At 37.3% G+C, this 138149-nt stretch overlaps 2 protein-coding genes across 5 annotated transcripts; one reads left to right on the top strand and one right to left on the bottom strand.

Annotated features, from left to right (window-relative positions):
- Nucleotides 1-13612: 13612 nt before the first annotated feature.
- LOC134541893 (procathepsin L-like) lies at nucleotides 13613-56628 on the top strand. 4 transcript variants are annotated; one of them, XM_063385622.1, is made up of 7 exons: nucleotides 13613-13713; nucleotides 21960-22068; nucleotides 23205-23357; nucleotides 35104-35332; nucleotides 49981-50172; nucleotides 52976-53141; nucleotides 55089-56628. In XM_063385622.1, the coding sequence occupies exons 1-7, from the start codon at nucleotides 13709-13711 to the stop codon at nucleotides 55540-55542; spliced, it is 1308 nt and encodes a 435-aa protein (XP_063241692.1). In that variant the 5' UTR covers nucleotides 13613-13708; the 3' UTR covers nucleotides 55543-56628. The 4 variants fall into 4 exon arrangements, with proteins under 4 accessions (XP_063241692.1, XP_063241691.1, XP_063241694.1 ...); XM_063385621.1 differs by having other exon boundaries at nucleotides 52976-53180; XM_063385624.1 differs by having other exon boundaries at nucleotides 35156-35332; nucleotides 55089-55424.
- A 7902-nt stretch (nucleotides 56629-64530) lies between these two features.
- Nucleotides 64531-135305, bottom strand: LOC134542503 (testicular acid phosphatase homolog). Its single transcript, XM_063386852.1, has 7 exons — nucleotides 135047-135305; nucleotides 83599-83694; nucleotides 78097-78336; nucleotides 75046-75231; nucleotides 71097-71220; nucleotides 67970-68196; nucleotides 64531-65659 (listed from the first exon to the last, which is right to left on the bottom strand). The coding sequence occupies exons 1-7, from the start codon at nucleotides 135209-135211 to the stop codon at nucleotides 65516-65518; spliced, it is 1182 nt and encodes a 393-aa protein (XP_063242922.1). The 5' UTR covers nucleotides 135212-135305; the 3' UTR covers nucleotides 64531-65515.
- Between the last annotated feature and the right edge of the window lie 2844 nt (nucleotides 135306-138149).

Genomic DNA, 138149 nt, shown 5'->3' with positions numbered 1-138149 from the left:
GTTGAAGTAATGCCAAAAATTTTTGTCTGAATAAGTTTTTGATTTGACCAACCATATCTGCAAGGTTGAAAAAACCAGGCTTAGAGGTCAAAAAAATCATAACTCCTTTCATAGGCATATTGAATTCATACAAAATGTGTATTAATCTTATAATTTTTATCCAAAACTTTTGCCTGAAACAATTTTCGATTAGACGAACCATTGTTTCAAGGGGTTTAAAAAGTAAAGGGTAATATTGAAAAAAAAATTCATAACTCCGTTTGTAAGTATGTTATAAAATCCGTTCATTTTTTTTTTGTAAATCTTATAATTTTTATCTAAAGCATTTGAAACAATTTTTGATAAAATGAACCATTGCTGCAAGGGATGGAAATAACAAATTTAGAAAGGCAACATGTTATTACTTTTTGACGTGACGTCTAATAGATCGATGATCGCCGGCTGCATGCACGAAAAAGTGTCCCACTACGGATGTCCCACTACGGATGTGTCCTGTTTGCTCATTGTACGCATGCGTGGCATCTCTCTTCCACTCGATTGGAACAACCATCGATTTGACTTTTCAATCATATTTTCGTCGTTTGAATTATTAATATTATGTAATTTAACAATAGGGTATTTGACAGGTTTTAGGTAAATGTCTAAATTGTTCATTATGACATAATACCTAAGCAATTTGATTAATTCTTTGTGAAGTTATCTATTTTCTATGAAAATCACCATCAAAGTTTAAATGAATAAAAAAGCCGCCAAAACGGTGAGACGCCATGTTTGCAGGTCACCTGATTTTATGACGTCACATGCTTGTAAACACTGTCAGCTTTCACGTCGCAATGCGGCTAGTGAGAACTTTGATATTCTTACTATGTGAAATGGCTTACAAATGGTGCGTAGTGCCACAATGCAGTAACACGTCCGTTAAAACACCGGAGAAAATATTTGTGAGCATTCCAAAGAACTGTAAGATCGTACAAAAGTGGTTAATGCTCGCTCGCTGAGACCCGAAAGATATAGCAGCAAGTTATAATGCTTTCATGTGTTCCGTATCACATATCCAGGTTTATCCCTAATGGCATGATCCTATATTTATTGATCCTGTGGTAAATGATGCTTGCTGTTTAAATTTAGTACGTGTAAATATACTGCATAAAACAAAAACTTGTGATCTACCAATGAATTATGATCTTGATTTGAATAAAAAGTGAAATATATTGTGCATTCAACTTACGACCATTAGTAATTATTTTACCACAAATTTTGATTATATCCAGGATCTTTCGACGAACTAAAACAGAAAAATTATATACCACAGTAACAAAAATGTACAGGGTCATGCTATCCATAGCAAGAGACCAATTTGGATACGCGATACCGAACTCTTACCTATTAAAGTAATGTTGACATAACTGTGGTTCACAAAACGATAATTTGGTGAATAATTTTATATCTATATACATTGAAATACATACTTCATTTCATTTTTATTCACTTTAAATTAGTTCTAACGGGAGCCCTACTTTTGTTATTGAATGGTCAAACCAATAAATCTGTCAACATTATATAAAATGTTTACAATAATAAAATGTTTTTAGGCTTTTCGAATTTACTTAATTATTTAAAAGTATATTTTAATCATTTATAATAACATTTACAACGCTACTTTCACGTTCTTTAATTCTGCAGCATAAAAATCGGGATTGTTTTTAAAAAATAGTCCGACCATTATTGCGTCTATTCTCTGGAGGTTTCCATCATATCTTTTCTAATAATTACAATAATTTATTACTTTTAGTCAGCATTAGATAAGAATACTACTTAATATGACGAAAAAAACCTTGAAGAAAACACCGATGCACCGTACAAAACTTCGACTGGCATTTACTGTTTACAAGCAGGTGACGTCACGCCAGATTCAGCCAATCCCGTGCGTTTTCAATCATGTGGTCAAACATGAGAATTTAATTATTTTATTAATGATTTCTTATAATAATTATATATATTTCTGAATAATGCGTTGGCTAAATTTATTTTTGAAAAATGTTTACTGTAAAGCTAACAACATTTAAGTCAATATTTTAACTATAATCAAATACCCTATAGTTCACCGATTTTCAGCACAATCGGTACGGTTATTATAAAGTAATGTTGAATATTCAAATACGTTTTGAACCAACAATGGTGTTTTACAGTTACACATAATTCAAATTACACCCGGGATCTTTTCCACTATGTTTTAAAAAATATTGTAACACATTATAAATAATTTTGGTGTTTTTTGGATGCGTATTTGTTATAAAATCGTGTTATAAAAACGAAATAATATTAATCCTCTACCGTGAACAAAATTTTTATAAATATTTATATAACATCTCAAACTACTAATTTTTAAATATGGCCTCGTGGCCGTGCGGTCAGCAAGGCTAACTTTCGAATCCCGGCAGCTGCAAAATTTTTTTTTGTACTTGTAAAAATAAATACGGCGCGCGCAACATTTCAAAAGTAATAAATATATTTTAATTAATGAATGCAAATGAAAGTAAATTTTTTAATTAAATTGTACATTTCATTTCACTCCTTTGTATCCATATAAAATAGTGATAATTCAATAAAAATGATTCAATTTTATTCATAAAAGTATGCAGAGGTAGATTTTATTATACAAAAGATAGAAAAATTAAAAAGAAATTTCTTCCTCAAAGAATATATTTTTAATGCCTAAATGGTTTGGTTGCGAAAACCTATTACGGCTCAGTCTCAGGCCGAATATGATATTTCCTTTTCTTCTGGATCAATCATTTCATCAATGTTTTGTTATGACGTCAAGTTAAATTATCATCCGTAAACCGACTTTACAGACAACCAATTTTTTTTTTAAATAGATATACTATCAAAACCATTATAATTTATTGTAAAATGCCTAAAATTTATCTAAAACCCTTGGCTGAAACAATATTTAATGAATCAAACTATTACCATAAAAACAGGGATTCAAATTAAAAATTTAAAACTATCTTAGTATCAAATTCGTTGGAATTTATTAAGAACCCTCTTAATGTTACCTCAAACCTTTGTCCAAAAAACATTTATACGATCACATGTTAGTGCAGGGATAAAAAAATAGTGTTTGAAGATAAAAATTTATTGCATAACTACCTTAGTAGGCATAATATAAAATTCGTTAAGACATTCGATACTGGATCCATTGAGTAATTCAAAATATTTTCGCTTTATGAAATGTGAGAAAATGTTAAATTGATTTTTTTTTTTAATATTGGCGAACATAAAGGATGTTATTTAGGCTACGTTATGTTTTCTAATGTTTCAGGAGTTCATAGAATTTTCCCATATATTTCCAGAAGAATTAGATATTTTTAAATCTATCTACGCCTGGAGGCTGTGCCGAAAGGATCTTTTAACTATGTTTGCCATCCAAATTTAAATATTAGGTACATTTATTTTCAAGTGTTTTTAATGGTAGTCTGTGTGATTTAATAGTTTTCTTTGTACTGCAGTAGCTATATTTACTACAAATTAATCAAATTGATTTGTGTTGATTGTATTAGTTTTAATTTTTTGTTATATTACTGTCTATTTTTGTATTTATTAGGTTTGGGCTCTATCTTGCTGACAATGTCATTATAGTGAACTTAAACTTATTTGTTTAGCTAAATTGAATGAAAACACTATATCATTTATATGGTTTAATTAATTAAATAACTTCTTCCTGGCAGTAAAAAAATTCAGTTGCCTTTAAATTCTGGTACTCATTTTATTTCTGTAATAGTTAGTGTTTAGAAACTTAAAATACTAGTGTAAGTGTTCAAATATAAATAGAAAAAAGCTTGTAAGTAAAGATTTTTACTAGTATTTAAAACTTGAAACAAGAAAAAATAAAAGAAAACCTTTTTTAAGCCAAACAAGCTCCGATAAAAACATAGCATATAAATAGGATATACATATTATATAAAATTGAATAACATATGAAAATTAAGATTTGTTTCAAAAATAAATATAATGTAACAGATGTTTATGAAGTCTGTTCGCACACAGCACAAGTTTGAGTTAAAAAGCAATACTTGTACTTGAGAGAGAAACCCCTAGCAACAGCTGGCAGTGTGTCTCGTGGATTATAATCACGGAGTTGAAATTGTCAGGAGACGGCATGCTGTGACAATAGTTGAAGTCTCTTTTTTACCTTACCATCACTTTATTGTTCCACATAAAACTTTGTGGAAATGGTGCTTGATAACATCCGTTAAACACAGTCACTTTCATAAAAAAAAGTTATTATTAACTGTTTCCGCAATGCAAACACTACACTTCAGCCAATGTTTTGGACGTCTAACCAATGTGTCTCAACAGTTGGCTGAAGTAAAATTGCTTCACCCAGTTAGCATGTATTCATGCAGATGAGGCCACCCCCTAATAATAATGGGATTTGTAGGTTCATCTTGCTCGTAGCATTTTCCATTGGATAAGTTTTTTTTATATTTTTCTTGAAGCTGTAGTTACTGCAATCAAAGTCAGTGAGTGGATGCTTTAAGTATGGGCAAAAATCTGTAGGATTGCCCGGGGGCCCGCAGGATAGCGTTTATCATTCCAATTATACAGTTAAGATTTTGTCAGTGCAAGCAGTCCCCCTTCAGAGTGGGCTTTATGTTTCAGGGGGAGGATCTATGTCCATGGCTTAAATTATTCTTAGGATTACCATTAGTATAATGTTTGTGTTTGTTGATTTTCATTGTCAGCATTAGTAAGTTACTCAACTTCTAATAAAGTCAAACAAAATTCCATGTGAAAACCATTACCTCTGAAGAGTTAATGATAGTTACAATGGAAATCGTTTGAAAAACATATTGCCATAATGGGAGATGAAGCCACCCAATATGTAATACACTTTTAATTCTTTTTTTCTAGAAGAAAACGAGCAGTATTTTTTGCTCTTAAACTTGGGCAAGGGTCCGACAAATGGCCCATTCTTGGAGTAAAATTTACATTATTTTTAAATGCTAGCGGCAGCATGTTTTTTTTGTTACCATTGCTTCTCGGAAGTGGGATCCTTGGCCTTTCAAATCAAATATTGGCCTATGACTTCACTTTTTGAGATTTCAAATTAATTGTCTATGAAAAATAATCCATGCCAGTCCTTTTGTATTAAAGGTAAGCCCCACACTTTAACAAAGATTTCTTATAGAATTTAAAACAATCAGTTTTTAATTGTTCAGCAAGAAATAATTTTAAAATTTTTCATTGACATAAATATTACGGACAAAATTGTTTCGCAAGTAATGTAAATCTTGGTAAGCTAGTTTTTTTTTTAAAACCACCAATAAAAATTTGCTACTTCAGTAACTAGTTGTCATGCCGGGTTTGGTTTAATTTCAAAGCGTCCTCGTGCACTTGACAGTAAAGTGGGGTATTTTTCAGCATCTCTATTGCTTTAAAAAATTGTATATATATACACCTCTAGAAAAAGAAATGTACCTTACCAAAATGTTCCATGAAGTTGTTAACAAAATTACAGTCCTTATCTCTACAGGAATCTCATGTTACAGCACTGCGAAGGCTCATTCCAAGTTACAAATGTGTTTTGTGTTTGATTTAATGCATTAAATTACAACTTTAAATTAAATAATTTTAATGTGGTTAAAATTCTAAATGTAAACAAGCGGTGGGTGTATTTTTTTTAATAATGTCACGTTATTTTGACAGTTTCATTGGAAAAAAGCCAATGATCGACAAATTTACAAAAAAGTATGTGCATATTGATTATGTAATTAGCATCATTAGCACAGTGATGGGTAGCCACGGGTTAGAGATCTGTTCATGGTCACAGCAAGTCGCTAGATGAGGAGAGGCTGGCACAAGACATTTGTAAATAACAAGCACCTTCATTGAATGGCTGCACCATTTTAGACATCATAAACCAGCAGGTCGTTGTGTCCTTATTTTCGATGGTGCCAAGAGCCACCTGGACTACGAAATAGTGGGCACTGCAGAGTGGTATGATATTGTATTATACTGTCTTCCTTCTAATACAACGCATGAACTGCAACCTCTTGATAAGACAGTTTTCCGTTCCTTCGAATACCACTGGGATGAAGAGGTAATGTACTGGCATCACCATGGTGAAAGAACCCTATCAAAACAATATTTTGGAAGAATCTTCACAAAAGTATGGGACAAATCACTCACAATGTCAAACATAAAGTCTGGGTTTAAAGCAACAGGTATGTACCCATATGATCCTAATGCGATTCCTATGATTGCATTTGCACCAAGCACAGCATCTGAATTACCACATCCTGGACCACCAAACTTAGGACCATCACAACTGCAGTAACCACAGCCTGGACAATCACAACCGCAGCAACCACAGACTGGATCATATCAACTGCAGAAACTACAGTCCGAACCATCACAACTACAGCAACCACAGCCCGGACAATCTCAAGTGCAGCAACCTCAGACTGTACCATCACAACTGCAGCAACTACAGCCCGAACCATCACAACTACAGCAACCACAGCCCGGACAATCTCAACTGCATCAACCACAGACTGGATCATATCAAATGCAGCAACCTCAGACTGTAACTTCACAACTGCAGCAACTACAGCCCGAACCATCACAACTACAGCAACCACAGCCCGGACAATCTCAACTGCAGCAACCTCAGACTGTACCATCACAACTGCAGCAACTACAGCCCGAATCATCACAACTGCTGCAACCACAGCCTGGACCATCATGGTTGCAACCGCAACCTGAACCATCTGTGGAGCAACTTTGCAAAGCCTTTTTTGATCCCGATAATGGGAAAAACAATGCTCATAACAGTTCATTTTCTGATTTACTGCCAACCCCGAAGAAAAAAAACTCAAACATTTAAGAAGAGAAAACCTGCTATAAACAGCAAAAATGTTCTTCTGAAGAAATCATTGTTTTCAAAAAATGTGCCCACCATTTCTAAGCCATCATCACAATCAGAAGCCCTTCCAAGCAAACATGCAATGAAGAAGGCCAAGTTGACTTCAGGTAAAACTCAAGATTCTTGGTATTGTAGGGTATGCAACGAAACTTCAGTGAAGGACATGCGTTTGTGCATTAGTTGTGGACAATATCTTCATGAAGAATGTGTCGGACTGACAAAAGATGACAAAGACTATTTCTGTTGTCCATACTGTGAAAATTCAGACTAGAAGTAATTTGTTTCTATGTGAATGTGATTTTTTTGATGCCACTTATGTGTAGGCCATATTGAGTACACTGTGTACCCAATATGGCCGATGTGCACTTTTTTTTAAATACATTGTTATGTAATTCCCTTCATCTTGATGTTCTCGCCATCTCTCTGGTATGTGTAAATGGTATTCCTTCTTTTCTTTCCAGGTGTCATTATGCAATTCTATGTCATTAAACAATTAAAAACAATATCTGAAGCTTAACTAGGCCATATAGGGTACAGGTACCTTACTTTGAAACCCGTGAATGTACTGCTATGCAGTTTTTTTCAGTTTCGTGGAATGTCGTAATTGTGTTACAGAAAACCTGGAAAAATTCCGTTTTATACCTGGAAAACCTGGAAAAATCAGGGAATTTCATTTACTAGATCTGGTAGACACTCTGTATATTTATTTTTCACTTTTTAGTTTGAATAGAAGGATTGGCGAAGTCCCAGACGAATTACAGTTGGATTTACGGCACCAATCCCAAAATTAGTTGAAAAGAAAATAAAAAAAAATGGTTGTCTGTAAAGTCGGCTGACGGACGATAGTTTAACGTGACGTCATAACAAAACTTATGAATAAAATTGAATCATTTTTATTGAATTATCACTATTTTGTATGGGTACAAAGAAGGAGTGAAATGAAATCTACAATTTAATTGATAAATTTACTTTTATTTGCAATCATTAATTCAAACATGTTTATTACTTTAACGTAGAGATTATTTTAACTATAACTTTTATACATGTTCGCTATTTAACTTCTTCCAATCTGTGTTATTCTGTTAAGGATAGGACGATGATAGGAAAAGTAGGAAACGAATGGGAGCGTTTCAAGTTTAATGTGCCTCGAAAAAGTCAAATCGATGGCTGTTCCAATCGAGTGGAAGAGAGATAGATGCGGCGCAAGCGTACAATGAGCGTAACGGGACACAACGTAATGGGACAATGTGTTACGGGACACTTCCGTGCGTGCAGCCGGCGATCATCGATTTATTAGTCGTCACGTCAAAAAAAATTTTTTTCAGCCGTGGTCAGGATTAGGACCCGCGCCTTAATCCGCTCGGCCAACAAACAAACTGTCGAGGACATATTGTAATAATAGAGGAAAGTGCCCAAAACCGGACTACCCCCCCTAAAGCGGACCCCCGGTCTCCTGGCTCTGCATTCTCCTGAACTCTAGCGGTACCGAGTGCAAACAGTAGCCCAGGCTTCTGCCACGTCGTAGCGGAGAGCACACCTCGCTCGCTTCACTTGTAGCGTGTCCACCCGCCATTGTGTGTTGTGGCAGTGTAAAATGTTTTTGCAGTGTGCTACATAATTAATCATTTCTCTAAGATATTGGCAGGTAAGCCTTTGGACCTTTATATATTTTTTAATGGTAAGGTGTACTGTAAATGTTTGTATCAAACCCGTTTCATTTAGATGCTTGATTAAAAATTTATTGGGTTAGCAAATTGTTAGCTACAGTCGCGCAAACCGGACCCCCTTCAGTTGCCTAAACCGGACCCATTGTTCCCTTAACCGGACCCCTTACATATTCATGTCTTATATCGGCTTCTATTTGTTTATACTCTTATACTTTTGGAATTCTGTTGCAGATTCCAAAATGATAATGGGGAAAATTGATCAAAGAAAGTGGAGTCCATCTAAAATAACTAAAGCTATTGATGCAGTTCGGAAAAAAAAAGATGGGTTGGAAGAAGGCCAGTAAACTGTTTAATGTTCCGAAAACCACACTAATGAGGTTGTCCAACATGAAGTACGGTACTCCTGAGGAAGCAGATATGACAAAAAGAGGCAGACCTACAGTTTTGGGTGAAGATCTTGAACATGAGCTTGTTCATTATTGTCTTGCTATGGAAGCTTCTTTTTTTGGACTTACTCTTACTTGCGAAGAATAGCTGTACGATTGGCAGAGAGAAATGACATTGAACTTCCTTTCAAAGACGGAATTGCTGGGAAAAAGTAGATAAAACGTTTTCTTAAACGCCACAAAACCAAACTGTCAGAAAGGAAGCCTACTGGAACATCCTACAGCCGGGCTCTCGGGTTCAGCAAAGAAAATACAGAGAAATTCTATAATGTTCTGGAAGATATTTATGAGAAAGGTCAATTATCTCCTGACAGAATTTACAATGTTGATGAGAGTGGAATTACAGTGGTACTAAGTAAAGTAGCAAAAGTAATTGGCCTTAAGGGTAAAAAACAGGTTGCTGCCTTGACATCAGCAGAACATGGGCACTTATAACAATTGTTGCTTGTATGAATGCTAGTGGATCATTTGTACCACCTTTAGTAATTTTTCCGATGAAAAATATTAGTGAACAGTTGAAAAAGGGTGCTCCACCAGGAACAATCTTTGCAGCGCACCCTTCAGGGTGGATCCAAACCAACTCCTTCACTCAGTGGTTTCGACACTTCATCGAGTTTTCCCATCCTACGAATTAAAAACCTGTGCTGTTGCTCTTGGATGGCCACTTAGCCACACACAGAATATTGATCTGATCGACTTGGCAAAAGCGAATAATGTTACCATTCTGTCACTGCCACCTCACTCCTCGCAAAAACTACAACCGCTGGATAGAAGTTTCATGGGTCCTCTCAAAGCTTATTACAGTGAGGAAATCAGGCAGTGGTTAAGGCACAATGAGCGCGCCGTCAGTCCTTTTGATGTAATGGAATTGTTTGGCAAAGCCTATATTAGATGCCAAACTGCTCAAATAGCAATCAATGGATTAAAATATCAGGCATATACCCCTTGAACAAGAAGCTGAATGCATTGAATACATTGAAGAGGCAAACAGAAAACGAGATTCAAGTTTCTACGAATCTGTGTTGAAGAAACAAACTGCAGAAAATCAGAGCCATCGAGAGAGCAGAGAAGAACGTAACACAGAGGAACCACGAGTTATTGTAGAGTTTGAACCAAGTCAACCATCAACGTCTTTGGCACGTCATGGTATTCCGCGGCCATCAGCTACAACTGAGGATCCTCAGAGTTCCACATCTTCTAAGACAAGCCCATTTGACATCACTCCCATCCCAAAAATTAAAAAGAGGACCTCGAACAGAGGACGAAAGGCCTGCAGTTCTACGGTCATTACATCCACTCCTTACAAAACCCAATTAGTGGAAGCTAAAAAAGCTAAAGAAGCCAAGGAAGCAGAACAGCAAGTACGAAATAATGGTTAAGGACGCAAAAGGAATCGTGGCCGGGGACGTGGTTCAGGAACAGAGCCATCAAGAAAAGGAAAAGTGCTCGTGACAAGGCATTTGAATTTTGAGAGAAATGTGAAAGAATCAAGCACCGAAGATGAAAACAGCATGTCATCTGGAAGATCCGAATTGGACTTTCTTCCGGGAGTCTCCCCATCCAAAGATGATGATACTTCGTGTATGTTTTGTGACAGGAAATTTACGGAGGATTCTAAAGGGGAACTTTGGGTCATGTGTGTTATGTGCTTACTGTGGGCCCATGTGGATTGTGCAGGGGTGAACAGGACGTTTATATTTGCGACTTTTGTCGCTAAATGATGTAATTCTGTTTATAAATTCTGTATCTTGACACTCTGTAGGTTTATTTCAAACTTAATCAGTAACTGTTTATATTATCTATATTTTGAAACAATAGATATTATGTTTTCTTTGATTTAATACCTTATTTGTTATTTTACTCTGTGTTATTTTGATAGTTTTTACAAGGGGTCCGATTTAGGCAACTATTTTTAAGATCGTCAAAGTGTAAGGGTTTGGTAAATAATTTTTTTAAAGCAATTTTTAATTATATTTTCCAAAATTACAAATGTAAATGCTTTAAAACTTAACAAAGTAAGTATTTCATGCTTTAAAAACACATTTTTTACAGTTTACTTTGTGTTTTTATTAAAAAAACAAAATGGTGGTCCAATTTTAGGCACTTTCCTCTACTAATAACCCGAGTGCTCGATCTGGAAAGTAGGTAGATGGTACGCATGCGCCGACTGCACGGTTGTCTCACTTGCTCTCACACAGAGGCTGGGTGAGGAAATTATTTAATCCTGTCGATCCTAATCAGGATACGTAATGAGATAAACTTATTAAATTAGTGTATTGTCACCGGTCCTCGATAAGTGTACGAAGTTTAGATTAAATCTGTACGTTTAAAGTGGGTCAAAATCGAGTGCAAAGGAGTCGGTTACAAACATACAAACAAACATGTGAAGCTAATATAAAGCGTGTAATAAAGCGTGTAAAAAGCGATAAGCAGAAGAGGGTTTCGCTTTGAAATCAAGCAGATTGCCATAATCACGAATATACTTACGTGCTGGCGAATAAAAGTAAAAATTGTTTCAAATTATTTTCTTTTGAATTGAAACTTAATAATTATAACAAAGAAGTAAATCAATAACATAAGCATTTGAGGAGGGTGGGGGGAAATTGTGGTCAGTAAAGGGCGGGGAGCTCACATTCAAGCATTTTCATTTTTCAAGTTTAGTAGGCCGTATGCCTTAAATATAGCATAAGTGCCATAAATAGGCTTCAGATTCATTTTCTTTGGAATAGTAACCCAAAAATTGTTAATGTCCAATAGAAACAAGTGGTAAGCTGGACTTTGGGGTGTGGAATTAAATGCATAAAAATTTTTGCACTTCTTTTCAACGAAAAACAGCCTATTACTATATTAAAAATTAAGTATTATTTACATGATAATAAAGTTTATTTCCTACGTGTTTTTGATTATAAGTAAGTAAATTATAATGTCAAAACAAATTTTACTCCGAGGAGGCGATGATGCAATCGATATCCCCCTCCTTTTTTTCTCCCTCCCTCTCTCTCAAATCAATCAGCCCTTAGAACTCAAAAAAAAAAAAACTTAGAGTGATAAAAAATAATGATACACATTTTGGTAATGAATTTTTCCAAATGTCAAAAATACATTATTATTATTATTATTATTTTTTTTTCTTTCAAAATTTTGAGCTTTAATTTAACTGGAAGGTATTATATTCTATACCGCCTAAAAACCGCTCCGGTCATCCTCTCTCCCTCGCCCCTCCCCTTAAAATTTCTAATGTATCCACTATTGACCCCAAACTGTCCCATTTGAGTTTATATAAAGTTTAATACCAACAAAATGAAAACAAAGATGTGAAAAGGAAATCATCAGTTACTTAATTCTTAATTATTATTTTTAATAATAATCGTAACTCTCATGCTCCTTCAAAGAGTCCTGAAACGTGAGCTTCAGCTTATAAATAAAATACTACTGTCAAACTTCTGGTAACTTGTACACCCCTCTCTCTTGAATCATGACACCGCTGTTTTTTTTTTTGTGTGAAACCTTTCCGTGAGGTAGCTGACTTTCCTTAAACTGCTGTTTCCCTACCTACGTAAAAATTTTGGCGGACAGCAAATTTTTCACTTTTCCAGTTCTTATTGTTTGATGTTCTGTGATCCCATTCTGTTATCTCCTTACCTAGCGAGACTTCGAGGTTTCGCAAACCTCACGGTTTCTCGTTTAACATTTACAATAACTGTCTCGGTTATTTTTTTTCCCCCGGTTGATTTGCCTGTTGTGCCTTATTCATTTATATGCCGTATTTTAATTTTTTTTTTAAACAGTAGGTAGGTATATTATAGCTGTGATAAATAAATCACCGACATTCCGCAGTGTGAAACTATAGTCGGCGTGCAACATTTTCAAACTTACTAGAAGTTCGAATACTTGAGATTTTACTTGGCCCAACGAATTGTGAATTAGAAGACTAATATTAAATTGATTTTTTTTGAGGGGGGAGAGGAAAGGAATAAATATGAGGTATATATCTCTCGGTTCCTCGAAGTTGAGAATTTTTTTCCCCCTTCAAAATATCAGTAAAGAAAATATGTTGTTTTGGGTGATGCATGTGAGCTATTGTTAAAATTTTCAATATTTTTTTTCTCAATATTTTAAATTCACCTTTCTCAAAAATAAATTGCTTTATGCGCTCCTGTTGACTCCTGTGGACTCCATATTTGTCTGTGAAATCTTTTATAAGTGTTTACGAACAATTATTTTTTAATGAACATTAAAATTGGATTTTAAAATATAGATATATATATCGATTAAAAAATTTGTAAACTTTGAGAACTGTCTTTTTTTAGGTACAGAGCGAGTGTAATAACAAAGGACGTGTTATCTTTCTAGTTTTTTGTTTCTGTTTGTTGCTCCCGCGGTTGGAAACCACGTGTTCGCGATGTAGTGATATTTTGTTGACGCGCTACCGTGAGTCCAGCACATTGCGCAATGCAAGCAGGCACGAAGGGGTGTCGGCTTGAGGGATCGCGCCAGCTGAGGTCTGCGCTGGGGACCGACTCGGCAAAACAAAGGCTCCCCTTCCCTCCCCCACGACCCGCCGGCGCGGGGGTGTTGGCCGGCGCTTGTCGACGCTCCACTCGGCTCCGAGGACTGTCGGCGCTGCGTGCAGGCGAGGAGGCGTCGCTCACCGTCCACCCGAGATGAAGTGAGTTGTGATTGGCTTGTTTCCGCGGCACAATCTGTTTCTTCCCTCCACCTGTGGCGGACACAGCCTCGAGTTTCGAGAGGGCCGGATGATAGGAGAGTTCTGGGTGGTACGGGATCTAGTTGGATGGACAGTGATGAATGTTATTTCTCGCTTGGGTACCCGCCAGTAGGCCTAAAATAATTTGACCTAAAATTAGGCTAAACATTTTTAGGCCATGTGACTTTATGCCAAACAATATTAGGTCAAATTACTTTAGGTCAAATATATTTATGCCAAACTACTTTAGGCGAAATAATTTTAGGTCAAATGACTTTAAGCCAAACAAATTTATGTCAAATGGCTTTAGGCCAAATATATTTAGGCCAAACATCTTTAGGCCAAATAATTTTATGTCAAATAAGTTTCAGAAAATTATTTTATGTCACTTTATGCCAAACGCCTTTAGGCGAAATAATTTTAGGTCAAATGACTTTAGGCCAAACAAATTTATGTAAAATAGCTTTAGGCCAAATCTGTTTAGGCCAAATAATTTTAGGTCAAATAAGTTTTTGAAAATTATTTTAGGTCAAATGATTTTAAGCCAAACAATTTTTGGTCATTTGGTAGAAAGTAACTTTATTTCTGTCAATAGGAAGTTCTTGCACATTTAGCTCTCTCTATCTCTATCTATCTACCACACACTTCGAACATTCAACATGGCTAGAAAACTTAAAATAAGTTTAGCGGATTGAACACTGATGAACTTTTCTGTTCGCAAGTTTTTTGTTTGCTTGTTATTTACATATTGCTTCTCTGGCGGTTATTTTAATAAGCGAAATTAGTGAATGATTATTTTATTTTCTGGTTAATTCGTTTAATAAATACCCCGTCCCTGGAAAAGTCCAATAATGTGCACCACATGTTTTATGTGAGTGTCTTGTCATACTGTCCTCATCACAATTGTGTGGTTAGAGTTGAGTGAACCAGAATAAATTAATAAATAACATGAGTAAAACTTGTTTAGCTATTTTTTACTTAGGTGATAGGTAAATTTCCCAAATAAATAACTAACAGTATCAGTATCAGTATCAGTATCCAGTACCTAACTGAATACATAAAACCAACTGTAAACATCACATCAATAAGCAACACGGAAACTATCTTTGGTCTACCATCTGGCGATCTCAGTTTCGGTCCAGCGGGTGATCCTGTCAAGTTTAGTAGCGTATCAACTAGATGGCGCTGCAGCTCATCAACTTCTATCTTACACTGGCAGAAACATATCTACCGGGTTCTGCTAATTAGCTATAAAATGCTCCAATCAGGCTTTAAAGCAGAAAAATTTGATTGCCACACAAAAATGACTTGCTGCAAAAATTTGATCTAGATATCAAAAACATTTTCCAATACAGTCAGTAATTGTAGCCAACTTTTTTCCAAGAGAGATGCACCAACTTGTAAAAAAAAAAAACACTTTCACTCATCCAGTATTTTTTTGTGTATTTCAATTTTTCGTCATACTGAGTGCATTCACTATTTGCTTAACTCGACAAACTATTTAACACGTAAATGGGAACCAGTTGTGACATGGAGAACAAACTGGCGCTACTTTCTAAGCGACACATAGGTTTCATCAGTAGCGGTTGTTAAAATGCATGTTGCCATTATCAACTGTAGGGCACAGAAAATACATCTTGTTACTTTATGTCGGTAATCCAAATGTTCTGTTGTGCACACACTGTAACAGCGATAATTGGAAGAATAAAATACAACAGATAAGCGTAATAAAAGTCTCATCTAAATGACAGTACAATAATTAACTGCAAACATTACCAGCTAATATAACCCAAAGCATCTCGAAAATAATTTCTTTTAGATTTATTGGAAATGTATTTTATGCACGCACTAGTAATTTCACATTAAATTATGTTTTCTTGTAACCAGAACAATAATAATCTATATAAACACAGTGTAGGATAGTACCTACCTAAAATTAACAAAGAATTTGTGCAAAAAATGGCCTTCCAAAAACTGACTCAACTGTTTGCTAAATAAATTGCTTTTTGTTTAATTTATTGTTTAGTATAATAATAGTAGTTTATATATATTCTTTAATTCAAAACATAATGCTATGAGTCTGATTTATAAATACTATTTTCCATCATCTCTACCAATATGCTATCACATTGTCTTTTTTTTTACAAACGCAAAACAAGTTTTATATTAGTGAGCAAATTTGCAATTTACAGCCATAATAATCTTGTAAACTGCAATTATGTGTGCATTTAAGAAATTTTTGTATGTCTAAATAAAGGGCTGTAAATTATTGCTCTATAAATGCTACAGCTCAACATATAGCATAGCTGGAAGTAACTAAAACATTCTACTATTTGCTAGAAGTACCTGTTAAAAGATCAGAGTTAATAATTCTAAAAACAGTTTTAGGCCAAATACCTTCAAGCTAAATTATTTATGCAAAACGACTTTAGAAGAAATAATTTAAGGTAAAATGACTTTAGGCCAAATACGTTTGGGTCAAATGACTTTAGGCCAAATATGTTTAGGCCAAATAATTTTAGGTCAAATAAGTGTCATAAAATTATTTTAGGCCAAGTGACTTTATGTCAAACAATTTATGTTAAATGACTTTAGGCCAAATAACTGTATGCCAAACGAATTTAGGTAAAACTATTTTAGGTCAAATGATTTTAGGCCAAACAAATTTATGTCAAATGGTTTTAGGCCAAATAATTTTAGGCCTAATGACTTTAGGTAAAAAAAGTTTAGGCCAAGTGAATGTTCTGAAACAGTTTTAGGCCAAACGACGCGCTCCCTTCTCGCTTGAGGCAGGCAATGGGGCTGACGACTCAATAGGAGCTGGCTTTACCTACCCGAGGGACAGTCTAAGGAATGCGTGAGGTGAGATGGGTATGGAGCAGTGACGGAATGAATTTGTTGTGAAAACGGGAATACCCCGAGAAAACCTACCGGCCACGGCAATATCCGCCGCATTTCCCACTTGCAAAAATACGGGTTCGAACCGGAAATCGAGCCCCGGTCGCCTTGGCGTGAGGCAAGTGTTCTAACCACTCGACCACCGCGCACTCTGAAATAAAAAAAACACTTAAAATGCTATTTTAAGGCATTTCTGAAACCTCGAAAAGTTTTAAAACAACATTGTTCACATATAATTACAATTTTTACAAAAAAAAATTGAACTAATTTCAAAGAATAGGTGCGGTCTGGAGTAGATTATTGTTATTGCTCCAGTTTTTTTGGCAATAGTTTTTTTTTCTTTTGGAAATACACGAGGAGGGGTACCGCCCTTCAAGTCTGGTCAGTTGACTGATTAAGCGAGAATTATTTTACGTTTCACTGTAAGCAAAACAGTCGAGCAAACCATGCACTAAACATTGATTACTGGTTGCAATATAATCGTCTTTGAATCAGTATTATTTGGCAAACCGTTAAATGAGCCAACTGCCTTCATGGATTGGTTTTCACGTTACTATCGTATCACGAGTTTCTGTACTAGAACTGATAATATATTCAATTTATTAATTTAATTTTTATAACTGCGCGGTGTAACGATAGATGTTAACTTTGAACACTTGTTGACGTCAAAATGTTTTCCTATTGTGACTGTTACGACAGCACTCACTCACATTAAATAAACAATTAGGATACGTATTCCCGGTAGTTGCTGCCTGCAGTCTTTTTTAATACAATAGACAAAAACAACGGTAAATCTCTTTAGAGATAGATTTTATTTGCCAATGGTTTGGATGGATAATCCAAAAATAATAGTTAATTGTAACAAATTTACACGTAAGTACCTTAAATAAGTTTTATTAATTGCATAACGTTTCACAGACTTCATTATATTATATATCAGTTTAACAGCAAAAAAAAAAAGTTGAATAATATGTGTTTAATCATATGCAATAGTTTCTTAGTCGTAATTTTATCTATACACAATAAAACCATCACGGGACATTATTTGTAATTGCAAAATTTCACTAAACAAAAAATAATAATTTATGTTTAATATAATCCAAAGTTAAAAAAAAAAACATTCAGGATGCTATTTAACTAATCATCAAATATACTGTCACAACTAAGGTATGGAATCCTTAATTACTTTAATCATTTTAAATATAAAATTTATTTCAAAATATACTCCCGTTTGTTTTGATTGAAATAACCTTTCATGATAATTCATATAACAGTATTTTAAAATTAATTATTATTACAATCTATTATTATTATTATTATTTTACTTGGCGTCTCGTCGACAGCAAGTCATCAGCGTCTGGTAACACTCGACTATGCAGACAGGATATGGCGAAGTGGTCTGCAGTATTTACTTTTTTTATAACATTATAGTGTAATATTTTGTTTGTAGTAATTATTTACAGACAGATATCAGTCTTTAAAAAAAGTTAACCAAACATAAACTTTGTGTTATAAAATGTGTTTTAAAATGTTTCAGGTTAATATTTTAGTAATGCTATAGAAATATATAACTTCTAACGTATGCGGTAAGTTTAAAGTATTAACTTGCAGCGGTCAGGTTCCGCTACTTTCGAACGGGAAGCCTACAATGTACAAAAGTTGAGGAACATCCCGATGAAGCCCGAAGGGTTAACCTTCGGCCATCTTCGGAAGTTTGTTTTTATTTTGGGAAAACGCGTGGTATTTAGAAATAGATTGTAAACATGGCATATAAGAACAGTAAGATAGAGAATTAATTTAACGAATGTATAGAAAATAAAATGGAAAACATCGTCGGGTATGTGGAGATGGAAGTTGTCTGTGAAACATTCACGAATGGATTGTAACAGTTAGGTTATTCATACTAGGTGCCTCAGCAGGTGAAGGTGAATTTATTATCTCTAGTCTGTCCGTGCATAACGTCAGAGTGATAGACTTAACGTGAAACGACGGTTCGACAACAGACTCGGCCATTGGTTGGACAAGCGTGTGTATGATACGTCAATAAAGTGCCATAGTTTTTACTCAGTCTGTTTCCTTTTCATTGCTGGTGAGAACGGGACGAGAGTGGAGTGAGCTTGAGGAGTGAGTATTAAAGGGGAAGGGAGGGAGGGACTTAAGGAGGAGGCTCAGGGAGTTGAGAGGGAGTTATCCTTGCCACCGGGTGGAAGCCCAATTGCAAGAGTACAAATTAATTAATTCATAATTCATACAAGGCGTCCTGGGTGGCCTGAACAGCCCAGGTAAGTTAAATTAACGACGCACTCCTGCCTGCAGCCACGTGGTAGAACCTGCCCTGAGACCATATTTTCGACCTAACTAAGAATGTACAGTCGTAAATACTTCAACGCTGCTGTGTTGATGACTTCATAATGAAATGTGTGAATAGATAAAAGATAAATGTATATTTGTATAAGATACCAAAATTATCGAGATTATCAAAGAATACAAATTTTTAACGTGTGAAATATGTTGACCATTGGGTGTGTATTATGTTGCTGTAAATAATATCTTTTTTTTATTCAGTTTCTCTTTAACACTTGGTCTCCAGAGTGCCCTTTATTTGAGCAATTCACTACATCCTCAGTACCTACTTGTAAATTGCTTCTGTTTGTTGCAAGCATGTGAAGAAATTACAATATTAGCTTATACGTTAAATTCCTTGGACGCGCCATGGAAATGAAGAATTATTTTCCGTTTGTTGCAGGCATGAGAAAAAATTAGAACATCTGCTTATACATGCGATTCCTTGGACACCACATGAAAATTAGGAGATATTTTTATCAATCCTCATAACTGTGCCTTTTTTACTGGATTTAGAATGTTATTTAATTGCCACTTAAGGATAGTAACTTAGAAAGTTGAAATAAAACTGGTTGTAGGTATTATTTAAAAATCAAAGAGTATGTTTTTACAACCTTATATTTCAATGAAAAAAACTTATGAAATTTGGATGGAGAGAAAAAAAGTATAAAGATTTTTTGCCACATATTCATAATAAATGATTGTACAGTGAGGACGGTAGGGGAATGGAATAGGCTGGAGGAGGAGTGTGTGATGGTTGGGAGTGTGGACCAGTTCAGAAGAAGAGTGCGGGGAAAGTAGAGTGAATGCTTGCCACCGGGTACTTCTGTGCCCACTTGCAGCAATAATAATAATAATAATAATAATAATAATAATAATAATAATAATAACAATAACATGATAGGTATATTTTCAAACACATTGATAGTTATTGGTAGGTAAGTTACAAGAAAGAAAGTGTAATATTTGAATCATAAAAAAAGATTTAGGCTTAACCAGTGGCGTAGCCAGGATTTGTGTATGGGGGGTGTTAAGAAGCAAGGCCCCCCTGTATTAAAGTGGGTGTCTGGGGGTCCTCCCCCGGAAAAATTGGGATTTTAAGGTGTAAAATAGTGCTATTTTAGCAGTTTTCGGTTCTTAAATTTTAAATATTTTAATGGTAAAAATTTTATTAATTTTAATATGAAATTTATTTCAGTGATGAATAAGAAATTAATTAAAGATTTGGTGCTAGGGGGGGGGGGTTTGAACCCCTAAACCCCCCCACCTCCTGGCTACGCCCCTGGGCTTAATATATTCAATATGTCATTTCCCTATTCGAACAGCGCGTCAGGGCGTCAACGGCCTCTCCCACCCTCATTTTCCCTTCCCCCTTGTTGTGATGTGCTTTGCTTCTAGCCTCCCCTCCCGGGGTTGGCGCATGCGCGGTGGTCCGCGCAGAGCCTTTATAAGAGGTTGCTCAGCTCTTTGAAGGGCTTATTAAATTTGGTTTGTCATTTAACGCACTTCCTTGTCGACAGTTTTTTTTTGTTAAACTTCGTTTATTTGCAACAAGAAAAAAAATGAGAACACATGAAATTGCTCGTTACCGAGGTTAGATGTTTACACATTACTGGCGACTATTGAAAGACTAGTTCACATTTTTTTTAATTATTAAAAGTAATAAACTTGTGTGTGTTCGTTAAAATCTGGGGTTAAAAATAAAATTGCCAGGGGGATTTTTTTACTCAATAATTTTGAAGTTTTCTACAAACAAACGGAATCAAGAATAAATATAGCCTTCTGAAGAAGAATATTGAAATTTTGGCTGATCCCAGCACATAATTATGTATCTATGCAGTTTAAAGTTTGGTCTCACACACCAAGTTGATTTTTTTTTTGTTTTTCCCTTTTCTCTTTATTATTTTATTTCAGGGATGCTTCTGAAAATTGCATTCGTTGTTCCGTTTCAAATATCTTTGACAGGTATTCTTTAAGTGTAATATATAATGGGCGTAAAAGGTCGCGCAAGTGATAATAGTTACACGAAAACTTGCACTACTTTTTTTTTTAGCTCATTCTATTACACTTAAAGAATACCTGTTGAAAATATTTGTAACGGAACAACAAATGCAAGGAAGGTACCGTGTTATATTTACACAAATAGACTCAAAACAACAGTGGCGTGTGAGACCGAGCGTGTGGCGAGTAGGCCAATATAGGTGCTCTCAGACAGTGCCCCCCCCCCCCCCCAACCCCGAAAAACCAGTTGTCTGCTACATTAATATTGCCGACAAAAATTATTGTTTCTGAAACCAATAAAATATTTTAGTATATTTAATGAATTTCTTGTAGAATCATAAAATCTGGCGGTTGGATGTTATGTGTAGTGTGAGTATAGATTAAATACAAATTTAGTAATTTTAAATACTTTTTTTTTCCTCTGGCTATTCTGAAATCCTAGAGTGCCCCCCTCCGAGGTGAACCTCTGGATCCGCCACTGCTCTCAGACATGGCGACCGACCCTACACAGTTTCTCGGTGTACCAACCTCTTGCCACTGGAAGACTTGTAAATACAGTGGAAAAAAGTTGTTATCTGTCTACGTAAGCGGCGCAGGCCTCGCAGAATTTGCGCATATCGTGATGTGTCAGCCCCTGAGCATTAACACTCTCGTAGCTGTGGAACTAATTACGATAGAAGTCTGACAGATGCAGTAGAAAAACAAAACATACCAGCTGTGTTGTATTTCTTACTGAAACACTTTTGATAGAAATATCCCACCGTTCGATACTACAGAGATGAGAATTTCTGATAAATGCATCAAGCTGTCTCAGCCTCTGGTCCAGTACTTTAAGATGCAGCTGTATTTTGTCAAAGTTTTCTGTGGTACCTATTGTACAATTTAGTTGATGAGCACTCACTTAAAAAAAACTCCGGAAAATTATATAGATGCATTGTAAATAATATTAATTTTTTTTTTTCCAGTTTTATTGCAATCGTCGTCATGCATTTAGTCAGTCTGGCAGTTCTAATGGCAAAAAGTCACTCAGATCCCCTGAGTGACGCCATACTGGAAGAGTGGGAATCATTCAAGGTAAGACATTTATTCTATAAAATTATTTTTGCCGAGCATGAGTGTGTTCTCCTTGAACTCTAACTATAACTCCCACCCCCCTCCCCCCAATTCATCCCTTACAAAAAAAATCCAGGTTATTTGTTTTCATTTACTTAGAACCATTACCGTAATGCATGCATACAACTCGCGTTTCGTTTCCAAGATGATTATGAAATACGTTTGTTTGAATACTCACCTACAGTCGTTATTTCATACAAGATGAAATGTGAATTGTTTAACTTGTTACATATTAGCCCAATTTTTAAGATCAAAAGGCTATCAGAACACTTTAGAACATCAAATTTCGTGGTGATGATACGCTATCTACAACTCCAAATTTTACTATGATTTTTTTTTTAAATATCTGTATTATATAAAAATTAACATATTTCAACTTGGTAATAATATTTATAATAGATGAAATCAATTGCACATTATAAATTCCTTGCACCAACGTAACTCTACCACCAAGAGCAAATGACATACTTCAATAACCTTTCAGAGTTTTCATCTTTTAAAACATCAAGAAAGACCGATAGGTAAGAGTTTGCAACAACAAAAAATTGAGAAATATAAATGCTTCCATGCATGCTTTGATTAACTAAGTCAAATAGAAATGATGCTTCATATTTGTTCTGCTCTCATTAATAATAACTGCAGCTTCTATTTTCCGGTCTTTCTCCCCTATTTGGATCGAATTCAGCATCGAGACTACGAATGGATCTTTTGCGTGACTTTGTTAATGGTATTCGGTATGCCTCCATGCTTGGTCTACGTGTTTCTGGAAATCCTACTTCGATGGTTTTCTAAGTGCGTATGCCCAGAATTTATTTTGCACAAAAATTTCACTATATGATCCGTGCTGATTGCTTCTCACTGCGTCTTCACGTAAACTCTTTACGATGCCTTGAATCTCAATTATGCACCAAAGAATGTAAATTAATATAAGGCTCGGTCCCACGCGATATATTGTTTTTTTTTTTTTTTTTTTTTTTTTTTTTTAAATTTTCTTGTAGTTGCAATTGCCCAAATGTTGAATGTGTCAATTGCTTGGGATTTGCCTTAGGTATTCTTAAAGTCCGCGTAATCTTTTTTTAATGATTACCTTTTTACAGATGAAGTATGGAAAGAAGTACAGTAACAAAACAGAAGAAAAGTTTAGACTGAAGGTATTTTTGGATAACTGGAGGAAAATAACGAAGCATAACGACCGATACGAGAGAGGTGAAGTTACCTTCAAGATGGGGATGAACAAATACGGTGACTTGGTATGCTATGCCTGCCAGAATTATTAATATATTACCATATTAATATAAGTACAAACAAATTTTTTTTTCCTAGATTTTAACTATAGCATAAGTTAAGGGTTTTGCCTTGTAAAAAAATCTAACAAATAAATTCATGAAGTTCCATTAAAGAAACGTTATTGCCGTATTTTTAAAATATATATATATAATTGATAAGGCTACATAATTGTCATATGATCCGCTAAAATTCATTATAAAACCAGCGCTAAGAAAATAGCACCACAAAAGTGACAAGAAATCATAAAAAAAATTTCAGTCCAGTCATAGAGTACGATCTTTTCTATTCACAATAGCATTGGCGATCCTATGGGAGGGGCGTTTGTGGCACTTCCGCCCCTCCACAAACCCTTATAAAAAACCTGGAGAAATAAAGTAAATAATCCTACTCCATTCTGCTTCTATTATTTGAAGTCCGTTCAGTAATTTTAAATTTAATCACTCTTTAGTTTCGGGAATTAATTTTAAATACGTCATGCATGCGTTAAAATAGGCTTTAAAGGGCTGTCACTTTACTGGGAGGTGTTTGAGACCACCTAAAAAATCTCCGAAAATGTTAATGCAAGTACACCACTGCATAACAGCCACGTTTATACAAGTGATGGGTTGAGTCCCAATTTTCTCGAATCTGAATCCGGAGTTAGAATCCCAGGGTCTACCTCGAATATAATCTTTGAATCCGAATCTAGGTATCAAGGGCAAAATCTAAAATAATATACAACAAATTAAAAATAGTAACTATGGTGTTGAAACATTCAACACTTTAAATGTTTGTTTCACAAAGTTTTCAGAATAAATACATTTTGTAATTTTATTTATATAATTACATGTTAAAAGTTCAATATTTTGGGGGATGGTAATAGAATAGGTATAAAGAAAAAAATTGATCTAATAAACTTCTGAAGTTATCAGTGTTGACATTTTAAATGTATTTTATTTCCTCTAAGTAGTATATAATAGTTCCTCCGAGATCAGGCTTCAGGCTGTGGAGCCGGGAGCCGGTCCGCCATATTGGATTGTGTCGTCAATGCGGCCATCTTGGATGGTTGTGACCTTGACCCTTGACCTTGACCCCGACGGCCATTTTGGATCCGCCATCTTGGATAACGTCATTTTGTTTTCTCGAACATTCCGGCATTGTGTTTTCCGCCATATTGGATGATGATGTCACCGTTGCAAATTTCGTTATGGTCACCATCTTTAAAATCTTTAGTTATTACCCGATTTTAATGAAAATTTTTTAAAAATTATATAAAAAAATTCATTTAATAATTTTTTTAATAAAATATTAAAAAAAAAACAAGCTTTTATGACACGGAGTTCGGAGTCCTCGGTTCGAACCCGGCAAAGGCAAAAAAATTAAAAAATGGCGACCGATCCTTCCCCCGCGGTGGCTGCTGGCATACTGACCCCCACCACTTTTTGCCATTCATATATATCGTCACCTAGTATGACGTCATGTCTGCCATCTTGTCTTCGATGCTGGAAGTCATCATCATTATTGTATCGTCGGCGAGAGTGCGCTGACGCCATGTTAGTTTAATTCTTATCCGCTAGTGTGCAGTAATCATTTATAACTGTGACACCCGCCATCTTGAAATTTGGCCGCCATCTTGAAAATCCGTAATTATTAAGCTAGAAATTCAGGAAAAGTTCCAAAATTCATTAAATAAATCACTCATTAATTTACATATTTATTCGATCCGCTCCTGTCCTCGGTTCGATACCCGATCGATGCAATAATGTTTAATTTTATGTAAAAAATAATAAATTCAACAAACCATGTTCAACATTCGTAAAGAGACTTTAAAACCTCTACTACCATCATCCTATCAGACATCAAGACCAACATATTGGTAATTCATAATTTTAATGCTAGAGATTCGGGAAAAAGCTCAAAATTCATTAAATAAATTTGTAATCTATATACTGATTGATTAGGTCGACTAAGGTCATTGGTTCGATCCCTGGCCGATACAAAAAAAAACTTTAATATTTTAAAAAAGTACCACTAAAGTGACAGGTTTGAAAAAATAAAAACACCGCAAGTTCTTTTTTAAAAAAATTTTTTATTACATACATACTACACTACTACAAGTACATAAAAATACACAGACAAATTACTAAAGTTTTGTGGATTCCTCGATTCAAACAGTCTTCTAAATGGACGAAGTAAGTCTTTTACATGTTCGTAAATGTCTATTCAGTTTATCAGGTAGACATATTGGTACACCACAATTTTCACACAAAGACGAATTAAGGACTTCAATAAAAGGACAGTGATATATTTCGTGTCGTTGTGCACTTTGAATATTTGCCAATGTTTTGTTACAAAATATACAGCTTGATTCCGATTAATGTACAGCCAGTCTATCACAATTCCTGAGGTGCCGTTTTAATCTTCCATATTGTACAAATTTGTTTAAACATCTGTTGCTCTAATATTTAATGCGTTCAGGGTTATTACTACAATTGTGTATTACATAATCCCGTAATTTCAAGTTTTTGATCTTCTCACAGTACGTGCAGTCGGGTGACGGAACACCGCTGGATGCTCCTTCCTTCATCAATGACACTGGAACTGTTGACAACCATTGTAACACTGCTGACATGTTAACTTCTGAAGCCGTTGAGGTCTGCTCTGCAGAAGATGTTGCACGCATCGAAATCTCCCGCTGTGCTGAGAGAGCTGGTGTAGCTGTAGACACCGTTGTCATCGTGCTCTGAACTGATGATGGTAGACGTTCGATCCAGGTTGGTGTAGATAGTGGTAATGATGCCATCGAGTTCTCAAGAATAGCTAGATACTGGTCTATTATGTTATACAAGTCTAACTATCCGATCCGTTCATCATCGCAGTCAGAGACGGACTGAAGTTCATATAACCAGGGTCTCACTTATATAGTCTCATAAGCTGGTACAACACATGAGTCAAAACAATAACTATGATCATTATACTAGCACTTACTTTCTCGGAGTATTTTTAATAATGATGATGTAAGCTATCGAGACGTGAAATTAGTTTATTGCACTTGTTGCACTGAAACATTATTCTTTGAGCATTATTATAACAACCACTCCTTTCATGTCTGCGAGCATTTGAGGTGATAGTAAATGATGCGTCACAGTATTTGCACTGACGCAATGTACGCTCTTCATTAGTGGAAGTATCCATTGCTGATGATGAAACTTCGGATGATGGTGGTATCACATCTGTTGAAATCTCCTCCAATGTTGACGTCGTCGTCGTTGCCAACGGGATCTGCACATTCTCCGTCGTAGCTGTCGTCAAGGTTCCTGTAGACGATGGTACAACCTCCGAGTTCGACGTTAAAGTCGGTAAAAATGCCATCGAGTTCGCAAGAACAGGTAATTACGCGATTTATGCACCAGATTAAACAAACTAGGTGATCCTTACACCGCCGACGTCAGTAACAAACTGAGCGTCCTGCTGTCTAGGTCTCGCTTATATACATGCACCGTATGGAATAATACGCTAGTCAAATCAAGAACCATTTACAATAATACTAGAGTCAAAACAACATTAAAAATAGAAGGACCATCAACGAAAAGACAGCACATTTGGAAGCACCGACAACGAAAAGACAGCACCGCCAACGAAAAGGCAGCACATTTGGAAGAACCGTCAACGAAAAGGCAGCACATTTGGAAGCACCGACAACGAAAAGGCAGCACATTTGGAAGCACCGACAACGAAAATGCAGCACATTTGGAAGCACCGACAACGAAAAGGCAGCACATTTGGAAGCACCGACAACGAAAAGGCAGCACATTTGGAAGCACCGACAACGAAAAGGCAGCACATTTGGAAGCACCGACAACGAAAAGACAGCACATTTGGAAGCACCGACAACGAAAAGACAGCACATTTGGAATCACCGACAACGAAAAGGCAGCACATTTGGAAGCACCGACAACGAAAAGGCAGCACATTTGGAAGCACCGACAACGAAAAAGCAGCACATTTGGAAGCACCGACAACGAAAAGGCAGCGCATTTGGAAGCACCGACAACGAAAAGGCAGTTCCATCATCAAAAAGGCCGCACATTTGTCATTGGCTCCAATATACATTGGCTCCAATATTCATTGGCTCCATTATTCATTGGTTCCATCAGTCTATTGATTCCATCAGTCTAGTGACTCCATCAGTCATTGGCTCCTACAGTCATTGGCTCCAACTGTCTTTTGTCTCACCAACTCCAAATATATTTGGCTAGAATTCTACGAGTCTAAGAGACTACGAGGCCACAAGGCTACGAGTCTTAAGGATCTAGCTGGTTACGAGTTATACATAGCTACGAGACTGCATGGCTAAAAGACCGCGTGGCTACGAAACTACATGTCTTTGAAGCTACAAGAATACAAGTCTACTCGGCTCCAACTACTTCAGCAGTATTATGTTATTATATTGCATGACTGCTTGTTTACGTAGCTACAAGTCTACGAGGCTACTTGGCTACATAGCTACAATTATACGAGGTCCCAAGACATCATGACTACGCGACAACGAGCCATGAGGTTACGAGACTACACGACTACGAATCTTCAAGTTTACGAGGCTGCGAGGCTACAGAGCTACGAAGCTTCTAGAACATAAGTTTACGAGACTGCAAGGATACAGGACTACAAGTCTACACGAGTACTTGACAACGAAGCTACAAGTCTACAAGGCTCCAATTGCTACATCTGTCTTCGTCTGAATTTTCTCTTTGGCTCAAACTGCTACACCAGCATTATGTTTTAATAGTACAAGGCTACTTGACTACGAAGCTACAAGTCTACATGGCACCAATTGCGGCATCTGTCTTCGACTGAATTTTCTCTTTGGCTCCAACTGCTACAGCAGCATTATGTTATAATAGTACAAGGCTACTTGACTACGAAGCTACAAGATTACATGGCACCAATTGCAGCATATGTCTTCGGCTGAATTTTCTCTTTGGCTCCAACTGCTACAGCAGCATTGTTATAATATTACAAGGCTACTTGGTTACGAAGCTATACATCTACAAGGCTCCAATTATCGCATCTGTCTCCGTCGGCATTTTCTCTTTTGCTCCCACTGCTCCAACAGCATTATGTTATATGATTCCATGGATACTTTGTTACGTAGCTACAGGTCTACGAGGTTCCAATGCATCATGTTTACGAAGCTTCCAGAACACAAGGTTACGAGACTGCGAGGCTACAGGACTACGAAGCTTCCAGGACACGAGGCTACATGGCTACAAGACTACATGACTCTAACTGATTACAATAGCACCATTCAGTGGTGAGAGTTAGGTTATCTAATGCAAAGCAAATTGATGCAAATAGTTCTGGCTGTCATCAACAGATGTAGCCACGTGTTTCTTGCAGGTAAATATTAATTAGTTATTTTATGTGGGATGCGGGTTGCTCACTAACGATCGCAAAAGAAGGAGGGGTTCGCTAGACATCAAGGAGAAGGAAGTTCGTCTTACATGTTAATGCTTCGCTGATGTCTCATGGCATATTATTTGACTGAGTAATGGTTGTTTATTTCTTTAATTCCACCTGGTAAAATTATTGCTAGTGTCAATTTATTAGCAGAAATTCACTAATTAAATGTAACTCTGAATAAAATGACATGACTCATTAAGTAAATATCCTTCATGCAGAGATCGATTTCTCACAAATAATCAGCAGCACTCGGAGAAAATCATTAGATGTCTAGCCAGGAATAACCAGAAGCACTTGGAGAAAACCATCAAATTATTAACAAGAATAATCAGGAGCACACGGAGAAAACCATACACATATAAGAAAAGAATATTCATGAGCAAACATAATGACAAGAATAATCGGGAGCACACGGAGAAAACCACCACACGTTTTCTTTGATATCATAAAAGTACAGGAATTTTTTTTTATAAATAGCAAATAAATAATAAAAAATTTAAAATGTAAAAAAAAAAATTCAAAAATACATAAAATTCTAGTTTGTACTAAAACACTTTCTTTGCTCAACAATGAGAAGTTTACAAGCTAGCAGAATCTTATGTATTTTTGTATTTTTTTTTACATTTTAAATTTTTTATTATTTATTTGCTATTTATAAAAAAAAATTTCCTGTACTTTTATGTTATCAAAGAAAACGTGTGGTGGTTTTCTCCGTGTGCTCCCGATTATTCTTGTCATTATGTTTGCTCATGAATATTCTTTTCTTATATGTGTATGGTTTTCTCCGTGTGCTCCTGATTATTCTTGTTAATAATTTGATGGTTTTCTCCAAGTGCTTCTGGTTATTCCTGGCTAGACATCTAATGATTTTCTCCGAGTGCTGCTGATTATTTGTGAGAAATCGATCTCTGCATGAAGGATATTTACTTAATGAGTCATGTCATTTTATTCAGAGTTACATTTAATTAGTGAATTTCTGCTAATAAATTGACACTAGCAATAATTTTACCAGGTGGAATTAAAGAAATAAACAACCATTACTCAGTCAAATAATATGCCATGAGACATCAGCGAAGCATTAACATGTAAGACGAACTTCCTTCTCCTTGATGTCTAGCGAACCCCTCCTTCTTTTGCGATCGTTAGTGAGCATCCCGCATCCCACATAAAATAACTAATTAATATTTACCTGCAAGAAACACGTGGCTACATCTGTTGATGACAGCCAGAACTATTTGCATCAATTTGCTTTGCATTAGATAACCTAACTCTCACCACTGAATGGTGCTATTGTAATCAGTTAGAGTCATGTAGTCTTGTAGCCATGTAGCCTCGTGTCCTGGAAGCTTCGTAGACCTGTAGCCTCGCAGTCTCGTAACCTTGTGTTCTGGAAGCTTCGTAAACATGATGCATTGGAACCTCGTAGACCTGTAGCTACGTAACAAAGTATCCATGGAATCATATAACATAATGATGTTGGAGCAGTGGGAGAAAAAGAGAAAATGCCGACGAAGACAGATGCGATAATTGGAGCCTTGTAGATGTGTAGCTTCGTAACCAAGAAGCCTTGTAATATTATAACATAATGCTGCTGTAGCAGTTGGAGCCAAAGAGAAAATTCAGTCGAAGACAGATGCTGCAATTGGTGCCATGTAATCGTGTAGCTTCGTAGTCAAGTAACCTTGTACTATCATAACATAATGCTGCTGTAGCAGTTGGAGCCAAAGAGAAAATTCATCGAAGACAGATGCCGCAATTGGAGCCTTGTAGACTTGTAGCTTCTTAGTCAAGTACTCGTGTAGACTTGTAGTCCTGTATCCTCGTAGTCTCGTAAACTTATGTTCTAGAAGCTTCGTAGCTCTGTAACCTCGCAGCCTCGTAAACTTGAAGATTCGTAGTCGTGTAGTCTCGTAACCTCATGGCTCGTTGTCGCGTAGTCATGATGTCTTGGGACCTCGTATAATTGTAGCTATGTAGCCAAGTAGCCTCGTAGACTTGTAGCTACGTAAACAAGTAGTCATGCAATATAATAACATAATGCTGCTGGAGTAGTTGGAGCCGAGTAGACTTGTATTCTTGTAGCTTCAAATACATGTAGTTTCGTAGCCACGCGGTCTTTTAGACATGCAGTCTCGTAGCTATGTATAACTCGTAACCAGCTAGATCCTTTAAGACTCGTAGCCTTGTGGCCTCATAGTCTCTTAGACTCGTAGAATTCTAGCCAAATATATTTGGAGTTGGTGAGACAAAAGACAGTTGGAGCCAATGACTGTAGGAGCCAATGACTGATGGAGTCACTAGACTGATGGAATCAATAGACTGATGGAACCAATGAATAATGGAGCCAATGAATATTGGAGCCAATGTATATTGGAGCCAATGACAAATGTGCGGCCTTTTTGATGATGGTGCTGCCTTTTCGTTGTCGATGCTTCCAAATGTGCTGCCTTTTCGTTGTCGGTGCTTCCAAATGTGCTGCCTATTCGTTGTCGGTGCTTCCAAACGTGCTGCCTTTTCGTTGTCGGTGCTTCCAAATGTGCTGCCTTTTCGTTGTCGGTGCTTCCAAATGTGCTGCCTTTTCGTTGTCGGTGCTTCCAAATGTGCTGCCTTTTCGTTGTCAGTGCTTCCAAATGTGCTGCCTTTTCGTTGTCGGTGCTTCCAAATTTGCTGTCTTTTCGTTGTCGGTGCTTCCAAATGTGCTGCCTTTTCGTTGTCGGTACTTCCAAATGTGCTGCCTTTTCGTTGTCGGTGCTTCCAAATGTGCTGCCTTTTCGTTGTTGGTGCTTCCAAATGTGCTGCCTTTTCGTTGTTGGTGCTTCCAAATGTGCTGCCTTTTCGTTGTCGGTGCTTCCAAATGTGCTGCCTTTTCGTTATCGGTGCTTCCAAATGTGCTGACTTTTCGTTGATGGTCCTTCTATTTTTAATGTTGTTTTGACTCTAGTATTATTGTAAATGGTTCTTGATTTGACTAGCGTATTATTCCATACGGTGCATGTATATAAGCGAGTCCTAGACAGCAGGACGCTCAGTTTGTTACTGACGTCGGCGGTGTAAGGATCACCTAGTTTGTTTAATCTGGTGCATAAGTCGCGTAATTATCTGTTCTTGCGAACTCGATTGCATCTTTACCGACTTTAACGTCGAACTCGGAGGTTGTATCATCGTATACAGGAACCTTGACGACAGCTACGACGGAGAAGGTGCAGATCCCTTTGGCAACGACGACGACGTCAACATTGGAGGAGATTTCAACAGATGTGATACCATAATCATCCGAAGTTTCATCATCAGCAATGGATACTTCCACTAATGAAGAGCGTACATTGCGTCAGTGCAAATACTGTGACGCATCATTTACTATCACCTCAAATGCTCGCAGACATGAAAGGAGTGGTTGTTATAATAATGCTCAAAGAATAATGTTTCAGTGCAACAAGTGCAATAAACTAATTTCACGTCTCGATAGCTTACATCATCATTATAAAAAATGCTCCGAGAAAGTAAGTGCTAGTATAATGATCATAGTTATTGTTTTGACTCATGTGTTGTACCAGCTGATGAGACTATATAAGTGAGACCCTGGTGATATGAACTTCAGTCCGTCTCTGACTGCGATGATGAACGGATCGGATAGTTAGACTTGTATAACATAATAGACCAGTATCTAGCTATTCTTGAGAACTCGATGGCATCATTACCACTATCTACACCAACCTGGATCGAACGTCTGCCATCATCAGTGCAGAGCACGATGACAACGGTGTCTACAGCTACACCTGCTCTCTCAGCACAGCAGGAGATTTCGATGCGTGCAACATCTTCTGCAGAGCAGACCTCAACGGCTTCAGAAGTTAACATGTCAGCAGTGTTCCAATGGTTGTCAACAGTTCCAGTGTCATTGATATAGGAAGGAGCATCCAGCGGTGTTCCATCACCCGACTGCACGTACTGTGAGAAGATCAAAAACTTGAAATTACGGGATTATGTAATACACAATTGTAGTAATAACTCTGAACGCATTAAATATCAGTGCAACAGATGCTTAAGCAAATTTGAACAATATGGAAGATTAAAACGGCACCTCAGAAATTGTGATAGACTGGCTGTACATTAATCGGAATCAAGCTGTATATTTTGTAACAAAACATTGGCAAATATTCAAAGTGCACAACGACACAAAATATATCACTGTTCTTTTAATGAAGTCGATAATTCGTCTTTGTGTGAAAATTGTGGTGTACCAATATGTCGACCTGATAAACTGAATAGACATTTACGAACATGTAAAAGACTTACTTCGTCCATTTAGAAGACTGTTTGAATCGAGGAATCCACAAAACTTTAGTAATTTGTCTGTGTATTTTTTTTGTACTTGTAGTAGTGTAGTATGTATGTAATAAAAAAAATTTTTAAAAAAGAACTTGCGGTGTTTTTATTTTTTCAAACCTGTCACTTTAGTGGTACTTTTTTAAAATATTAAAGTTTTTTTTGTATGGGCCAGGGATCGAACCAAGGACCTTAGTTGACCTAATCAGTCAGTATATAGATTACAAATTTATTTAATGAATTTTGAGCTCTTTCCCGAATCTCTAGCATTAAAATTATGAATTACCAATATGTTGGTCTTGATGTCTGATAGGATGATGGTAGTACAGGTTTTAAAGTCTCTTTACGAATGTTGAACATGGTTTGTTGAAATTATTATTTTTTACATAAAATTAAACATTATTGCATCGATCGGGTATCGAACCGAGGACAGGAGCGGATCTAATCTATATGTAAATAATGAGTGATTTATTTAATGAATTTTGGAACTGTTCCCGAATTTCTAGCTAATTAATTACGGATTTTTAAAATGGTGCCAAATTTCAAGATGGCTGGTGTCACAGTAATAAATGATTACTGCACTCTAGCGGATAATAATTAAACTAACATGGCGTCAGCGCACTCTCGCCGACGATACAATGATGATGATGACTTCCAGCATCGAAGACAAGATGGCAGACATGACGTCATACTAGGTGACGATATATATGAATGGCAAAAAGTGGTGGGGGTCAGTATGCCAGCAGCCACCACGGGGGAAGGATCGGTCATCTTTTTTTTTTGCACTCGTCGGGGCGAACCGAGGACTCTGAACTCCGTGTCGTAAATGTTTTTTTTTATTATTTTTCATTAAAATTTTATTAAGTGAATTTTTTTATAAATTAAAAATTTTTTTTCATTAAAATTGGGTAATAAATAAAGATTTTAAAGATGGCGGGCCTAACGGAAATTGCAGAGGTGACGTCATCATCCAATATGGCGGAAAACACATCGCCGGAATGTTCGAGAACACAATGACTTAATCCAAAATGGCGGATCCAAGATGGCCACCGTGATCTACTTGTCCAGTTACGTTATGTCCCGTTACACTGTGTCCCTTTACGCTCATCCAAGATGGCCGCCGTGACGACACAATCCAATATGGCTGACCGACAATCTCAATCCACCGCCTGACGCCTGATCTCGGAGGAACTATTATATTCTACTCCGCTAATATTTTTCCTTTGAATGTTTTTTCTCAAATATCGAATTCTTGGAATACTAATGATTTGGTAGTATTTGAGGATGTTAAGGCCCAACCATAGTTTACGCACTAGTTTACACTATTTCTAGTTTTTGTCACGCTCATGTGGTGAACCGCGGCATGACTCGGTGTATGAGCGGTGTGGCCAAGGGGCGGTCCGTGAGCTCTGGCCCCTCCCTCCCAGGACTTAAAATGTCAAAACATAACCCAAGAGAGAATAAAAAAATTATAGCAACTTAGCAATACAAAGTTACAGGGAGATTAATTTAAAAGGATTGTCATTCTTATTGGGCTACAATAATGTATTTTCTCCCCATCATGCCTTGTGTAGGCCCTACTAGAAAACGGCGGGAATCGATGAGTATCCAAGTAAGTCTGTATTTAATGGTGGTTTGACACGTGTTACTGTAAGCACATCTTTCATACAAACTTGACATGCGTTTTTCATGTATTTATGACTTGTTTTTATCGAAATAAACAATTTACTTAATAATAAAGTATAGAAAACAATTAAATAAAAAATAAATTATAAAATGCTTGGTATATTTTTCATACGAAAAAGCGTTGCTCAAATTTCTATGTGTAAACTTTAGAGTTCTAAAGGTCTACCATTACTTGAAAGCTTTAATGTGAAAATCAATGATCTTTATTGATTGAAGTGATAAAAATGTTCTTCCTTTGTTGATATGGTTGTTAAGGCTGTTAGAGCGCATGGTAAGGCGCACGGTAGAGCGTGGTGGTGGCCGGCAGCTCCGCCAGGAGGCGGCGGGCTCCAGGGGCGGCGCGGCGCGCGAGCCGGTGAGGGCGGCCAGCTACATCGGCCCCGCCAACGTGGCGCTGCCCCGCGCCGTGGACTGGAGGCAGCTGGGCGCCGTCACGCCCGTGGCCGACCAGGGGCCCTGCTCGTCCTGCTGGGCCTTCAGCGCCGTGAGTCGCCTTGCTATGCCTCTTTACAGTTCTTTTTTTGTAATTTGTTTGGAATAGGTGCACATATAAAACACATCTCTTTCTCTATATGTCCCTATATAAATATCACTATATTTATATATATGATCTATCTCTCTATATATCTATCATCTCTATCCATATCTCTCCATATCACCCATGTATATGTATATGTATGTGTGTGTGTATGTATAGGTAGATATAGAGACAGGGTGATATGGAGAGATATGGATAGAGATGATAGATATATAGAGAGATAGATCATATATATAAATATAGTGATATTTATATATATATATATACGTTTCTTCCTATATCTCAATCCTTCTCCCTATCTGTATCTCTATATTTCTTTATATCCTTCGCTATATATCCAGTGCCGGTCCTATCAAAATTTTTAGGTGGTGCGAGATCTAAAAATGGCGCCCCTCTAAATAAAAAAATATTGTTAAACTGGTTGCTTAATTTCCCACCAAAAAAAGCAGCCGCCTCAGATTATTAAGCCGAATTACTGCTGTCTAAAATGTCAAATCTTAGAAATGTTTGTTTGACCAGTTTGTGCGATTACCTATATGTGATAGATGTAGATGACAAATGACAAATAATAATATATATAATGATTGTCAACTTTAATTTATTCTATGTTCCATGCAAACATTAATCAAAAAGTATGTAGACATGTAGTAAAAATATTAAAAAAATACCTAGATAATCACTTTTCTAGCTTTAGCACTTGCAATTTTTTTTATCAAGTCAGAATAATTCAACTTTTGGGCAATAGCATTTTCTATAGACAAAATTCCAAGATCGGACAGTCTTTCCTGACACATAGTAGACCGTAGGTAGGTTTTTATGTTTTAATTTACTGAAACTTCGTTCTCCTTTGGCAACAGTTATAGGCACAGTTAGCAAGATACGAAGCACTGTCCATACATTCGGGAAAATATCTTGCCAATCATTTTTTTTATAAGTCGAAGTACTTTTATTGGCTCTCCTGACTGAAGATCTCTTAGTAATGGGTTCAGGCTCACAAGTTCTTCAACCAATTCATGACCAGATATGTCACATGTTTCTCCATCGGTTAAAGTGATTTGCAATTCAGCACAGGCTTTTTCCAACATGGATTTTTCTGGAATTATTTTATTTGTCGTATAAAAATGACCATGTATCATTGAATTTTGACAGTTGTTTAAAACGTGTAACCAATGTATTCTCAATTGTGTCTATCATCGGGTAAAAAACGTTCATTTTATATAATTCCTCCGGATCAGTTGGTGTTTCATATAAGGCTTCGTATTCAAATAACAGTTTTTTCTTCGCGATCGGACTGCCTTAAAAACTTGGTTTATTTCGGCTAGAGACGCTATTTCTTTAGCTGTAATTAGAGTTGAGGAAAAGCTGCGGTACTCTTTCACGAATTCCGAACAGTTTTTCAGTAATTGCGATGCATTTGGTAAGTCCATAGTTTCAGACTGCATAGCTTTACTTACAATGTTTACTTGAAACAATATATCATACCAAGCCACCATTGTAATTATGAACTCAAATTGCTCCATATTCTGAATAAGCGACAATGCCTCTGATGCTGCAACTGAGTCATTAGTTTCTTCATGAAGATTTTGAAGGGCTTCACGAACTGAAGTGTAGTTAAAGCGAACAGCAGCAAGACTAGAAACTCTACTCTCCCAGCGAGTTTCGCAAACTTTTTTTAATGATAATCCGTCTATGTGCTTGGATATCACTTCTCATCGTTTGGTTGATCCAGAGAATAAAACAAATAGTCTTTGGAGAAATCCAAATAAAGAAACAGATTTAACGGAACTTTTGGCTGCATCTGCTATCACCAAATTCAAGCCGTGGCAGCCACATGGATTAAAAAATGCCCGAGGATATAGGTTTAAAATTCTGGTTTGTACACCTTTGTTCACTCCTATCATATTCGCTCCATTATCGTAGCCTTGACCTCTACAATCGTTCATGTCTAAATCAAATTCTTGTACAATCGAATCAAGAAAGAGGCCAGTGAGTCCTGCTCCTGAAGAGTCACTTACTGGCTTGTAAGCAACAAAACACTCTCGCACTTCCACTTCTTCTTCATTAACGTCAACGAACCGGAATGTTAGTGACATTTGTTCAATGCGTCTTACATCAGGAGTGCAGTCCATAATGATGGAGAAGTATTTAGCTGACTTTACCATATTCACTATATTATTTCGAACTTCACTTCCAAGTAAGCCAATTAATTCGTTTTGAATGCGTTTGCTGAAATAGTGGACATTAGTCTCTTTATTTACAACACGGCGGAGGTGCTCCATCATCACATTGTCAAATTTTCCTAATAATTGCACCAAACCCAAGAAGTTGCCATTATTAGGGGTGTATAATGTTTCAGAGCTCCCTCTAAACGCCAAATTATTGCCTGCCAAGAAGAACACTATCGACATCATTCTTTCGAAGATAGCAACCCATCTCGATTTCTCATCTTCAATCTGTTTTTGTAATTGTTTGTCTATCCCGCTACAGTTCTTCAACCTAATCGATGCTTGTATCCAACTGTTCAAACCACGTCGGTGATCTGAGGATGTTTCGTGTGTTTTGAGACGCGTTGATAAGTGCCGTCAGTCGTCAAATCCTTCTTTTCCCAAATTAGAGTTGGGGTTTGTGTTGAGTAAACGACAGCAAAAACAATATACTTTATCTGCAGATTTAGAGTACACGAGCCATCTTCTTTTAAAAATCTCCCCATTTGGCATTACTTTTTCAAAATGCGAATTTGAAAAATGACGGTCGTCACAATTCTTTGGGTAATTTTCGTTGTTCATTTCATTACAAACAGGGCCTCGAAGAAGGATTTCATCTTTTGTTGCAGAGTCAATAATAAGCGGCCATTTTTGAAATATCATCTAGTTTTCTCTCTTTAAAAGATGATGATAACGATTCATCTGCTACAACTTCTTCTGTAATATTTTGAGATGCAGATGAGGTTCCAGGAACAGCTAAATCTTGAAATTGGTGCTGTGTATCTTCAGTGACATAGAATAGGACATACTTGAGTTAAAGATTTAAATTCTGATGTGCGATAATCTATTCCCACGGACCCACGCGATCGAAATCGCCGGCATAGCCAGTTATAAAATAATTAATGTAAGTTTTTTCCCCTTTATTTAATTCAGGGACTATTATAAAACCCGTTTTTTGCACTTTTAATTAATTACGGACCTGTATTTAACCACCATTATTTAACTGGCAGTTAGTATAACTGATTGATTTTTCATTTATTTTCCATTCAAAATACGTAAAAACTCAGTTAACGCTAATTGTCACTTAAATAAAGGCAGTAAAACAGGCCCTTAGACAAAACGTTTTTTAATAGTTATTGGACAAAAAATAAATAACTTTAACAAGAGTGATATATAATATATAGTAGGCCTATAAAAATTTGTTAAAACAAACTAGTACCTACACCTTTACCACCTTATATGTAAAACGCAGTATAGGCAAAGATTAAATAATAGTTATTACGTAACAGGTACATCACTTCCATACAAAAGCTACCATACATACCCTATAATAAATACACTACAAAAGCGCAGTACATCGGGCTGCAAGAAGAAACGTACTCGACAAACGCGCGTAATCATTAAATGCCTAAGACACCGTGTTTAAGGGCGCCGTCTGGCTAGAGAGTAAACGCGTGATCGCGTACATAGCATGTCGTTCTTGCTCGGAGCTGAGTGGCGACATTCGAAACTACTCTTATCTCCTCCTCACTGCCCCACCCCACTATACCCACCCTCCTCCTCACGCCGACACTGCTGGCCAGATAAGAGCCGCCCTGCCGCCTCGCCATGTTAGTCCAGGAAATATGTACATATATGAAAAAAACATGGACAAATTGCAAGAAAAGGTTTTTTTACATCAAAATTCGCAGAAAAATTCGTAGAATAACATATCCAAAATCCACCGAAATCCACTTTCTTTTGGTAACTTTTTTCCGGGTTTTGTCCCGGAAAAACGCGGAAAAAAAACTCAAAACCGGTGCATCTGACGACAAAATCTGTAGAGACAAAAATTAAAGGAAATTAACTTTTCCATAACATATCCAAAGTTCAAGAAAATCCGCTTATAACTTCTGCTTCGTTTCCGGGATTAGTCCCGGAAAAAATATTAAAAATGAAATAAATCGAAAAATTGTGCACTTTACAGCATAATGGTTTAGGGAAAAGATAAAGTAAACAATGTTTTTCATAATATATTAGAATTTCACACAGATCTACATTTCATTGTTTTCCAGGAAATGTCCCGGAAAAAAGTTATAAAAAGAAAAAAAACGGAAACCGTGCACCGTACTTCAAAATAAATCGTGAATTAAATTAAGGGCAAAAGGTTGCATTATATAATTGAACTTTATCAAAATTTGCTTAAAATTTATGCACTATTGTCCTGGTATAGTTACTATTTATACGATTGATTTCCCATTCCCTTGTACTGAGTGAATGAAAACGCAACTGCGATTAAATATGTCATTGACGGAGGATATTTACTTTATCAGTTACCTTGGCCCCATACTGCAATTTACAACGAGATCGCTCAGCTGTACGTTTCATCTTGAAAAAATTATGGATTAGCAACTACTGTATTTGATGGATATGGGAAAACTCACAGTACTAAAGACACAGCACATATGAGAAGAACAAGAGGTAATGCATCACCTGTAGTTGAATTCACAGGAGAAATGCAACTATCACTCCGTAAAGATATGTTTCTTTTGAACGAGCGAAATAAAGGACAATTTTTAAGGTTATTAGCAATACATTTATGCCTAGCAGAATGTCCTGTTGTCGAAGCACCAGGTGATGCAGATATTTACATTGTCCAAGAAGCTCTAAAATGTGCAAAAGAACAGTTGACAACAGTTATAGGAACAGACACAGATTTACTTGTCCTTTTACTCTACTACTTTGATCCACAATCACATAACTGTTTGTGTTTAAAAAGTGAACAAAGGCAGAAGAAAACATATCATATTAAGGAGCTAAAGCTGAAGCTCGGTGATGAAATTTGTAGTAATATTCTTTTCTGCCATGCATTCATGGGATTTTACACAACATCACACATCTATGGTATAGGAAAGGGGAAAATATTGAATCTGATCCAGAATGACAGTGCCTTCAGGCAACTTGCGAAAGTATTTTCAGATAGTATTCCCAGTGTATCAAAAGAAGACATTGTAAAATCGGGAGAACAGCTGCCAGTACGCCTGTACAATGGGTCGAGAAGTGACACACTCGACACTTTGCGTTTTAAAGTGTTTAGTGAGAAAGCAGCTACTAGTTACAAATGTGTACAACCAGAACAGTTACCTCCAACTAGTGCTTCAGCTCGTTTCCATTTCTTAAGGGTTTTCTATCAGATACAAGAATGGAAGGGAATTAAGATGAATCCAGAAGAATGGGGATGGAGAAAATGTGGCCACCTTCTCTTGCCAATTTCGACAGACAAGTCAACAGCTCCGGAATGCCTTTTGAAGGTAATCAGGTGCACTTGCAAGGAAGATGGTTGCGGTGCATCCAACTGCAGTAGTAGGAAACACGGCATCTCATGTTCTTCTGCTTCTGTAAACTGTCATGGATCAACATGTAAAAACCGGCGTGAATTACCTCCCGAGGACTGCAGTTACTGTGACGGTTTTTAATTTAATTGTATGGTATGTTTTGTGAGAATGGACGTGTCGAATTTATCTTTCAAACGATAAGCAGTTGAAATGAGTCTGATTTTTTTCTGTAAAATTATTAAGGTAGATTTTAAAAACGTTTTAACACATCACTAACTGAAAAAGGAATATAATTTAAGTGACTTCAAAATATATTGTCGCGGGTTGAAATTTTGCAGGGTTGTTGAAATCAAATTTAGGGACTTTACTGACGGGACTCTGGGCTGGCTGCTCTGTTCACTCGTCAGCGCAAGTGGCGTGACCATGTAATTGGGGCACGGGGCCGGCGCGGCGCGCTGCGGGCTTGCAGAATTTTGTTTGTTTGTTTGGCCGCGCGCTGGCGCAGCCACGGGCCGCAGTTACTGGGGCGCGCTGTCGTAACAAGCCGCGCGGTGTGGCCTGCACATTGGGGTAGAGGGGGGGTAGTCTTCCCAGATGTTCTAGTTAGTTGTTTAGTAAATTTGACTTCAATAACGAGCTTTTGTTATGGTAGGCGCGGCAGGGCGCGCGAATTTAAGCGCAAGTGAGTGGTGACTCGGGGCTCACTCAGGCGGAGGCTATGCGTCTCACCTGTGGTCACGAGTTGTTAGTTCGTTCGTGATGTAGGAATTCAGGCTCACTCAGGCGGAGGCTATGCGTCTCACCTGTGGTCACGAGTTGTTAGTTCGTTCGTGATGTAGGAATTCAAGCTTTCGGGCAGAAGCTATGGCCGACGCCAGAGGCCACGAGTCGTTTAATTTAAGTTAGGTCATAATGTAGTCATCTTCAAGCTTTCGGGCGGAGGCAATGGCCTTCGTCACTAGTCGTTTAGTTATAATTTTTAAAATGTAATGTTCGTTCGGATTTTAAGGGCAGGAGAGGCCCCTACGTTAGTTTTAAGTAATCGATCAAGAAAGGCTTTTCGGAAAATGTGAGTATGGACTTATCTTTGTTTTAATTTTAAGTATTAATTATGATTTGAGGTATTCGGAAGGACTAGGGAAGTGTTTAGTGAAGTTCTCTCATTCTCTCTCTTGTAAGGTCGTTCAATCGTTAAGGAAGTAAAGAGATTATTGTTTTAAATTGTAATCCCGCTATTTAAATGTTCTTTAAAATGATGTTGAGTATTTGACTTTAAGAATAAAATAATTTTAATTAAGTATTATGTTATTTTGCAAAATCTCCTTAGTTCAGCTCTCACCAGACATCCTGTACGGGATGACGAACCTATGATCCTAGGTACAGTAAAGTATTTTATGAAGTTAAGACTAGTTGATGCCAAGCGAGTTGTTTCTATGTAAAGAGCTACGATTCTCGCCCCCCCCCTCTGAAGGTGGATCGTGACAATATTATGGAAAATGAATATAGTTCGGATCTGACATAATTTGACATAAGATACAATTCTTTCTGTTATTTAGCCTAAATATTCAATACTTTTTCCGTGGCCGATCACAAAATAAATTCTATTTACCAGATTTCAGTGAATTTAGGATTTAGTATAGGAAATCTTGTGTGCTTTTGTTTGTCCCACTGAAACTTTTTCAATACGATGTTCCGTTTTCGTTTTATTGAATTTTTAAAGATTTTCCAGGACGAGTCACAAAAAAAACTATATACATATGTATATATATATATATATATGAGCAGATTTTGGTGAATTGAAATTAAATTTAATACAAAAAAGTCTTTAATTTTAGTCACGACTTTCTTTGACGTACGATACAACGTTTTCGTTTTGTATTTTTTTTTCAGGAAATTTTCTGGAAAACCAAAAACCTATTTTGTGTTGATTTTTGTGTATTTGTAATGTATTATGAAAATCGTTGTGTACTTTAACTTTGTCATGAAACATTTTGCTATAAAATGCGCCATTTTCAATTTATTTCAATATTTTAGGTTTTTCCGGGACGAATTCCAGAAAACAAAATAGTATTTATTAGTGGATTTTTGTACATTTTTGATATTTTATGGTAAATTTAGCTCTCTTTAATTTTAGTGTCTATACATTTCTTCGTAGAACGCACCGTTTTCCAGTTATTAATTTATTCCCCATTTTTCCGGGACAAATCCCGGAAAAAACGTTACCAAAATAAAGTGTATTTCGGTGGATTTTGGACATGATATTCTACGAACTTTTCTGCAAATTTTGATAAAATAAAACCTTTTCTTACAATTTGTCCATAAATCGACCCCTTTTTCTTATAAAATGCCTGGACTATGTGTCTGAATCTTTCTGCGTCCTTTAGTTTACCGTAGCCGGCGTGCCAATTGCATATATGTTTAGAGTGTAGCGATATAGCAAGATACTTATTTTAGTGGTTGATATTAACGTGTTAACAATAAGTTATTGTGTATATGTCACACAGACAAATGTGACTGCATACGTAAAAAAATAATTCTGTCTGAATTACTGACTTAGAAATACATGTCTGGACACTACTTTACATTGATGATTGATTACAATGTGATGTTTTCCCGGTTATTCGCAAAACTACTTGAAAACCTCTATGGTGCCAGAAGTACAGTCACGCTGTGAATGACCATTTTAATTTACATATATTTAATACCAAAAATGTTTAACTTTTGAACTTTTTTCTTAATTTTTATCTGTATATATTTTTTAAATTTTGATCGGTTACTAAATTAACAGCATTTCTGCACCAAGGGCGCGGGCAGTTTTATTCAGTCTCAAGGGTGTCATAAATACGTAGGCAAACAGGCAAATTTCCAGACTAAAATCAGTAGTAGCGATATTTTAAATACAAATAATTTAAAAGGCACACATTTTTACTAACGGCTGTTACATTTTGAGTTTTAATAATGGAATTTTTTTTTTAAGTTTAAGAATGTTTGGTATGAAATAAAAAGTAGATAAGTTTTAAAAAAATTTGATAACAAATGAAACGAATCTAAATCATCAAAGAAAAATATTTATTCAATAATATTAAATCTTCGAGTAACAAAATAAAAATATACCTTACAGCAAAAAACATTTTCTTCAAGGCAGCTGCAAAATAAATTTTTGTCATTCAACTTTCTTCATAAGCACTGCACTACACAGTTTTTCCAGTATGACAAATTGAGTAAACGAAATCCACCCCTCTCGGCACAGACTACAGGTTTAGGTAGATTTCGAAGTACCTATCACTTCATGAAATGTTCAAAAAACTTATATAAACTTCTGAAACTTTTTTAGCATCCTGTACGTTCTACAATATTCAAAATTGATCGAATGAACACTGTCTTATTTCATGTCCCAAAACTATGTTAAAAGATTTAGTTCAATTCATCCAGGACTGAATAACATAGAACGTAAAGTGGTCACAAAAAATTGCTCTGGATCATTGTTTATGATAATATGAAGATAGTAAAAAATAAATTTCAACATATTTGATAGGAACTATAAAACTGTTTTCAACCTCTATTATAAGTGTAAATAGTTCGTCGTAGCAACAATTGTTTCAGCCAAAGGTTTTGGATAATGTTTAGGAGTTTTGCATAAATTATTTCATTTTTGATAGTATATCAACTAAAAAGTTAATGATTTTTTTTTGTCTTTTAACCGTTTTTATTCCCACGGCTTGGAGTAATGGCTGGTTACATAATATTTTACTTCATATAAACGTTCTTGGCAATATATAGAAAGTAAAATAAAAATATGAATGACTTTGATAGTGTAGGTACATGGTACGGAAGTTTTGTTTAGTTCTTTTTATCTCCACATGAGTTTTTTTTTTCAACTTCTTGCGGTCTAATCAATAATTGTTTTGGACCAAAGTTTTAGATAAAAAATAAAAATATACATTTAACATTAATTGTTATATAATTAATTTTTTAAGGGTTTTACCATAAATAATAACGTATTTAATATTGTACATAGTAGGCCTATGGGAATTGAGTTTTTTTATATTTCTACCCTTGCTATTTACAACCCCTTGAGCAATCGTTTGGCTTATCAAAAATTGTTTCAGACAAAAAATTGTGTTAAAAATTATAACATTTACAAACAATACTAACAGATTTGATGATGTGTCTACTAAGGAAGTTACGAACTTTTCTGTCCTCAAACTCATGTTTTTTCCGACCCTTGCATTTATGGTTGGTCGTATCAAAAAAATGTATTCAAAGGTTTTTGGTATTACTCCTACGAGTTATAATACGTTCAAACGATGCAGTATTTGTCATACTATGGGATTTAAAGCGATTGTTACGTTAATCAAAACCTTCCCCATTTTACCACTTTGGTGGGATTATTCCCATTAAAGAATTCGACCAAAATTTTATTACTATATTTTATTTACCAGTTTGGAAATGATTTGTGCACAATTAAGGCAGTATCGTGTCCATAAATTGTATATGTATATACACACAAACGTTTGATTTCACGATGGCTTCGGTATCTATAGAACATTAAACGAAAAATCATCTTAAAATTTTCCTGCAGTCGCACTTTGGAAACGGCTTCAATAACAATAGGTAGTCTTTCTTCGAAATATACCTAAGAATCCACAAACCAAACAAAATAGAAGAAGAAAATAATGCATATAGATAACCCATAAAATAAAATTGTTTTTAAATATAGAACTGTGTTAAATATTAATTAAATTTTTGAATGTAGTTACATACAATCCAAAAATAAACATTTTTTCCAACAATGTTCACACCTTTAAGTACTTTCTTATTTATGCAGATACCAATTTTACATGTTCTGTTTGAAATCACCTTCTGCATTCAGTTTTCTCAAACTCACCACACACATATGCACGAGCACATTTAAACTGGTTTTCTTGTTAAACATAATTTCCCAATCAGAATGACACTTGGCATATTACCTGTATAAATACTAGTCCTATAAAAAGTACATTGTAAAACCCAATATTTAAGTTGAAATAAAACCGCCGTGTTTTCTAAATATCTTCATTGAAGGACTACATCATGACACGTTAGTGTTACTGGCAGTAATGAATTCATGTAGAACTGTATAAGTTTTTCTTCCATTAAACTTTTACAGAAATTGTAATCTTTTGTGATTTTCTGAAAAAGCATTCCTTTTGGAGTCCAAACGACAAAAAGGCATAATTAGCGACCTGTAACATGGAGTTGTCCCTGAATTTGGTACATGTACATATGACCGATCTTGAGATGCATTTTTCCATCCTTCAATTCACAAAAAAAGAATTTTTTTTTCTCCAGAATTACCGTTTCAGGAAGCATAGTCTTGGCAGTTGCATTTGATTTCAATGATGCCATCACTACCAATGAGCCCATCAGGCAATGCTGCTAGAAATTGTATATTTTCGTCAATGAAAAGTCCTGAAGGAATTATGACTAAGCCCACCTCCTGTTCCAGCTGAGTGACTGCATGGGGTTCGTTCTCAATTCCATATTTAGTTGCTTTGTTTCTAGAGAAGGTTGAATATAAAATAGATTGAACTGTTTTAGAGCGCGGTGTTGTTTCTCTCATTTGACATATTTTTCCGAAATTTGAAGCCGTCAGACGCTTTGCTCTTTCACATTTCCACAAGATACAGTGCCTTTGTCCAGTGGTTGATGACTGGATATGCTGAATTTCTTTGCTGTCACACTGCAGTCCTCTCAAAAATTCTTCTTTTTTCTTTTCGTATTCTTCAGGATTCATGTCTGGTATCTGAGAAACATTGCCATAATGTGAGTCTTTTGAAAAGTTAATTTTCTTGTTAGTATTCTTTGTGGGGTTTTCCAAGCGCCTCTTTTCTTCTTTTTTCAGTAGAATTTTTTTTTTGCTTTTAAATTTTTTTTTTAATATTCACCAGGACTGTGATTTGTGAATTTTTTGTGAATTTCGGCTTGTTCGTTACCATCTGCATTGCACGAAATAACTGAAAGTTCACTTATGGTAAGGTATCCACCACGGAGAGAAAAGTTGACTCTTTTACCACTAACAAACTTTGCAACTGTATTATTAAAAGACTCAGCTCTATTTGTTGTCATGTTTTTCAAGAGCCTTTCTGCATGATGAACTACCACATTATTTTCTGACATTATTTCATCCCACATGCCCATACTTTTCATACTTGGAACTATATTCTCTTCTGTGCTTCTAGAACCATCACAATAGTATTCTCGTTCACTGCACTTTGAATGGTCCCCGAATACATGAAATGGTCCATTGTGAATATCACTCCGTAATTCCTTTACACGTTCTTGTTCAGTTATTCCTCCGACAGGGGAAAGAGGAGGAGAAGGGCCACTATCGCCTTGAGCAGTCAAGGCCTCGCGCCCCCCCCCCCCCCTCCCGACTACACGTCACGCCACCGCGGCGGGAGAGATAGCAGCCGGCTGCCGGTACAGCTACAGAGGGCGCCACGAGGTGGCTAGCAGTTTCGCCCGTGCATACGTTTACCTCTAGTATTGCCATTAAGAATTTTCCGCGGTGACATGCCTGTTTAAATGCAGGAATCAATGCAAGAAGGTACAGGGCGCGTCTGACTGGTGAGTTCCTTAAATTCTGACGGTTTTTACTGCACAAAAAAATAGGTTGAAAAGAGCCATTTTCGTGATATTGGCGGGGTCGCAAAAGTGTTAAGGTGGGTATGTGACAACTTAAATCCACCAGACCGACGTCGAATGTTCTTTTTACTCCTTTCCTGCCCAAACAAAAATTGAAAATCTCAAGTTCTTTCCAAAGGAGAGATATAGAGGTAAATGTATACAGTGGCTTCCTTCCATCGTCCAGACGGCGCCCTTAATCTCGCCGTGCGGTTTCGTTCGTTGATAAGTGGAAATGTCTTATCGCAGTACCACAGAATACACTAGAAAGTAGTGGTGCACTGGTATGACTTTACCGATTACCGATTCTTGAAACGTCCACTTTATATGGTGATAAATTATTACGCTATTCATGTTTGGCCTTTGTGTATAAACATATGTTAACATTTAAATAAGTTAAGATTCTTATCGGAAAATAACTGTACTAAAATAACGGAGATAATTTCAGAACGATTGTGAACGTTTAGAACAAGTAAACGTTAATAACATTTCAATGCAATGTATATGTATGGAAATTAAGTGTCGCCAACGTCTTGTCGCAATATGTATTTCTTATCATCGCCGAACATGCACGAATACGCCATATTTACAAAACTTTGGATACGTTGCTGTTAATATGCGATTAATCGGTATCCGCATCTGTGCTCCACTACTAGAAAGGAACTTATATAACCAATACTTACCTACTTCTGTTTTCTATTAAGAATTCTTCTGTAATAATCTAACGACACACACACTGTACAACACAGATATACACTCGCGCATGTTTGAACGACTTGGCAATTCAATAAACAATGCTTGCCTAGCGAAACTAGTACGGACGAAATTTAACCCCGCGTCCCACTCCCCCGCAATGGACGACTTGAAATGGGGAAGGATCCAAGCAGTTCAAGTAACGGCCGGATGAAGCGCCAATGTAAACTGTGGGACACAGGATGTAAATAAACAGTCGCTAGTAATGGAATCCGAATAAGCCACGTTGAAAGAGCTGTCGTACACAAAATCATTGTTAATTTGAATTCATTTGAATTTGGTGACGTGACACCGTGACGTCAGAGGGCAGGTATCTCAAGTCATCCATTTTCCCGTGAGACTCGACCGATCGTCGCCGTCGTTCGTCTCATGTGTCGGTTGATTTCGGCGCCCCCTCCCTTGATGGCGCCCGGGGCGGTCGCACCGCTCGCACCGCCCTAGGACCGGCCCTGTATATATCCATATATATATATATATATATATATATATATATATATATATATATATACATACATATATACATATATATATATATATATATATATATATATATATATCTGTATATCTCGCTCTGTCTCTCTATACCTCTCTCTACGTCTATATCTTTCTACCTTTACAAAACAGAAGTCGTTTTCACAAACAATATCTAATTATTATATATTTTTTACCTATGTATTTTTATCTATCTTTTTACCTGTCACAGGTGACATAGGTATATAAAAACATGCGTGAATTCGAATGTTACGTTGTGTAAAAATTTCAAAGCAATCGGTGAATTGAACGAACGAACACACACAGACACACACGCGCATGGTATTTGTATCTCGTAAGCGAGTGACCGAAATAAAATAATGAAAACTAAAATAATTTTTTTCCCGGGAGTTACGTTCGTGGGATTAAGTTCTTGAATTTTGTTGTGAATCGCCTTGAATATATTTAAACAAATTTTTTTTTTCTCACAAAAATCGGTCCAGTATATCCTAAAAAATAAAATCTTCCCCAAAAATACTAGTGGTATTTTTATCTTTGTTCCTAGTGCAGCTACAAGGTTGAAATTTGGGGTGAGTTTGTAACCCATCAGACGAAACTTTTGGCCAAAATTTGGAACGAATGCGCGTGAGGGCAGCTCACCCCATACTTAGCTGGCTATGACCTTTGTTTAAATATTAATATTTTTTTAAATTAAATAATACAGTCATATATAAAGTGAAAGTGATTTTACAACTCTTAAAATTAATTAAATTTTTTTAAAAATATAATGCACACATTAATTTTATTTTTTACCTCGAAGTACGCTAGAAGTACACGGATTCGTTTACTTGAATTCCTCCATATTTCACTTCCAGTTCGGACAGCCAACGTGATCGCTTCCGGGGCAAGTTCAGGCTAATTCGGACACAGCTTTATACCAAATATCGTAATACGACAATGTGGGAAATGCTGGACGATTGGCATTGGCGAAGCGCGAGACGCGTTACTGCATTGCTTTCTAGCTATTTGCCACTCCACGCCGCTAGATGCCACTACTGTAACTAGTCTCACGCACGTGGGTACACTCCACGCCGCCGGGTTCGCTGACATCACCTGTCTCGTGTATTTCTTCCCAGTTTCCCATGTAGTCGCTGGCACTGTTTCCAACCAGAGGGCGGTGTTGCAGACGGGCGCGCTGGAGGGCCAGATGTTCAGGAAGACCGGCAAGCTGGTGCCGCTGAGCGAGCAGAACCTCGTCGACTGTTCGCGGAGGCACGGCAACCACGGCTGCTCCGGCGGTTCCATGAACCTGGCCTTCCTGTACGTCAGCGAGAACCGCGGCCTGGACACCGACCAGGCCTACCCGTACACCGGCCAGGTGGGCTCGCCGGCACCCGTGTTCCTGCACCTTCGCAATTGTAGTATTCCAGTTGTGAGAGCGATGCGGACACGCGCCCGTGCGGATTAGCTCGCCAATGAATACGTTACTCCGTCCGACCAATACAAGCGGAGTATTTGGCCGCCGGGGTCGCTTTGTTTGCAGACGTTTTAAATACGTGAAAAATTGTTTCAAGTACAAGAATATCCAGAGTTATATCACTACTTTGTGGTTTATTTTTATTTTATGTATAAAACCTGATCACGATATTTTTTCGTCGGATCTCAGAGTTTTTTTTTTCCTTTTTAAAATTAATTGCTGCGATCTTTAAGTTCAGTCTCATTGTTGTCGTTTGTTACGTTTTCTTAAATTGCATTAAGCGACAGACGGATAGTGAAACATAGATATCTTGCGTGTCCGGATCCGTTTCCGTATCATTGTAGAACTGGTCTAAAAGGTAGGTGCTAGGTTTTTTAAGATGAAGTCGCTCTGGTTAAGCCTAGGCTACATTTACGATAGCACGCAAACAGCATATTAATAGTAAAGTTGCATACGTATAGCACATTAGAAGTGAAACTTCACCTACTGATTGTAGTTCTTCGTCGGCTCACTAGCAGTGCTACTAGTATTTTCGGCAAGCAAATTTGATAGTTAAAATGTTATACATAAATTCACGATTTTAGGGGCTTTCATACAGTATAAGTTACAAGTAATGTGTTTTAAAATCTATATGTCTGAAAATTCAGTTTCTAGTCGTGTTAAGAGGCTTCTGAATAATGTTTTTACTCAGCAATTGACGTATCCGCAGCCACAAGGTCTCACCCAATTGCTCGTTGTCGCCATCTCTACTTACCATGATGGCTGTAAAGAAATTCACTTCAAAATATTTTGAAACCAATATGGGAAAGGTCGGTTTAATATTGACTTTAAAAACATGAGCATGGTAAAAAAAAAAGTACCGTATGTCCATAAAATAATATCCCGGTTATAAATTTTATTAGTGTTAACTGTAAGCTTTGTAGTGTGTTGGTTCAAGGTCACAAAGAGTAACTCAAACAGTTTTAGATAAGCGAATGCGCGAGTACTGCTTTGTTGTTTTCTCGCTTGCAGCGTCACCTAAGCAAAATGGCGACTGAATGGCGTCTCCCCATTGTAAACTCTTCGTACAAGAGTGGTTGAACGTTGGAGTTCCTGACCGTTGGATTGGTCGTAATGGTCGAGGCGACAGAGCTCTTTTTCGCTGGCCTCCATACGTTCACCTAACATAAACGCCATGCGATCTTTCCTATAGGGCTTTATTATCGTGTCTACGTTCCGCCGCTACCTAATGATTTGCCAGAGTAAAGACACAGAAATGAAGACTTTTTAACCAAAGTATGGGAAGAATTGGACTGTAGGTTGGATGTGTGCCATGTAACTAAAGGTGCACATATTGAACATTTGTTAGAAAAAATAGATTAGTTTACCTTCAAATTGATGTATGAATTGTTGTCAATATTCTAAATTAAACTGTTATACTATACCATTAAAACTGGGACAATCTTTTATGCACATACTGCATTATTACGCATCAACTCCCTAATGCAGGGGCTATAAACAACGGAAGGAATACAGCGACGCAACAACGAAACACGCAACCAATGCAAGAAAATTACGGTCACTTATAAAGACGTTATGAACCCTACAACTTTATATCGTAACACAGCAGAAAACAAATTTATATCTCCGGCTTACTTTGATAATTCACGTTTATCATGAAAACATCTGAAATTGCCAAAAGTTTGATTTAAAATTATTATTTTCTTTCACTGGCGAAAATTCAACAAATGAAATTGTGATGTGTTAGATAGCAACACAACATTGTGTCATTTTATGCACAAAATGTCTGCGTCTTTAAAAGATTATCTTTTCACGAAATGCGGAAACGCAAGGAGTTGAAAGTTGGTCGATGCTTGCGTTGCTTTTGTAGCGTTAGCGTTTTGCGTAGTTTATAAACGGGCATTTGAAAATTTTATTGATAACCTTTTGCGTCTTTCGTTTGTTACTTTGCTGCGTTTGTTGTTCGTAAAGTCGGCTTAAAGCTGGGTTTAGACGTACCTAAAGAAAACACAAAACCCAAACGAATGACTCAAAAAGTTAAATACCGATGTATTAAAATACTCGTTTATAAACTATGGAACACGCAACAACGCAACGCAAGCATCACGTTTGGGATTGCGTTCCCGTCTTTCCTCATTTGAAGTAAATAGTTCCGAAAACGTTTAAATATTTCTGTGCATAGAAGGTCACGATGTTGTTTCTATTACAAGAATCACGTTTTCGCTCGCTAAATTTTCGTACGGTGAAAGTAAATAATCATTTTGAAATGTTTTCATGGACATGAATACCTATACAGCTGGGGCAAGGGTACCCATATGTTATTTTGTAAAGAAAAAAAGGGGGGGGGGAGGGGATATACCTGGGTGTATGGAGTATTTTTTTCATGTTTTGGAAGACGAATGGCGACTTTTAAGTAGCCATAAAAAGTTTCATTTCCGACCCTCATGCATGAACGCATAAAAAAAAAAAATGATGCATGTATATAAAAAACGCTATGTAAATTTATTTCGGTGTTGAACAACTTTTAAGTAATACCTGCATTTTCTTGAAAGACAAGAACTTGAATACACAATTTTTTTTTCTTCCTTCCCCTGAGAGCTTAAGGGGACCTTGCCTTTGGGTTGGTGACGTGTTGCGATTTGCGTGCTGTGCAAACGACCGTGTTTTCCCTTGCACTGGTGGACGGACGGTGCCCGGCGCGCAGGAGGGGCCGTGCCGCTACCGGCGCGAGGGGGCCGGCGCCAGCGCCGCGGGCTACGTGGTGCTGCGCAGCGGCAGCGAGGGCCAGCTGCTGGAGGCCGTGGCCACCGCGGGCCCCGTGTCCGTGTACCTGGCCGCCGCCCACGAGTCCTTCCGCTTCTACCGCCAGGGCGAGTACACGCTTGGCACGGGGGGTCAACCGTATCCTTGTATGTTGTATACTGCCCATATGTTAGCAATACGCAGACAATATCCATAAGACGTAGTTTTGACATCAAACCCGTTTCACCGTCACGCTTTTGCAAGTGCAGATAGCCCCTCATCCCCTCTCAGTGAGGGGCTTATTAATTACAGGGAGTTCCCCCCCCCCCCCCTAAGGATCTACGCCTGTGGCCATATTCATACCACCCTGCTTGTTAACATTGTAAGTATTATTGTGCATACCAACGTGAGCTATAATAAGTTTAAATATTTTATAATTTTACTATTTGCTGTTTTTGTTTGTGTGTTTTGAAAATTTCAAGATGTAAACTTTAAATCTCATTTTACACATCCCCCCCCCCCCCAACACGACTCTTATGTTAACATTATGTTAGTTATTTCACCTTTATAACCTCTTTAGTGGCCCATATGTTTTTTCGCCATATTAAACATCTGTTGGGTGACGGAAGCAAAAGTTATTTCCGTTTTGCTAGGCATGATTCTGATCGGCTGACTCTGTCCAACATATTTTAGAAGCCGTCCTATATGCAAAATATTTTATGGAAACACAAGTCATCCAACTTATCAAAGAAATATGGCTGCGCAAATAACGTTTTTGATTACATCATAACCCTCCAACATTATTTCACAAAACATTTTGGAAGGTGTCGCAGGCGAAAGATTAACAGTGTGGCAGAGCCCTTAGAGAAGTTGAGGGGCGAGATGAGACAGGAGCAGTGCCGGAACGAATGGGTGGCCAAAACTGGAGCACTTCGAGAAAACCCACCGGCTCACGGCAACGTCCGTCACGTTCCCCCACACTTGCGAACAATCCGGTTGGACCTCGCCGGGAATCGGCTCGCCTTGGTGGGAGACGAGTGATCCGACCACTGTCACCATGAGCCCGAACATTGCAGGGACATTGCAGGGACATTCTTGAATCATTTGTGCTGTAAGGGCAAGGGCTCCAAACAGACGGTATCATTCTGCAAATCATTTCAAACTGCTCCGTCGGATTCAGTGGAAACTACTGATCATTCCAATGACTGAAAGTAACTAATCTATCTAGATATTTCTACTTATTTCTAAGCGAATTAAATTTATTTCGTGATGACTTTCATAAAAACAGCTACTGATACGAAGTGAAGCCCTATTGTACCAAAGTTGAGTGTTTCTCTGATTGGCATATTCAGGGTGTAAGCCAGGTGTAAGGGCTGTTGCATCTTGGGCAGAATTACCTACCTTTTCATGCTGTCAGCCCATCAGTGCCGAACCATTTGGAAACACCAATCAGCGATATTTAATTTAGAAAGCATGTCAGCATTGTGCCAGTACGAAAAATGACTTCTGTACTTTCTTGTCATTTGACGTAAAGGACTTAGTGAGTGGAGTTTTTTTTTTTTTGGTGGATAATATATTGTAGTTCACTTTGAAATAAGTTACATTGTAAACATGACTGAAAAATTGTGAAATTTAGCTGCATACCTAACTGTTTAAACTGGTTCAAAACTATTTCTTTATGGTCATTTTCAGTACTTGTTGTGTTTTTCAATCAAATTTAACTGATTTATAGTATATATATAATGTAGACTATTAATTTCTTAAATATTTAATTCCCTCCCTCCTTGAAATAAAATGCAAGGAGAAACTGTCAAAGAAGTATACAGGAGTTAAATGTGGCATTCTTTCTAAAAACATTTTTTTTTTCAATAACAAATTCAGACATTCATTTTCACAAGTAACATTAGGTATAAAAACTATTGTAAAATACCTATTCTACACTTTGAATTGTTTCAACACTCCCTTATAAAAAAGTACACAAAAACTAAAAGCAAAGTGGAGTATTATTAAAATATATGTATATTTGAAACATGTGAAAACACACGCTTCTAACTGATGCTGCGCGTGGGTTCCAGGCGTGTACTTCGAGCCACGCTGCCTGAACAACAACACCGTGCTGCACCACGCGGCGCTGGTGGTCGGCTACGGCACGGACCGCGACGGCAGGGACTACTGGATCCTGAAGAACTCTTGGGGGACGTCTTGGGGACAGCAAGGCTACATGCACTTGGCCCGCGACGGGACCAACCACTGCGGGGTCGCCACAGCTGCCAGCTACCCGCTGGTGTAGCGGACCCACCCACGCCAACTTCTTCAGTTATAGTCTACAGCTTTACGCCAACGACCAGAAACCCTTTTTTACCGAGACTCAAATTAACTTATTATTCACAAATCTTCTTAACTACTGATCCCTCCAAAACTTTAAGACCATTAGAAGTTTTAAGATGTTTTTTTCCCCCTAAATTTGCGATTAAAGTGACCAACTTATTACTGTTCTCCAATTTTGTAATGTCTACAAAACAAAATTAACAGTTGTATAAAATATTAAATAATTCTTTTAAATAATGAAGATTATAAATACTAAATCTGAAGATGCACAAACACGGAGTATTCGGACGTCTGATTTGGGGGTCAGTGAATATTTGGTTTAACCTCCTATTTCTGACAATACATTCTATATGTCACTTCAAAACAAAGAAGCAGGCACTTCTACAAGGATAGTAACATTGAAAATTCCTAATCAAAATATCAGTGGCAAAGCAGGATAAATTTTATAACTTACGATACTGTACCTCTGGACTGTAACCTAACATTTAATGCTAAGGATTTACCGTTGGATGATTTTAATGCGGCGTGCAAGATTCGTAGGAATTACTGTAGAGAAGCCATACATCAGTTTTGAAACTGAACTGTAACTTTGCAGCGCCCTAATACCGATGCTAGAGCAAATGACTATTGCTGTGGGCAAAATTCATTACACTGGTTAATGTTTACGGAAATGAATATGAGCTAAATCTATGGTGTTCAAGTTAAATGGTAAAATTTTATTGACTTAGTAATAAAATAAAATGGATATATGTTTCAATAATTTTAAATAAGAGAAAATTTTTTAAAAAGCTGCAAAACCATCACTGTAATAGTGATAACATATTGTTATGAAACCCACCTAACCTGGCGCAGTTTAAAAAATAACGTCAAACAGGACAGTGTTTTTGGACTGCAAAACGGTGCGGCGTTAGCTGCATGTAATTCTTTCTCTCTCCCCACCCCCCTCCTTTCAAACACAACAATTAAACGTCGCGTATTCAGCTCAGACGCCAACACAAGGGCTAGCTTTAATTGGTCACGTGGTTGAATAAGGGCTTAACCATGGATTCAGGGAAGGGCAGCTGCCCATCGTTTTCTGAAGGGGAAGAAAAAAATAAAACAAGCTGACGTAGAAATTTTTTTTAACTAATCATCCCATTCTATTGTTAAAATAACTTATTTTAGTAAATACGTATTTTTTTTATTATTGTGTGACATTCTTCAGTTGTGCCCTTGTGGCTTAGCCTACTCTAATCTACCAACAGAATGTAACTTCTCCTGATTCAAATATATAATTTTTATACTTTATGGCTTGTCCTACTCATTTTAAATCCTCCCTACTACCTTAAATTTTACCTTCCTGTAAGGTTAGTCACCATGCACTATAACAACAATATAATCTGTTCAAATGCAAGCAGTCATCCGACAGAATACTTACAGAATCAGCCACCAGGGGTGACCAGTGGCGTAGCCAGGATTTGTGTATGGGTGGTGTTAAGAAGCTTGGCACCCCCGTATAAAAGCGGGGGGTCCGGGGGTCCTCCCCCGGGAAAATTTGGATTTTAAGGTGTAAAATAAAGCTATTTTAGCAGTTTTCGGTACTTAAATTTAAATATTGTAATGGTAAAATTTTTATTAAATTTAATAGGATATTTGTTTGAGTGATGAATAAGAAATTAATTAAATATTTGGTGCTAAGGGGGGGGGAAGGTTTGAACCCCTAAAACCCCCCCTGGCTACGCCCCTGGGGGTGACTCAACTTCAGTAACACCAACAACGCTCGTTCAAGGTATCAAGAGTCTAATATTTTTCAACAGCTTCCCTCTTACTTGTAACCGCCTGAAGAAAATGGGTGAATATTTCATGTCAGTGACTGCTAGTGCCATTATAGTTACATTTTCCCCCCAACAATCACATCTAGTGTCCTAAGCTGTGTCCCACGCACTGTTGAACAACCAAATGTAATACGGACGTAGTACAAGCTGATGCTTAACACACAAAACAAATTTGGGTGGTGCTGTGTTGAGACATAATGCAGTTGGTTTAATGTGAAATGACTGTCAGCAAGTCGCTCTTACTTAATGGATTAAAATGAAAGTGAGACACTGACTGCATACTAATACTTTTATTGGCATCTAATAACATTTTACAGATACTAAATAAATGAAATTGGCTAAATTTTTGCCGGGGAATTTAGTCTCAAGGAATGGGATTTTGCGAGCTTTCTCCCTTCTTTAAATCTCTGTCGAATCAAAGTCGATCACAAAAGCTGCAAGATAGACCAAACGGATTGGTTTTGAATACAGTTTTGAAACATTCGTCCTCTGCACACCAATGGTCCTGCATCACTTCACTTCGACCGATGTTCATATCCCGTTCCAAAATGCAGACGATACTTGTGAATGCAAAAATTCAACTTAAATAGCATGGCTACTTTCTCACCTGTTTTTATTGGCTTGAATAAACGACCACTAATTCAATCATAAACTGGATATTACTTAGCCATGTGCTCGTCAGTGTATATGGACATTATTGGGAAAAGGAAAATATTACTTTTTCTGGCATGTTATTTAAAATGTTGGTCAATTCATATTTCAATTCATGATTTTGTGTAAGAAAATGTTTCTTAGATTTTATTGCCTCACATAATCATTTTATTTTACTGGAATTTGATTGTAAGAATCTATAAAACCAACTCGAGAATAATAATTTTTCAGGAAAGAATACAAAAATGTCTCAAGATAAATGTGCAAATATAGTTCCAGAGTGGCTTAAAAAACTTTGTTTTAAGGAGTTTATTTTCCAAATTTTTGGGGTAAGGCATGGGGAGTATTACATACACCCCTCAGGCCTCTTGGTACGGCCCCTCTTCAAAATATGATGGCCCCGTAACAGCAAATGGCTTAGGGCCCCGCGAAGTCCAAGTACGCCATTGTTGTTTAATAAAAGAGTAATCTTGAATTTGAAAAACATTTACCATTTCCCATACTTTGATAACCAATCTTCGACACTTGGCCAGATGGAGCATTTACTAGTTATAGTGAAGCCAACCAAACCGGAGCATTGCCAGGCAATGTCCAGAAATTTTCTCTTCCCAATAAGTAAGATCTACTCTCGTACTCAATACTTTCTTATGGTCAAAAAAAATGAATAACTATATCCTCATTTTCCTTCTTTCACCCTCTTCCTTTTAATCCATAATCCATATTATGTTACCTATTTGTGTAGGTGTTTGATCCATTCACATTACAGCTTGTAAGAAATTTTTTATTTTATTAAAAAATGGTGTTTTTACAAACATAGCTTAAAATTCAAACACTAACAATATTTTGCAAACAAATTTTAAAAAATCCAAACAAATCAAGACACTTCCTTGTCATAACAACATTTTCTTTAGCTCCATGAATAACTGATGTGAGTAAATGCTGCATATTTTAATTAGGATACAATTTTTTTTAGTTTATTTTTTTTTTCCATATCATTCATCCTTACCAACAGTTTGAATCATAAATTTAAATTGCACTTAAAATATAATTGGTCTAATATTACAATTTAACATCTTCGTAAGAATTATTAATATTTTAATGAATTCAAAAAGCAGCACTCTAAATGTTTGAAAGGTTAATTGCTCATTATTGCAAATCCAATTCATATAAAAGTTTTATAATTTATATTTTCAAAATAAACTATATGTTAGCTATGGGACAAATTTGCATCACACACACATTTAACTGCTTACTTAATTTTAATATTTTACTTTAAAATAAATTGATTACGTTACACGGAAGAATTGCTCAGAGGACAATGTTTCTTGTCGCGTATCCAGTTTATACAAAGCTTTATAAAACAGAAAAATTTAGTTGAATGTACAGTTTCAAATCACAAACACATTCAACTGCTTACTTTAATTTTTGTTGTTAAAATACAATTTGATATGTTACACAGAACAGTTGCAGCCTCAAAGGTTTATACATTTTTCAAAATCACTACTATAGTTAGGTAATTATACAGTTTTTCACCACAAACACAACCAATTACTTTATTTATATATATATTATATATTATATATATTAAATATATAATATATAATATATATAATATATATTATCTATAATATATATAATATATTATATATATAATATAATGTATATTATATAATATATATTATATTATATATAATATTATATATATAATATATATTATATATATACACACACAACTGGATATGCAAGAAGGACCAATACTGATTGAATGCCACAATACAAGCTTCAAGTCTATGAAGCTAACAATCTTTTTATACAGTTGATATTCAGTCCTGTAAAAACAATGACAATATTTTGTTTTCTAAATGATACAAAAATATATCACTTCCCAATTTATTTCTAATCATCATAGTTATAATATTGCCACTTTGCTAAGAGAAAATTAGTTTCGTTTTATTGAGTTTATACCGGTACTTCACGATATGTAGGTACTGACAACTGATTTAGTACACTGGTATTCTTAACTACATATCTTATATTTTGTGCACAGCTTAAGATTTTATGACTTTCAATGACTGGATTAGCAACTATTTTCCCGAAGAATTGCTGTAGACTTCCACAACTCCAATATATTGAAAAAATGCTACCTATCACAAATTTTAAAATACAAAAACTCCAAGAAAGCTTCAAGTCATGTGTAGCTCAGAGTAATTACACACCCTAGTTCTTCTCTTGACAAAGTGGTGTTATTTTTTGGAGATAAGGAAGATAATATTTTTTAAAACACTGAATTTTTGTGGGATGATTTATGTATACGTAAAAAGGAGGCAGTGTTTTGTAATATACTATCAAATAGCTACTTTTCTAATACCACCATTGGTCAACAAAGCTATATGCTGTGACAAAATTGTAATTTTATTTTTTGTGGAATGCACAGTTTGAGAAATTATTAATTATTATGATAGCAACTACTTCAGCATCTAACAACTCTCCACGGTAACTTTTATAATGTTAAATAACATAAGTACAGAGAAAATCCATAACATTGGATTGATTCTGATAGTCATTAAAAGAAAATTATTTAGTTTTAAAATATTAAGGCTTCATTGTTGCTGAAATTCAAAATTTTTATTAGGTAACACTTTGATAATTATAGTGATAAGCACTTTCACAAAACAGAACTATTACAGCGGACATTCTACAACAAACATTAATTTAACCCTATTTCATTGTTTTTTTTTTTTTTGGTTGTTTTAGCCTTTGAAAAATTAATGAGGCTGGTTGGTAGTGGGTAATTGTAAGGAAAGTATTAGTATTAACAGTGTAAAATGCATAATAGCAGAAAAATTATAAAACTAAACGCATAAATTTTTTTTCTCCTTCGGAAATTGGACTGTGTTGTTTAAATTTTAACTCCATTGTGCAAACATAAACAAAAGAAAATAATATTCGACACAACTAGTCAACACACAAACTTTTTTATTTATTAAATTTATGTTCTCAAATGATAACGCAGTAGGACGTCAATAGCTTCTGATTGGACAAAAAAAATATGACAGTTTTAACAATAACATAGAACAAACTCTACTTAATTTTAATACTGGGCTTGTGTAAATGCATATCGCAGAGGAATAGCTAGTCAGATTAAATCACATGGAGTAAAACTGTTATGTTTTGACATCATCCAAGGCTACGCTCACTTGAGCCCTATATGCCACCATCTTCTCTCTGCTCTATCTACGTGTGCAACGTGAAGTGTGCTGCTGGTGCTTCGGGGTTTGTCTAGCGCTCCACCAGCTCGGAATAGGGTGCCAGCGAATGCCTTTAGACACAGTGCGACGTCCGCATAAATATATCATAACAACATTGGAATTTGCTTTATTTTATTTCCAAAGGGTTATGTTCTTATCAGCTACACTAATCGGCCATTTATTAAATAACATGCAATGATTATACTGTCTCCAGGCAGGTTCAAACATCCTGGAATGCACCCCTGTGCAGCAATCCAATTTTCAAACATTAAAATTTTACATATGTACAATAATTGTAAATAGTCTTTTAAAACAACTTAATTTTTTTAAAAAATTATGTGAAAGGTTTTAATGTACAAATTTCATAATGTAAGCGGCACTGATCCATCATCACATAATGGTCATCACATAGGCGTGCGCAGGACTTCAGTATTGGTGGTGCCAGATTACACAACAGTCGTGTCATTCACGAACCCCGAGCCTAAAGCGGGGGGTCCGGGGGTCCTCCCCCGGAAAAATTTGGATTTGAAAGCGCAAAATGGTGCTATTTAAGGTGTTTCCGAACAAAAACATTAATTACACAGATGTAAAAATGTTAAAATTTTTTATGACAAATTATGGCTTTGAACGTTATAATCACCAGGAAAACTACTAAACTATTTACAGTTTTAAGCTTTGTTGAGCCATAAAGTAAATTGTATAAATTGTTTGCACGGAATTCATGCTGGTGACTTTGAAAAACCGTACATACATGTTTTCTGAAGACGCCAAACAAATGTTAAGTTTTAAAATCAACAAATCAAGGGAGTTTGTGTAACATACCTTAAATATGTAAAATATTAAAATAATAAAAATACACAAATAAGAGTGGGCAAAAGTTTTAACTTTTGGAATACAACAACAATGTTTTGTCGGCGAATGCATATAAGTCATCGAGTAAGCCTATCCTTTTAACTAACTAAACTCTCTCTCTCTTTTTTTAAATAAACCCTGGCGGACGGCGGCTATTATTCCGTGCGCCTGCCGAGTGGAGTGAACAGTGGACACCGAGCGCGCATTCTATGTAATCCGAGGAGAACTAGGAGAAGTATTTACATTTCAGAAGTTTCGTAGCCGCGGCCCGCGTGTATAACACAAGTAATTGCAACTTGCTTGTTTCCGTGTGTATAGTTGGTTCGATTGATAATTGATATACTGATAGTGTTATGAGCACATATCTGTAACTCGACACGATTGGAAAACATATTTTTTTTTGGAAATAATACGGATTTTTGTAAGTATGTATTATTTCTGCTTGTAAAAAACAAAATAACGTTAACCTTAATGGTGGTGCCAAGGCACCTGTGGCACCTACCGTGCGCACGCCTATGGGTCATCAGCAAGATGGGCCAGTATATCTACCCAAGTCTGAAGTCATCACAGTCCCAGGTGGGATACATCCTCATCACGGGGACTTCATTGTCTTGCATCACTGACCATTTACATCTGTTTTCTTAATTAAACAATCTAAAACCCTTTCTTAATTATCTTCGAGGCCTGCCTTGGGAGGCGGACTGCTTGATTAATAGTTTTTAACCCTTTTATGGGTGTATGAAATTAACACATGAAGGACTTGTCTGCCACAAGGGTGACAGACTGCAACTTAATAGGTACCAATTAATGCCACGAGGCTTTTTATAGTAATTTATCAAGAATGTGTAAGGGACATGTAGGCAACTATGTTAATAAATCGTGTTAAGGGGCCCGCCTACCTGGGCACATATACGGTGTGCAGAGCTTCAGGAAAAACAACGCGATTTCAAAACTACTCAAGATATCCGAGTGGGACCTATTTACGAATAGCATTTAAGAGTTCGCTGAGGACCGAAAAGTACTTTTAATTTCGGATTAAGTTTTTAAACTGTATTTTTAGAAGCGTTAAAATGCCTAAAACGCGTGTTTTCAGAGTAATTTTTAGGCATAAAACAATAAGTACAGATTCTTGAAAGCACTTAAGGGGCTTGCATAACACCTTTATCTTCATTTCTCCGCCATATAATGTTACGGTCACCGCTCAAATTTCACAGTTATCCTGTGACGACGAGACGAATGCGCGCCAGTTCAGAGCCTTGCGCTTAGAGGCTATACCGCGCTGAAAGCACCAGCGAGCGTCGCGCTTATCACCCCGCCTCACTAACACACATACACCCCTGACGAGGCGGGCCCCTTAACCTTGAGATGTGTACTATTTTATATCACATGCCGACATCTGGTATCATTTGTGAGGGACCCATGGGTAGGATCTTATTGCGTGTCCGACGCTCAGAGCGGACCAGGTCTTTAAGGATTGAGGTAGTTTACAGTAGAGCAATTCAAGTCTCGTTCCACACATTGGCAATGTAATAACTGTCCAGGAGTCACTGCCGGGTCCGTGTGCACACAAATCTACTTTTTTTAACGTAGGTATAAAAACTATTCATAATATTTTTTGTTTGTATTAAAAACTGAGGATTTATTATGTCACTATACAATTGTTCACATTTTGAAACCTGCATTGAATCTATGCCTTTTGGCTAAATGGAAAGGGTGACAAGAAATGGCTTACAAGTCAAACTAACCTAGAACTACATAGTGCATTTGTATATGGTCTCAAGTGAGTCTAATTCAGAGCATCATGATTGTAAAGTCACATTTTAGCCAATTTAAGTTAGAAATGTCACCCTTGAAGTTTCGTTCATAAATTCAGAAACTACATGAAGTGTAAATATCTAAATATGTCTTTAAAATTGTTATTTCAAACTGCTTTCACCATTCACACCTAAATAAATCATCTTTGATTAAAAAAAAGAGCACATGTAACTCAGTACAGGCGATAAAAGTGAAACTTCTTTGGAAATTCCAACCTCGACTCGTAAGTTCATCTATTTGGTCAAATACCTATTCTCTGTTCTTTTCGCATCAGAAACGTTTCATAACAATGTTTCATGAAAACACTGCATTAAAATTCGGCCTTGAAATTTTACTCTCATCGCGCCCAAATAAGTTCCACTTCAAAATTTCACATGAATGAATTTTATGCGAGAGGATGGAGAATCAAAACCAGAGGGCCTAATTTCAACAGTACTTATGTAAAAAGTTTTTATATTCTACAGTAAAAAAAAATAATTTACTAATTATATTTAGTCAAAATTTATTCAATTTAAATAATTTATGATGAAATTAATATTTACTACTTAATTTTAATAACTTTACCTGTAAAATAAATTATTTTAAATGTTATGTACACTATTTATAATATTTATACATTTACTGTAGTTTAAGTTAAAATTGATTGTGTAAATACCCACTAAAATTATAGTTAGAATAGTAAGGTATGGAATCATGAACCAAAATCTACAAAGCAAAAATTACGAAAAATTAGGAAATTTATATGAGTTACAAAAGAGTCCGATGTTGATTAAGGTTGCATGTCCAAAATATAAGTGAGTGTCTGGAAATTTTGAGCTAAATGTCATTTTAATTAACATGCTTCTAATTACATAAACATTCACAATGTTAGCAAACATTATGAGATTATTTAAAAAGTTTGTATTTTCAGCAGTGTTGATGGTTTAAAATAGTTAATTCTTTTATATGCAAGTGTATGGTCACATAAAACTTCCAAAACCAGTTTCCACCCCTAACAAACTAAAAATTGCCCTTAAAACACTGACTGTTTTGGCGAACCTCGCCTCTAAGTGATACATGTTTGTATAAGCTTCCAAGGGAAACTGGCAGCAAGCAAATCTATTACACGAAGGTACCTAATGAAGCCACCTTGATTGAAGATAAAAAAAGCTTGTGCTAACAAATTACGTAGGTACTATTCTACACAGGTTTCACACCTTTTATTACAGTTATTTATTGTTTGGTTACCATCACAGCATAAACAGTCCATACGCTCGACAGTGGTGAGTTACAACCATTTGAACTAACCTTGAAAAAGGGCACTTGTTTCTGGCACCAGTACAATTCTTAAACTTGAGGTGGTCATAATCAGCTAGTGTGCCATTGTTGGGCCAACACAAGCCATAGCCAGGGCGAATATATTCAGATGTTGCCCAAAATATATATAAAAAAAATACTAACAAGTTATATAGTTAAAAAGTTACACACTAGTTGAACACATAATTAATGATATGTGTGTTTTAAAGACTTCGCAAAAGTACTAAAAACAAAAGTCAAAACTGTAATTTTTGCTATAGACCGAGGTGGGAGGAGGATTAGCATTATCGAACCACTCACAAAATGAAATCCTGACTATGGGACTGCAAGATGTGTATACTTCAAAACCTCTCCATGACTTCTGGCAAATTTCTCTCAGCTGAATAACATCGTTTGTTCCCGAACAGGGTGGAACTTGTTTGCCGCCGGTCTCGACTTGGCGTGGCTACGCTGGTACCGCAGATCTCCCTTCTGGCCGTCCCGACGATGACGCGGTTCTCACATCTGGCACTCCGTCTCCCAGTCGTCAGGTAGCACCGGCGTCATCAGGTCCACGAACTTGTCCAGCGAGCAGGGCTTTCCACAGTTGGGCACCTCCAGCTGCCGCGGTCTCTGCAGCCACGTGTTGTTCAAGTAGAACAGCTGTAATCACCACGAAGGAATTCCAAATTGCAGAACATGATAAAATTACGAAGAGCTGCAAGTTGCTGGGGGCATACAGAATGTTTTCTAAAGTATTAAGCTAAATTCACTCTGCATTTAATAATGACCTGCACATTTCCTACATTTGTGGCCAAAGAGAGATTGAAAAGAATGACATATTGACGTCAACCGGGCCTGCGCCCCAGAAGCCTGGTCAGCCTCCGCCACTTTTCCCCTCGCCACCGTCCCACTTCCCGTACTGTCAGCCGCTCCGTCTTGAGTACGTAGTCGTGTGTTTGGGTTTGAATAGCGCGCCATGAACTACCTCAAGAGGGCGCTGTAGCGGCAGTGCGTCGTCCCCCTAAATATGTAATAATAATATTGTATAGCTTTTTATTTTTCCCCCAATCATTTGTGTCGCCACTGACGGGCGGGGGAGTTTTTGTTTTGTTTATTATATAAGTTTTAGTAAGTAAGTTAAAGACGTTGACGGGCGAACCCGAACACGAAAGAAGTTGAAATGTATATACCTATATTTTAATTAATTAATAGCTCTAGCTTAAACAGTAATAGCGCTTTGGGAGGACATGTGTTAATTTTAGGAGTGTTTTTGTATTTCTTTATATAAGATTAGTAGGCACTTAATCGGAAAGGCGTAACGGTAAACTGGCAAGGCGGGAAGGCGCCATGTTGCTTCGAGGGCGCCCGGCGCTCGGGCAGCTCTACGCCGCCAACGACCGAGGTAAGACGCTGCCTTCCACACCCAGGGACTTCACTCTTGTTCACTGATCAGTAATTCCGTTTCTGCTTAATTCTTCCAATCGCTTTCACGTATCCCCGGGGCCTGCCTCGGTCGGGGGACTGTTTAACATAACCATTGTCTTCAACTCGGAACGAGTCTTTTCAAGTCTTAGTAATCGCTTGTGCAGGCCACGTGCGTGGGCCTTATTCCCTGCGTTCCGATTAGGTGCCTGTGGTCTTGGAGACGCACCTCGAGAGACCGTGTACGGGAGTACGTGCCAGTATTAAACGTATTAATTCTAATTGTCTCCTTGTATTTTTTTTGCACCGACCACGTGGCGACCTGTACCCCGTGAGCTGAGAGCGGGTCAGGTCTGAGTGTACTACGGGAGTTAACCGTAATCCAGTCTTGCTTCACACGGGTGACGTCACGCCCTGAGACGGATGATAGCCGGGTCCACGTGCTCTTCCACGTGGTGGCGCCCATTACCAAACAACACCGTAGCGACCCTCTCGAAACCCGAACCTCGACAAAGTGCTGTTTCCGAATATCTCCTTAAAGTATATCATCAAGCACCTCAACCGTTAATGTTGACCATCTGTATCATTGCAAGGATCCTGACAAAAATGCTGCAACAGCCTTTTGTGAAAGGATGAGTCAATCTTGTTCTTTCATGCATTACTGTGGTCTTTTTAATAAAATATAACAATAGTTTATTGCTTAGCCAACAAACTGCAGGTTACGCCATTTTAAGTTAATTTATTAGATACTAGAAGCCTGAAAGCTATTTTTCAATTTTTCAATTTCACAGGATAAACTAAAATTTTAATGAAAAATGGATATGGACTTAAAACCAATTTTGTTTTAGCATTTTTACATATGTACCTACAATTGTACATTCATCACAAGCCACTTATCTAAAAATTATAATGATAAGATGGTAATATTAAAGGCCAAATTAAAAACCTGAGCAAATTTATATCTCAATAACTTCCTACCACTTAATGATAAATAAATATGAACAGTTTCCAACACCTGCCAAAAAACACCTTAATCCGCTCTCAATGGCTGCTGTGGCCTGCATCCGTATCAGAAATAAAATTTATTCATTTCATTCCTATGCGCACGACTTCTCTCCCACGCACAAGAACATTCCGTGTGTTGTGAATCAGTAGTTTCGAAAACAGGGTCAGTGGCAGATGCAGGGGCATAGGGTAAAAATCGTTCCTTACCCCTCTCCCCCAACCGAAAGTGGTGAAAAAATTCAAAATATCAGTGACAGCAGTATGATATTTTGGGTGATGCAAAATGAGCTGTTAAAACACCTGCAACCAAAACTGCATGAGAAGCCGATTCGCCTACGGCTAATTATGTAGACATGTATAACGTGTAAGTAATGTATTTTTTTAAAATATATTTGTTCAAGTTTTATATATATAGGTAAATATAATTTTTTAACCTCCCCCTGAAAATTTTTTTTTTTTAGTATCTGCCACTGATGTCGATGAAATACCTACAGTAGTAGGGTAGGGAGTGTTAGGGAGTTAGTGTGGCGAACCCAGTGTTACCTTGACCTCGAACCTCTTGGACTCGACGATGTGCATCTCGAACATGAGCGCGGCGCCGTAGTCCGGCTTGAGCAGCTCCGCGAAGCCCAGGGTGCGCCACGCGCTGACGAGGGTGACGTCGTGCGCCGAGTACAGGAACAGCTTGCGGCCGGGGGCCCCTGCCGCCGTCGCCAGGGCGGTGCTGCGCTTGCTCGACAGCTGCTGGGTGATGAGCTTCACCAGCGGACCTGCGGAGACGTGTCGTGCATCCTCCTCCCCCTCTACCACCAAACAATACTGCGTGGGGATCTCCCCCCTTTCCCACTTCTCAAATTGTAAACATTCTCTCTTTGCCGCCAAAAAAAATAATAATAATAATTTGAAAGAAAACAGCGGGCAAAGTGGTTCTATCCCCCCCCCTCCCCAAACACGAAATAAAATTCTGCATACACCCCCGAAATCCAGTGAACATGCTTTTTGTGAATCTGGAGATGTAATCCAGTGCAAAACGAGTTCAACGATCCAAGCCCGTAGCCAGGATTAGTCAAGGTGGGGGGTCAGTATGACCATTACATAATTTATTTTGATGATGTAGCTTTCTTGATAGTTGAATTTTAAAAGGAAAATTTATTGTCACACTAAAATATCAGGGAATTGTTGACTTTTAGAACTCTTGACGTTTACACATAGAAATTTAAGTAACGAATTTGCTTGATAACAGAAAACTGAAAATTTTGTATTTTGGTTTTAATTTAGTTGTTAATAATATTTTTTTAGACATTTGTTTGATGATTTCATTAAAACAAGTCATAAAAACATAGATGTTAATATTGTTAAATACATGAAACAAATATCAAGTTTGTATGAAAGTCATGCTTACAGTAACACTTGTGCAAACCGGCATTAAATATAGACATAGACAACTTGTAAAAATACTATTCCTGCCGCTTCTGTGTATGAGGCACGTCGGGCCATATTGGTATGACAGGGAGGAAATACATTACTGTAGCCCTCTAAGAATAACAATAATCCTTCCTAAATAAACTTTCTGTAACCTTATGTAGCTAATTTGCTGTGATTGTCTTATTATGATTTTGCATTATTAAAAAAAAACTGGAAAGGAGGGGTTCCGAACCCACGAACCTCCCCTCTGGCTACATCCATGCAATATTACAAACATCATCAATTTTCACCCTCGTATAATTTACGCATTAGCTCATTTATAAAATCAACACAACTGATAATTAACCTACGCAACGAATATGGCATACAAAGTGCCCAGCAGGCAGCACTTGGATTTGTACCCATGTTCTGGAATCTATTTATTTTCTTCCAAATATTTATTTATTTATTTATTTATTTTCCTTCAGCATAGCGCGGGTTTCAAGCTCTGACCAAATTTCCGCCTAGTTATTCAACTCAAACTCGCTTAACATCCTTTGTTTACATCACACACAAGAGCCGGGGTTAACTTGTCATCAAAAGAAAAGTCATTAGTGACGACAACACACAACGGTACACACCAGGAATGTTGAGGCCCATGAATGGTCTAATAAGGAACCATCCCAAAGTGTGCCAGGAGATACTTCAGGAACAACGAAAACATATTAGGGTAACCGTGAACCCAGGTCTTCTAGAATACGAAACCAGTGCAAAACATTTTTTTTTAAAATAAAACATTTTGCTCGTTGATAGTCCTGTTCCTCGGAGTCATAAGACACTAAGTCACAAAAACCATAATTTTTTCAGAGAGCAGTTTAAAGAATTTTAATTAGTGCCTCACTTATGTACTCAAATATTTTCTACCCAAAATATGCGAATTTTTGACATATCGTAAACCTTAAGTATTGTATGCCAATAGAAAGAACGTCCAACGGTGGTCAAGTTAATGGTTAAAAGTGCATTTTGCCCAAAATTAGACTATTGTTTTATGCCTCCGAGGTAGGCCTACAGAATTTATTTTTACCACCAAGTCAACCGTCACCCCTTTATTTACTTGTTATTGGCAGTTCGACAGTTTCACTGATCATGACAGTGTGTGACAGTTTACATGATTCAAACATACATCCACGCCTTACCCGGGACTCTAACCCAGAACCCCTCGCTCTGAAAGACGGCGTGCATCCAACTCCACTACAGAGGTCGGATACCTTAGGGCCACTTTATGCCTTTTTTAATTATTGCAGCACGACCTTAACGACATGGATATCAGTGTTTTTACTCTTACCTGAATACTTATTAAATCAATTTCTGAAAAAATCACAGCCAGTAAACAGGAACCAAGGAATTAACTACAGTATTATCTGTTTTATACATCTAAGTTTGCAGCACATCTGAATAAAATGTCTAAATTAAAATTATCTATATTTTAAATTTGTTGCACATTTAAATAAATATTTTTAACAATACATTTTAAAAATATTGTAAGGGACGTGACAGCGTCATAGTTATGTTTCTATAACATATCTATATGTATGAATGTAGAGCATTCTTTGGGATGATTGATAAAGTTTAGTGACTCGCAAGGCACTTAATTTTATCCGTCACCCGTCGCAATATACACTCAAAAACAGCCATAGACGATCATTAATTACTTTCTACCAGGGTCGTGTCAAGAGGGGGGCGGCCGAACTCCCCCCCCCCTTGCCAATAAGTAAGAATGAGGGGTCATAGTGTGTGTTTGGCCCCCTTCCCTCATTATTTACCTTTGTATTTAAAATAAAATACTACCTCTAAATGAAACCGCCTTTTTCATTTAAAAAACATTGCTCAGGACTGCGATTTTTTATTTTAAAAAAATCAATTATTTTTCATTATGATTATTTAGAAAATTTTTATATTATTGCAAATATTTACTATAGAAATGTTCATAATATATTCAAAATCTTACCCCGCTATAAAAATAATTCAAAGATACCGAAATTTATTTTCGCCCCACCCCCTCCCACCCTCCAAACTCTGTAAAGTTGGCACATCCCTGCTTGCTGTCAGGTTTCAGGTGGTAATGGTGGGATAATACAAATATTGCAAAATCATGAATTTAACGCTCAGTCTTTGGGAGGCAAATGAAAGTACCTGGTAGTAACTATCGATGGTGAGCTTATTTTGCAAATATGTCACATTTACTAACAAACGGCACGGCACTGACCCCCGTATAACTTCTTCATTTCTGGAGTATGCGTGAAGATAGCGAGACTCTTTGCAGCTAGTGTCTTCATTCTGTCTGGGTACACTGACTTAGTCCATTCAGGTAAGGCGAGTCCGTTCTTTTCCTGGAACAGAAAACAAAAATCAATACACTATTAAGTGCTTTACACAACCGAAGGAGGCATTTACTAATGAAATGCCTCCCGGTAGTACAGCAAACACTCAACCGTCGCAATAAAAAGTACCGCATGTTTGCGTCTCGTAGGCGCTTTATAACGACTGATCACGTCCTGCCTGTAAACCCATCTCCGGAATTGGGCGTATTTGCACACTTTGAAGTTACAGTCTCCTCAAACGATGGTACCGCACCTGCTGATGTCTCCTCTAGTGCAGATACCATCACGACTAGTAAATATTCGCCGCATGAGTAGGGAAGGGGGAGGCTATTCACTAACTTTCACCAGTTAACAACACTAGCCTTAACTTTCGTCTTCTCTACAAAACACTATCCATAACTTTGTAACTGATCACACAACGGAAGTCTAATTGGACGGTCTTCCGTGGCAGCAGGAATGGATGGTTCTGTGGAAGAATTAGCAAAGCGCTGGTCGTATCACTTCCGTACAATTTAACAATTTATTACGTAGGTCTGTCATTTTATTTCGATAGATAAAGTCAGTGGCGAGTTAACGCCACATTCGAGCCAGCCATTACAATAGGATGCTCCACGAATTCACTACAGCATAGTAAAACGCTCCGACAATATTTAACAGCAGCAACATGGCTACTTCTTGAGAGATATGGTCACCCTTAATATAAATTGTTAATGAATATAACCCCCCCCCCCCCCACAAAGCTTAACGGGTGAGCGACGGATCCCAAGAAGTTTACATGCACGCGGAGAAATGCACTGCCGCCTAAGGTTGCGTGTCTGAACAAGACATCTCAGGGGACAAGAAGGGCAGGCTAAAAGAAGAACTTCCGTTACAAAAAACTCCCGATTTATTCCCATAAGTTCGTGGTACTTTGTACATACCCAAGAGTTATAAGGGACGTGTCGCTGTATACAGAGTGATTCTGAATTCGACCGACAAACTTAATCACGAGAAAGTAAGTTGAAAACATCTATACAGTTTATGGTCTTAGATGATTCACAAGGGCTGATACCTAGATGTATTTTACGTTAGAGCTGAACAACATCTTTATTATAAACTAGCCGGAATACCCGGCGCCGCCCGGGCTTACACATCAGGTCAAGTCTGTAGGGCATAAACTTGAAAGACTGGAAATTTTGATCTTTAACGCCCTCGCAACCCTCCTTGGGAGTCGATTTTCGTAAAATCCTTTCTTAGCTGATGCCTATGCAGCAAAATGAATATACGTGCCAAATTTCAAGTCTGTGGGTCTTATAGTTCCAGAGAATTCGTGATGAGTGAACCAGTGAGTGGTATTTCACTTAATACCCCTTTCCACCCCTTTAGGGATCAATTTGAAATAGTCATTTCTGGCGCACCCCTAGGGTACTCAAAGAATTTTCCGAATTTCATATCTCAAGGTCCACCGGTTCAGGCTGTGCGTTTCATGTCAGACAGTGTTAGGGTTTTAATAATGAGATAATAGAGAAAGTATTTAAGATATGACACTGAGCGCCTGAATTATTTACTATATAATTGAACGAAGATCTACAACCTCCGCGAATTTTCCTACAGTCTTTCAGTACTCGCTAGAGATGTGAAACATCTAACCTCGATAACGAGCAAATCTATGTGTTCTCATGTTGCAAATACACTTATTCTACGAAACTGGGACACGAAATATAACGTATGATTCTTTACAATAAAGCCGATCGTGATAAACGTAAGCAAATTGTGTTTTAAACTACATTTCTGGACGCAATTTACACTATTTTCCGCACCCACCGCTAGAATTCCTTGCCGGAGCAGCTACGTCGACTATCGAATCATTCGATTTGCAGACCAAATTTTAAACTGCACAATGAAATGGTCCCGATAAAAGCAAAAAAGACTTGGAAAAACTCCAGTTTTGGACCTGATTTTCTACACAGAATTTTTTTAAAACACTGCACATACTGTTTAAATTCATTAAACTTTTAATACTATACGGTTTTCTTTTGTATTTGTGAACTTTGGTACACGCCATTCGACACAGATTGCAACACCGTGGTTGTTACACATTTATGTATCTTGAAGTCCGCCACTTTCACGAAAATTACTTCCGAACCGAAATCTGCGATGTTACACATCAAAAATGTTGTTCAGCCCCCAACTTCAAAACCTTTAGGGGCGCACTTTAGACCACAAGTCGTATAGATGTTTTCAACTTATTTACTCGTGATGAAGCTTGTCGGTTGAATTCAGACTCATCCTACATAGGCTCCCAGCCACCGGAACCTCGTCACGAACACCCATAGATCATGCTGTACACTGTCCGTGGTGAGAGGCGACTATCTCTAGAGAACCTGCTGCGACCGCCCTGGACAGCGGCAGAGCGGCCGCGCAGAAGCGCGGACCAGCACATTCCCGCCGACGAGACGTGTGGGCGGCGTGCGAACTGCAGCCACTCCCTCGGCTATACCTTGGCCCATCTTAACACTGCTTCTACAGGGTGTCCACTGTAGGTTTCCTTGCAGAAAATAGTTTCCTCACACCGCAAAACAAGATGTAAAAAAGAAGTGACAGCGTTGTAGTAGGATTAAAATTTTGGAACACTGTGTTGGCACTTCCAGGGTTGAGTTATTTTATTTAGAAACGAGAATAATAGTTGGCGGCTGTAAGGTAGGCAACAATCAATACTGAACCTAAACATTTTGCAAGGATGCTGCAGGGAATCAAACGATGACCTTTCACTCATGGTACGGCACTTCAGGCCGCTCAGCCCGCAAGAGGGAAATCTTGGTATAAGATCTGATATGCCACGCTGCTACTCAAATAGAATACAGTATATAAACGAATACAGATAGATACATCCATGTGAATAAGGGCCGTGATTAAAAAACAAGCACAACTGACATTAATAACTGTGAGATCATTAAAGAAAATGTTGATTTTTCTGATAACGTGTTGATATCGTTTCCAAATGAACCATCACATAAGTGTTGGTCATGATTCAGGCAATGAATGAAGGGTGTACGTAATCCATGGCAGAGCCAACCGTATTTTATTAGGGTGAAGGGAGGAAGGCACGCAAAAGTTTTGGTAACGTCTTAACGGTTGATGGAAGCTATTAACTTGTTCAATTTAATGCTGAATTTCCTGCTATCTCCCCTAAATTAGTGTAGTAAAAAGTCTAATGTATCAGTATAGAAAAGCATCACTTTGTATAGTAAACTTCTCATACGATTGTATAGGTTAATAAATTTCATTACACGTGAAAAAAGATGCAAAAATTATTAAGTGTAAAGAATATTCGTCCAAGTTACAAGCGCCAACGAAAATATGACAGAAGAGTGACAGTGATGACGGTAATGGATTTTAGGTTCCTTGAGGAGAGGTCAACTATAATAAATATTTTATTATTTTCAAGTAACAATTATGAAGTACACATGTCAACACTTAACTAGTATACCATCTTACTTTCTCTTAACAAAACAATGGCAGTAAAAAAAAAAGTTTTACCATTATTTCAGTTACCCAAAACATTTTTTTTTACTTTATAACAAAATTATAATCTCAGAAGGTTTTAAAATTTTGTTATAAACAGTTTAATTCTATATATTACCTTCAATCATGCCTTATAGAAGTTTGCCAGAACTTTCACATTATTTATTTTAATTCCAATTCCCACCATCACCGCATATTAAATTAAAACTATACTTTGCACTCAAAGCATTAACGTTTCATGCTTGATACAAAACAATTTACAATTTAACTGTTATGCCTAACGGCGCAACCTTAAAGATTAACGTAGTGAGAAGGGCGGCAAGTTCTTACCTCAATTTCAAGGGTGTTGAATAACAGTTCCACATCAAGTATAGTGCTGATGTTTTTCCCCGTATTCTGCGTCAGATACGAGTACAGATCTGCGTTTTCTTCATCGATTTGCTTGATCTCTCGCGTCTGGTAGGCTTTAGTCTTCTCCCACTCGTATCTGGGGCACGGCTTCTTCATTACTATCAACTGAAAATTACAACAAAAAAAAAAAAAATATATATATTTATGCTCGAGGTTTAGGTATCTTAAGCCCAGAAAACTTTACGATAGCAAAAAAGAGATTAAAAATTGCTAATGAAATGTTATGTGAATCGACCAATGGACAACTTAAACGTACTGAAATCATTTCAAACATGAAACGCAGAACAGGATTTTAATAGAGTGTTAGGTCAATTTATTTAGAGCATCCCGACAGAATAAAGCACCTACACATATTGAACACACAAAATATTCAGATGTCGGAATTATTCCAACCATTCAAAAAATTTAAGGAAATATGTGGCAAATGCATAATAATGCAGTTCGAAATGGTACAACAGGAAAATGATCCCTGTAACACCTCCATACTAGCTTATCAAAGAAGTGTTGTTTTTAGTAATATAAACGTTGCAAATGACAGTAACAGTATCTATTATTTTATATTTAAGTTAAACACTGTTAAACTTGGAATATTTGATTGTCTTACCTTTAAAAAAAAATTACATAACGCATACACACTTAGCTGCCCAAGATACAATTTTAACATTTTTTTGACGTAATAATGAATTTTTTTTGTGTTTAAATTTAACGCTACTGGCTACTATATTATATGGTTTAAGATAATTGGAGAAAACTTTTAATTTTTTTTACCCTGCCTGTAAAAATTACACAATTAATTGTGAAGATTTGGACAGCTTTGTAATGTTTTGTTAGATTATGTCGTCACTAATAAAATATGGCTTTGTCGAGGCTACAAGAGTATTTGATGAGAAACACATTGACAAGAATAACTCGTGGCGTCAAATAAACTGTTCAGGTGACCGCCATTGCAGAGCTCCGGTTGTTAACGCACCATTTAGAAACCACTAAAGATTTCTTTAATGTTATTACGAGTAGAATTTAAGAGCCAGTGTGCTTGTGTATAAAGGTTACGTTTCATGGTTTCGTCTTTAACATGCATTTCTTGGGCAATTAAGAAGTATTAAAAGGGTGTTTTCACGGACGTATTTAGTACGAAAAATTCTAAACCTACTATGGTCACCGCTTTAAGTCCCTTAGACGTGCGTAAAAACCTGTGTTCAACAGTTCGAACCTGTAGCCGGTCCGTGTCCTTATCCTAATGTGAATGACGTCACATTGTCGTGCGGAAAACAGCCTTGTCTACAATTGCGATGCCCGATGCCCGATGCCCGATGCCCGATGCCCGATGCCCGAATCTACTGATTTCTAAAGTAGTCACCAGAGCGCAGTAAATATTGAGCGCCAAAATAATTGTTATTCGATTGTTTTTGTTTACTATTTCATGCTTTGTAAATGTGTACGCAGCTAAGTTTTGGATATTTAGTTAACTTGTGAAATTTGTGGGCGGTCAATATTATTTATTTTGAAAGGCAAAAGTAAGCTCTATCAAATGCCCGATATATTCTGTTTACATTTTGAAACGTTAAACGGGAACCGGGAACAGCATTGGTTGCCGTTTGTTAGTTTCCATGCATTGTGGAAGCAGCAGATGCGATAGTGAAATGTTCCGGGATATCCGTCTCCGTTTCCGTGCCATTGTAGAACGGGCCTTAGGGTAGGTTCCAAATTTAAAAAAAATAATAATAAGCGAGTGCATAGCAGGCCATACGCACGACTGTGCACATAACTTGTGCGAAATTGACATCTTGTATCCAAGTACCTAAATTAACATCCAAATGATTATCCCGTGACATCTGACAAACAATTTGTAAGCATAGTTTTTCAACATATAAGTAAATAAGTGTTATATAATTTATTTTAGTTAACAATTCTAACCACGGCACATTTTTTTTATTTACAAATTTTTCGAGTGACTTATAAGTAATAGCGTTGATTCATTTTAAAAGTAGGAATTACACCTGAGCATTCATTGTATTACCTCGACATTTTTTGCTACAATATGGCTGATAAATATACATAGTTCTCTAATCCCGCCATAATGGCTTCCTACTCTACTCTCATTGTCTGCTGCGCCATGCGTCCGTAACAACGACCTTCCTATGCGAGAATGTGAATGAGTAGGTTGGAAAACCTGGCGGTGGAATCTCGTGCGCACGACCTACTGTATACTGTACTGCACCGCAGTGGAGCTCGTGTGAGATCAGGGATGCCAATTTGGGTGTTCCTCCCCCCCCCCCCCCCCCAATTTAAGGGGGAAACAAGATGTAAAGGTTTTTTTAAGGGGGTACATTTATTTAGGGGGATTCTTTAGGGAGATTTTTTTTTTTTTTTTTAGCGAGTACATACGTTATTTAAGAAATTTTTTTGAGGGCGTGAAATTAAAGTGTATATCTTGAAAAAAAAAAGTGAATATAGAACAACTCAAGTGGCGCTGGTGGCTGAATTTAGCACTACGGCCAACAACAACTTGCTGGTCAAGAGCAACGAATTACGTTTTCACTTTTACAGCTTTTACTGTTCCGACGTTTTCACGTCAGTTGTCACGTTGAGGTTGTGTCCGTTAGTTTGTTGTCTACTCGCGAGTTTTATTGGATTGCAAAGTAAGTCATTTATGATTTTCTGTGGTGCCAAGGAATGAATATGAAATGTTGGGAGACCGATCCGGAACTTCAAGGTTAGTAAACTTGTATTCTTTAAACCGAAATTAAATTCGTACATATATAAAGTTGTAGATACTAAAAGGTATTTTTCAAAATTATTACGCTCTGTTTGTGCAGACAAATAAGGACATGTAAACACGCATAATCTATATTGAAAGTGAAAAACGAGGTTCAATAGAAAATAATTTTAGCTCTCAAACTTTAGGGGTTTTTAATCGACATCTAGTGGGAAAATCACTGTGTGAGATGCGCAGTCGAGCAGTGCAGTCACCTTGTCGAGGGCGCGCGGCGTGGAGTGCACCGGGATGGGCTGCCACGGCAGCTCGTCGTTCCACACCTGGTGGCCGGTGGGCGGGTACAGCCCCGCCAGCAACACCTGCGCGCTCATCAGGCAGCGGTCGTTGGCGCTGCTCTCCATCCACGTCTCCCCCGGCGAGTACAGGCGGCTCACGAACGTGTCGTAGCGCTGCCGCAGGTACTTGCCCAGAGTGTACATCTGCCGCTTGCCCTCCTGCCGGCAGCGGTCACAACAGTGCCATTTCCTCACAGCTCTGTTGGCGAGCAGAAGGCAACAACCGATACGTGTATCCATATACACAGGATGAATCTGAATTAGGCTGCTGGTTCATCAAAATAAGTTGAAAACAAATATACGACCTGTGGTCTTAAGTGCTTCCCAGGGCTGGTATTCGTCTTTGAAGTCGGGATTGAACAACACTTTTACTGCAAATAATAAAGTATTTAGTACATAGCACTGAACGTCTAAATTTTGTTTAATTGAACAAAGTTTTACAATAATCGCGAGTTTTGTCGCTGTAGCAAAATTATTTCATTGAAATAATTGTGTGTTCCTACTTTTATTTTACGCATATTTTTGTGGTGTGTTACTGCCCCCCAATTATTTTAATGAAATAATTTTGCTGCAGTGACAAAATTCGCGGTGTTTGAAGCACTTCATTCAATTAAACATAATCCAAACGCCCAGTGTTCTATCTTAAATACTTTCTCCATTATGTTATACATAAAAATGAATGTGTGTGTGTTCGTCTTCTATGCGTTCGCGCGTGGTTCATCCGATTGAGTTGAAACTTATCACATTTGACCTTCAAAACACAAGGAAGGTCACTGTCTAAGTGAGATTATGATAAAACCAATACTTAAAGCTGAATTTAATTATTCTTGATAAAATTTCAACATTGCATTGATAACTCATTGAATTGATAACTCATCGTTCGTTCTCTATGAAATTTTGCACGCTTGACCTTTGAAAACATGGAGGTATTAGTCTATGGAGCGGTTGTCTATTGTGAAGCTGAAGTCAATTGTTTAGAAATTTTGGGTAGCAAAACAAATTGTAGCTGTATAAAGGCCAATATGCTATACATTTGTTTAATAGCTTGAAAAGAACTCGCTAGGAAGAATTGTAAAGATGTCCATGTAGTAAATATTGCTAAACAAACATAATACCAACATCAATAAATAAGGGTTGAACTTAATTATAACCAAAAACTGTTTTGCTATGCAGAAGGAAAATGTAAAAAAGGGAGTGAAAAGAAGTGTAGTGGGTATATAAAGTTACTCTGAACTACTCTTCTGTACTCTACTGTTGTCAGAAATAATAATATTAAATATAAATATTAACAGTAGTTCTCTCTGGATATTAATTACTATGAATATTAATACACTGTCGAGTATAGACTCTTTGGTTATTTTATATTTGTATCTGGGCGCCACCCTTATGTACAACTTAACTTCTTTACTAGAATAGGACTAGTGTAGTGTGATACATAAGAGAAAAAGGAAATAATTTCACACTTCAAATCTAGAATTGGCATGAGATTGACAACATGTAAATTAAGGTCATTAAGAAAGCAAACATATGCACTGTAAAATAATAACAGGGTAACATAGGATTAAACAAATACTCTTTAATCAGGAAAATTATAGATAATTATTGGTTGGACCAGTGGTATACTATTATGTTTTCTTAAATAACAGGAGGTATGTTGCACACATGATAAAACACAACAAAAGTTCATAAGTTCAAATTAATTATGTCTGTTGCTCTCAATCTAGAATCGAATTTTGGTGTGAAAAAAATAATGTTTATTATCTTCGTAATTCAATTTAATTTAGCGTACCTCGGCTGAATTCAGTGTGTAATTGTGGTAGAGCATCATGAGAGCTCTGTCTCATTTTACCTCTGGGTTAGAACTAATTAAAGTGTAGATCAGAATTGTAATTGGCTTTAACAAATGTTTATCTCAGTAGGGCTTTACTGTGTTCAGTTCAAAATTCAATGTTTGCCGTAGGCAATATTAAAATTACGTTAATGCGGAAATACAGTTCATTCAGGATAGCATCATGAGTCAGATTTACTCACGGTAATTCACTCCTAATTACACGTCATATAGGACGTGCCCTATTTAAATAACATGTAATTATGTTTCAAACGACGATTGAAAACATCCTAGTAATAGGATGATCTAATTAGCTCGTAGATATTTCAGATTTTTAAGGGGATTGAAACCCAGGCTGTCTAGCCAACGCCGTCGTTATTCCAAGACTTTTTCTTCATTACAGTAATGACGCTTATCTTAAGTAACATGGCCTCTCATTGGCCGAGACAAAAGATCGTTGACTTAATTACCACATCAAAACAAAATACAGACACTTAACAAACAAATTAATATGCTAAGATGTCTTAAATTTTAAAACTTGATTTTTCAATAATGAAAGTTTTGTTATGCAAATTACGTATCAAAAGTTCAATTTGCCGTTTAAGTCAATTGATCCCTAGAGGGGTCTAAAACACGAGGAAGGTCACTGTTCAGATTAGATTACGATAAAAACCAAACCTTAAAGCAAAAATTAAGGTAGCGTACGAATAGTGTCTTATAATTACCAGTACGTATTTTATGTCAGTTCCTCTTTTCTGTAATCCGAATAATAATATTGGCGTACGAGTCGAGAGAGATAGAGAGTATAGAGTGATAAAGAGATATATAGATATATTGATAGATATACAGAGTGGTATAGGGATAGAGAGATATAAATAAATATATATAAATATATAGATTAAGAGAAATATGAATTTTTACTTTGAGGATATAGATATACAGAGAGATAAAAATAAATTGTTGGAGATATAGAGATATAAATACTTATAGAGCTATAGTTATATATATATAGAGAGATAAGAAGATACATATGCCTACAGGTATAGAGAGATATGGATATATAGTGAGATATAGAGAGATCGAGTGATATGGAGAGTAAAATATATATATATATATATATATATTAAGAGATTTATAGATACATAGTTACAGAGGGATAAAGAGAGAATCGATAGAGATGTTTTGTATGTGTGTACGAACTTCAAAAAAATAATTAAAGAGGCATTGCAGACATTAGCTAGTGTACAATAAAAAATTTGTTCAACCCCAACTTCAAAGAAGTAGGCTATACAGCAGTGGCGGATCCAGGATTTTGGTTTGGGAGGGGCTTGACCCAGCTGAGGCTAGGCTTTATCAAGGCATACACTAAAACAATAGTGGACCCAGATGCTTTTGGAGGGGGCTTGAGCCCCTTAGCCCCCCCCCCCCCTCTGGATCCGCTACTGCTATACAGCCTGGGAAGCACTTAAGACAATAAGTAGTTTCGATGTTTTCAACTTATTTTGTCGTGATGAACCTGCAGCTAAGTTTGTCGGCCAAATTCAGACTCATTATACATAGGATACACACACACACACACACATATATATATTCATATATATATACATATATATATGAATATATATGTATATGACTATTAGTGTATGCCCAAAATTTGTCTTAAGGCTCGTTCACACGTGCCATGTTACATTTTGTTTTGATTATTCCAGATACGAGTTGGTTATTTCTTTTTCTTATCATTAACATTAAATTGGGGCAGGTATTTTTCGCGAAAAAAAACTGTTCGTTCGTTAGACTGCAATGATATTTGCCTTAACTAGCGATTTTTCTTTTAAAATTTTCGGTCATCTAAAGGAGAAGCCATCGCCCTGTTTGGCCGGACCATTCAGGACGCGTTTGCTTCCGCACGGGATGGCTTTGATTGTTGTGCTGACAGTAGGTACACATGAACCTGAAAAAAACCGTCAACCACGAACACGATTTTACAATGCTACAATTTTTTTTTTAACACATAGCTGGTCTGGAAATCTTTCCCAGAAAATATGTGGCCATACTATTAATTAAGGTATTTTCCTGTCAATTTATTCTGATAGCTCTCTTGCGTTTGCTGGTGAGTAGGTAGCAAATATCAGATGTTTACGAGCAGTTATTCTCGAGCAGTAAATACGTTGAAGAAATCTGAGACGAAGCATAAAACGCAAGATCAATATCGTGGTAAACTGACAGAGAAAGCCCGTAAATAATGTTGATGACGATTAAATGAAATAGCCAACTTTAGGTTATATGCATGCCATGTGAATACAGAAAATGAACTTCCACCGAGTGAAGGCTCTTAGGTAATATTTGAGTCAATTAGTTAAAATTAACAAAATTGTCTGGCTACTTGCGAAACGCAATTAACGTGCAGCATACGTCTGGAGTAAATATTCGCATCAACTCTTTACTTGTATGCAGTGCTAATGAGTAGCTTAAGTGGAACCCCGGCAGAAGTTGCTCAAAAACCAAAATGCTGTCAGAACGACTCCACGATCGTCTGCATACTTGGGCCAACGTCACCTGTTCACTGGCTGCTGACGTGTGAGGCGTCTCAATTGAGCAACCTGTGATTCGATAATTCATTGATCGAGGGTCTCTTATTAGACCAGAGACATTCAGATTAACACTGAACCAATAGCAGAAGCAGCACAAAGGTATATTTATTTGAATTTTGGAATATCACGAAACGAATCCACGTGTTTTTCCGACGTCTACTCATAGTTATTAGGTCGAACCATTTGGTCCAAAGGTCAGAATGTCTGAGACCAAATTACCAAAGATAAATCATGAGATGCGGGATATTGTGCAATTATAAATTTTTAAGAACTTTTAAACATTTAAACTGACTTATTTTATTTATTGAAGGGTTTGCATTATTTTTTTCATTCATTAAGTTTCTCTAATGGGGTTCTATAGCATGGTTTAAAATATTCAGTTTCAAACTAACATTATTTTTTTTGTACTGTGTAATAACACGAGAAAATTGTAAACTAGCCTGATGTTGAATTGCATTAAAATAAATAAACTGAAGTTTATTAACGCCAGATTTCATTCTTCAATAACCATTAAGTACTTGCATACAATTCATCAGGTATAGTATAGAGGCAACCAGTGAACACATTATGGCTTGGGGCTGGATAAGGTGTCGACATGTAGAGACTGATGTGTAGGGCCATGCATTTTTCGCCAAAAAAAATCTGAGCACTCATTAGACTGCGATTAAGGTATTGCCCGTGCCAGCGGTTAAGTCCTTGTAATTGGCGGCCGTCTGCGAGAGAAGCCATAGTGTTATTTGACCGGGCCATTCAGGACACGTTTGCTTCTGCGCTGTGATTGGTGTTCGATCCGCAGATATGTGCCTGGAAGAAACTCAACCAACCACGAAGCACAGTCGCGAAAATAATTTCGCGAAAATTACATGCTCCTACTGATGAGTGGTGAAAGGGAGCAGCGACAACCCCCACCTGACTTCGGTGAAATTAACAGCCTGACCCCGCCGGCAATGCTGTGGTAAAGTGAAACGTCGATAAAAAAAAGCACGTGAGCTGGACACTCACCGCCGTGAGCATGCCCCATCCGTCTTGCCAGTTCTTGTTCTTGTAGGGGTCCGTCGGGTACGTCTCCGTGGGGGTTCGATCTCCGTGCCGGAACACCTGCGGCAAAGAAACTTGATCGTGCGCTAACAGCCACGGACGGCTATAACTATGAATACGTGGCGAGGAGAGACCACGCTGTAAAAAAAAAAAAAAACAGGTGTAATTTTACATTCAATGTATGTGGCAGCAGCGTCAGTGTAGTTTTACACTTTTTTTTTTTTTTTACATTTGTGCTCAAGTAACGATATATGATATAAAGTGTAAAAGCACAACTGATATGTTTTGGTAGATACGTCATTTTTACTTTGTGATATGAAAATTTTACATACGCATGCATGTTTATGTATATCACAACTGTCAGTTAATTTTACTGCATCGCTGAATAAATTAACAATAAAAAATATCGTGTGAATTTGTAATACTTCCAAAGATATTTTACGTTCTCGTAGCTTAGAGCGATTTTTAATTTTATCACATACTTGGCTGTTTATCTAAAATCTCAAGTTCAAGTTCTCGTCCATCTTGCAAACTACTAAATGGGAATACCACTTTCGTAATTTCGTAACCTTATGAAACTTAATTAGGTGTTTTGTCAATATAAATTTATGTTTTTGTATATATATATATATATATATATATATAGAGAGAGAGAGAGAGAGAGAGAGAGAGCAGTTTCGTGGTAGTTGAAAATTTACTGACATTGCTTGCTCTTTTTTAATTACGTATGTGTGTACCTACAAGTACAGTATACTTATGAAAAAAAAACAGGACACTGATTTACTAACACTTTTTGTAGGTGTAATTTCATCCATACATCCAAATCTGTAATTTAACACATTACATACTTTTTGTAATAAAAGGTGTAGACCTACATTAGTGTATTTTGACCGAAAGCTGTATCACTATAAATTTTTTAGAAACATTTGTGTAGAAATTAACCAATAGTATTAGTTTTTCTAAATCACATGACAAAAATGTAAAATTATTGAATCTTTGCTATGTATTTTTAGAGTATACCATTGCGCGGGATGTGTCATCGCCAGGCTGCCCTACAAGTATCTATAGGTTTCGACGTCTTGTGCGATTGGATCAGTACTCTGACACGCGAGAGAACACGATGAAGGGAAGTGAAGCGCGACGTCGGCGAAGAGGGTGAGAGACCCCCATCGAGAGTGGCGCGACGAGGAGCGACGGGATCGCGAGAGTGCGACGGAGTGGCGCGAGACTGTGAGGACAGGCGCGAGGTAAGGGGCGAACCACTGTTGAGCCTAGCTCCAGTGAGGAGTGCGAACTGCGGAATTCGACAAACATTGAGTGACTTGAGAATAAACATTAAGTGTGGTGATTTAATAAGTAATGTAAATATTAGCAGCACATACAACTATATAAAATTAATTGGGCTATCCTTACGAACCCGTTTTCCCAACTCGAAACAATATTTAACACACAGCTGTTTCATAGTATATGGTAAAAAAAAAAAATTCACTCCCTTCCAAATGTGTAATTACAAGCAGCCTCCACAGAGTTGAGTTTTGAGCATCCCCACAAACATTCCTTTCTCTTCCTTCATTATTTTTGAGAGTCTGCAAGGACCAATTGCCCCCAACAAAAGCCTTTCCTTCCTTTTCAACCAGGCTCGTTGTGCTGTTGTTTCCCCTCGCAGGCGGGCCTGCGTGACACCCCCTGCGGCGATTTCTTCCGCTGACGAGGGTGCTTACTTCCGCTCTCTTCCCTGGAACACATTGTTTTCTTCTCACTGCCTCGTCCCGGCTCTTGTTCCACTGTCGACACTTTCCTCTGAGGCGTTCGTGCCCCGAGGAACGGCTAGCAAGCCACTAGGCCAGGAAACCAAACACATAATACGGCACAAACCGTTGAAAAATTTGTCCACAGTTGAATTTCTGCACAGTGGTAGAGTCGACTATGCTTAACAACATGCTGAAAGGTTTCCGCTGTAGACCTTGTGCGTATCACTGAAAACTAGCAGTTAAGTCTTAGATAGCAGCGACTTCAGCAGTCCATTAAAATGCTTCACATTTATGCAGTTTTAAACGTATACTCTCCATAAACATATCAAAATAATCTAGAAACGCAAGCTACAAATTAATGTTAAAAATATTCAGAGTGTTAATATTAAATATAAGATTTAAATTAGTTAAGTTATGAAATAATTTTTTTTATATACCTATATTTGACACCCAGATAAAAATTACCATTTTCCACAAAAAATGAAAAGCCCAATGTGAAAAGTTTCTTCATAAATGTTTTTGGGTATTCTTTTAGCTTTCAGACAGTATATTTGTAAAGAGTCTAGCGCAATAAGTTGACTCACTAGAACGGCCCGAGCGTCGCAGGGTGTATCGAACTGCGGTGGTTCTAAGCTCTCACGGCCGGCGCGACATTGCGACACTCATTACACTAGGTCTTTCTTAAGGATTTTTATAAATTTACCTAATTAATTTGATAGGGTACATTTAAGCTACATCTCTCAAGATATAGTTTCATTTGATTCTCTTATATGAACGATTTTTGAGTCAATATGAAAATTAACACTAAATGATTTCTGCTTGGAATTTGTAAATCTAAAACTGTTCGAGATCTTTCAGTCTAATTTTTGTTTGTACTTTTTAAGGATAGTCTTGGAAACCTTGTTACCAACGATATCACTTGTAAAATTACAAAACTCTGCCTTGTAGTTTTTTTTACAAGTGATATCGTTGACAACAGGGTTTCCAAGGATATTCCTTGTAAAAAGTACAAAAAAAAGTTTACAATTTTGCTTTTATATCTGTGGTTAAATAATTGGTTAAAAAATGCATTACTTAAATTTGAAAGTTATTTCAATAACACATACATATAATTTCTTATGCATAATTTTATTTTCGATCAGAACAATGCAACATTATATTCTAAACTAGCTGCAATACCCGGCGTTGCCCGGGCTGAACATAGGGTGAAGGGGACCTTTTACGAAATCAGATGTAGTTAGTAATTGTCTTCTTAATTTGAATGTCAAGTGTGAAAATTAATTTATATCACTTTCAGATCCCGACAGACGTTGTTCTGCCAGTTTATGGTTATTTACCTTCGCTCTATCTCAACTTATCTCTCCGTCTCTATCTCACTCTACTATCTGCCCGACCTGGCTTTGCACGGCTATACTAATGGAAGAAAAAAAAGCCACATCTCCCATTTATAGCAATGGTAAATAAAAACAATTCAGTGAAAATTATTACAATGCTGTATAATGTACCGGAGAGAAAATGAATAGCACCGATGGTCTCCCGACTCGTGCACACAACGTACAACTGATGTACCCGTACTTCGCTACGGCAGTCTACAGGCAGATCACTCTTGCGCCGCTCATTATACATGCCCCTCCTTGTGGGTACGCCACTGCCGCGCGATGCCCGTTGCCATGGAGACGCAGAAGGCATGAAAAATGCAAAATCCTGTTCTCATGCAGACAAAGTACCCACTGTTGCCTGGTTTTAACCACCCATAGATCTAATTTTCGGAAAATGTCATCCTGCGTAACATAAGGAATATTACTGTGAAGTTTCAAGTCTGTAAAATATATATACGTGAAAAAAAAGGGCAATAAAAAAACAAATTAAACACAGAGAGAGTAAAAAAAACAATAGTTTAGGTTTGCGATTTAAAGTGATAAAAAGTATTTAAATACTAATTGAACTCTTATGAGGGTACTGATTGCTTCGTTGTTAATATCACACGGGTGTTTTTTACTTGTATGGGAAAATTAAGAATGATAAGGCATCTAGTGCGTGGCAACAATGTTAATAGGCAATAGCGCCTGCGGCATTGTCAACACACACTTCGTACGTGTACTGCATGTTGTATCTAACCCCCTTCAATGCATTTGATTCTAAATTGGACTTTTAGTAAGGATCTCTAATGTTATTAATAATATAATATAGCCTATAGCCTTCCTCCATAAATTTACTATCCAACACTGAAATAATTTTTCAAATCGGACCAGTGGTTCCTGAGATTAGCGCGTTCAAACAAACAAACAAACAAACTCTTCAGCTTCATAATATTAGTATAGATCATTGTAAGAAATGTAATTCTTCACAATAAGTTTACAACTACATACATAATGATGCAAATGCTACATCTTTAAGTGCTAGGTCAAAGCTTTTTTTTTCACTTTTATAATATTATTTTCAAAAATGAATTAACAAGATTGCTATTGCAAAATATTTAGCATAAATATTTTTTTTAAGTTGATATATTTGTGTGCTGGATAGCGGACTTCATTGGATCTCACAGTGGCAAAGAGCCGGGTGGGTGTTTTTGCAAGGGTTTGACCGTCGTTTATGACCCTAGCGGCGAGAGGGTGCCTGTCCCAGAAATACTAACGGTTAAGGAAACTAGCCTTTCTCTTTAGTTACGTACGGGTCTGGTACTAGCACAATAACCTTTCGTCAGTTTATCAAAACTTTGCGGGGAATTTGATCATTTCTGGGCTAGCTCTGTTTCACCATAGTAACGGAACAAATATGATCGGTAGTGATTTCATGTTATTAAAGTAGCAGTATGGCGTGTGCAGAAAAAAATTAAACTAGGTTTGCTGTACATTTCACGAAAAAAAGTGCACTCGTTTCGAACGAAATCGCGAGTTCATTAATACTGTCCTCAAAATGTTATCCAATGCTCGTTGTGAAAATTTACACGAAATGATTATAAATGTTATCCCTAGAAATAACGCTATTGGTCCCAGCAATAGTTTCATTATCTGTTTTAAATTTAATAATATTATAGATATTAAAGAGTGAATCATACTACAACACCATTCTAGCTAAGAAAATAACATCCAGAAAGTTTTATTTTTATCTAGGTTTGCGGTAATACACTTTTGATATGCAACTAGGAAATGTTCTTTCTGCCACTGTACAAAAGTTACAACTTTGTGATAATTTTCGATACATTAAAAATCTTTGTTTCTTAAGAGCGAAAATCGTTCAGACCCGAGCGACTTCAGCTACCGCTGCAGTAAAGAACACACTACGCATCTCGAAATGCTTTAGCGGTCAGATCGATTGTATCAAGACTCTCAACAAACATAGCAATTTAAAGCTTGAGAAATATACAACAGCGTTTATTAAGGCAATTTTTTCTTCATATTTGTGTAATTTGTGTTTATATTTCCTTAAAATTGAATTAAAATTGTTTTATTAACTTTAACGATTTAAATTGTCTATTAGATAATAAGATATTAAAACTGTGTACTTTTTTATCTCTGTTGCCACGTATCGCAATGTTTCTAGATTAATTCTAGTATTCATACTGGAAGTCTGCTACATAAATTGTGTTTAGAAGAGCATTATTTGTGGATCGTTGCAAGAAATTATCATTTAGGACATAACTGCACGTTTTTAGTGTGACGCACAATGTTTGAGGAGGTAATCTTTTCACATGTTACTAGAAAAAGTTTATATTATCACTGTACTAAAATTTAGTTAAAAGTGCATTTTCCATACATTATAAAATTTCGATTTCGTGGGAGCGAAAGTCGTCCCAGCGCTTGCGGCTGTAGCAGATGTCTCAGTACGTACACAACACTGCTGCGCTCGGAACGCCCTAGCGACCCATTCAATTAAGCTAGCTTCTTAAAACAATATGTCATTTTAAAGCTTACGAAATATGCAACAATTTTTTTAAGTAATTATTACTTTGGCCCTTTATATTTATGTGAATCGGGTTTTTATGACCTTTATTGAGATAAATATAAAGGGCCAAAGTAATAATTACTTAAAAAAATTGTTGCATATTTCGTAAGTTTTAAAATGACATATTGTTTTAAGAAGCTAGCTTAATTGAATGGGTCGCTAGGGCGTTCCGAGCGCAGCAGTGTTGTGTACGTACTGAGACATCTGCTACAGCCGCAAGCGCTGGGACGACTTTCGCTCCCACGAAATCGAAATTTTATAATGTATGGAAAATGCACTTTAAACTCAATTTTAGTACAGTGATAATTTCATTAATTAATCAATTTTTTCTTAACTTTTATATTAATAATAGAAACAATTTTCAATATAAATATAAACAATAGTGTTTCTAGATAAGTTTAATAAGTTTATGGAGAGTATACTTTAAAAACTGCATAAATGGGAAGCAATTTAATGGACTGCTGTAAGTCACTGTTATCTAGGACTTAAGGCGATTGGTGCACGGTAAAAAACGGTCACAGGCCCGAAAGCATTGAATTTTGTATCATATGATCATTAAAGAGTCTAGATGCCTATGTGGGTGACTGTTACTATGTAGGGAGGTCAGGAGCTTAGTTACAGCTCGTCAGTGGCGAGGTGGCCTTCATACGGGAAGGGTGTTGCTGGTGGTCGCTCTGCGGCCTGCCATCTAGGAGGAATTAACAGAACCTCGAAGGTGTTATCTCCCTCTCCCTCTAACACACAGCCGATACGGTTCTGTCGTGCCCGGAGGAGGGGAAAGTTTAGCAGGTTTTCTCTTTCACTCATCCTTCGCCATGGGGAGGCGGAATGGATTATTTATTTGTTCGCAACTGCGCACGTCATGTGGCTGAGAGCGCACATCTTCTCACTCAACTCACTCGTTCTCTCACACTATTTCAATAAATCTTTTCAAATCCTCAACATCAATACTTTAAACCATTGCGCTTCCTACGGATTAATTATATTTCATGCACGAGCCCGAATTCAGCTGCAAAAAAATAAAACGGGTAGTCAATTTTTTTCTTCAAAAACCTTCCGAAACACTGTGTGTTAAAAAACATTCTGAAAGCCCATTTTTCTAGATAAATGGAAATTCTAAATCACCTACGCCACAAGGAAACATTGTGCTTTAATATTATGTAAAGAAAACACCTCTTAGTTTTATAGTTATGTAAAGGTGGTATGATATGTTTTAGATGTCGCACCATCTTATCATCCATGTAGAAGAGTTACCCGAAAAGCTAACAAGACTATTGCCATGGAAATTGAAATATGGTTAAGGAAATATTTTTCAAATGTTTGTAAACAGTAAACAACACATAAAAAATCTTATAAATGTAAAATTAAAATACAAACAACCCTATAGCAAATTTAATTTCTATATGAAAAAGTCTACAATAATGTTTACAAGAAACGAAATTGCAATAGCAATACAAAAATATCGCAATTTTGTTACATTGTTAACATATATATTATTTTTAATAAAGGCAATAAAAATGGCATACTCAATATTTGGAATACAATAAATACCTTAAGCCCTACATAATTGCTGCGATATTCACAATAAATGCTTTTCTTAAATATAGTAATTAAAAAACATCGTAAATAAATTATGAACATACATATTATGGTGAAGGAAAGTGGACACTATCACACTGAAAAATCTTAGAGGGTAGTTTTCCTCATCTTATTTCTTTCTTTGCGTTTTTGGTCTTGTTCATTAAAATATTTCATGTTCAAATACTTGATACGCATATACGTTCTTGTCCTGACAAAACAGTATATAACTTCTTCTGGATATTTATTTTCAGTAGTTCCGCAAATAATTTTAGTCAGTGATTCAAAAATCCGCTCTTTTTTGCACAAATTGTTGCCATGAACATTATCAAAACACATTTCAGCGATCTTTATTAATTCCAAAAATTCATTAGTGGGACATTTTAAGTTACCCTTTGATTGTACATGTATCCAGCTATCGTCCTCCGAATTGAAATCCGTAGTGCCAAGGTCAGGATATTTATTTCTGAAACGATGAGCTATATAGCCAGAAACATATTTCAGCCCTTCAAGAGAAATTTCGTCACTTGAAAGGGACCTGGCCTCTAAATCTAAGTCTATTTCTTCCATGTCAGCAAGATCTATTTCATTTAAAGGTGATTTCTCTTGAAATGTCTTTGTAAAATACATTTCCTTGCACAAAAGTAGTTCTGTAATTTCATTCTGATAAGCACTGTCCTGTTCCATTTCATTTGACGAAAAATCACTTACCAAACACATTTCGTCTGTCTTCTCATCCGTGTTTTTCCGTTCAGCAAAAACTGCTGCAGAATGTTTTCACAATATGTAGTTTATAATTCTGTATCTAAAGTCAATGGGCGACAGATGCGTATTTTGATGTCCCATACCTCTAATATACGGAGAGAGAAAAAACCACTCTAACACATCTTAGTTCAGTTTAACTGTTAACAAATATTTAGGTTAACAGGTCCTATACATATTTCCGAATGTTTTACTGACTGAGTTATACTGGACATTAATTAAATTGATCGCTGATATTTATACTTTTAAACGAAATTTTGGATTTATCATTTTATGTAAACTCTAATGCGTTAAAAAGTGTAACGCAACACTACACACAGGTAGTGATGTCTAGTGCACTGCCCTATGCACATTAGTTAACAAAAAAAATAAAATGAAATATTAATTACTGATAAATAATACCTTGATGTCGTGATACAAGTAACACATGCTTATCTGATATTTATCTCAATTAGAATACGAAATAGGAAGACAAAATAATTAACTGATTTTAAGACTGATTTATTACTTACACAGTACAGTGCATTTTGAAGACAAATGGTAGTGGGGAGGCAGATGGCCAAAATGACAAATTTGGCTCACCCTGAAACCTAACTAGCAACCACTATGCTAGATTGTATAATACAGTAGTACAGATGATATTTTGACCGGTGGTCACTGTGTACGAGTGGGACCCTCTTTTCTGGACGCCATTTTGTAAAAAGACGAATGCAAATATTTAATTGTTCGTACTTTGGCAACCACTCAACCTAAAAACTTGATGTTGGTGTCAAATTATATGTTTTTGGGGTCAATGAATTCAAATAAAGTCTTTATTTATTGATACAAAAAACCAATTTCCAATTTTACCAAATGTGGACCAATATAGGGCATTAAATGAACTTTTATTTAATAATTTTTCAACTATTAAAATCTTCCTTTATTAAACATAGACAATTGTATTCTTCTTTTTAAACCATGAAAAACACAACTAAATATGATATATAATCTTTTTCTTAAACATAAATACCACAATTCAAAATAAAAATAATTTGTATGCGGGGCCTAACTTCCCTGTGTGATAGAATATAAATTCAAGTGCTACACAGTTTCATCATCCTCATCCTGGTTTGAAAATAAGTTTTTACACTGCTTAAGAGAACACCCACACACTTTGAGACATGGTAGCCTGTTTGCTGTACACACACAATTAGATCGAGCACAATCTGTAGTACATCCGCACTGCACGAGCTGCTTGTATGTGGGTGGAAAGGGATCTTTTCCCATCAATTTAGGTTTTAATTCACCATTATCATCGTACCATCCGCTATCAAGTAAATCAGGCAGCAATGGTTTAGCCTCCAGTGCTTTTTTCCACACAAATGCTTGGTAATGTGCACGTTGAATGTGTAGCTTCAATGAATCATATGTAGGAGGAAGCATTTCTGGTGATTTTTTCCCAAACTGTAATTCCCGAAGTTCATTGATTGATTTCGAAGTTTCTGCATTGTGTAAAGAGCGCGAGTAAATGCTGATAAAAAAAATCTTCAGCCGATTTTATTGCACTTTCCGATAATGTTCCAACACCAATTTCTGCAAGCAATTTAGGATTTTTGAGATAAACTTCCCATGCAGTCTTTTTGCCAATGCCATTTGGATGACTGGTTGTGTCACAGCCAGTTATGGAATGAAAACCAATAATTGATTCTCGCACATCATTTGGTATGCCTGAGAATATTGTATGCACAGGGACGAATATTTTTTGTGATGAGATTCCTTTGACCATCCATACTTCGTCAGCGTGAATTTCTTGAAACATGTTGACTAACATAACTAGCACATCTGTATCTTTACATTGCACAACAATCCGATTGTATCCATTATTAGTTGCATCTTTTGCATGAAGCAAAATCCTCGTATCTGCTTCTTCATGGTTTGCAAATAAGGAATCTGAAAGAAATCCAGATGTGAAAGTAGCCTCATCACACTGTTCGTAACCACCTGCTGTCACTACAACCTGGTTTGGTTTTAATTTCTCAGAGGAGACATACATCAACTGATTCGAGAGAAAGTTAGTTAGAGCTTTTTTATTTTCAAGAAGATTAATAAATCCATTCCAATTGTGTGGCAAGGGAACATTTCTATCTTGTATGTCACATCTTACAAGGGGGGTTCTCTTGATTTTGCGTTTGACCCTAGTTGCTGATTTAATAGAATTATTTTTGTAGCTATCAAATACAACATCAATTCTCGTAGTATGTTCAGAAAAATTCTGCAATACTAACTTCATAAATGAATCAGCTAGATCACCAAAAGTTTTTGCTTTACTTGGTTTTCCGAGTGCTTGCACTATGCCCATAGCATCAATGATGTAGCATGTACACATACCAGGTTCTTCTACAGGAAGGATATCTACACCCTTGTCCCCTATCAAAATTTTACCGAGCATGGCTTTATTTGTTGGAAGACGAAGACATCCATCATATGTTGATAGTGACAGTGGGACATCATGCAATTCATACTGAAGTAACTGTTTCAAGTCAACATTTCGGCCACTATCGGCAGCAACAACAAGTCTTCGTAATAGTAAAGCATCAGACACAATGCTTTTACATTTTATTTCTTTTACAGGAACAACTTTACCTAAATGTTTGAAGGTTTTTGAATTATGTCTCGATATTGTGTCAAATACTGTTGTATTGGAATCTGGCTGCATTCGATCATTAATAAAGGCTTTGGTAGCAACCTTCCCTCTCTCAAATGCTGTGAGTAAATCTTTCTGGATGTCTTCTGAAGCAACTTCCTTTGTTGAAATATTTAGTAAATAAGGAGTCTCAGAAAATAAATCACAGAATTAAAACTGATTCTTAAGAGCCATCACATCACATTCATCACGAGTAATCCTTTTCTTCCCTCTTTCAATGTGTGGTTGCTCATCCAAGTCTTCGAGATCTGCCAAACCAAACATACTTCTTGTGTCTTCAGAAAGTTTACTACGGCCATTGTAAGTCAAACACCATTCATCACGTGCTGACTCAGTTCTTGTTATTCCGACTAGTCCTCCATATATTTTGCCCTTTTTATTAACATGTTCTAAAGCTTGGTCTACAGGTATCTGGTTGAAGCGTGCTGTGGTAGATTTAACAACAAAATCACCAGATTCGAACTCTTCGTACACATCAGGTGCAGTTGTGGAAAGCTGTTTCATATCTGATAGATAAATGGGTCCATATCTAGCATAATTGGTATGGTTATACATTACCATCTATGGAATCATTTTGCTAAACGAACTCAAGTGTAGTTGCCATATACCTTCTCTTTCTGCTCTTACAAAGTCCAAGAGTGTTTGCACCATATTTTTGTATTCCAACCAGTACTTGGAAGTGGGACTAATTAATGTTTCTTCGAATTCAATGAACATTTTTTGTAGTATCTTTGTTTTAGGAAGTAATTTATTTTTCACAGTTTCTTGGATACTGTTCAAATTATTAATTTTGAAATTGCTCTCCATTAAATCACACAATTGTTCAATGTCGCTATCAACAGTCCTATCAATTTCCTGGACCCACTGTAAAAATTTTGTCCAATAGATTCTCCACAAAGCTTCATAAGTGAGAGAGTGTGTACGAAATGATCTGTTCCAGTTCTTTCCATCCAGAATGTTCTGAGACGTAGTTTCAGTAAATACACCAGATTCAGTCCAAATATCTGTGAGTCCACTATCTGAAAAATGTTGTCCTATAGCAATTAGAAAGTTCATTGCAATGTGAAAAGACCCAAGACGCAGTACCAAACCTTGACATTCTTCAGGCCTACACCACATCAGTTCTTTCACTTTGCTGTACAGAGATTCATCTAATGTAAGAACTGTATGTTTTAAGCCAATTCTTCTTGCAATTTTTTGACAATGGTTTATTACTGTCCATAAAGTGTCATAATCAGTAGCTGGTGCTGGTATGATAGGAAGGTATCCAACAGTAGTTACCTGAGTATTTGTTTCAGATACTACTTGGTTAAACCCTCTCCATGCTGGAACATGTTTTTGATCTTCACTGTTGGATGTACGGGACAGTAACCAAGCAATGTCCAAGGCATGAACTTTTTCTTCAACAATATCATTAGTTTGTAGTAGAACATCTGCATTTTGTGTATTTGAAAATTTTGGAACAGTACGTCTGTATTTTGAAGGCAAAATTTTATTCAACTCGGAGGGAATGTCCTTAATAACTCGCTCTTTTCCAATTGTTTCTGGTAGATCGGGAGCATGAATCGGAGCAGGACCTCGCTGAAATGCAACCATGTCTGTTACATGAAATGTTCCCTTTCCATCTAACGTCTCTTCAATTATATCTAAATTATCAGCCGCAAATTGTGCAAAGCGACCAAACACAAAATTTTCTGGAATAAATGTGTTTCCATTTGTTGTAAACCTATGCAGCTGATTTTTATAAATGCTAGCATGAATACGTTGCACTCGTTCATAACTGATGGTATGTCCACTAGCATGCAGGAGCTGTACAAGTTGTTTTGACCGTGTTGCTTGATGCACAGATAATCCTATTCCAATTTGCTTCGGTGTTACTTTTCGCCGTTTAGATGCTAATGATACTATATCTTGAAGAATGCTTAGTAATTTTACTTCCTCTGTATCGTCTTCTTCGCTAGTTATGTTGATTAACATCTTGAGAAGCATATACAAACTATCAGGAATGGTCTTTTTGGCATGATCAATATTGAGATTACCATACGATGTATGTCCTTCAGTTGAATTTAAATCTGTACGTATCTTGGTTGTTACAAGTTGTAGAGCTTGAAGAAACACACCTTCTTCACTTGGACAGTCAGCAATTGTTAGTTCATCTTCTACATCGATTTCATGAATTTTGTCGGTCTCAAATTTCAGTGCTCGCATTGCTATGGAAACTGGAACACGAGGGAATATTATAATTGATTGAGATCGCTGAAGTGGTTGCACAAAATCCATTCGGTCCCCATAGAATGACTGTAATCTTCCTTTCAGTTTCTGTGTACTATAAGAACAGTCGTATCCTTGAATTTCGGACACCAATTCACGATAATGTTCAGTCACTTGATCCAAGGAATACACATGACCAGCCTTAAAACCCTTTTCTAATTCCTCTATAAGAATTGTCATCGCAATTTCAAAAGAACTGGTTTCTTGGCTGGATGTATTATTTGTATGAGCAGTTTTATTCTGTAATCGATTGGCGTAGCATGATTTGTGATATTTTGCTTCATATGCTATAAGATCTAATCCTGCAGTTCGACAACGTAGCTCTTCATCGCTTGTGGCAATTTCGTGAATACTGTTCTCTCCATTCTTAGTTAATACTTGTGACATTTTGATAGAACCTTTGTTCTTCCTCAGTTGGCAAAATATACACAAAGACCAGTTGACAGTTGGTATTCGCCCCCTTGTTGCAGGGGCAGATGTGCAGGGTTGTGTGTTATCAATATCACTGCTGGAACAAATATTTGTGATAGGAATTTCCACAGCCTTTTCAAACCGTATTTTAAGTCTGTCAATGTTGCTCTTACTGCAAAAACTGGCATAACAACTTGCTTTATGCCATTTTGGATCTTTTAGCTTTAGTGTTTCTATGTCTAGCTCGAGACGCTTCAGTACCTCCCAGTTATTTACATCACTATAAGACATACGTTTATAGTAGCATTCCTTAACACGATTTACTCCTTCTTTGCCACCATTTGTCAGATTTCCACTGGATACAACTTGACAAAATATGCATAAATGCCACTTCGTTATCTCCAAGTCTTTACGCTTCACTGGCAATCTGGCAACAGGTATCAATGCTTGATCCATTTCAGAGGTTTCACAGTTATAAAAAATTCAAAGTTCTGACATCATTACTTCATAATCTGAAAAAAAAAAAAACAAATTGTAAGTATTATGATAATGGTTACGAATGCTAAATAGTGGTAAGGCGCATTGAGTAAAATGTGTAAAAATAAATGTAGCATGTAGCCAGTTTGTAAAGACTTTTTTGAATTCCTTGACCCCAACAACATATAATTTGACACCAACATCAAGTTTTTAGGTTGAGTGGTTGCCAAAGTACGAACAATCAAATATTTGCATTCGTCTTTTTCAAAATGGCGTCTAGAAAAGAGGGTCCCACTCGTACACAGTGACCACCGGTCAAAATATCATCTGTACTACTGTATTATAAAATCTAGCATAGTGGTTGCTAGTTAGGTTTCAGGGTGAGCCAACTTTGTAATTTTACATATTTTTATTAATGCGCCTCCTCACTATGGGTCTTAAGAAGCGAAAATCGTACTCGATTAAAGGATGGTATGGTGTTCGGTATATTAAGGTTTCCCTCAAAGTAACGGTTTCACAATGCTTTTAAGCTATTAGTTACATCCCAACATAAGTTTAAAACATTTCTCTTAAGAGTGTGTTTCGTAGCATTAAAAGATGTGCCTTAATTATTTTGCAAATTTATCATTGTTATGGTGACGATGTCAGGGGTTTTCGTATTTTTTTTTTTAGAAATATAGTACAGTATTAGCAACTACGTTAAGAACTGTTATTTTATTCACACAGAGAAAAGAAATACAAAATGCTAAAATTTGGCGTTTGTCTTTTTATATACTATATAGGTTTGTTATTATATGTGTGTTGTAACATGTAGCTACAAAAATGTTAAATATATTCAACAATAATTGGTAATTATATATATTAAAAAACTTTTATGTACGCGACTTGAAACTACGTGAAAGGTTTTCAGTCTATAAAGTCCTATTCTATGATTTTTTTTAAAATTATTAATTCTTATGCAAACAATTAATAAAATTGAAAGTTTCTTACATTGTCAGTATATGCATAGCATTACAGTTATTCCAAACAATTCTCTACCAGTGTTTACCTAAGGTTTGCATGTTACGTTGGTTCTTCTACTAATACACGTATATTACAAGAGGTTTGTAATAGATTAAATGAGGTAAGTAAGAATTCGTTTTTATAAATGTTGTGTATGAAATTATAAATTTTGAAACGTATAATAACAAAAAGAAGTGCGTTCCGAAGACATATGTCGGTAGTGTTACCCACTGAAACATTATTCCCACTTCAACTCTCTGTAAAAATAAAAGTATGGGGTTGAATGCGTCAAAAGGGGTATATAAATAAAATTTGAGGCTTCTTCCTTATTTCATACGCTGGTGTCCCCCCACTTATAATTGCAAACAAAAATTTTTCCTCGATGTTGTAATTTACTCTGCGTATTCACAAAATTTGTTGGCAGTAAATATGTATTTAATTTTTAAAAATGAAAACATTCATCTTTCGAAAAAAATATTAAAGCGATGTGGGGAAAAATGTTTACAGATACTCCAGTAAAATTTTCAGTTTGATTGTTTTGATAGTTTCGGAGCTGTTGCGAGTTTAGTTTGGAGGATTTTTCGGCCGCGCGAGGCAATTTTGGTTCTTTTTCGTTTTCTTCCAGCGTAGGAAGCAGGGAACAAAAGCCGATATCCGGCTTCACCTCGCATCCTCTGCTGGCCTTCCCTTGTCCTCTCCAGATGTATTACTGTATATTAGCTCCATGAGCGCGACCTTGGCAGAGCCTCCTCTCTCGTCATCCCTCTACACCCCATTCTTCCCCCTCCCCACCCGCAGGCTGCGGCCAGCCGGCCCGAGCTCCGCCGGACTACCTGGTTCCGACAAGCGCCGCCCTCAGCGCCACGTCGCGGGGACATTCTTCCCGGCGGCGAGAGTTTTATACACAGCACTAGAACTGTCACTCCAGAGGGCGTGTTTTGAGTCGGATCGTATCAAAAACAAAAGGATATGAAAATATATACATAACTCAATAGTGTTCTGCCAATTATGTTTTAATTTTCATTTAAAGTTATTCTTTAAATCGCTCCTAAAGTAGTCCAGCAGTGATCAATGGAAATTGTCAATATTAAACTGAAATTTTGACGATGAATTTTTTACTTTTATAGGCGCAGAAACCTATTCGTACACTCGTTTCTTGAACTATACTTAAGTTTAACATAATTATGTGTTTTCTAATTAATTCTGGCTTGGAATAAAAATAAATGCATTTAAAATGACATAACTCAGTAAAAAAAGTTTATTAAAAATATCCTAGGTATATTATGTCTTAAAAAGAAGCATCAAAAATAAATATGTACAGTTAAATTAGTTTTGTCGTAATATTTTCCATGCACCAATCGCCTTAACCGCACGTTTACGGTGATACGCACACTGTCTACAGCGGTAAACTTTCGGGATGTTACTACGCTTAGTTGAATCAACTGTTGTGGAAATACTAGCTTTGGACAAATTTATCACAGGTTGAAAGTTTTGTTTCCTGGGCTAAACTCCTGAACGCTCCGCCACACTGCCAGATGTTCGTCTCCAACTATACGTGACTACAATGTTTCATGGCAATATTGGACGAAATATGGCATTCAATTTCACCCTCAAAATAAGTTGTACAGAAAACTTTAAACATATTTCATGTGCTGAGACACTATAACAGTTTATCACTGTATCCAGCTAGATCAATCTTTTCAGTTTCAAACTTATTTTAAAATTAATATAATATTTTACATTCTGGATGAAAAATTTTAACTGCCAATATGTTTTTTTGCATTTTTGAAACATCTGTCATTTTAAATTACATTAATACTCGTATAATATTTTAATGTTATGTTTAAAAATTAGTCAGTTAATTTGCCTTCTCACAGATTAATAAGATAATTTCCATATGAAATTAAAAAAATTACTACAGCAGTTATTCTACCTGTATAACCCACAAATCCTTTGAAAGTTTAAAGATTCGCCAAGACAGAAATTCAAAACATTTCCGTTTTCACTGGACACGATTCTGATTGGCTGATTCCGTCCCACATTAACATATTTTAGAACCGGACATATATAAAAAATATTTCATGGAAACTCGAGCAATCCAACATCTATATATATATAAAAAAATTAGTTGTCTGTAAAGTCGGTTTACGGACGATAGTTTAACGTGGCAACGTCATAACAAAACATTGATGAAATAATTGCATACTTTTAAGAAATAAAATTGAATAATCACTAAAATTTTGAATGGATACAAAGGAGTGAAATGAAATCTACAATTTAATTGATAAATTTACTTTTATTTGCATTCATTAATTCAAATATGTTTATTACTTTAACAAAGATATTATTTTAACTATAACTTTTATACATGTTTGCTATTTAACTTCTTCCAATCTGTGTTATTCTGTTAAGGATAGGACGATGATAGGAAAAGTAGGAAACGAATGGGAGTGTTTCAAGTTTAATGTGCCTCGAAAAAGTCAAAATCGATGGTTGTTCCAATCGAGTGGAAGAGAGATAGATGCGGCGCAAGCGTACAATGAACGTAACGGGACACAGCGTAACGGGACAATGTACGTAACGGGACACTTTTTCGTGCGTGAAGCCGGCTTTCATTGATTTATTAGACGTTGTCACGTCAAAAATAAATGGCTAGGCCAGTGACATTTTCCGTGACGACCTCCGTCGAGGAACTGGCGAGCCGCGACCGCCTCTCAAGCCGTCCTCCTCGGGGGCCGACCTCGCTTGCTTGCCCGCTCCGGCCGTGGCGATCACGTGACCAATCAGGCCATCTGCCCGTCATTGACGTCAATTGTTGCGTTGTTCCCCTCCTTTCCCCCCGCGAGGGCAACATCCCTTTGTCGGGGACTCGGGCGGGTTTGATGTCCCGGAGCGGTTATGCGGGTTGCACGGGCTCTGGTGCGAGGCCGCACTTCCCTGGCCTCTGCTGCGGACATCAGGCTGCACACGGATGCATGCGACACAATCCGGGACATTGGGGGGTGGCGGGTGTTTATGGTCCATACTGGTGAGAAATGTCTTCAAATTCTGTTGGTTTATTCACACCACAGTGTAATGTTGATGGGTTAATGGGTATTCTAAATCTTCAGAAAACTCCCCATTTTTTAATTTAAAAAAACTTTACTAACAGACCCTTCAAATATTCAACATTTACAAAAAAGTGCAATCATGGAACAATCAAAAGCTTCGACACGATGCAAAATAAAATACCAAACACTTATACCGCTGGCGTAACTTTATATATATATATATATATATATATATATATATATATATATATATATATATATATATATATATATATAATGCTATGGACAGCAAGTATGTGTCATTATGGACACGTGGTCTCCCTGTAAGATATGGTAAAAAAAAAAATATATATATATTCTGGCTCCAAGCAGTGGCGATTGCGGAGACATGTTTTCTGCCAAAGAAGTCAAAGAAGGTGTTCTCCATAACATTATAAACATGAAAAGTGAAACTCTCCAGCACAGACTGTAACCAGGTCCAGGTTCATCAAGTTGTGGTTGTAGATACTGCGATGAGACTAGAGTAGTATACTTTGGGGGTTCCGAGATCTGGCTTCTGGCTGTGGATTGAAGATTGTCGACCGCCATCTTGGATTCTGACGTCACGGCGGCCATCTTGGATGGATGTGACCTTGACCTTTGACCTTGACCTTGAATTTGATCCTCAAAAATCGCCAAAATCCGCCAAAATTGGGCAAAATTTGCCCAAAATTCCTCAAAATTCGCCAAAATTTCCATTTCTGTGGAAAAAAGTTCCACCAAAAAATCTCAAAAAATTCCACAAATTAAAAATTTCTCTTTTCGAGGGAAAAATTTCCCGTTTCGAGGGAAAAATTCCCGTTTTTAGTCCTTAAAAATCCCAGCGGCTGAAAATTCCTAAAACTGGCTTAAGCATCCTTAACTCAAGCCTCAGTTAAGCCATTTCTAGGAATAAGGATACCATGACCGCCATCTTGAATTATGACGTCATCGTTGCAATTTCCGTTACGGCCGCCATCTTTAAATTTATTATCCGATTTTAATGAAAAAAAATTTAAAATTCATAAAACAAATTAAATAATAAAATTTTTAATAAAATATTTAAAAAACAAACATTTACGACACGGAGCTCGGAGTCCTCGGTTCGAACCCGACGAGTGCAAAAAAAATAAAAATGGCGACCGATCCTACCCCCGAGGTGGCTGCAGGCATACTGACTCCCACCACTTTTTATCATCATCTAGTATGACGTCATGGCCGCCATCTTGTCTTCGATGCTGGAAGCCAACATCATTGTATCGTCGGCTAGAGTGCGCCGATGACATGTTAGTTTAATTCGTATCCGCAAGAGTGCAGTAATCATTTATTACTGTGACATCCGCCATCTTGTCATTTCGCCGCCATCTTGAAAATCCGTAATTATTTAGCTAGAAATTCAGGAAAAGTTCCAAAATTCATTAAATAAATCACTCATTAATTTACATATTGATTCGATCGATTCCCGTCCTCGGTTCGATACCCAATCGTTGCAATAATGTTTAATCTTATGTAAAAAAAAATAATTTAAATAAACCATGTTCAACATTCGTAAAGAGACTCTAAATCCTCTACTACCACCATCCTATCAGACATCAAGACCACCATATTGGAAATGTGTAATTTTAATGCTAGAGATCCGGGAAAATGTTCAGAAATCATTAAATAAATTTCCGATCAATATACTGATTAATTAGATCGACTAAGATCCTTGGTACGATCTAGGATGATGCAAAAAAAATTAAATATATCATAAATTTAACATAATAGTAACAGGTTCGAGGAATTAAACACCGCAAGTTCTTTTACAAACATAATATTTATTACATAATTTCTATTCTACTACAGGATCACTTACGAAAGCCAACAATCTTATAATCATTTAGTTCCGCAGCGGTGTGAAATGACTAATTCTTAGCTCCAATCGGTTTATACTAGACAGAGTCCAGCCAGAACCTTTACAGACATAGTCCACCTCTTCTTGACAGAGTTTCTGGATACCGTTTTTAACAGTTTGCTTCACATCGTTAGAACTGTAAATTACTGCAGCAGATGTCTTGAATGCACACTTCTTCACTTCGTCATCGAACGGATATGGCTTTCCATATATACAGTCCAACCACAAGTTATATTTCAAAGGTCCGTTTGTTGCTACATCATCAGTAAGCTGATTGATTATCTTCTGTCTGATATCGTCAAGAAAATTACAAATGTCCTTCGACTCACCGAACGTATTTAGATAATAGTAGTCTTTCAACGTTCCACGAAATGCAGGCTGCGCCAAGTAGAAGCCATTATCGTTCACTTGTAATGCTACGAACACAGTCTTAGGTTTAGTTCCATGTTCAGACGTCATAACAATCGGTTGCTGGGCATCTGTTTTTTTGGTTGTACGCTTTCGTGTCTCCAATCTAAAGCGAGGAGTCGAAATGTCGGCAGGTAGTTCAGCAATAGGAGCACAGACTCCACCTTTACATTTTTTCGCATGATGTCGCAAACTGTCAATTCGAGTAAACCATTTAAGGCACTCATCACATCGAAACTTCATGCGAGAAGGATTCTTCGCGCATTTGCTCCGCTCATGTCTTCGTGCATCATGGTAAAATGCGAACGACGTATCACAGTAGCTGCAAGGATACCGTGGTGATGAAGACGATCCTTTCAGACCCGATCCAGATACAGGCGTTGCAACAGTAGTACCATTTCCAGGCATTCTCTTATGCACATCGATGCATCGTTGTTGCGCCGAAACCTTTACTTTCTGCCGCACAGCAGGACCTTTGCATGCCTTCATGTGCGTTTTCATATTATCTTTTCTGGCAAACTGCTTATGACATTTCTCACAAACAAACATTTTACGATATAGGTTCTTGGCACATTCGCTCCTCTCGTGTCGCCGAGCATTGCTGTTGTTTGAGAAAATCTTGTCACAGTAACAGCACCGATGTTCGCTAGTTGTCAAATCAGCATCCATTGAAGTCTCCATCGAGGTCGTATCGTCGATCGTCGTGGTTTCCTGCACATCCAGCTCAGTAGTCATTAAGCTATCTTCTGCTGGTGGTATCACATCTGTTGAAATCTCCTCCAATGTTGACATCGTCGTCGTTGCCAACGGGATCTGCTCCACCATTGTCGTCGCTGTCGTCAAGGTTCCCGTAGACGATGATACAACGTCCATCGAGTTCGGCGTTAAAGTCGGTAAATATGCCATCGAGTTCGCAAGAACAGGTAATTACGCGACTTATTCACCAGATGAAATAATCTAGGTGATCCTTACACCGTCGACGACAGTAACAAACTGAGCGACCTGCTGTCTAGGACTCGCTTATATACATGCACCGGATGGAATAATACGCAAGTCAAATCAAAAACCACTTACTATAATACCAGAGTCAAAACAACATTAAAAATAGAAGGACCATCAACGAAAAGGCAGCACATTTGGAAGCACCGACAACGAAAAGGCAGCACCGACAACGAAAAGGCAGCACATTTGGAAGCACCGACAACGAAAAGGCAGCACCGACAACGAAGAGGCAGCACATTTGGAAGCACCGACAACGAAAAGGCAGCACCGACAACGAAAAGGCAGCACCGACAACGAAAAGGCAGCACATTTGGAAGCACCAACAACGAAAAGGCAGCACCGACAACGAAAAGGCAGCACATTTGGAAGCACCGACAACGAAAAGGCAGCAGCGACAACGAAAAGGTAGTAGAGGATTTAAAGTCTCTTTAAGAATGTTGAACATGGTTTATTGAAATTATTTTTATTTTTCATAAAATTAAACATTATTGCATCGATCGGGTATCGAACCGAGGACAGGAATCCATCGAATCAATATGTAAGTTAAAGTCGGTAAAGATGCCATCGAGTTCGCAAGAACAGGTAATTACGTGATTAATGCACCAGAAGAAACAAACTAGGTGATCCTTACACCGACGACGTCAGTAACAAACTGAGCGACCTGCTGTCTAGGACTCACTTATATACATGCACCGTATGGAATAATACGCTAGTCAAATCAAGAACCATTTACAATAATACTAGAGTCAAAACAACATTAAAAATAGAAGGACCATCAACGAAAAGGCAGCACATTTGGAAGCACCGACAACGAAAAGGCAGCACATTTGGAAGCACCGACAACGTAAAGGCAGCACATTTGGAAGCACCGACAACGTAAAGGCAGCACATTTGGAAGCACCGACAACGTAAAGGCAGCACATTTGGAAGCACCGACAACGAAAAGGCAGCACATTTGGAAGCACCGACAACGAAAAGGCAGCACATTTGGAAGCACCGACAACGAAAAGGCAGCACATTTGGAAGCACCGACAACGAAAAGGCAGCACATTTGGAAGCACCGACAACGTAAAGGCAACACATTTGGAAGCACCGACAACGAAAAGGCAGCACATTTGGAAGCACCGACAACGAAAAGGTAGCACATTTGGAAGCACCGACAACGAAAAGGCAGCACATTTGGAAGCACCGCCAACGAAAAGGCAGCACATTTTGGAAGCACCATCGAATAAGGAAGCACCGACAACGTAAAGGCAGCACATTTGGAAGCACCGACAACGTAAAGGCAGCACATTTGGAAGCACCGACAACGAAAAGGCAGCACATTTGGAAGCACCGACAACGAAAAGGCAGCACATTTGGAAGCACCGACAACGAAAAGGCAGCACATTTGGAAGCACCGACAATGTAAAGGCAACACATTTGGAAGCACCGACAACGAAAAGGCAGCACATTTGGAAGCACCGACAACGAAAAGGCAGCACATTTGGAAGCACCGACAACGAAAAGGCAGCACATTTGGAAGCACCGCCAACGAAAAGGCAGCACATTTTGGATGCATCATCGAATAAGGAAGCACATTTGGAAGCTCCATCAACTAAAAAAGGCAAAAAGGAAGCACAAGTTACGAGATCTAAGTCTTAGTAAGAAATCATAATACAAGAAATAAAAACATTACATTCTTATAATTTAAATTATTTATTTTATTGCTTTACATTATACAAATGCAAGTAAAACAAGTCATTATTGTATGTAGCCAGCATTCCTCAGTTCCTTGAGTATGAAGGATATTTCTTTGATGCACGAATAGTTTCCTGCACAAAGCGAACCATGTAGAAGTCTTAGCCGGTCAACCAATATGTTTGGATCTTTCCATGATGTGTAATCATTCTCTTCTACCACCATCTTCCTTGCACCTTTATAATAAATATTATGATCTCTGGTGTCTTCCGTTTTACCACCAACCTCAGGGTAACTTTCATGTTTGAGACGGTGATCATCACAAGCTTGATCAGATGTATTTAATATATCACGTCGTTTCCATCGTTTCGGTCTCAGGACACCGACACATTCTTCGATCTTGGCAGCTTTAGGTGCTTCATCATAGTCTATGTCTTTGTCAACAGCCTCAGAGTCACTGTAACAATCACCGTAGAAGGAATCGTCTTCACCCAATTTACCGTAATAATTCGATGTTGATGATGTTGAAGTGTCTTCATCGTCTTCATGCTTCCTTTTTAGGAGTCCATCATTTTTACAAAGTAGGAAAGATCTACTTGAATTCGGCTGGAATATATTCTCACTTTTCACGTTAAGGATTCTTCCATTGTCTTCATTCTTCCATAAATCATCAACCTTCTTCAATTTAAGTTCTTTGTCGAGATCGGAAGAGCCAAGAAAATTATTGTCGTAATGCAGATCACTCTTCCTTAGGCTAGTAGATTCATCGTTGTCCTCTAGCTTGTACGCAGGCTTGGCGCTACAAGTTCTGCCATGTATTTTTAGGCTCTCTCTCCGCGTAAACGACTTGCTACATCGAACACAACTTATCATATTGCGCAGTGGATTTTTAACACAGTCATTCTTCTCGTGTTGTCTTTTATTCTTTCTCAAGATAAACTCTTTACTGCAAAACTTACACCTATGTTCTTTCGATACAGCGTCAGATCCCAAATCGGAATTCATATTAGTTACTGAGACTAATGCCAGATACCAATTGAGTGTTTTAAATTAGATTCAATACTTAAATAGAAATTTTTTCATATTTCATCAGCGAGAATTAATATATCTCATGCAAAAGTACTTTAAGCATGTAGTTCTGCTTTTCAACAACAGATGTCGCCACATGTTGCTTGCAGGTAAATAATATTTAGTTCTTTTATGCGGGATGCGGGATGCTCACTAACGATCGTAAAAGAAGGATGGCTTCGCTAGACTCCAAGGAAAAGGAAGTTCGTCTTGCATGTTGGTGCTCCACAGATGTCTCATGGCGTAATATTAATTTGACTGAGTAATGATATTTGTTAATTCCACCTGATAAAAATATTGCAAGTTTTGATTTAGTAGCAGAAATTATCGAATTAAATGTAACTCCAAATAAAATGACATGTCTCATTAGACTAAAAAAATCCATGCAGAGAGCGGTTTCTCAGAATAGTCAGAAACACTTGAAGAAACCACAGGAATGATTGCAAGAACACGGGAAAAACCAGCAGAAACTGTTTATGCATTTTTTTATTTTTTTAATTTTTTTATTAATTTATTTTTATTTTTAAATATTTTTTCTTGTAATTTTATGATATCAAAGAAAACATGTGGTGGTTTTCTCTGTGTGCTTCCAATTAATTTGGTCAATATTATGGCGGTTTTCTCTGTGTGCTCCTGATTATTCTTGACAATATTTTGATGGTTTTTCCCGTGTTCTTGCAATCATTCCTGTGGTTTCTTCAAGTGTTTCTGACTATTCTGAGAAACTGCTCTCTGCATGGATTTTTTTGGTCTAATGAGACATGTCATTTTATTTGGAGTTACATTTAATTCGATAATTTCTGCTACTAAATCAAAACTTGCAATATTTTTATCAGGTGGAATTAACAAATATCATTACTCAGTCAAATTAATATTACGCCATGAGACATCTGTGGAGCACCAACATGCAAGACGAACTTCCTTTTCCTTGGAGTCTAGCGAAGCCATCCTTCTTTTACGATCGTTAGTGAGCATCCCGCATCCCGCATAAAAGAACTAAATATTATTTACCTGCAAGCAACATGTGGCGACATCTGTTGTTGAAAAGCAGAACTACATGCTTAAAGTACTTTTGCATGAGATATATTAATTCTCGCTGATGAAATATGAAAAAATTTCTATTTAAGTATTGAATCTAATTTAAAACACTCAATTGGTATCTGGCATTAGTCTCAGTAACTAATATGAATTCCGATTTGGGATCTGACGCTGTATCGAAAGAACATAGGTGTAAGTTTTGCAGTAAAGAGTTTATCTTGAGAAAGAATAAAAGACAACACGAGAAGAATGACTGTGTTAAAAATCCACTGCGCAATATGATAAGTTGTGTTCGATGTAGCAAGTCGTTTACGCGGAGAGAGAGCCTAAAAATACATGGCAGAACTTGTAGCGCCAAGCCTGCGTACAAGCTAGAGGACAACGATGAATCTACTAGCCTAAGGAAGAGTGATCTGCATTACGACAATAATTTTCTTGGCTCTTCCGATCTCGACAAAGAACTTAAATTGAAGAAGGTTGATGATTTATGGAAGAATGAAGACAATGGAAGAATCCTTAACGTGAAAAGTGAGAATATATTCCAGCCGAATTCAAGTAGATCTTTCCTACTTTGTAAAAATGATGGACTCCTAAAAAGGAAGCATGAAGACGATGAAGACACTTCAACATCATCAACATCGAATTATTACGGTAAATTGGGTGAAGACGATTCCTTCTACGGTGATTGTTACAGTGACTCTGAGGCTGTTGACAAAGACATAGACTATGATGAAGCACCTAAAGCTGCCAAGATCGAAGAATGTGTCGGTGTCCTGAGACCGAAACGATGGAAACGACGTGATATATTAAATACATCTGATCAAGCTTGTGATGATCACCGTCTCAAACATGAAAGTTACCCTGAGGTTGGTGGTAAAACGGAAGACACCAGAGATCATAATATTTATTATAAAGGTGCAAGGAAGATGGTGGTAGAAGAGAATGATTACACATCATGGAAAGATCCAAACATATTGGTTGACCGGCTAAGACTTCTACATGGTTCGCTTTGTGCAGGAAACTATTCGTGCATCAAAGAAATATCCTTCATACTCAAGGAACTGAGGAATGCTGGCTACATACAATAATGACTTGTTTTACTTGCATTTGTATAATGTAAAGCAATAAAATAAATAATTTAAATTATAAGAATGTAATGTTTTTATTTCTTGTATTATGATTTCTTACTAAGACTTAGATCTCGTAACTTGTGCTTCCTTTTTGCCTTTTTTAGTTGATGGAGCTTCCAAATGTGCTTCCTTATTCGATGATGCATCCAAAATGTGCTGCCTTTTCGTTGGCGGTGCTTCCAAATGTGCTGCCTTTTCGTTGTCGGTGCTTCCAAATGTGCTGCCTTTTCGTTGTCGGTGCTTCCAAATGTGCTGCCTTTTCGTTGTCGGTGCTTCCAAATGTGTTGCCTTTACATTGTCGGTGCTTCCAAATGTGCTGCCTTTTCGTTGTCGGTGCTTCCAAATGTGCTGCCTTTTCGTTGTCGGTGCTTCCAAATGTGCTGCCTTTTCGTTGTCGGTGCTTCCAAATGTGCTGCCTTTACGTTGTCGGTGCTTCCAAATGTGCTGCCTTTACGTTGTCGGTGCTTCCTTATTCGATGGTGCTTCCAAAATGTGCTGCCTTTTCGTTGGCGGTGCTTCCAAATGTGCTGCCTTTTCGTTGTCGGTGCTTCCAAATGTGCTACCTTTTCGTTGTCGGTGCTTCCAAATGTGCTGCCTTTTCGTTGTCGGTGCTTCCAAATGTGTTGCCTTTACGTTGTCGGTGCTTCCAAATGTGCTGCCTTTTCGTTGTCGGTGCTTCCAAATGTGCTGCCTTTTCGTTGTCGGTGCTTCCAAATGTGCTGCCTTTTCGTTGTCGGTGCTTCCAAATGTGCTGCCTTTTCGTTGTCGGTGCTTCCAAATGTGCTGCCTTTACGTTGTCGGTGCTTCCAAATGTGCTGCCTTTACGTTGTCGGTGCTTCCAAATGTGCTGCCTTTACGTTGTCGGTGCTTCCAAATGTGCTGCCTTTTCGTTGTCGGTGCTTCCAAATGTGCTGCCTTTTCGTTGATGGTCCTTCTATTTTTAATGTTGTTTTGACTCTAGTATTATTGTAAATGGTTCTTGATTTGACTAGCGTATTATTCCATACGGTGCATGTATATAAGTGAGTCCTAGACAGCAGGTCGCTCAGTTTGTTACTGACGTCGTCGGTGTAAGGATCACCTAGTTTGTTTCTTCTGGTGCATTAATCACGTAATTACCTGTTCTTGCGAACTCGATGGCATCTTTACCGACTTTAACTTACATATTGATTCGATGGATTCCTGTCCTCGGTTCGATACCCGATCGATGCAATAATGTTTAATTTTATGAAAAATAAAAATAATTTCAATAAACCATGTTCAACATTCTTAAAGAGACTTTAAATCCTCTACTACCTTTTCGTTGTCGCTGCTGCCTTTTCGTTGTCGGTGCTTCCAAATGTGCTGCCTTTTCGTTGTCGGTGCTGCCTTTTCGTTGTTGGTGCTTCCAAATGTGCTGCCTTTTCGTTGTCGGTGCTGCCTTTTCGTTGTCGGTGCTGCCTTTTCGTTGTCGGTGCTTCCAAATGTGCTGCCTCTTCGTTGTCGGTGCTGCCTTTTCGTTGTCGGTGCTTCCAAATGTGCTGCCTTTTCGTTGTCGGTGCTGCCTTTTCGTTGTCGGTGCTTCCAAATGTGCTGCCTTTTCGTTGATGGTCCTTCTATTTTTAATGTTGTTTTGACTCTGGTATTATAGTAAGTGGTTTTTGATTTGACTTGCGTATTATTCCATCCGGTGCATGTATATAAGCGAGTCCTAGACAGCAGGTCGCTCAGTTTGTTACTGTCGTCGACGGTGTAAGGATCACCTAGATTATTTCATCTGGTGAATAAGTCGCGTAATTACCTGTTCTTGCGAACTCGATGGCATATTTACCGACTTTAACGCCGAACTCGATGGACGTTGTATCATCGTCTACGGGAACCTTGACGACAGCGACGACAATGGTGGAGCAGATCCCGTTGGCAACGACGACGATGTCAACATTGGAGGAGATTTCAACAGATGTGATACCACCAGCAGAAGATAGCTTAATGACTACTGAGCTGGATGTGCAGGAAACCACGACGATCGACGATACGACCTCGATGGAGACTTCAATGGATGCTGATTTGACAACTAGCGAACATCGGTGCTGTTACTGTGACAAGATTTTCTCAAACAACAGCAATGCTCGGCGACACGAGAGGAGCGAATGTGCCAAGAACCTATATCGTAAAATGTTTGTTTGTGAGAAATGTCATAAGCAGTTTGCCAGAAAAGATAATATGAAAACGCACATGAAGGCATGCAAAGGTCCTGCTGTGCGGCAGAAAGTAAAGGTTTCGGCGCAACAACGATGCATCGATGTGCATAAGAGAATGCCTGGAAATGGTACTACTGTTGCAACGCCTGTATCTGGATCGGGTCTGAAAGGATCGTCTTCATCACCACGGTATCCTTGCAGCTACTGTGATACGTCGTTCGCATTTTACCATGATGCACGAAGACATGAGCGGAGCAAATGCGCGAAGAATCCTTCTCGCATGAAGTTTCGATGTGATGAGTGCCTTAAATGGTTTACTCGAATTGACAGTTTGCGACATCATGCGAAAAAATGTAAAGGTGGAGTCTGTGCTCCTATTGCTGAACTACCTGCCGACATTTCGACTCCTCGCTTTAGATTGGAGACACGAAAGCGTACAACCAAAAAAACAGATGCCCAGCAACCGATTGTTATGACGTCTGAACATGGAACTAAACCTAAGACTGTGTTCGTAGCATTACAAGTGAACGATAATGGCTTCTACTTGGCGCAGCCTGCATTTCGTGGAACGTTGAAAGACTACTATTATCTAAATACGTTCGGTGAGTCGAAGGACATTTGTAATTTTCTTGACGATATCAGACAGAAGATAATCAATCAGCTTACTGATGATGTAGCAACAAACGGACCTTTGAAATATAACTTGTGGTTGGACTGTATATATGGAAAGCCATATCCGTTCGATGACGAAGTGAAGAAGTGTGCATTCAAGACATCTGCTGCAGTAATTTACAGTTCTAACGATGTGAAGCAAACTGTTAAAAACGGTATCCAGAAACTCTGTCAAGAAGAGGTGGACTATGTCTGTAAAGGTTCTGGCTGGACTCTGTCTAGTATAAACCGATTGGAGCTAAGAATTAGTCATTTCACACCGCTGCGGAACTAAATGATTATAAGATTGTTGGCTTTCGTAAGTGATCCTGTAGTAGAATAGAAATTATGTAATAAATATTATGTTTGTAAAAGAACTTGCGGTGTTTAATTCCTCGAACCTGTTACTATTATGTTAAATTTATGATATATTTAATTTTTTTTGCATCATCCTAGATCGTACCAAGGATCTTAGTCGATCTAATTAATCAGTATATTGATCGGAAATTTATTTAATGATTTCTGAACTTTTTCCCGGATCTCTAGCATTAAAATTACACATTTCCAATATGGTGGTCTTGATGTCTGATAGGATGGTGGTAGTAGAGGATTTAGAGTCTCTTTACGAATGTTGAACATGGTTTATTTAAATTATTATTTTTACATAAGATTAAACATTATTGCAACGATTGGGTATCGAACCGAGGACGGGAATCGATCGAATCAATATGTAAATTAATGAGTGATTTATTTAATGAATTTTGGAACTTTTCCTGAATTTCTAGCTAAATAATTACGGATTTTCAAGATGGCGGCCAAATGACAAGATGGCGGATGTCACAGTAATAAATGATTACTGCACTCTTGCGGACACGAACTAAACTAACATGTCATCGGCGCACTCTAGCCGACGATACAATGATGTTGGCTTCCAGCATCGAAGACAAGATGGCGGCCATGACGTCATACTAGATGATGATAAAAAGTGGTGGGAGTCAGTATGCCTGCAGCCACCTCGGGGGAAGGATCGGTCGCCATTTTTATTTTTTTTACACTCGTCGGGTTCGAACCGAGGACTCCGAGCTCCGTGTCGTAAATGTTTGTTTTTTAAATATTTTATTAAAAATTTTATTATTTAATTTGTTTTATGAATTTTAAATTTTTTTTCATTAAAATCGGATAATAAATTTAAAGATGGCGGCCGTAACGGAAATTGCAACGATGACGTCATAATTCAAGATGGCGGTCATGGTATCCTTATTCCTAGAAATGGCTTAACTGAGGCTTGAGTTAAGGATGCTTAAGCCAGTTTTAGGAATTTTCAGCCGCTGGGATTTTTAAGGACTAAAAACGGGAATTTTTCCCTCGAAACGGGAAATTTTTCCCTCGAAAAGAGAAATTTTTAATTTGTGGAATTTTTTGAGATTTTTTGGTGGAACTTTTTTCCACAGAAATGGAAATTTTGGCGAATTTTGAGGAATTTTGGGCAAATTTTGCCCAATTTTGGCGGATTTTGGCGATTTTTGAGGATCAAATTCAAGGTCAAGGTCAAAGGTCAAGGTCACATCCATCCAAGATGGCCGCCGTGACGTCAGAATCCAAGATGGCGGTCGACAATCTTCAATCCACAGCCAGAAGCCAGATCTCGGAACCCCCAAAGTATACTACTGACTAGCTTCATTCCACCACGACAGTCACCAGTCAGATAGAAGCTTCTTCAAGCAGACTTTGAGGTGTGTAACCTAAGCAAAAATAATACAGCATTTGAAGTATATGTTGTGACATGTGAGTTAGATGAATGCCATTCAAAAGCCCGTTTTAAGTAAAAAAAATTATGGAAGTTAACCTTCAAGTAAACTGTCTGAAATATCAAAGTCAATCTGATTACTTTCATTATTAAATCAACTGTTCAGAAAACTTTTCCATGCTCCCTATACATCACTATTATACCGTTTAATCACATTTTTTTTAGTATCGTGGCTACAACTTAAAATAAAATAAAATTTGTTGAGTGTTTACAGTCCCACAACGAATGCAAAATAATTATTTTTATAAGAGTCACGAATTGAGTGTTCAGTGTGCTAGAGGACTCGAGGCGGCTGAAGTTTAGTTTCTTTGCCAGCTCATTTGTCGGTTAACAGGCGTGACGTTCCAGACAGGCAAGGGCAAATATGTTTAGCGCTAAAAGAGGAACGAAGGTCGGATAGTCTAAAAGGCGGCGTTACGGCGCTGGACGATGACGAACGAGATGACGAAGACTCGTGCGACGAAGAGAACGATGACGGAGAAGGCTGTTGCTGTTAAGATCATCAACAATTACGTGCGGTCGGACGGCAATTGTCCTCTCAACTGCCTCCTAGACGAGCCACGAAATGTAGCTTCCCAGACCTGTAGCAGCAGTGAATCCAGACAGACTCCGTGCAGCACTCTGTGGAACCAGCATCTCTGAGAAAAAATGACCAGAGAAACGGCAAGACATCGGTTCTGTGTGATGCGTTTGCAACCAGCCGTTACAAAACTCTTTGTTATGGTGGAAGAATCTGCCGCTGTGATGTTATCAAAGGTTTTTTGGAATATTGTAATACATAGCTGGTTATGTCCTGGATACGTTAATATAATACCATAGTTACCCGTCTTCAGTTCCAGCAGTCAGAATCGTCCTGAAAGAGGGCGGGGAGGTTGATTATTTTACCTTGGTAGTAGGACGAAAATTAAAAGTATATTGCTAATAGAATTGGAAACTTTACAAGTTATGCGATTCGAACAGATCACGTTTACATTTATGGCTAAGGTATGATTTTGAGTATTTTGATTCTCTCCCCCCCCCCCCCCCCTCCAACCATTAACTTGTGGAGTTTTAACAGTTGAACTTTTAGCAATGGAGAGGGGGCCCGAAAAAAAATGTATATGCTTTCAGTCCGTTAAGTTTTCTCAACAACCGTCCCTGCAATAAAATACAAAGTAAAACCGAACATGAAAAACCATTTTCTAAAATAGTTTCGTAAGTTGCAGGAATATTGTGTGGAACCAAGAACCCTCAACATAACTCTTCCTACATTAAAGCTCTTTATGGGCTATGGGTACCAAAATTTGGTTCGAACAACTAAGTATACTCGTGCTTATTAGTTGGTTTCAGGGTTCGCAATGAGAAAATTTATTGACGGGCTTAAAATACATTTTACACGGCTTTTTTTTTTCTGCAGTGCACATTTCAAGCCATAAACATATCCGAACGACCGTAACGGGATAGCATATCTCAGATTCTTCATATCTCTTCATTATTCTTCTTAGTAAATTTTTGCGTACTTTTTTTATTGATTATATATATATATATATATATATATATATTGGAATTATAGGATAGAATCGGTCTAATCCTATGTTTAAAAATGTTAACGACCCATTTTGATGCGGTTTAATGAATCCATTAAACTACTGTGAATAGGAGGAATTTCACTGAATAACTGTTGAATATTATCAGAATCTATTTGAATCATTTTAAAAAGTTTTTCATTAAAATTCCACTGGTTTTTTGTAGTTTTTAACAGTTTCAGATTTAGAGTGAGCGTATGGTCTAAATCATGCAATATTACTGAGAAAAAGATTTTAAAAATGACAAGTGTCGCTTATATTACGTCCTTCACTTAAGACATGTGGTCATTCGCGCTCCACCAACTAAGTTTTAGAAATGGTTTGGTTTTATTCCACGTGCCTTCAATCTTTGTCGTCAAGTTTCAGAGAAAGCGTATTATAAAAATATCTTCATTTGAGTTATTTCTTCTCGTTCATGAACATTAGAGTACGATTTCTAAGCCTTTTAATAAATAATTTCAAAATTTCACATGGTCCACGGCAATGTTGAATTTACCTTCTGGTGGATGGATATTGAAAGCAGTTACTGTTAATAAATTTAACCATAAATTTACAAAGAACAATGGTTACAAATTATCCAGAGATCTTCGTAAATCTTCTAATAACTTAGTAAATGTACAGTAAACGAATTCATTTACTTTAAATATGAACTCACTATAATCATATTGGTGTAACAAAAACACCTTCAAAAACTTGAGACTGCAACAAAACCATTCTTCTATGTTCCACATGCACGATCACCCTGTTCGCAACAGAACACAGAAATAGGAAAATATTTTAAGATCCTGGAAAAATTCTCGTTATTCTGAGGTGCATTCTAGGTTGAAAAGTTCGTAGATTTACTGTAATTTATAACAGTGTATCAGCAGGTCTTCCAAAAGCATGTACGGCGCAATTTGGAGATGACAATGCAATAGCAAAGATCTCGTTTTTGGGAACATACTGTTTTTACCCGCGCAACAATCAAAAATAAACGATTGTTAATATGTTCCTTGCAGTTACATACCAAACATACGACAGCCATCAACGCTTGCAGGTTTTCTTAATTATCTATATATATTATATATATATATATATATATATATATATATATTCGAGAGGGTAATTTGTTTAATTCAAAGTTAACACTAACTTGTAATAATTATTAATCATAAACACATTTAAGAGATTTGTAGATACATCTAAAAAAAACTTTGAATTAAAAAAAATAATATGAGTGCTCCACTTTAACCATTTTTTGAAAACAAATTTCAGTAACGCTGCGCCCGCGACGCGATGGAAACATAAAATATTTATTATCGGGAAATATGTCGTGTCCACGATTCATTCGCTTTGACGTCATAGATTGGTCGAAGTGATTGGTTTGGAATTTTCGCGTCGCCGCGGTTTAGATTTCAGCATAAGGCGATCATTGTAGGTGGAGGTGTATGCAGCACAACTTTAGAATCCACGCGAACGCAAAAAAGTAGATGGACTGATTTTCCGGCACCCCTGCTGTAAACACAGCTCCCGTTTGCAGTCGTCGGAACTATGATCACGCTTGGCGTTCAAGCGCTCCGTTCGTAAGCCGAAGAGTTCTGCACGCTACATTTCTGTGACTTTGAAAACATTCAAGGTTAACCGGTTACTACCACGTTTCGTTTCCGTGACCTTGGGGCAGCGCAGTACTGCAGACAGGCCTTGTCCTAATGCTGAATGAAACCAGCGACTCCAATGAACAACGGAACGGTTTCACTTAAATTTCACCCGAGGCTATATATAGGTTTCGCTTCACCATATTGGGATTAGATTTTTATTATAGATTTCCTAGAATAAATGTTCTATAGATTCTTAAAGGCATGTATTTTTTATCTCGAAAAGATTAGCTAAGATTTAAAACACTGTAGCATCGTCTGAGTTTCTTTCAAGTACATGTTTAATGTTGGTACACGAGTCGCATCCATTCAACGTGGAAGCTAACGCATCCAGAATGGCTTGAGTGGCCTCTTGCAGACGGTCACCAATCACAAGGAAGAAACCGCTGGCGCGGGCATGCCTTATTGCAGTCTAATGAGCGTTCGGATTTTATTTTTTGAGAAAAATACATGGCCCTATGTATGCTACATTCACTTTAATGTCATCCAAATTAGTATGCACATGGATGGAATGGAGCTAGTGGTCTTCCCAGAGGGCCAGACCCGTATCCTCCAGCAACAATGAAGTATGCGTGAGTCGAGATGATCTGGGAAAGAAGCGTTGACGGAATGCAGCGATGGGTGACATGGAAGTACCCCGAGAAAATCCAAAGGCTTAAGGCAACGTCCGCCACGTCTCCTACTTGCGAAAAATCCGGGTGTGACCTCCGTGGGAATTGATGGTGGGATTCGAGTGATTTGAAATCTCTACCATCATAGCACCTAAAACATTTCTTCGAGGAAATATTTTAAAAAAATATGGTGGCCTTGGATGAAATTTTAAGTGAAACCGTTCCGGTATTCCTTTAGATTACGGCAGAAAAGTGTATTTATTTCCTGGCCATTGTTTCTGTGCATGCAATATTTCTCATTGGAGTCGCTGTTTCGGCTCTGGAATGAGAACCTTCTTGCTCTACTGCGCTACCCCATGGTCGTGGAAACAAACAAACAAACAATCAGTAGTAACCGGTTCGAAAATCAATCGCTAAGTGGGATGAAAGGTTATGTAATAAAAATAATAAAACAGGGTAATATAATAGAATTTAAGATAGGGTAAAATGGGAAAAACTATGAACTACTCTTTACCATTTCCTATAATTAGGGACCGGAAAAATTCGCGGGTTCAATGACCTGCAGGATGAACTCCATAGTTCTACGTACACTCGGTCAAATGTCACCCACTCATTGGCTGCTGTCGTGTGAGACGTCCCAGCGTAGCAGCCTATGATTCGATAAAGCTTTGGTTGGATGTTTCTCACTGGCCCAACGTCATCCAGGTGAGTTGTGAGCCAATAGCAGAGGCAGCACTGAGGTATAACTATTTGTATTTTAGCCTATCGTGAAATGATTTCGCGAATTTTTCCGGTCTCTACCTATAATTCCACACCTAAAATGGTGAAAATGCAGTAGGTTTAATTTCATAAAGATTTATGTAGTATCATATTCTTTTCCATTTGTAGAAATCTGACCACTAAGTGTATTTTACAATAAAAAAAATATTACCAAAGATTAAAAAAAGGTGCTGTATTACCAAAATGTTTCTCCTAATAGGGGTGAAAATGGGATAAGCTCGGATTAGAGCAAACAATTTATTTAACCGAATATACTAAAGGAGGAGGTAAGAGGCTAAGTAACATTGACTAAGAATTACTTTCTTTATTACTCCAAATTTGACCAATAAGGCGGTGAAAAATGATTAGATTTGGTTATCGTAGCTAATCAAACGGATATCATATGGTATAGATAATAAGCAAACAAAAACTACAAATTTCTCTAGATTATTTAATTGAAATTTTGCCTCTAAGGGGTGTGAAGGGGGTTCATTTAACTTTTAAAAGGAAATAAAATTAGTATATACGAACCTGCCAAGGTGGGAGGTAAGACACTGGGCATCACTAACTCACATAAAAAATTACCTAGTCTATGTTTTACCCGTTTTGAATTGCCATTCCAAATGCGGTGAAATTGGTGTGTGTTTGGCTTTATAAAAGCTAAGCACATGTCGGTATCTACTAAAATACGATATGATACATTTTGCATTATATATATAAGTTGAAACAAAATTAGGGTTTTATTTTAAAACTTAGGCCTTTTACTTCTAATGTATTTGTTTGGTCTTTTCAGAGCAACGGTGATCACAGAATATATTCACAAAAGCGGAATTTGTGAATTTTCACAAACATATTTTGCATTAAAAATAAATACGAGGATTTTTTATGTCCGCCCGGTAGTCGAAAAGGGGGAATGAGTGAGGAATTTGTGAGTTTAGTTTCATTAAGTCTAATCGTGTCTATGAATCCACTTATATGTAAGATAATAAATTTGTAGGGAATGTATTTCACGAAAAATATGATCGCTCATTAGACTGCAATAAAGCAAGCCCGCGCTAGCGGTTTCTTCCTTGTAATTGGCGACCGTCTGCAAGAGAAGCATTGGCATGTTTGGCCAGACCAATCAGGATGAGTGTGTTTCCGTAAAATTTATGTGACTCGTGTGACAGTAGACACATAACTGAAAGAAACTCAACCAATCGCGAAGCACAGACGATGCTACGATGTTTTAACATACAGTATCGAAATCATTTATCGATAAACACATGCCCCTATAGCCTAAATTTGATGTCTGTATCTAAATTAAAATTATAATTGTTTTACCAATTGTTGTTTCCAAACACAGTGAAAAAAATGGAAGGTTTGAATTTATTACATCTTCGATTATAGCCAAATCAAATGAAAATCGAAATGTGGAATTAGGATAATGTACATTAAAAATAAATACGTCAGTGTTTTACCTCTTTTCAAAATTTGTTCCCTATTGGGGTGGAAAGAATGTGTGATGTTATCAGTGTTTAAAATATATAAAAATATACTTAAAGCGGAAAATAAGAAATCGTAACAAGCAATTTATATGCTATCACTATTTCTGAATTCCAAGCCTGAATGTTTTGTGTTAACAGTTTTTTTATACAAGCCTAGACTTGGCATTTAGCCTATTGCTTATTTTGCTTTATTTAAGGATGTTTGGAATATTTCACATTATTTTCTTCTAAAATTCTGTCGAATCGAAAGGACTTTCCTACGTTACTGTTTATGGGCCCAAGCTTTAATTATGTCATTTTTATTTTTGCTTCTTTGCAGGAGCATAGGTCTAGAAATTACGTTATTTTTAAAAGATTTCACGCATATTATACTTCAACGGAAACCGTTTGACAGTGAACTCTATATAGTATTCGGAAGGGTCTCGGTTCTGATTCCGGTCCAGCCATCTTGATGATTGTTTCCCGTATAGCATCTTGAAATCACTCCAGGAAATGTATTCTTTTCTTCCCGAAGGCCGTGACTGATGATCTCCTTACTTTTCTTGTGTCTTATTGTGCCTCAGTCTCTGATGACCTCGAAGTCGACGAGACGTAAAGAGTAACATAATTAAAAACTACGCTTGGAAGATTAGAGCTGAACTGTTGCTTTATTGAAAATAAACTATTTTAAGACGAAACACAGGGCGTCCGGAATATGTTTAACTGATCAAAGTCATAAAAACACAGCTAAGTTTGTACCTGTCGTAGAATGGTTTCGTTGAAATATAATACATGTAAGCGAGTCTTTCAGTTCTCGCCACAGATGTGTAACATCTAATATATCAGTAAAGAGCAAATTCATGTGTTATCAAGTTTCAAATACACTTATAATATGAAACTGACACGAAATTTAACGTAGAACTCTATAAAATTATGCCGAGCGTGATAAATAGCCTATATACGCAGGTTGTGTTTTGAACTACATTTATTGGCGCGAATTACACGCAGTTTCCGCAACCGCAGCTAAAATGCCTTGCCGGAGCAGCTACGTCGACTATCGAATCATTCGATTTGCAGAGCGAAAGTTTAAACTTTATAATGAAACGGCCCCTATAAATGCGAAGACTTGAAAAAATACTAAACTCCGGCTTTAGACCTGATTTTTTTTACAAGGAATTGTATTACAATACTGCCCATCTTGTTAACATTCACTGAACAGTTAATAGAAATACTATAGGTCTAAGGTTTCCTTTTGGCTTTGTGAACTTCTGTCCGCGCCATCCGCCACAGATGACAGTACCGCGGTAGGTAAGGTATTTCCGTTCCACGCGACTTGCCATCCATTCACGAAATCATTCCTACTAAATGTTTACACTTCAATAAGTGGTAAGGATAGGCACAAATTATTATTTTAAATAAATTATTTCAGGACACGACACATTTAGCGGCGGCTTTGAGTTCCACCGGTGTTTTACCAGTCTCTAACACGAGGTGTTCGGACGTCAATCAGTACTCGAAAAGTCACATCCTGTTTGCTGTAAAACAACACCAAAGTGGTGTCGTCCCAGTGAAGGTGCCATTGTATCGACTCGTTTTTACTGCTTCAGCTATTCCAGCGGCTGTGAAATAATCGATTCCAAGGGAATCACATCATCAGTGCCACTGCAACCCGAGGCCACAAATGTTTATTTTCCTGTGACAACAAATATCCTGGTAAAACCACACCGGGTCAACCCATAACTTCTACCCCGGTGCATGACTACAATCTTTGTCATGTAACTCGTCTCAAATTTGAGACCCAACTCTCACTTGCAAAGCATCACATAATGTTTGTTTACGAGTACATACTAAACTTATTCTACGATCATTTAGAAAGAAAAACCCCACATACTCATCCAAGGTAATTTTTAAATTTTTAAGAGTATTATTAAAATATTGTATATTAGAGCTGGAATAACGAATATGTATCGAAGGGAAAATCAGTTTCATTCTGTGGCTCATAATTTTCCTACACGGCATAGAAAGAACATAAATTGTAGTTATTCTTACTCAAAAATTAAAAACAAAAAATTATTTTCAAATAAATAAATATGTCAATATTTTCATGAATAATTTAAATGATGAAAAGATTTCTTGAAATTCTTCCTTTAAATATATATATTTTACCTTTTTATAAATAGATTTTTCTGGAACAATGTTATTTAAAATTAATTGCTCTTTTTAATTTGAAATTTATAAAATCTAATGTGAAATTTCTTAAGTTATTTCTATTTTATTTGTCAACTGTTACGATTTTTAAAAGTTTACGTTAGTCATAATACTGCACGTAAAAAGTGACTAGATGCACTCATACACACGCTTGCTTTAGAGAGTGATGATTTTTCTGTTTAATTTATTGGATTGTAGTCAACGTGTAAAAAAAAAGTTATAGCAAAAAAATTATTATACTGGAACCACTATAAATTATTTAAAAAAAACACAGTTTACAGAACATTAGCAGAAGGATACATAGATAATTGGTATTACTACAGAGAACTGTCAAATTTGAGAACGTTACACGAGACAGACTAGATAATGTTTAAAGTCAGACATAATACATTAAATTATTTTGTTTTATCAACTATAGGATCAGTCACTCTCATCCAGCTGGACAATGCATACCACTTAAACTTCCACGGTCACCATTTTCTAAATATTTAATCGTGAAAATCTGGACTCGGCAACAAAAAATACAGTATGTCCATAAAATGTCACAGTTATAAATTTTAATACTATCAACTGTAAGCGTTGTAGAATTCTGGTTCAAGGTCATTACAATGTCACATTTAAAGAGTAACTCCCGCAGTTTTAGATAAGCGCATGTGCGAGTAGGCCTACTGCTTTGTTATGTTCTCGTTTGCAGCGCCACCTACGCAAAATGGAGACTCCTGTGCGTAAAGCATTTATTGTTCTGCAATTTGCTAAGAGGAAAACTGTAATTTAAGGATAGAGCCCCTCCCCATTGGAATCTCTTTGAACTAGAATGGTTGAACGTCAAAGTCACTGACCGTTGGATTGGTCGTAATGGTCTAGACGACAGAGCTCATTCTCGCTGGCCTCCACGTTCACCTGACATAACACCATGCTATTTTTTTTCTCGTTTGGGATTTATAAAAGATAGTGTCTACGTTCCGCCGCTACCTAATGATTTGCCAGATATGAAACACAGGATTAAAGAGGCTATTGCTTCCTTTACTCCGGACGTGATAACCAGAGTGGGGGAAGACTTGGACTTTAGGTTGGATGTGTGCCGTATAACTAAAGGTGCACATACTGAATACTTGTACGAAAAACTAGGTTAGTTTACCTTCAATTTGATGTATGATTTGTTGTAAGTAATTTTAATCAAACTGTTATAATATACCATTGCATCATTGTTTTATAGACAACTTCTACCTTGTTTCGAAATTTGTAACATAAAATGCAAGGTAAATATAGTGATTTAAAACATACTTATGGACATACGCCTTAGCTGGTTTTCACTGAATGTCATAAAGGACAAGAAAAATGAATACACAAAACCACAAAAAAATAAACCACTTCAGAAATTCCGTAATATCGAAAGATTTTGGCTTTTTTCTTCGTGTTTGTATATTAATTTTTCATGTCCATTCTTGTTTTTCTAAGACATACAGTGAAAACCAGCAATGAAGTAGTTCCATAAGAATGTCTTTGCGAAAATCAAAGACGATATCGTATACTGTTAACTTTTTTGATAGAATATAAATATTTGTGTAAAGTTACAGATATATGTAAATTTGTACATTTACATGAAAACAACTGTATCACTACAAAATAGTGGGTTCAGATTCTTATGTTATTCCAATACCGCCAATAGTTGAAGTTATTTGCAAACCGTTCCCTGAATAGCTTTACAGTATCAACGGCGCACATTAATTAGCATAATAAAACAAAATAAATTCCAATTAATGAATGCTAGATTATTCATTCCATGGTTTAAAAAAAAATGATGCTTGAATGAAAACTCATTTCAATTATAAAATTATGCACCAATTTTCTTAGGACATTTTCAGTATTATCTCGAAAAACGTTATTTCATACATGCGAAAATGATCATAGCAAGGTGACGTACAAAGTTACAAAATTTTCTTGTAGTGTTGCAAACTACTTCTTGGCAATTGGTTTTCAAAGGATTCTGTGTAACGGATTGAACGTCAACACCACCTGAGCGAAAGCAATGCCAACAGGCCTCGATGCCGGCTCCAGCGCCGCAGTTGGCACGCGTGCCTCAAACACCGCACGAGGAGGGAAGCCTACGATTCACTCATCCTTCTGGACATACCCGAATACTCACGTTGGCAAGCCTTCTTTCAACAGACGAGTGGCCAACGCCCGATCGTGCATCTTCGGTTTTTTTTTGTTTATTGTAAATAAATATGCAACTCATGAAAACTAATGGTCAATTAGGTTATGTTAGCTACATTATAAATACTTCAAAACATTGTGGATGGTTGATTTGGTTAGGATAGCTACATTAAAAATACTGTGAAATCATGTAAACGGTTTCCTAGCGCTGGATAGCTACATATTAAAAAGTTATTTGCTAAGCAACCATAAAATGATTTTACAGTTTTTTTAATGTAGCTATACTTGCCTAATATAACCAACCATCCACAGTGTTTTAAAGTATTTTTAATTACTTCTTGCTAATTTTAAGAAAAGAAGGCTTGCCAACGTGAGTATTCGGGTATGTCCAGAAGGATGTGTGAATCGTAGGCTAACCGCACGAGGAGGGGGAGCGCGGCGCGCCGGGTCGCAGCTGCCCCTCGCGGGCGCAACGACCGTCGCGTGCCTCGGCTCCCCGCCCCGGTTGACACGGCCGCCGCACGAATGGGCATGCGCGCGCGTGACCCGCAGACCAAACTCCGGCCGCAATCGCTCCGCCCCGCGCGCCATGTTGGAACCTCCGTTTTCCTCTCTTCGCTACTTTTCCAAGGGCTATCCCTGTAAATTCATCGCGATAGCTCTTTCGCACATTGTGTTTCGTTACAAATTCCCTCAACAGATATTGTACAATTGCGGCGCAACGTCACGCAAGTGTTGATGACGTCCTGCTGCTAAAATATAAAGTTTTGTAAACACCTGGTGAGGAAATTTGTGACCCAACAACAAAGTGCAAGAGAGCTATCTGGACTAAACTTACAGGAAACTGATTTAACGGCAATTAAGAACACGCAGCTTGTGAGAATGAGCCTTTGATGCTGGAATATAAAATATCGCGGCAGATGCGATGCCTACGACGAGATCCGACAGCAAAATATCGCGTTATTGCGGAAATGCGTTTACTAACATATGTACTTAAAAGATTTCACAAACTAATTTTATATAAAAAAACTAAATAAAATTGTTTTACGAATGTACAAAAAAAAAAAGCATTTTAAAAAAAAATTCTGAAACTCAATAACGAAAAATACAACCCTTTTAATCGGGAAGACTGTCACGCGAATTGCGTTGCGGCTGGCGTCATAGATGTGTCCAACGTGATTGTTTAGAAAAATACATAATTCGCTTAGCTTCGCTTGTGCTATTGTGATTCCAACGTAACATGAGAGTAGAACGCGCAAGCGTATTATATATATGACGTGGCATAAATATTTCCCCAGGCTTATATACCCAGTTAAAGCTTGATAGTATTAACAGGTTTGCAGTCTAGAGCAGTCGGGAGAAAGTGACTAAGTGATTATTTCACGGGAGTAACAAATTACTGCCCTAACCATTACATCAGCCCAAGAATGAATGTATGTATATATAATATAGGTATACAAATATATGATTTACAGCTTGTAGTAGGCCTACATCTTTCGTATTAAATTTTATGGCTCGACATGCCATAGTACCTATACTTATTGAAATCAACATACTATAAACTATACTGTTAACCTGTAAAAAACTATCCAGTCCTTCTAGCTGGGTACATAAGCCTGGGGAAATATTTATACCACGGCATGCCAGAAATAACGATGGATAACAATAATTTTAAATTATAAAAAAATGTAAAAAAAAAAACCTATATTGAGAGGCCAAATCCTCTTTTAAGTCTCGGCTTGTCCCACCGTATTAAGATATTCTTTTTTTTTTTTTTTTAACACAATGTCTACGGAAGTTACACTACTTATAAGTAATTTTTTGGTCCCTTTTTTCATAGCATTTCTTCATGAGTTGGAGAGAGAGAAAAATCTCACATGGCAGGTGAATCAAAGCCTTAACGATACATGTTTGTAAGGGTTGGTTGTAACAAAAATGGTTTCAGACAAAAGTATTAGATAATAGGTTTAAGGTTTACAGTAACTTAAAAGGATTTGTTACTGTACCTACTAAGAGAGTTCTGACTCTTTTTGTCCTTCAACCCATGTTTTTCCCAACCCCTTTGAAATAAACGTTTTTGGTACTTCTCTTAGGATGTAAAACAAATTTAAACGGATGAAATATTTTTTTCATATAAAGAGTTTTATAAATATTTTAATTTTTTTCAAAAACCTCCATTTCTAAACGAATGGTTATAATTTGAACATTAACGAATTCGACTAAGATTTTACATTTTTTTAATTTTATGTATCAGTCTAGAAGTCATTTGTGCAAAATTAAGACAGTTAACGAATCTATTATATATAATATATATACATATATTACGACAGTTAACGAATCCATTATATATATATATATATATATAACTGTCGTAATTTTGTACAAATATATTCTAGACTGATACATAAAATAAAGAAATTAAAATCACAGTCAAATTCGTTAATGTGCAAATTAGAACCATGCGGTTAGAAATGAAGGTTTTTGAAAAAAACATGAAAATATTTATAACAGTCTTTATATAAAAAATATTTAATCCTTTTGAATTTGTTTTTCCTCCTAAGAGAAGTACCAAATATTTATACCTACACACACACAGACGTACACAAACTCATAAAACCTACCTCATTCTAATTTCGCAAATGTAAATACTAGTTCGGTTATGTCTATCGTTCACAGCAGAGTCGTCTACCGCACGTGCGAATCTGTACACCAAGGTCATGTAGAGAACAAGCTATAGTTATCCTTCACGTAACACGCTATTGCGTTATATGCACGGCAGCCTGACGCAACTTTCGAAATGAGTGGTAAGGATTGCGCAGAGAAACGCCTGCACTGCAACGCAAATTGATACAAACGTAACTACATATAATAAAACAATTATGTTTTTCTTAGGACCCAGAGTAAACACCGTATGAATAGGCATATTACCAGCCATGTGTCATGAGCACACTTCATTAACCTACTTCACAGCTATAGGCAGGATAGCACTTCGACACTGAACGGCATTCGCAATGTCGTGTCATTGCTTTTCAACGTCAATATTATTTGGTTACTTTGTAATTCCTACGAATGTTTCACTGTAAATAAGGATTGCAAATTTGTTTTCGCTATACATATTTGGACTAGAAATATTCTAACCGCTATCTAGAATTAGTACAATATTAAGCAAATGGTCATACAAAAAAATTGCCAGACAAATTTCTCATGGTCACGCATTAAAAATTTATTTTTTGCGACTCCGCCACTTTGTCCCATTTTCCCACTTAGAAACTATTTCTTCATAATGAACTGGAATGAGCATAAAGAAAAAAAATTAAACTTTCCACATAATCAGGGATCGTTCTACAATCGGGTGTCGCAATCAGTGTGCTAGGAGCTGTAATTGGAGACCGCCTTGCTCTGGAACAGGGTCACCGGCTGAGTGACGAATGCTGATGACTTTATCCGCGTGACGTGTCCATGCCTCACTGTCTCCTCCGAGATAAGGCAGAAGGCTCGGCGACGCGACAGCGCACTCCCTGGCCGCAGGGAATGTGCACGTAGAAAAGTTATTGTGACTCTCGGAAAAAAATAACCTGATGATAACTGTATTAAAAGAGTAAAACTACTATTTTTGGCCTCAAAAATAATTTTAAAGACTAGCAAGATCGGAAATTTCGGCAGCAGTTGCTAGAGTTGTAAGTGGAAACTTTTCGGGAGGAAATTATTCCATACGAAAAATTTTTCTGTAAATATTAACGAATATTTACCCGAGATTTTTTTTTCCTTTACCAAATAGAATTCCATAATTTCAGGTAGGTTGATACACGCTCTGCAATAATTTCTTTTCTGAAGATTGGTAGATACTGTTTAAACAATTATTTTGTTCCTATCATTTGGCTGAGGGTTTTGGTAAATAGAAGCGAGGACCCTACCCCAATCTCAAATTATAAATGAGCCATTTGAAGGTAAATAAACACAAATTACACGTTTTATTTGGCTCTGTATTAAAGAAAAAGGTGATACAATTTATTTGTTGTGTTTCTGCGAAAGCATAAAACACTGAAAAAACTTTCCGTTTTGCAGAAAATGTTCCGGCAAATTGCAGGAAAATTTTCTCAAAATTACTTTCCTTGAAAACTAACATCTCTAGCAGAAGCCTATATTTTGATACTTTCTAGCGAAGGTCATGGGATGGCGATTATTAAATGGACTTAGCGTGACTAGATGAATTGCTTATGCCCTATTATCCTGGAGCATTACCTTGAAATTGACGTTTGACTTTCGCTTCATCTACGACCTTTATAGCCAGGGAAACACACGTTGTGTGTCCTAACGGTTTCCTGAGAGTGTATGGGGGGTTAGGGAGAGAGAAGTTCAACATACATCTGCACTTTAATTCAATCCATTATATACTAATAGGAAGTTTGTCTGTAAGCGAGATGTAATCCCAGCAAAAGCTACTACGTCGTTTAAAACAAAATTTCAACTTTATAACATCAATTTCAGACAACTTTTTGCTGGTTGTATGAAGATATAACCCCGAAAATGAAACGATGAAAAATTACTTTTCAAAAAGTAGCAGTGCTTTAAGAAACATCTATTTATAACACAAAACAATAGCTTTGAATTTTTTTTTCGGCATATCACAACAACTACACAATGATATTCGATGCAAAGGTTTTGTTGGTTAGAATTTTTTTTTGCTAACTTAAACACTTGATTTTACATAGTTAGAAATTCCATCCCTAAATAGGTTGATTTATACTAATAACAAACTCATTCAAGGTGAAATAACTTTTCGTTGCAAATATTGATGAAAAAACTATAGGCCTAGATTTCTGCCATTTACATTGTTTATATATATATATATATATATATATATATATATATATATATATATACTTATTTATTTATATACATATATATTCGGGAAGCCTACAACTCACATAGTTTCGGTTCCCTACCACGTTCGTACAACTTCGGATTTCTCTCAAAAATTGAAATTAAAAAAATCGAAGGGTTAGGTTAGTTTTCATTTGAAACTTCTGATTTAGCGGCTGAAGTGGCGTTAGTACCAAAACGCAAAACTTCGGAAATCTTCGGAAATTCTTGCAGGGAACCGAAACTACGTGAGTTGTAGGCTTCCCATATATATTCTGGTATTGCGCAAATTACTGGAAGTATTTGAATTTCAATTGGGCAAAAAGTAAATTGATATGGTTTTACAATTTAAAAATGTGAGCGAGTTTTTCAGTACTAACCGGAGGTGTATAAACATCTCTCCCCGGTAACGAGCAAACTCATGTGGTCTCATGTTGCAAATGAATTTATAATTCGTAACTCGGACACGGAATTTAACGTGGAATTTTTTTAAAGTAATGCCGATCGTGATAAATATGTGAAAAATATTAATTTTAGGGAAAAGCTGTAAAATATTTCCCCTTTTTAAAATCTGACTATAAATCTGTTTAACAAGACGGTAATTATCTAACCTAGCATAACCAAACCCAACGCAGGTTAGATTAGGCTAATTTTTATTTATTTCCTACAATTTTTCTCAAAGTCGGTGCTTTTGATACGCTTCGGATAGTTTCGGGACAGTTACGATGCAGTTCGTGCGCACGGTGTAGGCATCGTGAGTTAAAATAACAAAAAGAAAATATGGACATTTGATGCATTTCGGCTAGTTTCGAAACAGCTATACGATGAAATCTGTCTGCACGGTGTAAGCAAGTGTGTAGTCAATATTGGCTTCCTTTTGGTTTTAAAATCCGTGCGACAGTCTACTCAAACATACCACTACGGTCCGGAAAAAAAAATTGTCAAAATAGCTAAAATATAGAAATCACAGAAGTTTTCATGCAAATAATTGACAAGTAAGTAAAACAATAAGTAATAAATATATGCAGATTAATGTAAAGAGTAAAAAAAAAATCTCGCGGCAAAAATAGAATAAAGGAAGGATATGTTTAAATTCAGGTTACGTTGTAAATCTTGGTAACATAAAAAAACAGCACCGTTGGTAACAACACACGAGCTAAAATACTTCAACACGCAAAAATTATATATAAATACTAAATTAATCGCGTCACACGAAAACAAGAAACACGCACTTACCCAATAGCTGGGGGAATATATATATATATATATATATATATATATATATATATATATATATACACGTACATACACAGATACACACGGATGAAACACGCGGGTCCGTCAACTTTTCGAGAATTCTGAGACTTCCACTCAGACGCAGCAGCAATGTTACGCATTACCGTTTATTCGACTTCCTTCCCATTCACGAAATTACTCCTACCAAATGCCGTATACCGAAAGCTAAGATATTTACACATTTAAAAAATAAACCTATTTCCGAAGCTATTCAAATGGAAGTTAAGATATTGTGGATAAATAATATTAACCGTAAAAAAAACTGTCAACTCATATTCATTCCATTTTCTGAAATTCCACTACTAAGAGATGTCAAACAAGTAGGTATGTTTAGTTTTATAAAATATACATATGCAAATAAACGTATGCAAATTTACTTGAGTGGGAGGTACGATACCGAGCATGAATAGCATTCACAAGATGTTATGTAGTAAAATTTCTTATTTTCATTTTCAGAAATTTTTTACCTTGGGACTTGCCCTGGAGCCACCCCTGGCAAGAGGGTCTCACGCAAACCGGCCAAATCAGTCTCCGTTTAAGTGATCCGTCTCCGTTTCCGTGCCATTGTAGGACTGGCCTTACGAGGAAGAGAGAGGAACTAAAAGACGCCAAATAGACTTCAACAGTCTTTATGCAAAAACTATTTATATATTTTTTTCTTTTATACCTCATACAAAATTTGTTTTGTTAATATAGACATCGCACATTAAGAAATTTTCCAAAACTATAACCTACACTAATTTCAACAGATAATATTACTACGGTTGCCGTCATGTCCTAAAACATATATATTATAAATATTATATATATATATACATATACCACAAAAAGCGATAGGTTATTTTTTCCGACACTCCACAAACCCTATTATCGTATAACCTTCGTTATCCGCAATTTAAGGGATAACAACGAGCAAGCAATATCATTAAAATAAGTCAGTCAATAATAATAACAATAATAATCTCAAAAATAATTTACAATGGTTTTCCCCTTAGCTCTAATGGTGATTGTATCATTGAAAGAAGACAGCAACATAAATAACACTGAAAGAGACTATATTAAAAATGTCTGCGACAATGTAAGCCAAAAATGCATCAATGTAACGCTATGAATGTTAATGTGTATACTATGTCAAATAAAAGTATTATAAAATGATTTTAAAGCTAACCAAGGTGGTGAAGGGATGACGGAGCGCGGGAGGGAGAAGCCTCAGAGTTGTTTGACGGGACGACGAGAAAAGAGGCGCGTTCAACGCTGGCGCAGAGCAGCGAAATCTTCCTTCCGTCGAAACGTGAGGCGCCTAAGGAATCGTCCGCTGCAGGTTTCGCCGTCACTTGGCTGACGTAAAGCTGTTGTGCAGCGCGGCGACGCGACGCGGAAGAGAAAGGCTGCGCCGAATACCGAAGTGATTGGACTTCGACCAACTGCTGAATGGCTAAACAATAGGGGGCCCCTACATGTAAGTTTCATTTCGAACAAGTAGTTTCAATTTCCGGCAAGTTTTACCAGTTGGTGGCCTCAAACTTAGAGGGGACATACGGAATTTGCTGTTACGGGGGCATAATATTTTGAAGAGGGGCTTTACAGGTGGGCATGTGGGACCCTAGGTCCTTCCCCAAAAAATTTGACGGATTAACTCTATAAAATAAAGTTTTTTTAAACCAATCTGGAACTTAAATTTAAACATGGGTTTTGTTCATTCATCTCGAGAAATTTGTATTTTCCTGATAAATTATTCTCGGGATGGTTTTAAAAATTCTTACGATCAAATACCCGTAAAATCGCGTTATTGTGCGATGCAATAAAATCTAAGAAAGATTACGGGGCCCGGGTAGTAACGGAGCCAGGGTAGTAGCGGGTTCCACGACTAGCAAGGCCCCGCGCCGGCCTTTTTTAATTTTAATTTTCCCCGGTGGTCTAGTTCTCTGTGAAATATACGGATATTCATGCCAAAAAGGAATTATTTAAATTTATTACCATGCAATTCAACTGAGTTTTTATTATTTTTTACTAAAAAAATAATATTTTTTTACTGTTTTGTGTAATGACGCAACTTCACCCCGGACTTTGACAATTTTATATATATATATATATATATATATATACATACATATATATATGACTTATTACGAAAGAATATCAAAATTTCTTTATGACAAAACATTCGCCGAAATGTTCTTAACATTTTCCAGAGGTTGGCTTTTACATACCTCCCACGACCCCTGACAAGGCCCTTTTCCAAAATATTTGGGGAACCGCCAAGACTATGTCCTCCCTGCACTTATGAACCTCCTCCCCCACGAGTAGGTACTTTGAGAAAAGGCTCACACCTCTCTTCCCGAGGTTTTTTCGTTTTGAGCTGGCCACCTCTATGTGACTTTTCAGGTATACGTGGTTCCCCAAATAACCAAAGGTAGGCCTGGTTCGAATCCCGATATCCTTCGCCGGTGAGCATAATGCGTTTAAAGGCCCGGACACAATCAGCATAGTATTAACACAGGCAGGGGCGCAACAACAGGGGGGGGGGGCAAGGGTATTATGCCCCCCCCCCCTCTGAAACCTTGAAGTGGGGGCAAACCGGGGCAAAGAAAGTGCTGTGTAATCAAATTTGTTCCACCTTGAAATACAAATTTTCCCGGGGGAGGACCCCCGGACCCCTCGCTTCAATAGGAGGGATCGACGAATCTTTATATAAAGGTATATTGCCCCCCCTTTGCAAATTTAGTTATTGCGCCCCTGAACACAGGGATAGTAAAATACAAAACAAGCACAGCAGCAGGGTCGGCGCGTCCATATAGGCGAACTAGGCAACCGCCTAGGGCGTCAAATAGCTGGGGGCGGCGCAGCACGACACATAACAGCTGATATAATATGTTTAACGATTATCGAAACTAGATGAAAATGGATTTTTGTAACTGATGGAATGTTTATATTGATATAAGTAATTATTTAAGGTCCACGGCGACCTGTTTATGATTTGTAATAAGTAAAAAATTAAAAAAAAAAAAAAACACAAGCCTGCTTACAATTGATTGTTGACAAAATCTTAAGCTTACGTGATGTATTTTGAGGCAAGGAAAATTTTTTTGGGGTGTCCGGGAGGGGGGGGGGGGCGCATTAAGGTTTTTCGCTAGGGCGCCAATTTACCTTGCACCGGCCCTGCACAGCAGGCTGGCTTCACGGAATGTAAACGTATCCCATTTCTTTGTTATATATTCGACTAATTAATGCTGCCGTAATTGGTAGTACATAATCATATGGGGGGGGGGATGTGTTTACAATATAAAAATTATAAATGCGCAGGAATTTAAAAATTCAATGAAATTTTATTCTTCTTCGAAAAGTACGCGTCATGTTTATAGCGTAACCCCATAGTGCGAACATAGTGAATTTAAAATGATATTCGGTAAAATCATTTTCTGGTAAATAAAGTTCTTAAAAGTCGTAGCAGAACGTTCAGTGCTTCTGATTGACCGAAAATGTATTTCTTAATTACTTAATACCAACAACGTGATAGTATTGATGGTAATCGTAATTTGCGATCGTTGCTAGTCGGAAGTTCAACTGTTATGTTTGATACTGTGTTGTGTTGGTGATATGATAAAAGTTCCTTTCAGTGCCCGGGCCTTGTGGCGACCACGGCCTCCGAGAACCTACGCCGCATAGAAGTAATCACGTGGGTGTAGTAGTTGATCTAGTTTGCGCGATCCATGCAGTCGAAATCCCGGGATCGAGTAATAGCCCAGGTGATGACGCGTAAATTGAAACAAAAACCTTGTGATTGATGTGGACTGTGGCCAGCTAGTAGCCCCCCTCCCCCAAAATCCTTTATATACATATATAATTACCACAAACGAATTGAAATAATTAGAAAACAAACAGCAGGCGAAGTGTTTCTATCCATCCCCTCCTCCTACGAAATGTGTTCGTGTTCCCTCATGCCTGTGGTATGTAGTGGAAGAGGAGAGAGCGGGGGAGGGGGGAGGCCCCTCCTACCGGACACGCCTAGCGCGCCAGGAGCTCGCCGCGGCGACCTTGGGAACTCACCACGCACACCACCTGCAGCGTGGTGTCGTCGCCGAAGGCGTAGAAGGCGAGCAGCAGCAGGCCGATGACGAAGGCCATGGACGACACGGTGACGCAGGTGCCGCGCTTGCTGGCGTGGCAGCACGACGACGAGGACGAGCCGGCGCCGCCCTTGCCCGCGGACATGGCGGTCTCCACGGGGCGCGCACGCGACGCTGGTTCCGCCGTCGCCTCGTCCCAACTGACCCTCCTGCGCCCGCGGGCCGCCGCAGCTCCCTCCTCCCCGCCCCCCTCCCGCGACCCGGGCCTAGGGCTTGCCTCCGTCTCCGTTTCGGCTTCGTCACGCGCGCTCTCTCTCTCCCGCGGCGCGGGCGAGACTGGCCGACGGTGCTGCCGCCAGCGGCCGGAGCACCCAAGCTCGCGGGGTGACGTCACGGCGGTAAACACCGCACGCTCGCTGCCTAGAGGTCGCTTCAGGATCAACTACAGTGCTGCCGCCGGGTGCCACTCTTGCCAACCGTCTTTTTTTTTAATAAGTGGGGAGGTCACAAAAATTTGCAATAAATTTTCCCTGTCTTTCTATGACCCAAATTTTCAATTTCCCTGACTTTTTAAAAATAATTTAATTTTTTTAACATTTTTCTGACAGAAATAAAGAAAATACAAAGTCCGCCATATTCATAACTGACCTTTTTCTCTCCCCACTTTCTTTATTTCTTGAAAATTCAAACAGAACCATGCATTCGCAATTTTATAGTGTGTATTATTACCATTCGCTAAAACGCCATCTGAAAGAGAAAAAAAAAATGCATTCACTCTGGATGGTGGTAGACTGGAGCATGACATTTCGAAAGGTCAGGGACCACAAATTACTATCACTTAGGAATTTCCACGACTTTTCAATGATTTTAAATAGATTTCTTAACTTTTCCTAACAAATTCCTAATTCCCTGACTTTCCTTTCCAGAATGTGGACATCCTGGTATGACTAAGTCTTAGCGTCTAGTCAACGGCAAAGTCACTGCAGGAAAAAAAATAACCGTAAAGGAAAAATCAGGCGCACGGCCAGGGATGTTTTCCCACCCCAATGCCCCCCCCCCCTTTTTTTTTCCAAACCAACCAGACCAAAACCTTTCCCGACAACACCTCATATCGCCACCACATATTTATTCCACTATTCCAACTATGTTTTATTCCACTTGGATGTTGCATTAGATTTTTTGGCAGTCATTTTTATTTTTAATACATTGCAAGTTGGATAGTACGCGAAAAATACTATTGTTATTGTTTAAATATTTGACAGTATACATGCATGCATATTTCAATACAAATAATTAATTTTATCTGTCTTTCAAATTTTTTTGTGTGTTCTAACACAACGATATTCAAATAAATATCTGTAGTAAAAATTACTCTGCCAGTTTCGTGCCCCCCCCTTCCCCCCCCCCCCCCCCCACAAATGCGGTGCCCGGGACACAAGCCCCGTCTGTCCCCTCTAGTTACGTCCCTGTGCATGGCCCTCAGAAAGAAGCCATGCAAGGATGTAAAAACATGGAAAGCCACAATCAGGATGCCTGGAGCAGGATTCGAACTCGTGCCCTACCGAAAGCAGGATCAGTGAATTGCCATTTCTCCATGTAACTCGGCCTTCGTTCATTGCAAGGTGTTTTCCACGGTATGTTAATTTTAATGGATGTGTTTTAAAAGTATGGTAATGCATTTCAAAATTTTCATAAATATGGAGGTCTTAGGCATATTACAAATAATATAATTAATCTGATTTCATCTCATTTATTCATTTTGACTTTGGTCTTTTATAGTTTATACGACCATCACATAGCTACTTTTTTATAATTGATAAAACCATTTATCAACGATTCCGTAATTACATTATGGGTTTGTTTCATTCAAATCATCGAGAGAAAAATACGTAACCGTTCCAGCTTCAACACACGGAACAAACGACGGTTTAGAATGTTATGTATAAAAGTTATTATATTGCTTGTACTGAAGTGTGTTTACCGCTGCCACGAAAACTCATTACAGAACTATTCTGTTCTCCTTCGCTTTCTAACTCTGAGGCGATTGAAATAACCTAGTTCGTGACTGCATGCCTGGGTGATGTTTTCAGCTTGGCTTGGCCTTGCAGGCTGTACGCAGAGGCACATAATCTTCTGACAAACGACGGACTAGGCCCGGGCTGCTGGGCCATTGTCGAGTTTTGAGATTAGTAATAGAATTAATAGGAAACCCTACAAGTAATGTTGTACGCGCAGATTACGTTTAGAGTTACGGTCCTAGTAAAGTTTACGGTCTTTAATTTTTGATGTGTAACATCTAATCTCTCGGTACACGGCATTTGGTAGAAGAATGTCGTGAAATACAGCTGAGCAGATGTTACATTTAGACGGTTTATATATATATATATATACATATATATATAGGTATATATATGTGTGTGTGTGTGTGCGTGCGTGTGTGTGTGTGTGTGCCTTTAATAATAATATCCTTAACATATGTTATAAATATGCATATGCATGAAACATATAAAAATATGTTAGCATATTATGTTACATATGCAAGAATACATCTAAATGTTTTCACTGAGCTGGATTTCCAAGACTTCTGTTGGTTTTCTCCGAGTGCTCCTGAATATTCGTGACAATATTTTGTTAGGTTTCTCCGTGTACAAAATGAGACATGCAATTGTATTCAGAGTTTCGTTTGATTGACGAACACTTACAATATATATTTTTTATTTTGTTGAACTCAAACAAAATAGATTTATTACTGAGTCTATTACTATGCCGTGATACGGCCGAGAAACACTATCATGCAAGACGAACATACTTCTCCTTGATGTCTAGCGAAGTCCTAATTCTCTTGCGATCGTGAGTAAGCATCCCGTATCCCATATATCCCAAAAATAATAATACAACTCAACAAAACATGTGGCGACATCGATTGGCCAGCATAGGAACTACTTGCAACAAGTAGTATGAGATAAATTAATTCCCGCTGATGAAATAATAAAAATTATATTTAAGTAATGGTTCCCATTTAAAACTCTCAGTAAACATCTGATATTATTCACAGAAGCTCATATGAATCCAGGTTACATGCC

This window comes from Bacillus rossius (genome assembly GCF_032445375.1).
Source record: "Bacillus rossius redtenbacheri isolate Brsri chromosome 4 unlocalized genomic scaffold, Brsri_v3 Brsri_v3_scf4_2, whole genome shotgun sequence".
NCBI classification, from domain to species: Eukaryota; Metazoa; Arthropoda; class Insecta; order Phasmatodea; family Bacillidae; genus Bacillus; species Bacillus rossius.
The sequence above is the reverse complement of the archived record's forward strand: the minus strand, read 5'-3'. Positions and strand labels throughout refer to the sequence as shown.

Bases quoted from the DNA above. Each gene is read 5' to 3' on its own strand.
- LOC134542503 (XM_063386852.1), bottom strand. From the start codon at position 135,211: ATGTCCGCGGGCAAGGGCGGCGCCGGCTCGTCCTCGTCGTCGTGCTGC. The intron at 71,221-75,045 runs GTAAGAACTTGC...TTTCTGTTCCAG, and splicing joins TCAACACCCTTGAAATTGAG to GAAAAGAACGGACTCGCCTT. The intron at 68,197-71,096 runs GTCAGTGCCGTG...ACGTCTCCGCAG, and splicing joins AATGAAGAAGTTATACGGGG to GTCCGCTGGTGAAGCTCATC.
- LOC134541893 (XM_063385621.1), top strand. The intron at 23,358-35,103 runs GTATGCTATGCC...ATGGTTGTTAAG, and splicing joins TGAACAAATACGGTGACTTG to GCTGTTAGAGCGCATGGTAA. The intron at 53,181-55,088 runs GTATGTTGTATA...CGTGGGTTCCAG, and splicing joins GGGGGGTCAACCGTATCCTT to GCGTGTACTTCGAGCCACGC.